The sequence below is a fragment of the Ceratotherium simum genome, chromosome 27 (assembly GCF_057802395.1).
Source record: "Ceratotherium simum simum isolate JZ-2026a chromosome 27, ASM5780239v1, whole genome shotgun sequence".
Classification (NCBI taxonomy): Eukaryota; Metazoa; Chordata; class Mammalia; order Perissodactyla; family Rhinocerotidae; genus Ceratotherium; species Ceratotherium simum.
The window spans coordinates 7,150,314-7,294,492 of record NC_141926.1 but is presented as its reverse complement, the minus strand read 5'-3'; the positions used below and the strand labels follow the sequence as shown (position 1 = coordinate 7,294,492).

At 37.5% G+C, this 144,179-nt stretch overlaps 2 protein-coding genes across 3 annotated transcripts; both read right to left on the bottom strand.

The window, feature by feature from the left end:
• Positions 1-9,409: 9,409 nt before the first annotated feature.
• On the bottom strand, positions 9,410-20,949 carry PSMG1 (proteasome assembly chaperone 1). Its single transcript, XM_004429610.3, has 7 exons — positions 20,788-20,949; positions 19,366-19,472; positions 18,241-18,392; positions 15,647-15,709; positions 12,523-12,721; positions 11,515-11,651; positions 9,410-9,625 (listed from the first exon to the last, which is right to left on the bottom strand). The coding sequence occupies exons 1-7, from the start codon at positions 20,919-20,921 to the stop codon at positions 9,551-9,553; spliced, it is 867 nt and encodes a 288-aa protein (XP_004429667.1). The 5' UTR covers positions 20,922-20,949; the 3' UTR covers positions 9,410-9,550.
• A 6,277-nt stretch (positions 20,950-27,226) lies between these two features.
• On the bottom strand, positions 27,227-143,737 carry BRWD1 (bromodomain and WD repeat domain containing 1). Of its 2 annotated transcripts, none has more exons than XM_087418073.1 (41): positions 143,578-143,737; positions 143,419-143,477; positions 143,244-143,273; positions 142,983-143,042; positions 123,684-123,834; positions 121,497-121,595; positions 120,968-121,128; positions 119,363-119,584; positions 112,818-112,918; positions 111,376-111,446; positions 109,427-109,527; positions 108,592-108,632; positions 107,666-107,764; positions 104,843-104,993; positions 104,451-104,585; positions 100,320-100,448; positions 99,921-100,146; positions 91,538-91,723; positions 87,622-87,805; positions 83,685-83,778; positions 79,141-79,272; positions 71,601-71,695; positions 69,529-69,715; positions 67,999-68,124; positions 67,788-67,895; positions 64,932-65,056; positions 63,940-64,022; positions 60,497-60,608; positions 59,799-59,860; positions 57,015-57,170; positions 56,666-56,786; positions 55,545-55,670; positions 53,979-54,051; positions 52,982-53,023; positions 51,140-51,286; positions 50,365-50,517; positions 44,780-44,946; positions 40,021-40,247; positions 38,993-39,160; positions 36,088-36,999; positions 27,227-35,045 (listed from the first exon to the last, which is right to left on the bottom strand). In XM_087418073.1, the coding sequence occupies exons 1-41, from the start codon at positions 143,624-143,626 to the stop codon at positions 33,886-33,888; spliced, it is 6,831 nt and encodes a 2,276-aa protein (XP_087274199.1). In that variant the 5' UTR covers positions 143,627-143,737; the 3' UTR covers positions 27,227-33,885. The 2 variants fall into 2 exon arrangements, with proteins under 2 accessions (XP_087274199.1, XP_087274200.1); XM_087418074.1 differs by having other exon boundaries at positions 79,141-79,245.
• Between the last annotated feature and the right edge of the window lie 442 nt (positions 143,738-144,179).

Here is a 144,179-nt window from a genome sequence, read left to right as displayed (position 1 = left end):
GTTTCCGACTACCAATGCAGTTTGGTAGTTCTGTATGGGGGTTCTCTTAGTTTTCTCTTTCTTTATTGTGTGTGATTCTGTTCTGATTATTTGGTTAGTGGTTACCATGAGGTTTGTAAAAAAAATCTCATGGATGTGATAGTCCATTTTTTGATGGCCTCTTATTCCCTTAGACTAAGTCAATTCGATCTCTCTCCTCTTCCCCTTCTATGTTATTATTGTCACATCTTATTCCTTCTTGTGTTGTGAGTTCATGTTTAACATGATGAGGTTACATTTATGCTTGGTGCTTACCTTCCCTTGATCTTTGGTTTTATATTTAAGTGTTTGCTAATCTATTTTGATAGAGGACTGCAATTTTTCTGGTTTCGTCGACCTATTTTCCTCCTTGTTCAAAACTGTGAATCCCCTTTCCCTTTTTTTCCTCAAGGATGAGGACCTTCTTGAGCACTTCTTGTAGTGGGGGTCTTGTGGCAATGAACTCCCTTAGCTTTTGTTTATCTGGGATAGTTATTATTTCCCCATCATATCTGAAGGATGTTTTTGCTGGATAGAGTATTCTTGGCTGAAAGTTTTTGTCCTTTAGAATTTTGAATATATCGTTCCACTCTCTCCTAGCCTGTAAAGTTTCTGTCGAGAAATTGGCTGAGAGCCTGATAGGAAATCCTTTGTATGTTATTTTTTTTTTGTCTAGCTGCCCTTAATATTTTTTATCATTGACTTTTGCCAGCTTTACTACTATATGCCTTGGAGAGGGTCTTTTCGTGTTGATATATTTAGGAGATCTATTAATTTCATTCACTGGTATTTCCAGCTCCTTCCCCAGGTTTGGGAAGTTCTCAGATATTATTTCTTTGAACAAGTTCTCTGCTCCTTTTTCCCTCTCTTCTCCCTCTGGAATACCTATAATCCTTATGTTGGATTTCCTAATTGAGTGGGATATTTCTCAGAGAGTTGCTTCATTTCTTTTTAGTCTTAGTTCTCTTTCCTCCTCCATCTGGAGCATTTCTGCATTGCTGTCCTCAATATTGCTAATTCTTTCCTCCATATTGTCAGCTCTGGTGCTTAAGGCTTCCAGACTTGTCTATCTCCTCTATTGTGTTTTTCATCTCTAAGATTTCTGATTGGTGTTTTTTTTATAGTTTCAATCTCTTTTGTGAAGAAACTTCTTATTTCACTGAATTGTCTGTCTGTGTTTTCTTGTATTTCATTAAGCTTTTTTATGATGGTTATTTTGAATTCTCTGTTGTTAAGGTTATACATTTCTGTGCTTTCTGGGTTGACTTCCGGGTGCTTGTCATTTTCCTTTTAGTCTGGAGATTTAATATATTTTTGCATGGTGCCTGTCAGTGTTGGCTTACCTTTCCTCATAGTGAAAATATATGGTCGCAGTTTCCTCTTGCTGCCACTGAGTGAGGGTCAAGGGCTGTGTATTCTGGCCCGCCTCAATCCACGGGCACTCTTGTCAGCCCCTGGCTGATCTGTGGTGTGGCTGAGTGGAGGCTGCTGGGGGGGAAGCGTAGAAACAGCTGGGGCTGGAGAGCAGCTAGGCCAAAGCAGCTGGCGCTGGGGTGCGGGTGGGTTGAAACAGCTGCAGCTGAAGTGCCACTGGGCCAAAGAAGCTGGAACTGGAGTGCGCTGGGCCAAAGAAGCTGGAACTCCTTCCACTGACTCTGGAGAGTCTAGCACCTCAGTCCTTGGGTCTACGGCTGCCTGGGTGCCTCAGAAGTCCCCTGTGTATTGTGAATAGCTTCTGTTGGAATATGAATGTCCTTTTTGTTGTGTCTTAGAGGGGGGGAGTTCAATGGGAGAAGCTCACTCCACCATGATGCTGACGTCACTCCTCTAAACATTTTTAAATAAAAAGGACCTCATCTCTTAAAATTCCAAATATTTCTGTGAACTTGCAGTAATAATTGCATGGTTTTCATCCTTTTCTCAGGACATCTTTAAAATTCACTGCAGTTATGAGAATTCAGATGTAAATCACTCTATTTCCTTTGAAATAAATACACTTTGAGCTATTTTGGTATCAGTCATGTTTAATATCGGTTTCACAACCTATAGACATGAATATATGAACAATCTCTCATTTAATATTAAGAGACAGAGCCAAGTTATTAATATGTGGTTTAAATTCAGTATTCCAGCCGTTTGAGAACATGCTGCGGAATTTCTGAGTAATCGCCAGCAACGTTCAGCAGTCTGGCAGCCACATGGCAACCCAGGATGCAGGCTGTTTTGTTATAAACACCAAAGGCCCACATTTGACCCGATGGAGGTACCCACTGTTCAGAGCACTCACAGAGCAAGACCACCATGTGGAACCGGATGTCCAGTGGTGAGAGGCTGTGGAGCTGTCCGGAGCCCTGCGTGGCCCGTGGTCCCCACCGCAGGCCTGCACCTCATGGACACGGTAGGCAGGGGCATCTGCTCCTTCCAGGGCCTCTACCCAGGCCCAGTATCTCTCAAAGTTGGAGGCAATCTGGAAGGAGTGAGAGAAACCCAACCTCTTCTGGGGTGAGCCCAGAATCCAGCCTGGACCGCCAGGCCTGAATGCAGGGTTTGTCTTGGCTGGGCAGGCTGGCATCAAGGGTTCGCCGCCGGTTTATGCCAGGCCTAGTGAGTGACACTGTCTGGATTCTGACTCGATGTGGTGGGTGGACATGCCCTGGGACAGCCGCCCAGGCACTTCAGCAGCTCCTGGCTGGGCCTCACCAGACCCAGGAGGAGTTGACGTTCCCAGAAGACAGGTTTCCAAATACCGTTTTGTGTCTCAAGCCCAGTTCTGCTGCCAGTTCTCTGATTTTCAGTATATCTTACTCCCAACACCTGCAGAGATCCTTAGCTGACATATTTCTGAGCCACAGCCCACACGCCCTCTAATTTACTTTCCAGCATGACTGGAGTCTAGGACCTGGACCACTGCTCTGCCCAGGCTCCTACCTACGGTTTTCAAATTGGCACAGCAGCAAACAGATTCCTGACAGAGGCTTTTGAATTCAGGCAAGGGGGATGAGTGTCAGGGGAGCCACATCCAGAGCTGAGAGCACACCATCCACAGAAGCCTGTGACGGGAACACGCCGGGCAGAGCTGGGAGGGATCCCGGCTCAACAGCCTTGCCCAATGTCAGTCTAGTCCGGCCAAAGGCTGCCGCTCTGCACCCAACTCCATCAGCCGTGACCTGAAATGCGGAGCTGCTGAGCCCGGGGAATCTGGTTCTTTTGGACCACTCCCCTCCCTGCGAGGCTGAGCCCAGTCCCTGGGGGCCACAGGGTTTCTAGTCTTCTGGGTGGTTCCAGCGTGAGGCCTCAGAACCTCACATGCCCAGCCTCGGGCAGGGCAGGTTCACAGGAAAAGCTGAGCACAGCACAGAGCTGGGTTTCAATCTACTCCTTACCAGGGTCCAACCCTGTCCTACTCGACCTCCATGAGCCGTGGTGTCCTCATTTGTACAATAGGCTCTTCGTAGGCCTGTTTCAAGAATGATATGAAAAGACAAATATAAAACTGTCTGGGCACCACCAAGTACACTGTGGAGATTTAACAAGCACAGTCGCCTTCTATCCTGGTTCATCGCAGTAGCTTCTTTTTAGGATGGAATTCAGGTGAACGCATGTAAATGCACCTACAAATGGTGACGTAGATGAAGGGGGAGGAGGTTTAGCTCATACTGCTTGTCCTTTGTCTAAATAAGCAAAACTGACATTCCTGGATTTTCAAGTTATCATTGCACACAAGTAACTACACTGACCTGGCTTCACTCTCTCTCACAGATCTGCTGTAGTGAAACCAAAAACGGCACAGATAAATTTGCAGGGAACTTGGGATCACCTTTGTGAGATGTGTTAACAATAATCAAAATGACTTGACTTTCATCCCCTCCTTCCCTTTTCTAAGGCTCTAATGAAAAGTGACATTGCCATGGGATTTCATTAAAGATAAAATAGAACTTGCAGAGAATGCTGAGACGAGGCTTCTATTTGTGGTCATAATAGTGTTTATTTAAGCAGCGTCAGATAGTTCTTAGTTAAATGGGTCACCAGATAGGGGCTGGTGATACTTTTCATACACAAAAATGCTTGTGGTGACCGTATTTAATGTGAGGGGGTGGACCACAGATTGGATAACGAGCGCCAAGACAGTCTAAAGTCGGGTTATTAAATCAAGAAGCTACCCAGAATTGGATGGCACGGCATTCCTCCTATTATTAGAGGCTCTCGACTAAGCCTAATCTGTCTGAGCTTTTCTTGAAACCTGACAGGAGAGTCCCAATTTGGAATCCCTCCCCCTTCCCTAAAAAAAAAAACAGAATTCCAGGCAGCCATCAATGCAGTAATTCTCTTTCTCTTTTCATCTTTCTTGCAAATCCTTCTCTCTGCCCCTGCCCCCAGACCAAATTAAGATTGCAAGACTTGAATACAATCCAGAAACGAGTCTCCAATGGCATTAAAAATAGAAAACTCAGAGTTATAGGTAATCATTTGTGTTCATTCTGCTGCTTACATTTCTCCAGAAACCACCACCATTCAAATTAGTGATTTATTAGCATGAATATAATACAAATTCTACACCTCTAAATTATTAATCCATTACTCTTAATTAATCTCAGTGCAAAGTAGTGAATATGTAACTCATTTAACCAACCACCACACTGCCAAATCCAACCATTAAGCATCCATCTTCATTTTCCTTGATGTGTCAGGGGCATGAAGCCCAGATAGCAATTCTTCCTGCTTCAAGCACTTTCTTCACAGGCTTCCAGGAAACCCTGGTCTCCTGGTTCCATCCTACCTTAGCAAGTGCCCTTCTCTGTCTCCTGTCATCTCCCTGACCAGTGACACTGCAGGGCCCCGAGGCTCACCCCTGGGTCCTCTCTGCACTCATAGCCTGGTGATCTCACCCAGGCCCGTGGCACTAAATAGCCACTTTGCAGACAGCTCCCATCTTTAACCTCCAGCTGGGACCTGTCTCCCGAACACCAGGCTCTACGTCCAACTGCCTACTCAACATCTCCACCTGCACGTCTAGCTGACATCTAAAACTTATATCCAAAACCACACTGGGTTTCCCTCCTTAACCTGCAGTGTCCCCCATCCTGGTTGACGCAACTCTATTCTTCTAGTTGCTCAGACCACAGACCTGGGATTCATCCTGGCTCCTCTCTTTCATACCGACTCAATCATTCATCTCTTTCAAGCTGTTAGCAAATCCTATTGGTCAGATTAATGAGTGGCCAGTAGGGTGGTGTAGCTACAAGGGGTGAATATTATTGGGAGACAATTCTTCACAGGTCTCACATTTCTGCATTTGTTGAAAGTGGAGGTGCTATCTTTTCAGGCTATAGCAAACAGTCTTGGAAGACAGAGATTGTGTCTCCCAGAGCAAAGGGCAGATTTGCTTAATGTACAGTAAAACAATGTCTCCTACAGAGAAAAGGTGGATTTGCTTGCCATCTATCATTAAAGACTCAGATTCCCTAACCTTGAGGTTCCTCGGCTGCGACGGAGACTAACTACAAGCATAGCATCCACCTGGACGGGTTCTGTATCATACCCATGGGACGTCAGGGACAAGTGGAACTGACACAAACACGAAGCACATGCTTCTTGCTATGCTGTAATCAAGTCCTTTTTCTCTAACCCAGGAGTCTCGCGTCTTATACTAGGATCCATGAAATTGTGGCAGGCTTACTTGTAAGTTTGCAAGTCAGCAAAATCCCAGGCTCTTCAGTTTTTTACAGTGCAACATTTGGAGCATAGAGTGGACTATAATTAGATACACAGAAAGCCCACAATGTTTTTAAGGGTGTTGTATTTCAAGCACTCATCTTTCTATGGATCGGAAAGCTACTGAGCTTCTAACAAACATCATTTCTTTAGGAGTAGGCAACGCATATGATGAAGAAGGACATCTTAGAGAAGGGCCAAGAAAGAGAGTGCAGAGGTCTTGCCAGGGAACAGAAACTGGGCCTCGTTAAGTAACACTTCTCACTCCCAGGGCAGGGGAGTCTGGCACTATTTGCCTAGCGGAATTTCAGAATTGGTACAGACCAATGACTAATCTGTGTGTCCTAGTGTTTGCCTTTTCAAATGGAAACATCTCTTGCAGATGGCCTGTCTCTGTCTCACCATTGTGCACTGGGTCTGTAGAGAGCAGACAATCTGTCTCTTAAGTTTGTAGGTTTCTGTGGAAGATGCATCTAGCCCTGATCTAGATTACAAGATCCTGGACTTCAGGGCTGATATTGTAACTGGATGAGACTTTGGGTGCCCTAGGACAGGGGTGCGCATATTTTGCATGTGGGAGGGACATAAGTAATAGTGGTCAGAAGGCAGATTGATTGTATTAATGGCTCCAATTTGTCATAACCCCATCCAGACCTTTTTGTAGTGCCCTCCCATCCCCCATACTGCCTGTGGATGTGACCACTGGGATTACGGCAAACTTGAAACAGAAGCTTGAAAACGCACTTGCAAGTTTCTGGTCCTTCTCTTGCTCCTCTGCAATCACTATGAGAAATGCCTGTGCAGGTCTGAGAACACACCCAGGCTTGCCTGCTGGGGTAACAAGAGTGACACAGGAAAAAAGCCAAATCATGCCAGCCAAGCCCATCCTAGACCAGCCAAGCCCCAGCCAACTCACGTCAGACACAGGACCACAGATGTAGGAGCCAAGACCAGCCATGCATGGCAGAGACTGCAGGCACCCATCCAACCTACAGACTCACGAGAAATGGGTGTGGTTGCTTTAAGGCTCCAAGTTGAAGTGTGGGTATCACACAGTACTAGCTAATGGACAAGGTGGTAATCATTTTCTCCTTATCTGCCTGGATACTTGGGCCTTAAAACTCAGTACATCTGGCTTTTCAGTTCTTTTCATTCTGACAACTGATGGGGCTCTTTTGATTTACAGACTCAAGTCTTTCTTCAGTCAGGAAGGCTCTCCATTCCTTGTCATTAGCAACTGTTTCTGATCTGGTCCCTTCTCTGATTAGGAAACCCAATGACTTACATGTTGGATGTACCTTGTCTTGTCTGTGTCACCTTGTGTTCTTTCCATCTGTCCTTCTGCCTCTAAGGACACCACCTCTTTGGCCCTCTATATAACAGCTTTGTATTATATACTATAATATACATTTGATATTATATATACTTAGATTACACACAGTATTTGTTCTGCTCTTCACTACTACACAAAGCTGAATTCTAAACTTAAATTTTGGTTTCTTTCAAAATCCTTTTATGCAGTTCTTAAAATTTCCTTTCAGCTAGTTTCTTTCATACATTCTCACTACACTTTCAGAAAAATCAAAAGTTCCTGAATTCTTTAAAATAGCTGTTTCCTCTATTTTTCAATAGAATGCTCTTCTTCTGTATTTTTAACAGTTTTCTATCCTTCATATCACCAGTTCTCTTCATATGTAGTCTCATGTACATTGTTTCAGCTACTCCCCTTGGAATGGAAAACCTTTCCAAGCCTGACGTTTGCCCATAAAAGGGTTCTCCCTCTCTCTCTTCAAAGTCCACGAGCTCTAAATCCTCCCCCCAACACACTCTCACTCCTCACACCAAGGGCTGTGGCTACGTACACCCTAAGCCTAGTTTCTGGTATTTTGGTTTTCACCATGGCTCTACTGCGCTGACGACCGCTGTCCTGGCTCCTTAAAGGGCTGCTTCTTGCAAGAGGCTTATTACTGGATAGCTAGAGCCATCTGTGATTCTTTCCTTACCAAAACTAATGAGAAATTACCATCCTGAGGTATCCATGGTTTTCCCAGGATCATTCCTGATGAAAAACTTCTCCCCCAACTATGCCACTCCTGGTCACTTTATATTGCCGAGAATTGTGGTTCTGGAATTGGTCTGAGGAGTACTCAGAAGGAATGGAGAAGCAGAGCTCCGGTTGCTGCTTCCTGGTTGCGCCACAAAGTATGTACCTTCGAGATGTGTGTACACAGGTGTGTATATGGAAATACCACTCTACTGTTCTTCAGAGGCATTTTCATATTTTTATTCTTACAATCATCCAACAAAGTAAGCAGAGAGAATATTCCTCCTCAACTAGATGAAAAACTGAAACCCAAGGAAAATACCATTTACTGCACACTTACATTAATCCATTAAATTTTCATTTCCAGTTTTTTGTGTGTGTGTGAGGAAGATCAGCCCTGAGCTAACATCCATGAGGAAGACTGGCCCTGAACTAACATCTGTGCCAATCTCCCTCCACTTTATGTGGGATGCCGCCACAGCATGGCCTGACAAGTGGTGCGTCGGTGCACGCCCAGGATCCAAACCCGGGCTGCCAGCAGCAGAGCACACGCACTTAACCGCTACACCATGGGGCTGGCCCCTCATTTCTAGTTTTATCTGCAGTTTACAGACGAGGAAACTGGGGATCTGGGAGCTTTAAGTCATCTGCCCAGTCACCCGGCCTGTAAGCGTTGACCTGAGATTTGAGTACAGCCTGTTTGTTTCCAAGATCGCTCTTCCTTCGTTCCACACTAACCCTCCAGATGGGATCAGACCCCAACCTCACCTCAGGGCTCTGCAAACACATTTCTGAATGGATGCATACATTTTTGCAACAAGGAAAATGCTTCCGCTTCCATCATCAGGGCACGTTCACAGGCGCCACGCAGAAGACTTCCAGCACTTGGTCACTCAGAGGAAACCAAGCTAACTCAAGACGGAGTTGGCAAACAGAGCGTCTCCCCACCCCACTCCTAACCACAACCAAGAATGATAAACTCAATCTAGAAGATATACATGGGTAAGTTGTCTAAATCTACACTATATAAATGACTAAATAACTAAAAAGGAAGAAAAAGAAGGAAGAGATAAGAAGCATTTCTCAACTCCACCATTTTAAAGTTTATTTTCATTAATGCAGTTTAATTTGTGGTTCTGTGAAGTCGTGTGGCTACCTGGAGTTCATGATTCAAGTCACATTCCAATGATAACATTCTTTCACAGTAGAGCTGGTGAAAGCAATACAGTTAACTTTGCAAAATAGCCCAGAAAAGTCTGAAGGAAGAGGCTGTCAGATATTACTGAACAGCAATGAAATAAAAAATTTCTTTTTCTTTCATTTTGAGCAAATATATAACTTTGTTACCTTATCAATTTTTATCCACACAACAAACTGAAAGATCATAAAGCAGAAACTTCCCACATTTTAAGAATCACCAACAGATCATCAACTTTCAGATATTATATAGAATTTTTATATCAAAATAAACATACTTTGCCATATTAATAAAACCTGTTATCTGTAGCTTTTTAAAAATTTAACTATATTACCTTAAAATATTCAAACAAAATAATACTCCCACCTAGTGGATAAAGAAAAACATCTGGCTTATTTCAGTTGTTAACAATACCACCATAAAAAAGGAACTAAAAATACAATGAATTAAAGTAAGTTTATTCTCTTTTTAACACCCAGAAAATACCCCCTGAAAAAAAAAGGAACCTACAAAACAGTGCACATTGCTCCCCCTAAAGGAATGGATGGGTAATACACTTTACAAAACAATCTCTGGAATCATGTGTAAATGTTACTCTGAATCTCATTTGTTGTCATCAATTTCTTCAGTATCTCTGTGCTCTGGGGAATATTCTGGAAGGAGAGAAAAAAGTTAACACAGTGAGAGTGAGAACTCAGTGAGAAGCAACCTCCACATCCCAGTCCCTACACTCTCAAAACATGAAGGAGAACGGCGCCACATGGAACAGGCCCTGCCACCTCTTCTTTCAGCAGGCAAAACATTTATGCACGTCACCCCCCTTGCCCAAAACGCTCTGAGGTACCTCACGGCCTCCGAAGACAGTCTGAAGCCTTTAGACGGACATAACACTCTAGTTTGGCCTCTCTCTCCCACATGAGCTCACTTCCCTCTGCACCCCAATACCACACACACCACCATTCTCCTCAAATGCACCTGAACTTGCCCACTTCTGTGCTAACGCTGCTTCTCTCTGCACATTTCTAGCCACGAGGATTCATCCATCTTTCAAACCCAGCTGAAGTGCCCCTTTCCCTGTGGAGCCTTTCCCCAGATTAACCTCGCCCCCTCGGCTGGGACACAACTGTGCTCTTCTCCGATGGCCTGGCATGACAATCACTCATACCACCTGCAGGCTGCGGCACTAACATGGCTCCAGAGGGCTCCACGCAGCAGGCACTCAACAGAATTCCGTTTCATTGACCAAATACCACTTTTACATGGACAGCAACTATAAACTAACTCAGGACGACTATAGTATACAATCACTAAAAAGACAGCACCTCTCAAACAGCCACTTCACCCTCCCACAAATCACTGTTTAAAGCAAGAAATGAAAAAGTTAAAAAAATGTATTTAAAATTGCCGCTTCAAAGAACATTCTTAAAAGCTGGAAGTTGACGAACTCAATCTGACATACGACTTACAATTCTCAGGACAAGTCCCAGTGTTCCTGGAGCGCCTGTGCACTCAACGCCATGCTACCCCTGTGAACAGAGCCCGGCCCCGTTCTCAATGAAGTGGGACGAGCCAACCAGTCAACTGCAGAAGCAAACAGAACTACCCGTATATACTTGGAAAGAGATGCTAAATATAAAATAATTCAATTTGTCAGAAAGATTATCTGTGACTCTAGCTAATCTGAAAAGACATACCTGAATTACACTAAATTAGAGTTTTACAGTTTTACTCTTATTAATTCAACAAATGGTTGAGGATCTTCTACATGCCAGGTACGTGATGAACTGGGGATACCAAAATGGAAAAACGTGGTCCGTCTCCATGGAGCTGACAATCTAGCAAGCAAACTAATTTGTGAGACTTGTGAAACGAGCTAACTCCAACAGAACTTATCGGAAAAGTCGTCTTAACACTAATGGCCATTCTACAATAAAACAGGGCTGCGGAATAATGTTGTTAGAACCTCTTCCCTTTAAGGAAGAAGTTCTCAAACCGGGAGTCCTGGACCTTCAGCAAATCTCTAAGGAAAGGAGTGGAGTTCCTAAACACCTGAAGGCAGAGGCAGGACGTTGTATGTACATGTTCCCACATGCACTTTTCTGGGGAAAGAGCCCATAGATACACAGAAAGCAGGGAACAGGTTCATCCCATCTTCACATATCCAGTTTCATGTAAAATTAAGTGAATAAATGTTATGATAATATGACCCATACTGTGCTCAAAAATGCCTTCCCAAAAATTACAACTTTCCATATTAATCAGTTACAGAAACTTCTTGAACAGGAAAGCCATCTTTCTACAGAGACATCCAGGATTTAAATGCATTACATTGATCTATCATGAATAAAACATTCCTCAAGTTACAGAAGTATATCTAGAAAGAAGGGTGACAATCAAATTCAAACTGCCAGACTAGGAGGCTTCATTTTGAGAAAAAGGATCTCTCAGTGTTGCTTGGTTTTAAATTGCTACCACACATTTACGTTTGTTATTAAGTTCATTATTATAACTCAGCTAGGAAGTCAATGAGTTAAAACCTTACCTTAACCAAACCTTTCAGGCTTCTGGAAGAAAGTAGAGGCTTAAAAGCTTCCACTGTAATTAGGTCTAATTTCATCACATCAGTATAACACAAGTACAGAACTGCAGGGATTTTCCATACTTGACAGTAACTCATAACTATGAATACACAAGAAAAAATTTAAGTTTTCTATTATATGCTTTTTAAATTAAACATGCCTAAATAATAAAGGTTGCTTTTAAAAACAGTTGCCTCTGCTGCCTCTTTTAATCAGAGCATTTACTGCCATTTTGAACCATTTATAATGCATATTTTCTTTCAAAGCGAATTTATTTTCCTAAGTAATCTCTTGTTTTTGCAAATATTATGTTTATTTTGCATTTCCTAAACCTACTGCCAAGACACATCTTAAGCAGCTACAAGATTAAAATTTTCCTGAATATAATAAATTAAATGTAAATAATAAATATATAATGCATAATGTAAAATATTTAGCCACTTATTCTAGTAAACAACATTTAAAGGAAAAAACCCTTTTATTTATTAAAAAAATAACAATTAATTATATAACATATTAACTACCACATGTAAATGACAATCTGATTTTGATACGATGCTAGAGTATAATTAGTAACGAGAATAAAAAATAAAACATTAAGGCAACTACCAAGATTCAATATCTGAAACTTCTATTCTGATTTAATAAAAACATACTTTACCAACCTTTCATACACCAACAATTTACATCTAACACTGGCTTGAACGATGAGTTCAAAGACCAAAAAACGAGCAACTCTGAAGCACAGCAGTGAAGAACCTGAGCTGCTCTCACATAACTGTTTCTGGAGAACTTTAAAACACAAACCAAATATCATGTACTAGCAACTATAGATACCGAGGATTAACAGCAGTACATTGGTATCAATCATCATTAACTAACTACCTCAAAAAGATCTCTAATAGTTGAGTAATAACTATCAATAAAGCACTAACAAGATATAATGTAAATGCTATGAATTTTAATACCACCTGCTGCGGGAAGATCATGTACGATATTCGGTTGTTCTAGCAGTGAACAGCATGGAGGCTCTTTGAAATTCTGTGTTTTTAGGGCTTTCAGGAAAGGAGAATGAAGGCTGCTAGTAGATTCTGAAGTTTTATAGTCAGTAACATGTCGACATGTGAGAATAGTTACTTGCATATTCTTCCTTGGACAAGAGCCAAAAACCTAACACAAAATTGATTTCCAATTAAAATATATATATCGTTTTGTTACGGAATAGAAACATTCCTCTAGTTTTTATCTAACACCATTCACAGTAATATTATGCCTTGCAGGGATGGAATTGTCCACAGAAAAAGAGAACATATGCTTTGCTGTCCCGTCACCTGGATCTGATCTTGGTTCTGTCCCTTTCTAGTTGGGTGACCTTCTCTAAGTCAGGAACTAAGCACAGCACTACCTACCCAAGAGAGCTGAGATCTGGAGTAAACAACATCAGGAACAAAGCTGGCCAGGGCAGCCATTATAACAGCCAGGAACGTCATCCACAGTAAATGAGTCGCTCAGCTATGATCACCTGCCAGTAGTCACGTTCACTCCCTCTCCCACCTGCCAATGATGCCTGCAAATGATTTGTTTGTTTCTAAAAGCGCTTCTCACGAGCTGTGTTCAGACCAGTGTTGTATCAGTGAATGAAAGTAATTCCTATTCTGTAATGCATGTAGTGAAGTGTTTAAGAACACCTGTTATAAAGAAGTTTCTAAGAACCACTTGCAAGCAGTACTGAGAACAGTGTTGTACTAATGAATGGAAGTGACACTCATTCTTTAGTGGATATAGTGATTAAGATCTCTTCTACTACAGATATTTCTTTTTTTTTTTTTTTTTAAAGATTTTATTTATTCAGTTTTTTCCCCCCAAAGCCCCAGTAGATAGTTGTATGTCATAGTTTCACATCCTTCTAGTTGCTGTACGTGGGACTCGGCCTCACGTTGGACGAAGAAGCGGTGCCTCGGGGCGCCCCCGGGATCCGAACCCGGGCCGCCAGCATCAGAGCGCGCGCACTTAACCGCTAAGCCACGGAGCCGGCCCTACTACAGATATTTCTAAGAACACTACTTGCAAGCTACATTCAGACTAGTGTTGTATCAGCAAATGGAAGTGATCCCCTTTCTCTAATGCGTGTACTGATGTGTTCAAGAACACTTTAACAAAGATGTTTCTTTTTTTTTTTTGTGAGGAAGATCAGCCCTGAGCTAACATCCATGCTAATCCTCCTCTTTTTGCTGAGGAAGACCGGCTCTGAGCTAACATCCACTGCCAATCCTCCTCCTTTTTTTTCCCCAAAGCCCCAGTAGATAGTTGTATGTCATAGTTGCACATCCTTCTAGTTGCTGTATGTGGGACGTGGCCTCAGCATGGCCGGAGAAGCAGTGCGTCGGTGCACGCCCGGGATCCGAACCTGGGCCGCCAGTAGCAGAGCGCGCGCACCCAACCGCCAAGCCACGGGGCCGGCCCAACAAAGATGTTTCTAAGAATGCTACTTGCAAGCTACATTCATAATAGTATCATATCAGTGCAAATGATTCTTAAATTCACTTTTAAGTTACTTTGATTGTAGGCAAGTCTCAATCACTCTAGACCTCAATGTCCTCCTAAGTTTGTATTTCATGGATTTCCAAGGACCCTTCCAGCTTTTAAAACCTATGGTGATGTAAACAAAGAAAGCAGATATTTTTTAAAGAAAAAAGAGCAGATTTTAGGTCACTGCACACTGTTTGAAAACGTTATGAAGATAATGACTACTTCAAATAATAATAGAATTGAAGATTTTATATTATGTGCCATAAATGATTTCTAAAACTAATTTCATTATATCACAGCTTTGTAAATGAACACAAAAAGGTTAACATCATATACATTTGTTAGCAGGTACATCCCACTTAAGAGATATAACATTACTCACAAGGCCTAACATCATCCTCCCTATAATACTTGTAAGTCTGAATCCACAACACTTGACAGCTCTGTTAGATTGTGTGTGATCATCAGGAGTATGCGGCTGACAGGAACCAAACAGCAGAGGGACCCAAAGACCGTTCCCAGGGAAAAAGTACTGATTAAAAATTTTGTTTTGGAAATGCATAACTATACATTTTTTCAAGTCTGGAAGAGAAAATTTGTTCCATAGTACAAAAATAATAAAATATTTTTGACATAACAGTCATCCTACATAAATTAAAAATACAAATACAAATGAGATCTGATGAAAGCTATGGACTCTCTCCCTAGAAAAATACACATAGGTATGCAACATAAAATCATGTATACAATTATCAGAAGGTTCACAGACATTCTTAAACAACTGCTCATTTAATAAAATGCATTTAATAACTTTTAATAAATGTTCCTAAGTACACCAAGCTGGTTTAAAACGGATGCACACCAAATTTATTTCTAATGAATTTAAGTCTAACAGCTATATAAAAATATACTGAGGTTTAAGCTGAAATGTTGCTAAGATGTATATAAAAGGCCTACTTCATTTAAAAATAATAACACAACTGCCAAAATCATGATTATTCTCTACAATTTCTAGTTAAGTTAAATTCTTCACTGAAAAATTTGTTTTACTCGGCACACATTATATACACAATTTTCCCACAAAATGAGGCCTTAATTGATTCATCCTAATGCTAAGAAAATGGATGTAGTATTCTGGAGTCTGGAGTGGTGGCAGCTGAGAACCCAATGCCTGACTCCAATGCACCCTTGCTCCTGCCTCCCATCCCCACGCATTTCCAGCCTGCATTGTTGGCACGGCTATTTCTCACCCTCAGCTCTGACCCTGTTCTCTTCCACGCAGTTAGCTTATTTTTCTTTCAAAAAAAAATAAGGTGAATGGGAAGAATCCAACTATGTTTCATACTTCTACGACCTACAAACTTTAGCACACTGCTGATTACATTTGCTAAATGAGTTCTGTTTTTCTTTATTCTCTATAACAAATTCCTACAATATTTTTAAGAAAAAACGAATACTTCCCCCACTTCAATATTTGACTACATAGGTTTAAGTGTAAAGATACTGACCCCTTAAAAAGTGGCAACTCGTGGTCTAACCTGTGTCTGGTCCTCATGTCTCTCTTACCTTTTCCAGCCATTGATACTGCTGATCCTCAGCAACGTAGCAACTGCACTGACAGAGGAAAACCTGAAAATCACATTCCAAGTTTGCTGTTAGGTCAAATAAATTTTATATACACCCCAAATTGTCACCATATACATTCACGTGGATCCTAATATAACACTTAGATAACACTTGAGTTCCTGAATTTGCTATTGGCTTATTTATTTTCTTTAAAATTTAAAATTTAAGGGGGCCAGCCTGGTGGCACAGCAGTTAAGTTCGCGCACTCTGCTTCAGTGGCCCAGGGTTCACAGGTTCAGATCCTGGACACAGACCGATGTACCGCTTGTCAAGCCATGCTGTGGCGGTGTCCCATATAAAGTAGAGGAAGATGGGCATGGCTGTTTTAGCCCAGGGCCAATCTTCCTCAGCAAAACGAGGAGGATTGGCATCGGATGTTAGGTCAGGGCTAATCTTCCACATAAAAAAAAAATTGTTTTAAGAATCAAGCTACTATTGGTGGTAAATATCAGAAAAAAGTGCACACTGACAGAGCAACCAGGAGAGCTGGCATGTGCAATACTGAGGTCTACTCCCAGTCAAGACTACCACGACCCCCTTTATAAAACAGGGATGACACCAGTCCTGCTGCCCTTCTGGGGGTCACACAGCGTGAAGACCAACTGAAAATACATACTCTGTAAAAGGTAAGCATTATGTAAACACCGGGTGCTATCAAGAGTAACCGACAGCAGCCTGACAGCATCTCAGCCTACTGATATCGTAAAACATGCTGATGCCTGTGAAGACGGTATCGTTTTAGAAACCAAATTCCATATGCTCAAAGTGAAATAATTTGCAATGCCACAATGCCATAGAAAGATGCGATTCCTAATTATTAATGCTTATGGAATGATATTATCCATAGAAATCAACAAGGTCTTCTATTAAAATATTGCCAGAGGGGGCCGGCCCCATGGCTGAGCGGTTAAAGTTCCGCACACTCCACTTCAGTAGCCCAGGTTCGTGGGTTTGGATCACGGGTGCAGACCTACCCCTCAGCCATGCTGTGGAGGCATTCCACATACAAAGTAGAGGAAGACTGGCACGGATGTTAGCTCAGGACGAGCCTTCCTCAAGCAAAAAAAAAAAAAGAGGAAGATTGTCAGGGGATGTTAGCTCGGGGCAAATCTTCCTCACCAAAAAAAAAAAAAAAATATTGCCAGAAATGCTAACACTTACTTACACAAAGGACGCACAGGAGGGAAAAAAGGGGCCCAAGGATAGGGGAGAAAAAGACTAGATAAATAAATAGCTACACGTGTAGGTTCTGAATAATCAAGAAATATCTAACCAATAAATAGTACAACTAGATGCAATAACAGAAACTTCTACTTGACCTTCACAATCTATTCTAAAGTGAAACCTTTCCCCTAAGGATTAGATAAAGAACATGCTTACTTTCCTTATTATTAATTTCCTATAAATACTGGATATTTATAAAAATCCTCAGGTAAACTTAAGTAACTTTGGATTACATGTTATAGAAACAAACTGTAAGTATTACAAAACCAAATTTTACAATTTTCAAGACTAACACTTGGTCCTTGCCTTTTGAAACAAGCAACACTGTAATATGGAATTACTGACTTCTTCCATCGTTTGAACCCCTCCCCCGGTCTCTGCTCAGGTGGTCAGCAGTTGTGGAATGGTCATCTCTCAGAGAGGCAGAAAGGGAGACACACATCACCTGCTTGGCCACCTCACCTGACTGACTTCTCTCCCAAATTGCTCAGTACACTGTGTTCTCTGAATGGACCCAAGATTACGATTAGGACGAACCCAATCCAATGAAATCACTCAGCATCAGCTACTGAATGTCTTTTATGACTTAAAAAATCAGGACAGGGCCGGCCTGGTGGCATAGTGTTAAGTTCTCGCGCTCCGCTTCGGCAGCCAGGAGTCATCGGTTTGGATCCTGGGTGTGGACCTTCACACCGCTTATCAGGCCATACTGTGGCAGGCGTCCCACATATACAGCAGAGGAAGATGGGCACGGATGTTAGCCCAGGGCCAATCTTCCTCAGCAAAGAGGAGGATTGGGAACAGATGTTAGCTCAGGGCTGATCTTCCTCACCAAAAAAAAAAAATCAGGACATATCAGGTTAGGACGAAAGCTCACTGTCAACAGACCTGTATTTAGAATGCATACAGCTTCCTACTTGTTCAACAAACATTGACTGAGCTTCTAGCATGTACCAGGCATCGGCTAAAGACGGGGCATACAGCAACAAAGGAGAACTCCCTCTTTCACGGAGTGAACACATTTTTGCACATTTAGAGTTGCCAGCTAAAATAATTTGTTGAATGAAGGCACGGTTTAAATATCTAATGTTTATGGTTTGTTTCTAACAAAGTTACTTCAGAATTTCCTAAGAACTTTACCAAGACACCGTATATGCCACATTAACATGTACATAAACAAAAAAGCGGTGCCTGCAAGCAGAATTCCCCAGCCCCAAAACAGATGTTAAGGAACGTGGAATTCAGATGACCACTATGTAAATCATGCCTAAATAACTACTTCTTAAACATACAAGTTAAGACCCACATACCGAGGGATTCGATTTTAGATGATAAAACACACAAAAAGCCTCTGTGGGAGACAGATGTGTAGTGTCCGTTGTTCTACACCATTCATTCCAGAGTTTAGCACAACCAACTTCTTCCCAGACTCCTGAATTCATAACAAATGATGACAAAAATGCTGTAAAAAACAATTCACATAAGTTAGTGTTTGGTTTTGCAAGTTGCAATTTCTATTCAATAAAAAATAAGTTCAAGTTACTCTAGAATTTTAGAGCTGAAAGAGCCATTCAAGACCATCGACCTTAGACCACTATGTTGCAGAAAAGGAAACTAAAGCCCTCAAGAAGTTAAAGGCCACACCCTGAGGACAGACAGTACTGGAGCCAAGAATTGAGAAGACAGGTTTACTGACAGACTTTACCATACTCTCACAGCATAACACGCTTCTGAAAAAAACTTTAGGCCAGTAGAACTTTATTATTTATTTACCAAGTAGTTATTTACCAAGTACTTTCTATGTTCTACGAGACGCAGGGGTACCTTAGAGGGCAAGGGATCTTAACTAGAATTCCCGAATGCTCTCCTCAGAGCCTGTGAACCGCCTAAAATTATATAGGTCTGGGGGTGTATTTGCACGTGTACATTGTTCTAGCTGAACTCTACACTGTTCTAACTAGAACCTATCAAATGGATTCATATACATAAAGATCTTAGAACTTAAGTGCTCAAAAATGTTAGCAATTATTATTATTTTAGAGTTCTCATTAGGTTCTCAAAAGGAGTCTGTTACCTCAAAAACATTTAAAGACCACAGCTACATGGGGGGCGTGTACACATGCCACCTCTGCCCCTCCAAGTCCGGTCAAAACAGGCCCAGGAGCCTAAGTAAATCTGGATACCCCAACACACTAGAAACAGTTCCTCGAGTTTGTAAGTTCCTTAAGCCAAGAACATGTTCTTTAAATCTTACTTTTTAAGTTTATCAAAAAGACAGTGCCACAGGGGCAAGGAGAGATTTTTACTCAAAGTTACTCTGCTATGACTTTTTCTTAAAAAGCAAGACATCTGAAATCTTGTATCACGGAAAGAAATAAGTAACTTCAGATTTTGTTCTTTCAACAAAAGGTCTAGCCATCAGCATTTCCACTTACCTACTGCATTATTTCCTATAGCAATTATAAACTTGGAGCAAGGATATTTTTCTAGCAGAGAAACTTCCAAAGATGTTTTTGTTTGTCTTCGAAGGAGCCGCACCTCCCTAACACAAGAAACAAAAGATGAAACTAAAGCAACTTAAACATAATTGGTACCATATTACAATAAAAAGGACAATATGATTCTGTAACAAGTAAAATGCAAACTATAATTTTATAAAGAACATAATGATAATGCTAAGGAAACAATAGACTCAGGCAATGATAACTAACAGATAAAACCACTGGATGCAAAGCTCACGGAGAACTCTACAGCAGAGATCAGGCTGTTAGCGTCCCTAAAGGCGGGACAATTGCGCATAGTGCGCAACAAGAAACAGCAAGCATCACCTTCAAAGCATTCTTGCCCAGCAAAATATTGAACCTGAATCTGACCAAGCCTCTAGAAGGAACTTCCATTCACAGGAACTGCGGGTGATGGACACACATCACATGACACCAGGAGGAAACAGTCAGACAAATCCAGAGTGTGGGACATCCTGCAGGACAACCGGTCTCTTCGCAGGGGTGAAAAGGAGGGGAGGCTGCTCTAAACGACAGGAAGCTCAAGAGACAAGACGTCTAAATGTAACGCGAGGGACCGTGTTAGGATTCTGATTTACACAAACCCACCGCAAAACGTCACATTTCACACAAATCTGATAAATCTGATCATGGACAAATTCAGATAAATCTGATCATGGACTGGCTATTTGACAGTATCAAAAAATTATTAATTTTGTTAGGAGTGAGAATAGCATATGTAAGAAAACGCCTATATCATCTGAGATGCATTCAGGAAAATGTAGAGGTGCGAGGCCACGGTGACTGGGACTCACTCAGGGGTGGTGGGAGATAAAACAATTGTGGCAAAATCTTCATAACTGTTGAGTTTACATGATTGGGTGGGGGTGACGCGTCAGTTTACTATTTTCTCCAATTTTTGTGTGTCTGGAAATAATACTCTTCATAAAAGACATATCCATCTGCTACTGACACATAACGCTAACTGAAGTGCGGGGCGGAGAATAAAACGTTTTAAGCGCGTTGTCTCATGTCCCTGAACCAAATACCCGACAGGTGCGGGGCACGAGGACAGCACTGCAGCCCTGGAGGCCACATGTCCGCAGAAACCACCTCGACCACCGCTGAAGGAAGCCGTGGAGGCAGTTCCTCCAAAGAATATACCTGAACCCATTTCACCGACACCGCAGCAGGCCACCGCGAGCCCCCGCCGAGGCCCGCGGCGGAGCGGGGCCGCGCACGAGGACCAGCGCCGGGGCCCCGCGCACCCGCCCCGCTCCTCCGCTCGGGGGCCCGCGGACCCCCCGCCGCCGCAGGCCCGAGCGCGCCGCCGGCTCCCCGCGCCCAGGACCTTACCTCTTCCCCGCCAGCTGCCGCCGGACCTCCCTGTCCTCCGGCGTCTCCCTCCTCTCCTCCTCTTCCTCCTCCTCGTCCTCCGTCCCGGCTCGGCACGGCGCCTTCACCACCTCCCCGAAGAAGGTGGCTGCCATGGTCTCCCCCCGCGGCCTAACTGCGGCGCCACAGGACGGCGCATGCGCCCCCGCGCAGAGCAGCGCACCGCAGCGCACCGCCACGCCCCCGCGCAGGCGCACGTGGGCACCGCCTCCGCGCCCCTGAGCATCCCTGCACACCCCTCGCCCTCACGCCCCGCCCCTGAGCACGGCCACGCTCCAGCACCGCCTCTGCGCACGCGCCCCGGGCCCCTGCGGCCGCGCGAACCCAGATCGTTTTCTTCTGTAGCCTGAGCTCCGCGGGGAGACCGAGACCAGCTGGCTGTGGGCTAGAGAGGCGAGACGCGAGCAGGAGGGCGAGGCCCGCGGGGGCAGGGCGGGGCTCCCCGTCGCGACAGGTGACGGACCCGGGGAGGAGGGGTTCGGCCGCCCCATCCCCGGTCTGGAGCGCTCCGGGAAGAGGCCGTCCCGGTGCCTTTCCTTCCTTCACTCCGTTTCCGTTTTCCTTCTCCGTTAGGGGGGACAGAGTGAGCTTTGGTTAACTGAGCACCCGGCTCCAAACCGCGACCGCCCCCAGGTAGGTGCCGGGCCGGGCCGGCGCGTCCTCGGGACAAGGACAGAGGGCTGATGGAGGGGCAGGAAGAAATACAGTGCTTCGTGGTGTTATGAAAATGAGACCTTTACTCTGGCAATAGGAATTCACATTTCAAAAGCTGATGATTGTCAAGCTGATCTAAAAGACTTTATGAGAATGCAAAAATAGTTGTTTTTTAAAACTTGGCCATTTTAATACAAAATTTGTTTTCGCTTTAAATAGCCTTTCATTAATAAGCAAAGTATATAATTGTTTTTGAATTGGTTCTCTTTAAAATGTGCTGGAAGACGAAGTTCACAGAACACTATTCCAAGCAAGAGAAAAAAGGAAAAACTATACCACAGTTTAAATGAAAATGAAAATATCCAGTATTGCAATGAAAAATAAAAATCCATTTACCTAGATGTAGTTGTGCGGAAAATAGATGGCATTGCTTATATTCTGGAACCCTTTCAATAAACAGTCACAAAGTTAAGTACTAATTTGGGGTCAGGAGGAGCCTCTTGAGATAAAAAAAAATCTCAGAAAATTGCTAGAAACATCTTGTTTTAAGATGTGGAGAAACAATGATCAACAAAAGCATTTACATAAAATCACTATTTAGCAATTTTACACATTACTGCAAAATAAAAGATTGAGTTTTGAAGCAAAATTTGAACACTTATATAAACAATAAGACCAAATTGCTATCCAGTAAGAGTTAAGGAAACTTTGGGTATGGTTAGTGAGCTAGAATATACAAGATTACCAATGGGATATTTTAAAACGGCATTAAGACTCTTGGGTTAATTGGTTTTATAGAATGACTGAATTGTAGAATAAAAAGGCTGTTTGGGTATCACTTTGTCTTAGTCCTTTTGTTGACTAAAATAATGTAATTTTTATCACATAAGATCCTCAATTTCACAATTACATTATGAGGAAATAATTTCTGGAAAGCTGATTAAAATTATAAATAGGATAATGATAATACATTTTGCTGTGATTTAAATTCTCCATACATTTCAGAGAGACAGTTTTACAAGAATGTTAAGTTTTAAACAAATGCTTATTTCATGCAGTTACAATAAATTTAGGCCAAGCACTTAAAAAAAGGCATAAATATTCAAATTAAATACCAAACCAGAAAAGGGATTCCATTATGAAAGAAGGCTGATGATACAGCCTCAAGTACTGACAGAAATTAACCCCACCACAGTAAATTATAAATTCAAAATTGAAATCCTTTCAAAATTGAAATTCTCAAATTTTGCATACAACAGTCTTAAGACTTAAATATTTTCATTTTATGGTATTTGTTGAGGCTATAACATACCCAATAAGAAATTCTATGAAATTAAGTGTAAATATGGGACTGGAAATAAGTTTAAACATTTCATTAGCGATCAAAAATCAAACCCCATTCACATAAAATACTAGCTGTTTATTAGGAATTCTTCCCTTTCTCACGTGTACTAGTAACAAGATACTGGTATCAGTATTTCAAATGGAAGTATACTATAAACAGAGCAAAGGACACAGCCTCTGTAGGTTAGAAATATTCTGGCTTATGCTAAGAAAACGAAAAAGACAACCAAAAGCCTTTTTTTAAGCAGACATGCAACCACAAATTTCTCAGGTAATCTAGACACAGTCAATCTGTATCACCAAAAAATATGCATTACATTAGTCTTTTAATGAAAAAGAATAGAAACCCTTACTTTTTAAGATTTACACATGCAAATCATATATTAATCATTCACAGATATTTTTAAATGGGAAAACAACTTGCTTCTAACAATTCATTTTGCCAATAGCATGTTACTGTGTTAAAAAGGTTTGACAGTGCGTTCATTTAATCTGGTGAGTTTAATTTCAACAAATAACTATTAATGAATTAAACCTCATTGCAAAGAAATTCTTTAATAGTATCAAGGCCAGATTTTCTAATCCTATTGAAGGCCACAATGAAATAGCCCAGACATGCTGCCATTAAAGGTTGTCGTGATGAGATTGTAGTAAATTTGCTCAAAGTGTTCATAAAGTTCTAACTCTTAAGGTACTGTAGAGAAACATGAGGATGTCACTGTATCATCTAAAAAAATGACTGTTTTGATCCTAATTTATATTTATTTTCTAACTGATTAAAACTAAGACCTGCCTCATGAGGCACATTTTGACATCTTTGTAAATGCTGCTACATGAAAGTAAAAATGAGGAAAATAAGTTGTGATAGTCACATTCATAGCTTTCATAGAAAAATATATATTCCCTGAATTAGTCATATCAAGTGGTCATCATTCAGTATGAATTCCAGTATTAGAACAAAATAAGACATTGATGGGTATTCTCTAATTGCCCATTCCCAACGCTCTACCTCAGAAATTGATTATCAACATCCCCATCATTGAATCCCTGGGTCCTTCTAGTTGTTTTTGACCTGTTATAGGGACTGGATCTTGTTCAAGATATTTGCTTCACTCAAAAGTCAAACAGGCTCAATGGCACTTAGACTTAAAATGTGCCCAATTTTTCTCTTATTTCATTAATGATACCATAGTCATGGTGGTCTAAATTTTTATACTCTAAGGCAGAACCCTTAAAATTAGCAATAGGTTGAGATTTTGAAACTTTTTCAGTCCTTTAAGTTTTTTCTATAGACCCTGTACACTTCCCATTGTTTTCTTCCTCTAAGGAATCAAGAGATTTCTTCAAGGCCCGTCCTTTCTGAAAAGAAATAATCTTATGACAGGCCATTTGTCATTTCTTTCCGCCTCTCCAGCTACAGACTCCACAATCTATTTCCTGCTCACAATTCTCTGTAGCGTGTGTCTGTACAAGGGCTGACCGTGAGCAAGCCGTCCTCCCACCTGGACCCACTGGATTATGGCTTTTAGAAAATTCCTCACAGGGTGCCCACAAGGGATTAACCTTAGAGCTAGGAGCAGAACGCAACTACCAGTTTACTTGTGGCCCCTGACTGTTTTCAACTCCACTTCTGCATTTTCAGTCACTACAGTGCCTTTTCTTTCCAGGGTCTGAACCGCCTAAAAAACAGCATTTTGCTATTAATATCTTCTAGCTCTTTTTCATTTTCAGAATTTATGGTTGTATCATCCTCTTTATAAACATTCAGTAATTTTTTCTTAGCCGCAGCAGAAGCATTTCGATGGGGCAGTTTTCTGCTACTCTTCCTAATCCAGATATTTTCTGGTCCTGAAATCGTTTCCTTTAGATTACTCATTATCTTTATTTTATTTGCAGCAACAGTAGCACATCTGCGGGGAACTTTCTCAGGTACCATGTTTGCTTTCAGAGTGTCACTAGGCATTTGCACTGCATCCTTCTGATTATGCATACATGTTCTCATTTTTGTATTGGGTTCTCTGTCTCTAGGACCAGATTCTGAAAAACGAGTGAAAGTTCATGTAAATGCAAAAATCTTGTAATACAAGATTTTACTACTAACATTCCTCAGCAATACATTCCTAAAACAATAAATTTTAAAACTACTCACATTGCTAAATAAATTAAAAAACGTTAAGTGGTCATCACCAGTGATACTACACATTTTTGACATTGGTTTATAATCTGTAAGGCTAACTGTCACTTAAACACAGCAGACTTGTAAGAATGGGGTTAAGTACCTTCAGTATCATAAAGCCACAACTCTAAAAGCACTTTTAAAAATCTGAATTTTAAAAATAGAACCATATGTTTGAAATTTATGGTATCATTTCTAATACTCTGTTGAACTACTTTAAAATATTCAATAGGAATTCTGAAATAATTTTTCTAGAACCTAAACAAGGAAATGCCATCATGACTATGAGAACACTGCATCAGCTCTGCTTCAAGATCCTTAAGATTTTATTTCTAACACCAATAATTCCTTTAGTCAAAAAAACATTAAATTGCTAACTAGTAGATAAAACAGAATTGTATATTAGCTTTATATAACTAAAATGTGGTTTTAATCCTAGATTCATTTTTTTCAAATATTTGAGCATTTTATATAACTGGAATTACTAAATCCTAGTTGCATTATTATTCAGATATTTTTTGAGCCAAATATGTGCTGGGCACACAAAGGATCAGGCCAAAGATTGTAAAACAAACTAATTCTACACGTATAAGTATAGCTGCTGTAAGGAACTAAGAAGTGCAGGTGCTATGAGCACATATTCTAGGAACCAAACCTAGTCTAAGGGGCAAGGAAGGCTTCCTTTGAGGAACTGTTACTGTAGCTGAGAGCTAGAAACTGTGAAGGGATCCACCAGACAAGAGGTAGGACAAAAAGCACCTAGAGAGGCGAGTCCTTCATGAAGACAAGACAGTTTTCCAAGGATGGCTTGCCATGGGTCATACTAGAGTTGTGCTGAGGAGCCACACAATGCTTGGCCTACTATACCCCCCGTTTACTTAAGTGGGCTCAAATCATTTTTATTTTTGCCCACATCTCAAAGCCAGATTTTCAGATTGCAAATACAAGGTTAATTAGTCTTCTAGGACATATTTCTTGATAAAAATGTATCTGAAGTTTATCACCCCCTTAGTTATGCCTGATGTGTTGGCAGTCTAGTCTTGAAGCCATTAAGAGTCAATCTAAAACTGTCTTAAAGGTACACAAGTCTTGCTGGGGGGTGAGTTTGTAGGACTCTGCCTCAAGTTCCCAGACATTCAGCAGTCATAAGGACAGGCTGTAGATTACTGAAATAACCACATTTGACATCTGGAGGACTCACTTCCACTATATCCTTTTCACTACCAAGGATTAGAAAATAAGGAGTTTTGTCAGCTATCAAGTAACATTCTTCTGGAGCAGTGAAGCCACCAACTACCAACCTTATTTCCTTTTGTGAATGGAAATGTTCATGTTGCATTGCAAAAATAGCATTTTAGCAGGCTGAGCTGATCATCACGGCATCGCCCCATGCAGCACAGCCTCCCCATTAGTTGGGCTCTGTAGAGTCACTTGCACACAAAGTTGGGGGAGTGACAAGGGGAGTGGCATAAAGTGCAGTGTTTTTACCACTTCATAGAATCTTTTCTTAGGAATTTTTAAGTTATGAACTAATGGCTCTGCAGACCAACCCTAGATCCAAAGTGAATCTTGAGCACATTAAATCAATGTTAGGCAAATGCTAGAATATAAATTAATGTGCTACAACAGATAAATGAAAAGTTTTTAAAAATATATAGCAAAATTAAGGTGAAATTTGTACTTTATTGTAGGATGAGCATATACTAGTATCACTCAACTAACTGCATCCATTTGCATGTTGAAAAAACATTAAAACAACTGGCTCATTCCCAACAACGTATCCAGTTAAACAGTATAGATAAAATCCTATTTCAACTAAAATTTTCTTTTGGACAAAATGACTTAAGTTGCAGCAATTCCTTTCTGACATAGTGATGGGAGTACCTATACTGACAATTTAGGAACCTAGTAAATACTAACTCTAAGACATTTTAATAAATGCTTATTTGTAATCCAAAATAAGGGGAAACAGTTAAGATTCTACAAAGGAAAGTATGATTAGGCTTTTAAAAATGCTTTAAGGAAATCTGAACTTCAAAGAAATAACTATGTCCAGAGGGAGAATATGGGAATAAATTATATTGTGTACAACTCCAGCTTGATAAAGCTGTATCTCTCAAGTCTTATTTCCATAAAATGGGAATTTCATAGAATAAAGATAAAAAACAGAATCAAGGAAAACAGAAGAGTGACAGTGTAGGGAATTAAAAAAAAATAATACATACATGTAAGTCAGTGTTAACTTTATTACTGAGAACTTGGTAAATTATAAAGTGCTTTATTCTCCTTGAGAAAACTACAAACAGTTTTTAGAAATATATACAGGCTAATTCAGTTAGAGAAGTCCAATTTATATGTTAGGGTACAAGCTTAAAAATTTGGGAGGATACTGCTCTAACAATACATTTGTGAATAGTGTTATGTAATACTAACAAGTCAGTACAATTCCACAAGTCCTACTGTCCCAAATGGTCTTGAGTCAGTCGTGTGTTACAGTTGTCACTGAGTGCTTGAGGCATTGTTGCTTTCCTGTAAATGATTCCCTATGTGGATATGGCAAAAACCTCATTAGTAGTGTAAAAATTTACATCTTTAGTAGTACTCCATCATAGTTTACCTAGATGACCACTTTAACTCACAAATCACTGTGTATTCTAAGGTCTGTGGTGAATAGAAACTTGGATATAGATGTTACAGTTTTGATTCAAAGCAATAATCTCTAGCTTCTGTATTTTAAGGATTATTTATATTCCAATTTGATACTTCAGGATACAAAATTGTTTTCCTAAATCCAAAGTAAACTTCACATCAATTCTGTAGAAGTCTAAAACCTTTTAATCTCATCAGCATTTTAACTGGAGTATTAAAAACAAACTTAAGAATGGAAAATGACATGCAAGAATGTCTGAATCAAAATGAAAAGAACATACTAGGTTGTTTCATATATTTTTTAAGTACTGACACTATTGGTTGCTGTAGTTGGTGGATAAATCAAATCCATAGAGAGGGGAAGCCTTCTGCAGAGCTGGTTTGAGATGTCCTTTCTTTGTTGTCTGCCCTTTACTGATGGCAATGAAAAGACCAAAACTCAGGAAGCAAACAGCATTTAGCACCGATATTCATCACTCCTAAAGCCTAAGTTTCCAAAAGGATCCCATAAACTGAAAAATCTCTTTAGGGAATGACTGTAGAATAAAGTGTTTTCTGTAACTCACTGGGTTTAACATTTTTCTTTTCTTTTCTAGAGTGAGTTAGTAACACTGAGAAGTCAACTTCTACCATATGGCATTGTCAGGTCAAGAGACTGTCAGAAATAATTCCGTAATCCAGAGTTCTTCTTTGCTAGTTTCATCACTTCTTTGGTTGAATAGATCATCTGTTAAGTCTTCAGTATACTCAGTGGTGGGCACCACAGAACCTTCCATTGTTTTGTTTTGCATCTACAGCTAATCTACTAATCACTATACAGTTTTCTCTCTTCTCTAAGAAACAGTTCATTGGTAACAGTCATTCTTATGATTCTCACAAGATTTGTGATGGCTATTGCAATTTTTTCCTAAAAATCTGATAAAAGCTCTTTGAAGTATGAATTCAGGGATCTTACACTTATCTGCTTAATGAACTTTTTTTAAGAGATATCTCAGAGCATTTCAAACTAACATAGGCAGCATAAGGTATCAGAAGTAAATACTGGGTTTTCAATCTACTTTATTACTTTACTAATGAAAAGCAGCAGGGTCACAGACAATCCAATGACACGCCCTTTTCAAGCACATCTCATGACTCCCTTCAGTTTCCCCTGGCTCATACAACATGTAGCCCTGCATTCTGCCTGCATGAGAAGACATCACAAATGGATAGAGGTTAGGGAGCAGCTTAAGACAAGAGGTCAAGATGAGTTGCAAAAGAAATTGATTGCATATTGCACACCTTACAGAATTAACCAGCTAGAAAGCTTGAAGTAGTTTAAAAAAAAAAAAAGCCTTCTGCTTGTCATTAGGATGACTAGATTAAATTTATTATATGCTACTACTTTAGTTAGTAATTGACTAAAAAACTGGCTTCTAGATGACAATGCTAAGACTCAGACGTGGTAATGAGTTAATTTAGAAAGTTAAAGTAGAGATCTTGTGTGGGAGTAGAAAATTGGCCTTTTTGACAGGCTCCAATAAAATGGTTAGAATTTTACTGGTGAACTGAATGTGTACAATCAATCCAAGGACTAAGTATAGATCAACACTTAAAAATTTAACTTCAATATATTCAAAATTAAAGATTCCTGTAACATTTAGCCACTGATCGTAAAAGGTAATAATTTCTAAATAATTTTCCTTGTGGAACCAACGGTACATACGGCTGGCTGCTGCAGTCAGTACGGTCTGTAACTGGTCATCTCATTTCAATTAGGTCAGTCAGAATGCCTCTATCTCTTTAGCAGTCCAAATTCCATTAAAGCTTTTAATAAATGATAAAACTTACCTTAAAATTAACTGAAAAACTAAATTATGACCAGAAAATATGTTGTAGCACTGCCAATTAAATTCAGTGAAACTATCAGCCTTGACAAATAATCTATAGTTACTTACATGACATGCTGCCAAAGATAGAGCCTGCAGATTTGTAGGACCCAAATGCTGTGACTGGCCCCCCCAGACCTCCCTCGATCAAATTCATAAAAGCAATCCTTGAGGAGATGCCAAGTAAGAGTCTTGATATTTTCCTACCAAAATTAACAATATATTAGGAACCAGCTTGGCAGATTATGAGTGACTGGTAAAAATCTCTTAACTTTGAGAATCCCATGTATCCTTAGGCAACATCTGTAATTTAAGAAAACAACTATAAAAACTTTTCTTAAAATGTGAGAAAAGACAACACAGCCCTCACCATTACACTCTTTACACTTCAGTCCTTTCCATTAATTCACAATTTGAACTAAAAGTAGGATTAGCACTTACAAATCTAGTTGTACTCGATTTTTCCACAATGCTCCATTTTCTTCCTAGCTTTCACAAATTTATTTAGTTTGGTTTGTATGTTCCCAACTACTAGAAAAGGAGACAGTCTTTAAACTGTTAAGTTGAAAATTCTTAGGGTTTCTGCTTTATTATTCCCTGATGTCCACAGCAGAAGTTGAGAGGTATATAACTTAAAAAATAATGAAGACAGAAAGTTCTTCTACAATGAAGGTGTTTTGTTGTACTCCATCAGACTAGGCATAACTGAATAGAATTTCCATACAATATAAGAAAACTAAAGTATTTGGTGACCACAACAAGATACCTGATGAAGTAAATATACTGACTTCATATTGATGAAAAGAATGGTGCTGGTATTTCAGCTATAAAAGGGCAAGGCAAAAAGACCTTTCCTAGCCATTTAGAAGTTACTCAAAAAATCAATACAACTGAGTAAAAAGGGAAACCAAAAATACTGTATGCACCTTTAACAATGTTCTTGCATTCTACTGATACATAAACCTCTCATTTTTTTCAGGTGGCACAATCAAATTCAATTTATACTGACAAAAGAGATTAAAATCCTTTCAATTTAGTTTTTAATACCATACAGTGAAGTTAATAAATTCTTTGTTCTGATTATTCTAAAGGAAAAAAGGATAGGAAAGGGACAGGGAATGTAGTATGGACCCAACATTATTCTAAATAAGAATTTTACTTGAGAGTAATCAACTAATGGAGTGTGAAGGATTTAGTGACATGTCTTATTCTTATTTTTGGACAGTAGTACCTTCAGACAGTATTTTTATTGGTTTGTTTTATGTCTCCTTTGTCCATGTGCACTTCTAGGTTTTGAAGTGCCTTTTCCTAAAACATAAGTTCTTTCTCCCTATTATTATAAAACTAATTTCCTTTTTAGGTACAACTCTCCACTATTTAGAAAACACTTTTGTGTTGTAACTTAGAAGCTGTAACTGCTTTATCATTCTTTCCAAGGATTACTAAATTGAGTCTTTCCAAGGATTACTAAATTGAGAAAGGATTTAATCAGAGAGTTTTCCCCTAGAGTAAAAAAGGGAGAATGACCAGCCTAAGAACTACCTGAAAATGGGATAAACTTTCTTTTATTCAGAAGTTACTACATATTATCAGTATACCCTTTTTTAAATAAGTAGGATATGAAAAAAAATGCTTTTTAAATCTCACCTACCTATTTTTTAAATGTTTGAAATCTTTTTTTCTAAGATGCTGGGTAAAATTATTCTTTCAAAGGAATCAAAAATCAAATCCAAATACCTCCAACCTTTTTTTAACCATAAATGAATAATATCATAGGACTTTGGACATACATAACCACAGTAGTCTTTTTTCATATACACCATTAAGTTACTTCAAGTGCAATGGAAAGCTATAGCACTTACTTCTGGATCAGTTCACATTCAATGTGTCACCTTTTGTCTTTTTTCACAAGAAAAATGCAAACTGATCCCAAACATACTAAAGTACATCTGTGCATTAAATCCCTGCGCATTTCACGTAAAGAGAAGTAGAAAAAAGTCAAACATGTTCTAGTGCTCAATGTAAACATTTTGAACTATTAATTATTTATTAATTTTCCTTAAAGGTACGTAGGAGTGTGTGTCACATATTCATACTTAGGAGTAGCACCATGACCAAAAAAACCCATAAAAATGATTCTCTCTCTAATTCCTTAGTTTTACTTCAGAACTTGAGAAGCTACCATTGTCAACCATGCTTTCCAAGTCACCAGGTGAATTCTTGTTTTTTCAGATGAAACCAAAATACTGCTTCTATACAAAAGGGTCTAACCATTTTGGACAAAATGAAAAAATAGTAATTGGTTGACCAGCCAATCAGTGAACAGTTAATTCAGTCCAAAAGATAAGAATAGTTCTATTGATGAAGCCTCAATGGTCAAAGTATCATTTTACCAAAAGAATTTATGTATTTATGAAAGTATCCCGTATTTATTTATATGGATTTTTTTGGTACCTTTTTGCAGATGATGGTAAACATGGAGTTATAACCCTGAGAACAGATATAAAACAGAGAAGCTTAAGAAGAGTTTAAATAAATTAATGGATATGACATCTATTACCGTTTCTTAAAATTAGGGAAGTAAAGAGCATTCCATTAACTTTTTCAGGTCAATAGTCAAGGACAATTATCCTAAATCAATCTGTCTACTATACACTTAACACCAACTTTGAGAAGAAGAGCATCATAGTTTTGAAGTGGTGATAGCTCTCTAAACAACCAAAGGAGAGGTAGGTATCCCACTTATCTCAGTTGGTAATGTCCAAAAACAACCTTCCCCTTACATTCGAGTAGAAAGAGAAAGTACCTTCTACCATGTCAAATGGAATAGATAACTAAAAAGTAACAGCCCTTAAGAACATTCTCTAACACTGATACCAGGATCTTACGCTTTTTCATATCTGCCACCTTAAGGATACACAGGAGAAAGGAGTTAATTTTGTCTGAAACCACACACAGTTAGGGCCAATAAATAACAAAGGTGGGAGTACTGTAACATACCCCTTAACTACAAAATATGTAAACCATTTGAATCAAGTCCATCTTCAGGCACAAACAAGCTAGGAACAGCCACCTACACTGTTTGGAGTAGCACAACTTATCAAGTAAAAATATTTGGCTCAAAAATAAGTGTACTATGGTATTTTATCATGTGACACAAGTTTCACTTTAAATGGATTTCAAAATTACTTTCCCACAACACATGACAGTTTCTTAGATTTAAACTAGAGGTCACTAATAAAGATACACTTAGTTGCCCCAGCAAAGAATGCTTGGGATTGCACATGGCAGCAGTAAGCTAAAACAGAGATGAAGAATGACATGGAACTATTTTCCTATATAGATGAGATTTGCAATTGCACTCTTAACAAAACTCAACTCTACAATTTCAATAGAAATGGGGGAAACTACATATTTAAATACTCTTTTAGCCCTGTACACTCTATTAAAGAACACACTTTTCCTAAATCTAAGGCACACAAACTCCTCCATTTCACAGAGTTAAGACTATGGAAGACCAAGATTTTGGTTAAATCTCTTATATGGAAACCAGGAGATCTTGGAAAGACAAATTATATAGCATTCTGTTAGTGCACAATTTAAAAAGAAAATGCTAGGACTATGGTCTGGCCTTAGCGGTTTAAAATATACAATTAAAAACATTTAAAAAAAATAATTTACCAGCACTTTATAAATTCAAGTTTATAAAATAAAAGTGATATTTTCCTTAAAAATAACAAAAAAGAGAAAGAAAGACTCAACAGCATTTGGAAAGAAAACTGGAAACTATTTCAATGAAAATTACCAAATCTGGTATAATGCATTCTACTCAAGTAGCCAGGGAAAGAAAAAAAAAAAAAAAAGTGGTAGGTACCTTGCCTACTAATAATCATGGTTACACCTCCCATGATTGTAATGTCAGTATGCACATATTTATGAAGAATCTGTAAACATAGGTCACATGAAATTGTTATACTACAATAGAACTGGGATTAGAAACCACCACCTCTTGAAGAATTCAGAAAATAACTGCATGACACTTGCTACCATGAAAGTAATGCTCATTGGTTTTGATAACCAGGATATCTAGTGTTTAACATATTTCAAACTCTTGCTATATGTAGTTAAATACTGTCAAAGTAGATCTGCCCCCAAAATGAAGCATATTTTGGCACCTGTGCTGAAAGCTGCTACAAAGGCAAGCAAGTGCAAATAAAAATAACAGTCATGATTTAGTCACATTCATAACTTTTCATAGAAAAATATAAATATATTCCCTGAATTGTAGGACAAAAAATAATTTCAACAGCCAGCTTTCACCATAAATTCCAGTCCATTTCCTCTAAATGAACTGGTTTTCCCTCAAGGTCATAAGGTGCAATCATCAAAATCTAACACATTTTCTAAGCTTCTATCATCATCCCCATCATGGTATCTCACGGTCCTTCTACCCTGATTTCTCGTTTTTATTTTTGAACGTCGAAGAACTCTCTTAGATTTTGCATAGTCCAAATCCTCCCAGTCATTATCATCCAAATTTAACCTAGGACGTTTGCTTTGTCTTTGTCGTCTCACAGTTTTAGATATGTTAGCTGTAAAAGTTTTACCTTTTCTAACTACTTTTGCTTTTCCTTTCATTTTCCTCTTTTTGGTTTTTGTATCATCAGTACAGTCAACATCTGATTCAGTTACAGATCCCAAATCTGAGTCAGATTTGGGACTAGTGTCAGGTCCACATTTTGAACTCCCTGTTGTTTCAGAAATTTTCACATTTTCTAATTCAGGATGCCGTCTTTTCCTTTTTATTTCCGTCTCGGCTGCTTCCTGAGAATCACGAATCACTTCTGTCTTACTGAAAGGAGCCTTCCCATAGGTCCTGAGTCTTCTGCCATTCCACCTGCGCAGCCCATAATTCAGTTCCTCTTCAAAGTTATTCTCTGCAGTAGCTTTTTGTACCAAAGTTGACTCAGAAGAAAATTTTCTCCCCATCTCACCCCCTAGAATATGGCTTTTTGAATCTTCCTCTGAAGACCCAATCAAAGAACTCTTCATTTTAGAAGGTGCAACATTTGTTTTGTGACTACTGGTGTGCCTGTTTTTGTGTTCTGAATTGAACATACCTTCAGAGTCTGAGTCTCTACTTAAAGACTGATTAATACTTTTTGTACTACCTTCTGAGTCAGCTTCAGGTGGCTTCCCTGCACAGGCATACCGTTCATTCGGCACTTCACAGTTTACATCTCCCTCAGAATCGCTCACTATCTTCTTAGCTGTGGTACATGCAAAGTGGAGCTTTCTCCTTCCATTTCTGCTTCTAGTACACACATTTTGTAAACTGACATCTTCCACATCACTCATGAGCTTAATCTTACTGGCAGCGGTGGTTGCACATTTTCGAGGAATCCTGTGGAGACCCATTTTGGCTTTTGGCGATTTCTTAACCACCTGTGAATTGCTGTCTGAGTCACTTGAACAGACCCTTTTCCTGGAAACTCTTCTGCTTTGTCCATGGTCTTGTGATGTAGAATCTAAAAATTAAGAGTATTCCTTTAATCTTTAATAGAAGAGTAAGTCTAAAGGAATCAAATGTACAACATTTTAAATAACTTAAGTCCAGAATTCTCATTAACCTGGTAGGAGGATGGCAGTGACTGGGCCGGGTTCTTAATACTCGAGAGCGGTGACTTTCAGCCTCAGCACCATTCACAAGTATAACATATTCCCATCAATAACATCCCATGCCTTTCTATCTACACACACAAAACACTTGACGCTAAAATATTTTATTTACATGAACACAGACTAAACTATCCCACTGCATTAAGGTATACAAACTAATCCTGACTCTCAGCCTTCCTGAAACTTTTCTTACTTTCACAAATTCCAATCATACCAACTACTTTTAAATCTTAGCTTTAGCTGCCTCCTGCTCTTTAATATATTTCATCAATCCCCATTCACCAGGAGGACAATCTTAATTCAGCAAGTTATTTCACTTCTCCATGCTCCAGAGTTATTATCAGTAAAATGGACAATAATAATAATAGCCCCTATCTCATAAAAGATAGGAAGACTAAAATGGTTAATAAATGTAAAGCACTTAGAAAAACTTGCTGATACACAGACACAGCTCGGTAACTGTTCTGTTAGCTGCTATTATTATTATTATTATTATTACTTACTGCATTCTTTTCAACCAGTCCTACCCTTTTCTTTCCTCTTCTCAAACTGTTATCGCCACAGCTTATAAACGTGCTTGTCTCTGCTTTTCTTAAACCCATAGCCAATACAATATTCCCAACACCAGTACAAGAAGTGAAATTTTTAGTAGAAATAGTCATTAAAGGCCAAGATTGCCTGTTACATGAATAAAACTGAATGTACCTGACAAACAGTTACGCATGCACATAGGAATATTAAGAGATGCACAGAAAAGACTCACGCAGGATGCACAAGGTGGAGAGAAAACAGCTGGTAAAAGAAGTTTCATCGGGGAAAAAAAGCATCGTATGCTATAAGGAAAGGACAGTGAGAATAATCAGTGAACGAGGGTTAAATGTTTCGAATTACCTTTCATAAAACTGCTTGGTTTTTCTTTTATCTTGTCATCCTCTGAATCCAAATCAGTTTCAGATACATGATCTGAGAAACACTGGGACCCAGCACTAGGTTCACACTTCAAATTCTCTGAAATCTGGTTTGTTTCCATTTTGTGACATTTACCATCTTCTCTATCTTGTTCTTCCGATTCGGAGTCCTCTGAATCACTGAAGATCTTTGCTTTTTTAAGGAAAGTAGCATTCTTGCGACTTGTGCTGTATTTCCTACCAACATATTTTCTTGGTTCAGAATCTGCTTCCTCCTCTTCCTCTGAGATGCGTTCTGCCTTAAGTTTCTGCCCAGACGTTGATGGGCCAGCAATTCTGTTATGCCTGTTATCTGAATCATGACTTTTAGAGTCTTCCTCAGAAGACTCTATTTTAAGAAATTTTGTTTTAGAAGTTGCTGGAGTATAGGACTTGAACCCATTAGCATGCCAATTTTTTCGGGCTACCCGTAAATCACTTTCTGACTCTGAATCTCTATTTTCAGATTCACTGACAGTATTCTGGGCAGCATGAGAATTGGACAATGGTGATGGTTGATTTCGATCTTTTAACTCCTCTTCTTCAATTTCTGACTTTAAGCTGTGATCATCTTCAGAATTATGTAGTAACTTTTTTCTAGCTACAGCAGAAGCATTGCGGTGAGGCAGCTTACGGCCAGAACAGACACTCTCAGAGCTAGAATTCTCCTCTACATCACTCATGAGCTTTATCTTATTGGCAGCCACAGCAGCACACTTTCGTAGCACTTTCCGGTTATTTCCAGCTCTGGCTTTTAGACTTTCACCAGTTTCTAATGAATTGTTATCAGAGTCACTTAAATAGACTCTCTTTCGAGTAGCTTTTCGGCCACATCCATTTTCTAAAGAAATTGGACCTAGAAATAAAGTAACAATAAGATCAGAAAGATCTTCCTTATTTTAACATTTTTTAATGCCTTTATTATTTTAGTACTGATGTTCCTTGTTTTTTAATGCCAAACTAGATTTTCTTTCTAAATCTAAACAGCCTAAAGGATAAAACAGAGTAGAGAGCCCAAAAATAAACTCATGTATATGGTCATTTAATTTATGACAAAGGAGGCAAGATTATACAATGGGGAAAGGACAGTCTCTTCAATAAATGGTGCTCGGAAAACTGAACAGCCACATAGAAAAGAATGAAACTAGACTCCTGTCTTACACGATACACAAAAATTAACTCAAAATGTATTAAAGACTTGAATGTAAGACCTGAAATCATAAAACTCCTAGAAGAAAACACAGGCGAGAAGCTCTTTGACATCAGTCTTGGTGATGAGTTTTTGGATCTCACTCCAAAAGCAAAGGCAACAAAAGCAAAAATAAACAAGTGGGACTACATCAAACGAAAATGCTTCTGCACAGCTAAGGAAATCATCAACAGGGGCTGGCCCGGTGGCGCAGCAGTTAAGTGCTCACGCGCCACTTTGGCAGCCCGGGGTTCATAGGTTTGGATCCCAGGCGCGCACCGACGCACCACTTGTCAAGCCATGCTGTGGCAGCGTCCCATATAAAGTAGAGAAAGATGGGGACGGATGTTAGCCCAGGGCCAATCCTCCTCAGCGTAAAGATGGAGGATTGGCATTGGATGTTAGCTCAGAGCTGATCTTCCTCACAAAAAAAAAAAGAAAGAAATCATCAACAAAATGAAAAGGCAACTTACTGAATGGGAAAAAATATTTGTAAGTCATATATCTGATTAGGGGTTAATATCCAAAATATATAAACAACTCAATATTAAAAAAAACAACAATCCAATTAAAAAAATGAGCAGAGGATCTGAATATACATTTTTCCAAAGAAGACATACAGATGGCCAACAGGCACATGAAAAGATGTTCAACATCACTAATCATCAGGGAAATGCAAACCAAAACCACAATGAGATATCACCTCAACCCTTTTAGAATGGCTATTATCAAAAAGATAAGAAATAACAAGTGTTGGTGAGGATGCAGAAAAAGGGGAACCCTTGTGCACTGTTGGTGGGAATGTAAATTGGTGCAGCCACTATGGAAAATAGTAGGGAGGTTCCTCAAGAAGTTAAAAATAGAACTACCATATGATCCAGAAATTCCACTTCTGGATATTTATCCAAAGAAATGAAAACACTAACTCAGACAGATATACACACTTCCATGTTCACTGCAGCATTTTTTACAATAGCCAAGATATGGAAACAACCTAAGTGTCCATCAATGAATGAATAGATAAAGAGGTGGTATATCTACACAATTGAATACTCTTCAACCATAAAAAAGAATGGAATCTTGCCATTTGAACAACATGGATGGACCTTGAAGGCATTATGCTAAGTGAAATAAATCAGACAGAGAAAGACAAATACTATATGATCTCATATATGGAAATCTAAAAAAAAAAAAAAAAAAAAAACCCAGCTCTTAGATACAGAGAACAGATTGGAGGGTAGGGGGTGAAATGAGTGAAGGAGGTCAAAAAGTACAAACTTCCAGTTATAAAATAAGTCATGGAGATATAATGTACAGCATGATGACTACAGTTAATAATACCATGATGCATATATGCAAGTTGCTAAGAGAATAAATCTTAAAAGTCTTCATCACAAGAAAAAATTTTTCTAACTATGTATGGTGATGAATGGTAACTAGACTTATTGAGGGGATCATTTTGCAGTGTATACAAATATCGAATGATTATGCTGTACACCTGAAACTAACAATGTTATATGTCAATTATACCTCAATTAAAATAAAAAAGCCTCAAGGACACTTAATCACATGTAGATGTATTAAATCAATAAGCCATTCCATGTTTAGCTTTTGGATTCTCTTGCTATACATTCCTACAAAGTACCACTGAGTCTCTTACCAGTTTTTCTCTGAGCAGCTCTGGTTCTGGTCACCCTGAGATTGGTGTTTCTGGCCAGCCCACTACGTAAAGAGGATTCACGAGCTCTTAAACTGTCTTTGCTGTCCTCTGAACTGTTTGAAGCTGAAGATGATGATGAGGTACCTAACGAATCTTCCATTTCGCTCTCTAAGAAAAAGCATCAAGAGTCCGTTATATATATTATCCCATCTTTACTACACACATAAACAGTTACTTCATAACAATAGACTAAAAGCAGATTCTTAAAATGCTTAGAACAGAGTATATTTTAAAAAATTGTTTCAAGGAACAGCTGATAAAATTTTGGTAAGAAAAGGTACATAAGCAGCATTCCAAATCAGGTTTGTTGTCCTATTTCTGAAAGGAACATATTAATCCTGGTTTAGATTCAGAAGAAAATACAGTTTATATATTTTATAAATAAAACAAACTTCCATTTAAAAATTTAATTAGCCCCACTATCCTCTCCCTTTCCTTCTGTTACATGAGACAGGCATTTCCTATAGAAAAGACATAGTCGGGGGTGGCCCAGTGGCACAGCAGTTAAGTTCGCATGCTCTGCTTCAGCGGCCCGGGGTTCACAGGTTTGGATCCTGGCGCGGACTGATGCACCACTTGCCAAGCCATGCTGTGGCAGCGTCCCATATAAAGCAGAGGAAGATGGGCATGGATGTTAGCCCAGGGCCAATCTTCCTCAGCAAAAAGAGGAGGATTGGCAACAGATGTTAGTTCAGGGCTAATCTTCCTCACATAAAAAATAAATAAAATAAAATTTGGAGAATTTAAATTTGCATAAAATGTGGCTGCACCATTTGCAAAGAAGAGTACTTAAAAAACATATTCTAATTGTACCAGATTTGTTACTTTTGCCTCTTCTGTTGAATTGTAAATTCTTGAATGCCAAGGCCATGTCTTATTTATTTATTCTTTCCTCTAAACCCATAGTAACTAGCAGTGTTACACACTCGAGTGCTCAACAGTTGATAACATCATGTTCCACTTCTCACCAGATAATGTGGAACCATTTGTTAGAGTGACAGGTCTGTTTCTTCTCATTCTTTCTGATGATCCTGCTGAATCTGAAGAGTTATCAGAAGTAACACCCGAAGAGACACTAGCACTCATCTTGCGGCTTGCAGAATGAGCGGCCCTACTTGAGGTAGACTGGATAGGAGAACCTACCAACTCAGGAATTACTTTTGTCTGAGATTTTAACCGCTTCTGCTTGATATTTCTGGTCAAAGATATGAACAAAAGAAACAATATTTAATAAAACAGAGAATGTCTAAATAAAAGTGTATTATTACTTAATCTGAGAATAATTTTATGATCAAGACATTCAAATATTCATTATTAACATTTTACTCTGGCATGGATTACTATTAATATTCTCTTACTCTAAATTTGACATCGTTTTATTCCAGATTGGAGTAATGAACAAAATGATCCAAGTAACAGAGTTACAGACAATCATGCTGGATACTTGAGGTTCTTTGGATTAAACGCTGGGGGAAACCAACATTTAGGTAATACAGGCATTCATTCATATTACAAATTTGAGTCTCAATATGACATGACTTGCTCTCTAGTCTCCTATATCTTCCTAAAGACAGTATAAAATTAAGAGGAGAAATCAGTAAAACCTGAACAGTGTAAAAAACAGGCAAAAAAGAGATCGGAACAAGTCAGTTTGTTTCTAAAACCAATCTGTTTACATCTAAGTACCAGTGCACCATGTTTGGCCCCTGAGCCATGGATTATGGGGAAAAAGAGCAGAAGTTAAAGACAAGACAGTCTTTGGTTTTATATTACCGATCTAGCTAACATAACAGTCAGGTTGAGATAATCCTATTTTCCTTTAAAACAAAAAGATAAAGGAGCTTTTAGAATTATCTAAGGCATTTGAGCTTAAAGATAACCACAATTCTTTAAAGCAGTAACTGTTTATCATAATCAAGAAAATTCAAGATTATGTCAAAATTTTAACTTCCATTAATATCAACTGGAGGGCAGACCAGTAAATACAAAATATAATAATTACATGCTTATACTTATCATAAACTTGATTTCTGATAAGGTAGTAATACCTCAAGAGTGAAAACTTTCCCTTTTTATCCTATATCTTTCTGAACTGTTAAGACTCTTCCTTAGTTCAAAGAAAATGTAGAGTTTTTAAAAATAATTAAACAAAAAAGTTAAAAACGTATACAATAACAGACAAACCCAAACTGAGGGTCATTTTATAAAATAAATGACCCATACTCCTCAGAAATGTCTATCAAGAAGACAAAGGTTGAAAATAAAATTCCAGATTAAAAGAGACTAAAGAGATAAAGCAACTAAATGATCTTAATTCGATCTAGATTAAGGAAAAAAAATTTGCCCTAAGGACATTATTGGGTCAACTGTAGAAATACAAATAAGGTTAGAACCTTCTTAGCAAATCCACACTAAGTATTTAGGGGTAATGAAAGGAGCGCGATGTCAGAAATATTCTTTTCAGTGATTTAAAAGAACAAGAGTATTGATAAGGCAACAATAAAGCAAATGTGATAATGTGAGCAACTGGTGAATCCAGATAAAGTCAACTTTTCTGCAATTCTGAAATTATTTCAAAAAGAAAAGTTTAAAAAAAGAGGTGGGGAAGGCCAAGGACTCCCATAGGACATTGTGATGTGCACACATCAATTACAGATTGCAAAGCAGCTGAACAGGACCAAATCATTTATCTAATGAGTCTATTTGTCTGTTTCAATGAGGCTCTGGCTATTCTAACATAGGGGGCAGGGATACCATGAGGACTTCAACAAATCCTCTCACCCAAAAAGCAAAAATAAAACTGGAAAAGAATCCAAAACAACCATTTCAGAACTCCAGAATGTAATCTAAGGCATGTAACAAATTAAAAAACGTTTATTCAAGAAAAACTTCTGAATCTAAGTAAAAACAGTCAAGCCTTTGGCATTTTCACTGGAGGCTGCTCCCAGTCACACACAAACCCCAATTCTGTGGCATGATAGCCTTGGGGACCAGGACTAGCAGGTGGAGGAAGCTGGCCTGATTTGGGAACTCCCCAGAATAGCTGCATGCCCAAGAGCACTAAAAACATTACCGGCAATCCAGAAAGGCCAAAAGCATGGCTGCCTAAGGCTGTGATACTGGTTGAAGCAAGAAACAGTTAAGCCAGAAATTCAAAGAAGAAATCTAGGGAATGAGGCAGTCATAGGAGTCTTTGAAAAGCTCCAACATCTTCCTGGGAATGTGGAAGATGCCACATAAATATTCAAGAAAGACTGGAGAGAGCCCGGTTATCTACTCATCCTTGGCTGACCTTGAGACTCTTACATGTAGTAAAATACAAGCAGAAAATGAAGTTTGCCCCACCTCACACACAGACTCCTTCAGAAAAGGGTGGAAGCCTTAAAGTGTTTAAACATAAATTCTGACCATTGAGCTAAGAGCCAAGCTCAAAATTTTTAAAAATATATATATTTTTTAAAAAAAGCAGCAGACTTCAGTGGCTGAACACTGTAGGGAAGAAAGACTCTACAGTCTTTCTATAGGCAACTCACTAAACAAACAAAACCAGCAACAACCACCAACACCAAGGGAGAAGAATCAGAATCCAGAGTTGCTACAATATGTTAACAAGAAACAGCAACAACAAAACCTAGAAGAGAAGTGATTTCCAGAGTTGCCATGTTATATTATTAAATATGTCCAGTTTTCAACAGAAATTATGAGACATAACAAGAAACGGGAAAGTTTGTCCATATACAGGAAAAAAATGCAGTCAAAGAAACTGTCTCTGAGAGGACCCAGATGCTGAACTAAAGACATTTAAATCAGCTATGATAAATATGTTTGAAAAACTAAATGAAATCATATTTATAGAATTAAAGGAAACTATGATGACAGAGAACATCAATAGAGAGACAGAAATTATAGGGCCAGCCCGGTGGTGCAGTAGTTAAGTGCGTGCGCTCCGCTTCGGTGACCCAGGGTTCACAGGTTCGGATCCCAGGCGTGCACCAACATACCACTTGTCAAGCCATGCTGTGGCAGCATCCCATATAAAGTAGAGGAAGATGGGCACAGATGTTTCAGCCCAGGGCCAATCTTCCTCAGCAAAAAGAGGAGGATTGGCAGATGTTAGCTCAGGGCTAATCTTCCTCAGCAAAAAAAAATAGGAGCGTTGGCATCGGATGTTAGCTCAGGACTGACCATCCTCACAAAAAAAAAAAAAAAAGAGAGACAGAAATTATAAAAAAGCAAACCAAAGAGAAATTCTGGAGTTGAAAAATACATAACTGAAATAAATATTCACAAGATGGGCCCAATAGCAGATATGCGCTGATACAAGAATCAGTGAACTTGAAAGTATGTCAATACAGATTATTCAGTTTGAAGAACAGAAAGAAAAATAAAGAGCCTCAGAGAGCCCCAAAAGGGGCAGAAAAAAAAACTTGAAGAAATAAAGACTGAAAACCACTCAAATTTGATGAAAAACATTACACATCCACAAAGCTGGACAAATTCCAAAGAGGAAAAACCCACAACTGCACACATCATAATCAGTTACAAGATAAAGACAAGAGGGAAACCTTGAAAGCAACAAGAGAAAAACACCTCCATATGTACAAAGGAGGGAACCTCAATAAGTATAATAGCTCACTTCTGGTCAGAAACAATGGAGTTCAGCAGGCAGTGGGATGAAATACTCACAATGCCAAAAGGAAAACACCATCAACTAAAAATTCTATATCCAGCAAAACTAGTCTTCCATAAAGAAAATGAAGTCAAGACATTCCCAGATAAACAAAGACTAACAGAATTAATCGCTAACACACCTGCCTTACAAGAAATCCTAAAAGACTTCAGGCTAAAAAGAAATGACACCAAAGAGTAATAACTCAAATCCACAAAAATAAAGACCACTGGGAAAGGTAATTATGTAGGTAAATATAAATAACAGTATAAATAATTTTTTATTCTTTTCTTAACTGATTTAAAAGACAACTGCATAAAACATAACGTATAAAGATGTAATCTGTTTGACAATAATAGCACAAATACTGGAGGAAAGGGAGCTAAACTAGAACAAAATTCTTTTAACTATGGGAACTAAACAGTATGAATCTAAAGCAGACTGTTTTGAATTGAGATGCATAATGTAATCCCCAGAACAATCATGAAGAAACCCATCAAGGGTATAGTGCACATTCAAAATGTACAGGGAAATGCCAAATAACTCAATTTTCCCATTTCAAAACTTTAAAATACCTGTAAGCCACACAAAGAAGAAAGAATATAAATATGAAATTACTGATAAAGAGAATAAACACTACATTTTATATTTCTTCTTTACAACTAATCCTCAGTAAAAACAGGGTGCATTGTATCTAAGCGACATTTTTCCTTAACGCAATCAAGTGCTCAACAGCCATACATAGTAATCACTCTACTCTCTGCATTAAAAAAAAAAGTTTCTAATGCAAAAAGTAAATGATACTTTAAATAATTCTTAATAAGATTTTAAAAGTTGATGATTTTCATTAAAAGCTTACAAATTTACACAATTACAAATCAATACAACAGCTCTATATACACAGAATGCCTTCAAGCCATAAAAAATGACTATTCTTTTCTGAATATGCTATACTCTAAAATCATTAACAATTTTTAGTATAATAAAATCAAAGAAGTATCACAACCTGAAACTTTTTTAAATTGCACACAAAGCCTACAATACAATAACCAATTCACCTGATACTTTTGTTAGCCTGATTGATGCGATTACAACTTTGCCGTCTCTTGAACCTCTGGCTTCTTCGAAGTTTTTCATTGAATTTTTGGCCAACTTTAAAATCAGAGGAGATTTTCTTCATTTTTTCTTCAAATAAGGCCGACAATCTCAAAGTCATACTGTAAATCTGCAAAGATATGAAAGGAAAACTAGAACTAGAAAGTATCTTTAAAAACAATTTTATAAAAAAAAAGATTGTAATCATTGAGGCTACTTGCAATCTATTATATCCCCATTGAAGATAATGGCTGTTACTTATTTTATCTGTTTCTCACCCCTTCCCTTCAATGACATCTGCAAGAAACAGGAAGTATCAAATATATACCTCTCAGACGAAAAGAAAGTTTTAAATCAAGCAACTCTCTAGAATCTAGGGCTTATGTCTATGTAAATGGTTCTCAACTGGCTTTTTCCATTTTCACATCTACATGTACAAACCCAAAAAATGTCCCCTTCTCCTAAAGTTAGATGCGAAGTTGGTTGGTTTTAAGATTGCTATTTAGGCAGCAAAAGAGCAGTGTCTCCTTTGGGCAAGAGAACAAAAGCACTTTTACACCAGTCTCTACTTGCAATTTGACTGCCTTTGGTGCTACTTACATTTAAATATGAATTACAGACAAAAGGATACCTTGCATGCAGTAGAAGAAAAAATATGCCCTAGAACTTTAATATATATGAAAGATTATGTTTTAACAATTTTTATAATTAAATAACATCAAATCTTTAAAAGAACAGCAATGTGATATTAGGTGCTACTATAAATAACTTTTGGTATAACTATGTATTTACAGGAAGTACTCATTACTCATCCACAATCATCCCTGAAAAGAAGTGCAAAAGTCAAATGTTCAAAAGCTAAATATCAATCACTCTAATGCATGGCAGAGGAGAGTGGAGACTCTTAACACTAGAAAACAAAAGTATGTGAGATACATGAATTTCCTATATGCTTCATATATATACATACATATATAAAATGAATCTATGTGAAACTTATGATCCCACTTCATCTTTGAAATGATCTTAGACAATTATTTCCAGTATTTTGAGTATACAGTCACACCGCATAATGACATTTTGGTCAACGACAAACTGCATATACAACTGTGGTCCCATGAGATTAGTACCATATAGTCCAGGTATGTAGCAGGCTATATTATCTAGGTTTGTAAGTACATTCTTTGATGTTCAAAGGATGCAACTGCCTAAGGACACATTTCTCACAAAGTATCCCTGTCGTTAGGTGACACGTGACTGTATACGAAATTTATTCTTTTCCTTCAAATTGAATTCTAGTGTAAGTCACTAATTTTAATGAGTGATTTTTTCTCAATCATATTAAGTTTGAAACCTCTGATTATCTGTAGTATCACATTTTCATGTTTTCTCACTAGCTTTTATGTAAAATTAATAATACAATTTAATTGAAAATAAACATTATTTAACAAAAGTGGGTGCTAAAATTATCAGCTCTTCAACATGAAAAAGAGCATGTATGAAAAACCCACAGATAACATCATACACAATGGTGAAAGACTGAAAATCTTTCCCCCTGAGATGAAGCATGAGATAAGGATGCCCACTTTCACCAGCGCTATTCAACACTGTACTTTAAATTCTAGCCAGAGCAATTAGACAAGAAATAAAAATCATTCAAAATTGGAAAGGAAGAAGTAAAACTAGTATCTCTATTCACAGATGATATGATCCTATATATAGAAACAAAGATTCCACAAGAAAGCTATTAGTGCTAATAAATGAATTCAGCAAAATTACAGGGTATAAGATCTACACACAAGAATCTTGTGTTTCTATACACCAACAATGAACAATCAGAAAAGGAGATTAAGAAAGCAACTGCATTTCAAATAGCATCTAAAACAATAAAATACCTGGGAACAAATTTAACCAAGAAAGTACAAAACTTGTCACTGAAAATTATAAAATAGTGCTGAAAGAAATTAGACCTAAATAAATGGAAAGACATCTCTTGTTAAGGGATAGGAAGACTTAATACTATCAAGATGTCAACACCACCCAAAGCAATCTACACATTCAATGCAATTCCAATCAAAAATTCAACCAACTTTTTTTTATAGAAATGGAAAAAGCCAATCTTCAAATGGATAGTAAATTGCAAGGGAGCCTGAGTAGCCAAAACAATCTTGAAAAAGATCAAAGTGAGAGGACTCACACTTACTGATTTCAAAACTGACTACAAAGCTGCAGTAAACAAAACATTGTGGGACAGAGACAGACAGACAGACACACAAATAAAGACTAAAGGAATAGAACTGAGTTCAGAAATAAACCCATATACCTATAGCCAACTGATTTTCAAAAAAGATGCCAAGTCCATTTAATGGGGAAAGAATGGGGGCAGCCCCATGGCCTAGTGGTTTAAGTTTGGCACGCTCTGCTTCAGCGGCCAGGGTTCGGTTCCCAGGCACGGACCTACACCACTCGGCGGCAGCCACGCTGTGGCAGCACAAATAGAGGAAGACTGGCAGAGGTGTTAGCTCAGGGCAAATCTTCTCAGGAAAAATAAAAAAACAAAGGGAAAAAAAGAATGGGGAAAGAATAGTCTCTTCAACAGATAGTGCTGGGATAACAGGATTTCCACAGGCAAAAGAATGAACTGGACCCCTACTTTACGGGAAAAAAAGAATGGGGAAAGAATAGTCTCTTCAACAGATAGTGCTGGGATAACAGGATTTCCACAGGCAAAAGAATGAACTGGACCCCTACTTTACACCATGTACAAATATTAACTCAAAATAGATCAACAACTTAAATATAAAAACTAAACCATAAAACTCCTAAAAACACATAGGGGACTACTTCATGACACTGGATTTGGCAATGGATTCTTGGACATGAAACCAAAAGCACAAGAAACCAAAGAAAAAATAGATTAATTGGACTTCATCAAAATTAAAAACTTTTATGTATCAAAGGACATTATCAACAAGTGAAAAGACAACCTACAGAATAAGAGAAAATATTTCGAAAAACTTTATCTGATAAGGGTTTAATATCCAGGATATACTAAAAAATCCTTACAACTCAACAACAAAAAGACAAAAACATCCAATTAAAAAATGGGCAAAGCACTTGAATAGATATTTTTCCAAAGACATACAAGCAGCCAACAAACACATGGAAAGATACTCAACATCATTAGTGTACTGACTGTATTTTCTTATTTTCTGTATTCTTGATGTTCTGGCACTTGGAGCCTTGATCCTGAACAGACAGCCCCTCCCAGCACTAGCTAATTCCTAGAGACAGCAAATGACTCTCTTGCAAGTGCACTTCTGATACACAAAACAATCAATCCAAAGCTCACACCCCTAACTATCTTCTTTATTAAACTCTCACACACCAAGCCAATATTCCCTCTACCCTAAATCATCCCAGGACCAGGAGCCAGACATCTAGGGAACATCCCTATAGGCCAAAGCTCCCAGAATTATTCAAACTAGCCAACCTTAAACTGTTTACTCTGCCCTGCCTTGTCTTCCTGCAAAAACATCACTAAAGGCTCAGCGCCATGCTCTTTCCTTTCCTCCCCTCTGCCTAATGACCAACCCGGGTCCATCCCCATGTGGCCTTGCATGGTGTGTCATGCTTCCTGTTTCTAAGGATCTGTGAATGTAAACTTCTTCCTTCATGACAACTATTTCCATATCTTGTCTTACCATACCTGATTAAAACAAAACCCACGTACGATTTTTAATAAGTCATAAGAGAAATGCAAATCAAAACCACAATGAGATAATACTTCACACTCACTAGGATAGCTACAATTAAAAAAAAAAACAAGAAATAACAAGTGTTGGGAAGGATGTGGAGAAACTGGAATCCTCGTACATTGCCAGTGGGAATGTAAAATGGAGCAGCTGTTATGGAATACAGTTTGGCGGTTCCTGAAAAAACTAAAAACAGAATTACCCTGTGAACCAGCAATTCCACTCTTAGGTATACACCCAAGGAAACTGAGGGCAAGAACTCTTACAGATACTTGTATTCCAATATTCACTGCGGCATTAATCACAATAGCCAAAAAGGAGAAATAACTCCAGTGTCAATCAACAGATTGATGGATAAACAAAATGTCATATACCCATACAAGGGAATATTATTCAGCCATAAAAAGGAATTAAGTTCTGACACATGCTACAACATGGATGAACCTTTAAGACATTATGCCAAGTGAAACAAGCTGGACACAAAAGGACAAATATTGTATGATTGAATTTATATGAAATATCTGGAACAGGCAAATTCATAGAGATAGAAAGTAAATTAGAGGTTACCAAGGGCTGAGGGAAAAGCAGAATGTAGAGTTATTGCTTAATGGTTACAAAGTTTCTGTTTGGGCTGATGAGTTTTGGAAACAGAAAGCAGTGATGGTTGAACAACTTTGTGAAAGTAATGCCACTGAATTTTACACTTTAAAAATGGTTAAAATGATAAATTTTGTTAAATTTATCTAACTACAATTTTGAAAATCTGAATAACGTAATATACCAAAAACCATTAAATTATACACTTTAAATGGGTGAGTTGTATGATGTATCCTCAAACAGGTATTTTAAACAAAAGGGGGAAAAAAAACTTGAAATTATTTTCTCTCTGGAAATAAACAGTCTCACAAAGGTGAATACTGATAATAACAGAAACTTGGAAAAATGTTAGACTTTAACCTTAAATTGATCCAGTAAGCAATATGGATATTGAGTGCAATGAAAGAGTTCTCCAATTGAGATAAGAATTAATAATGCAGAAGCAGTCTGATAATAAGAAATGAGGGGAAAGTGAAATCAAGGCAAAATGAATAATTAGCAGTGCCAGTCAGTGATGATGGAGAAAGTGCTATCTCATGCAAGTGCTTTACTTTAAAATCTTACTTCTCAAAATATTGCTGTTTTTTTTAATTACCCAGCACATTGGCTACAAGGGTTTGTGATGTTTGTGAAAATTCACTGAGAGTATACGTGCACTTTTGCATACTTATTATGCTTCAACGAGTTTTGAAAAGTTATCCAACATATAACATTTTAACAAAAATTTAGGAATGTACTACTTGTGTTCTTAATCAGATAGCTCACGCATTTCTTCTTCAGATCCAGAATATTAGCATGTCATCAGTAGTCCCACCCTCACTTCAGATTTCCCTTTTCTTCATTTTAATATTCTTCTAGACTTTATCAATAAGTTTCCCACCACTTTTCAAGATTTCCAATATATGAAAACATAGATTTTTCTCATTCTATATATCGAACTCAAATTTGTTCATTACACTGTGCCCTCACTCCCACCAATCCTCATTTGTTTATAAAACCTTAGGAAAGAAAAACATTACTTGTTGTAAGTTAACAACAACACATATTTGGGCAGTGGCAAAAGCGCTGTTCTTAATAGTAGTCTTACTCTATTCAGTTATCTTTAATGTTCTAACCTCTACCAGCAAGTAGAAATTAGCATCTACACAGATCAGGCATACTTTTTTTTTTTTTAAATAAACCACTTTAAAAATTACCTTTGATCTTTTGTTTGGTGTATATGCTTTTGCATTGCTAAATATCAACCGGATGTCTTTGCAAAATTCCAAAGGGCTGTCATAATTTCCCGCTTCTAAAGTTTCTCTTACTGTTCCAAAATCCATTGGAGTATCTATAATATCTCGGTAGTCCTAGGTTTTAAAAACAATAATTAGTTCAAAGATTTGATTCCTGCTTTTAGAAATGTAAGTGCATCAGATCTCTAAAATACTCAAAATGATAGAAGAGAAAAACGTTAGAAGGATCTTAAGAATCATTAATAATTTTTAAAAAGAGGCCCAGACATACAGACAAGAAATACACCAAAATGTTATACTTAGTAGCAAGATATAGAATGGTTTTTATTTCCTTCTTTACGCTCTTCTGTAATTTCCAAGCTTCCTACAGTAAATCTGCACTTTATAATCTGACTTTTTTTTTAAGGTGACTTTCCATTCCCCTATTGGAGGAGTGAAGACAGACACTTTTACCCAATTGATAGTTTTCCTGGCGCTGGGCCTACTTAGATAATAAATAACCACGTAGAATCTTCTCATTATTATGTAACACTGGTTAACTAAGTCTTAACCCAAGTGTCTCTATAAATTCAAGAAAACTGTGTAAACTAACTCTTCTACAGCTGACTCAGTGGTAAGAGAAGTTAACACAAAGCCTAGACATCTTATTCTTTAAAGTTTAATTTAAATAATTCTATCCTGATCTCCTCTGTACAAAACAAGAAAAGCCCCAAACATTCAAATAATGGTAACTTACTGGATAGTCAACCAAATCAACAGGTTGTCTAAATGGTTCAGAATCTTCACATTGAAAAATTAAGTTCACTAGTTCCTTACACTGTTTCTTCCAGTTGCTTTCAACATAGTTGGCTGCTCTGATGCTCCTTTTTTTCCATTCATGGACCTTAAAAATACATTCACAACATTAAAAGATTTTTCAGTCTCGGAAAAGTCACACTATGGTATTATAGTATGACAGTAAAAATGCAACTGAGCTGTTGTCTTCTGTATTATGTCATAAGAAGGTGGCTACTTTGATTTTCTTTTCACTTGGAAAAAATCCTCTGTTCTGTAAAAAATAATGTCACATCTGTTACTCAAAAAATATTTTTCATTCCACCACTTATCTCCCAAGTTTAGAAAATGTTTTCACAGAATGTGAAGTGACACATTGGATAACACGGTAGGGAGAATAATGGCCCCAAAGATGTCTACATCTTAATCCCAAGAACCTGTGACTATATCACTTTACATAGCAAAACAGACTATGTAGGTACGACTAAAGGTACGATCTTGAGATGGGGAGACTGTCCTGGATTATCAGGGTGGGCCTAATGTAATCACAGGGGTCCTTATAAGAGGGAGGCAGAAGGGTTAGTGTCAGAGACTGGAAGATGATACACTGCTGACTTGAAGATGGAAAAAGGGGGCCATGAGCTTCTAGAAGCTGGAAAATGCAAGGAAATAGATTCTACCCTGGAGTTTCCAAAAGGAACACAACCACGCTAACAATGTGATTTTAGCCCAGTGAGACCCATGTCAAACTCCTAATCTACAGAACTGTAAGATAATACTTTTATTGGTTAAGCCACTAGATTTGTAATTTGCTATAGCAGCCATAGCAAACAAATACTAAACAGATACTAAACATTTGGGAGTCTGTTTAGAAATGAAATTACATGACAATGACAATCAGATGGTAATAATTCAAATCTAACTTTTCAATGTCATTTGGGGCAAGCACGTTATGAAAATTAATGTGATAAAAAGCTTAAGTTTAAGGAGCATTTGGATAAAATTTAAAATGTTAACATTTTTAAGCATTTTCAGATAAATTACCTTTACTTTTAATTAACATATTACACTAGAACTTTAAGAGCTGCTGGTGACACCACAATTCTAACTACCCAATACGCAAAACTTATTTCCATACATCCTTCTCCTTAACCCCAATCCTCATTTTGAAAAAAGGTTCAGTTACCAAATCCTACTCAATTTTCCCTTTAAAAGGTCTCATCTTCTTCCCTTCTTCTCCGTTCCAAGCAAATACTGTCGTTGACTAGGTTCCCATCCTTTACTCCCAGATTCGTGCAGTGAACTCCTAACTCACTTCCTTTAATACCTATCCTCTTATGGCTCAAAATCTATTTATCTATTTTGGCTGTGAAACTGACTCTGTACTTTAAATTTAAATGAAATCCTTCATTTTCAATACCACCATAATCTGCTCCCAACATAACAGCCACACACAGCCACTGTGCTCACTCCAACATTCAACCTCTACATCAGTCAGGCCAGTACCCGCACCAGCCCGTTGACATGCCACACTTTCCTACATTTTTGGCTTGGATCATAAGATCCCCTACTTTTTGAATGTCCTCTTCTTACTCCATCTCATTCTGAGAACACAGTTCAAATCAAAACTCTTCCACTAAACCTTACCTAACTATCCACCTTTCAGTGATTTCTCCCCTTTCTCTTATAAAATATTCAATATCTATATCAATGTAGCTTTTCAAAGACAACACCTAAAATCTTAGGTTGATTTTAAAACAAAGAAGAAGTAAACAACAAAGGTCAATGAGGCAGATTAACTTACTCTCCTTCTTCCAGAAGATGTTTTAGGAAGATCACTATCATCCTAGGAATAAAATCAGAGCACCTTAAGTATTAATCTTCTCATTAGAAATGTAATAATCCTAATAAAAAGCATACCAAAGACATCAGGTCTTATTAGGTTACAATTTGTTAACAAAAAATCTCAAAAGACTCTATCAGATGATCTCTGTGGCACTCAGACTCCAACAAAACCAACCATTCTTAACAAACCTTTACATTCTCTAAGAACATGCACTAATTCCAAAACAAAGCTATAAAAAGTTGCTTTGTGCATGTCCTACACACTTTAAATTTCTGTTTTACCTCTATCCAGAAAATCCCAGAAACAAAATCTCCTACAGTCCTGGATTTTGTACTCTACACATTTTATCATCTCTAAATCACTTATTAGTATATCCATTTTTATTCCAATATAAATTAGCATGAAAATCAGTGCACTACAATAAGAGTTTGTATAGAAATTGACACTATACTGTTTTTAAGAATATCCTTCCTACAACTCCAAACAGCAGCCTGATTCTGTATGAAGTGAAATTACACATAACTGATATTTGCCTTTACTTACACTTCAATACCATCCAGAGTGAAAGACTTTAGGGTACTCTGAATATGGTAAAGTTCATTAATTTTTAATTACAATTAAATCCAACTCTCAGATATTGGTTTTACCAAAAATATTTCCAAAGTACCTATAACACACCTTTCTCTAGCTAAAATGTGGAAAGAGAACATATCTTGCACCTAAGTCATTCACTTATACATATTTTGTTTATTTGATATCAATTATTGGCTAAAACAAATTACTTCATTGACCATCTAGATTAAAAAAAACTATTTTTATCAAAAGCCTTATTTTCATAATTCATTGGAATATAGCAAGAACTGATAAGATAACCAACATTTTCTACATCATCCATTATTTTTAAGTTACCATTTGAAATTAAGAAAAATCATTATACAATTGACAAACTTCATACCAAATCCTCGGCATTTTGCTCATCATTTTCAGAAGTGTTAGAAAGTTCTGAGATATTTGTACAGTCTTGATTCCTAAAAAACAATTTTTCACTTTTGTAACAGTATGCAGATATAGTTACTGTTGACAAAGATTTAAACTACAGGTTAAGATATAAACAGTCCCCAACCATGCATACCTAATTTCAAGCAGAGGAATATCAGGTTTTTACTACTCTACCCTCTGTGGAAAGAACTGACCATTTTATAATATTGAAAGTTAGTTTTTTTTCAGCTTTTTTTTCAGTTAAGTAGGTACAGAAATTAAGCTAGTAATCCAGAAATAACATATGTATGGCCTCAATTGGATGAATACACAAATGAGTTTTTCTAAGTATCATCACTAGTAATATTTATGCAGTGAGTACCAGGAAAATGGCTGATTTGAGATAAAAGAGAATAGAAGGAAAAAAGGAAGTAGAATTAAAGCAAATTATATCTAACTTCACTGTACACAGAAGAAGAAAGAATGCTCAAGTATGGATATATCTAGGCATGAAGGAGATGAGAATGAGTATGTGATCTTCCTGAAGAAGAAAAGAGGAAAGTTCTGGGGAAACAGTAGTAAGTTCTCCAGACATGGGACAGATTCAACCCAGGAAAGTGAAATAGACTAGAATCAGTAATTCCCTAGTGTATAGCTAGATGTTGAAAATAACGGCACAGCTTATAAATTACTTTCTCTAATAGGATTCTTTCAAGAATTTTTATAGCTATGGGAAAAGGCATTTAAGATCATATAGCAAAATTCATTAATTTTAAAGTAAACAGGCTGAGTAATTTGTCCAAAGTCACAAAGAATGTTCACTAGAACAGACTAGGTTAGAACTTGGATCTCAATTTCCAGGTCAGTTTTCATCCTACTATTCCAAATTGATTTCCCAATGCAAGAAAGCATGTGGAATATTCATATATATGCACTCACTCACACAGGATACAACCCAAAATAGATTAAAACTCAATCTAATCATGAGAAAACATCAGACAAACCCAAATTAAGCACACTCTAGAAAATAAGTGTCTAACCCTCATTAAAAATAATGAGGTCATGAAAGAAAGACTGGGAACCAAGTTAAAAAGACCAAGAAAATAAAACAGTGAATGCAACGGGGATTCTGGATTGCATCCTGAAACAGAAAAAGGACACTAATGTAAAAACTGATGAAATGCAAATAAGTTCTACACTTTAGTCAATAGTATTGTACCAAGGATAATTTCTTAACATTTCATAAGGACACCACAGTTAGGTAAAATGTTTACCTAAGGGGAAACCAGGTGAAGGGTATATACAAGGCAACTCTCTGTAGTATAAATTATTTCAAAATTTTAAAAGTAGGAAAAATTGGATTGTTCAATTTCTCATTCGTTTACTGAAATTATAATCACAATAAGTACGTAAAGAAATGTCATTGAAAGTAACACATTAAAAGGGCGTAATCCAGACAGCAAAAATTAAGAACCGGATGGTTGCCAAGAGCATAATATGCAAAGTCACTTTCCCACAACATCTATAACATGAGATGACTTACTTGATAAATTTTAAAAGTTGGTCAGTTATCTTCTTAGCTGATCTTGCAATTACACTCTCAGGTTCATTAAACGTTCTGGCATTATGTTCTATGTATCTGACTTCCCAAACTAATGCAGATAGCCTCCTTCAAAACAAAAAGTAGGCAATTTAGGGCTTAAAAAATGAAAAGACAGAAAGGAGACCAAGTTAAAAAATCCAGCACGTTAAACCAGCATGACATACTAATTAAACCATAAGTGGAAAGTTACAATGAATAACCTTCTACTGCTGTCAACTTGATCATAGTCATAAGCAATTATACTGGATGCTGAACTGCAGAGAACATGCTTAAGGACCAAAAATCTTAACAGATCACGTAATCACATCCAGAAAACCAACAGAGCAACCTTCCCTTTTCACGCTGCCTACAGAAATGTTCAAAGCTGTTGAGACTCAACGAAGAAAATGTGTTAAATACCATCAATCCTAAGAGAGTCAATGTCACTGTAAACTGGCAAAGTGGTTTCTGATCAAACGCACAATCCCATGTTTGACTACAGAGATAAATTACACCAACAAGGTGGACTCAAGAAGTCAGTTTTTTGTAATGGTAATTTCTCGTAGTTGTTAAAGCACAGAAAATAAAATATTATCAATTGCAAAAAAAAAATCATTTGGAATAGGAAATTTTATAGTTATCCGTGTTCTAGAAGCCAGAGATAAAAAGTTGATAACCCTAGGGAATTAATCTTTCAAAGGCCATAATCCAATTATTATCTAAATTTTATTTCTAAATGGAGCAGCTAAATAGGAATGTTTACATTAAAAAACAAATATAATTTCTAACTACTTATCAAAATTTGTAAGACAAGCAGTCTCCTAAAGATTGAGGAATGAAACATGACACATGATATTTTTTATTATCCAGGTTCTTTCCCTACCTACCTACAGACATCTAACACAATGTCTTACACACAGGACCAAGAAATTACTATTATGAAAGAAGAGAATGAAATAGAAAATAATGTTAATCAGCCCCCACTCCACCAACGTCACCATCAACCAACACTACCTCTATTCACTCTAGCTGGTATGGCCAAATATCTTTTCAAACTATTTTTGAAGTAGGTTTCTACCAACCTGTAAAATCGATTAACAAGTCTCATTCGAATTGTGTAAAGGTCAGTTGGATAAGCTACCACAGTACAGTACTTCGGATACGTACATAGGTCAACTGGACCTGCAAAAGCTGCTGCTATATCTGTGAGGGCAGACAGAAGAATTTTTATCAATAAATTCATTACCTCTAAGTGATAGTTCTCTACAAATCATTCATAAAATAGAGCTACATTGAATACTGCAGGCTTAACCAAAAGGTAACAAATAGAAATTGTAGTAAAGAACACAACCACAATTATGCTACTATTTTAAAATACTTTTGTGGAAAAGAAAAGTTGAGCATGAAACTTTTCACCCTAAAAAAACTTACCAAGATTCAAAAGTTGATCTATACCACTAATAATTCGTTCACATTCCTCATCTCTCGATTTCTGACCCCATTCACCATCTTCTGGTTTGTAGAGCAATTTCTCTAGCTCATCTGAAGTGACAGAAATACTAGCTCCTAATTCTTCAGGTGGATCAACTATGAATTCCATCAAAAAAAAGAAAAAAAAAAAATCAAACCAAAAAACAAATGTACACTATATTTAAAGTCAATTGTCAAAGCTCATAAATAAGACACTAATTACAAAGGAAAAAGTAATTACTTTTCGCAGAGAAACCTGGCAGACACTACCTAAGTCAAATAATTCAAGTTAACACCCCCAGTAACACGACAAATTGTTATCACATGCCTCCCGATATGATGCACTGAGAAGCACACATCACCACCTCTCTGACACTCTTGCCAGAAATGCAAACCCTGGATTTAATCATGAGGAAACAGCAGACAAACTCGAACTGAGGGAAATTCTACAAAATGACTGGTCAGTACTCTTTAAATGTGTCATGGTCATGAAAGATAATGGAAAGACTCAGGGATCCCAGATTAAAGGAGACTGAGAAGACATGGTAATGAAAGGCAATGTGTGAAGGACATTTGTACAATAGTCAAAATTTGAGTAACGTCTATAGATTAGAATTGTATCAATGATAATTTCCTGATTTTGATAACTGTAGTTATGTAAGATGTTAACATTTGAGAAAACTCAGTATTCAGAAATTCTTTGCACTATTTTTGTTAACACTCTAAGTCTGAAATTATCTCAAAATGAAATATTAAAAAAGTAAGACAGGGGCCAGCCCGGTGGCATGGTGGCTAAGTTTGCATGCTCCACTTCAGTGGCCCGGGGTCACGGATTCAGATCCTGGGCGTGGACCTACCCACTGCTTATCAAGCCATGCTGTGGCAGGCGTCCCACATATAAAGTAGAGGAAGATGGGGAGAGATGTTAGCCCAGGGCCTATCTGCCTCAGCAAAAAAGAGGAGGACTGGCAACAGATGTTAGCTCAGGGCTAATCTTCCTCACCAAAAAAAAAAAAAGTATGATAAAAATTGATAATGAAAGAGAGTGCACATTTTAGACGAGATCAGGTACATTCAGAATGCTATGGCCACAGACGAGTGCACATTTTAAAAAAGAACAAAAGGCAATGTAAATATGCAGAGAACATTTTCTTGAAAATTATAAGTAAAAGGAGAAAATTTCAACAGAACTAAAAGATAAACAACGATCTAACAATCTAATAGATAAAACGATATTTTACTGTTACTTTAACATACATTTCTGAGACTGTTAATGCAACTGAGCCTCTCTTCACATGCCTCCAAATTTATTTTTCTGCCTGCTCATGTCTTTTGACAATTCTTCTAGAGGCTTCGTGGCCTTGTTAACATGTAAAATCTCTTTATCTAAGTGCTTTCACTGATTTGTAATATCCTTTATGAAAAAGCAGCTGTAAACGGCCGTTAAAATTAACTGCTGGTTGGAGCCAGATGGCTTGGGTTAGAATCCAAACTCCTATCCTTTCTAGATGTGTGACTTTAGACAAGTTACTGAAAACCCTCTGAGTCTTAGTTCCTTCATCTATAAAATTAATCATAGAGCATCAACCTGAGAGTAGGATTAAATGAATTGATACATATGAAGTTCTTACAGAGTAAGATCTCAAAAAATGTTGGTTTTTACTTATCTATTATATGCTTTATACAGTGCAAAATATCATTTCATATTGGTAAATATTATTTGTAAGATACTAAGCTCAAAAGAAAATCTAACAAAGGGAGTCACTGATGACTTTCAAGAGTACAGTTAATAGAAAAAAATTTTTTGAAAAAAAATCTTTACTTCCATAAAAATTCTTATTTCCAAAGTAAAGCAAGACAATGGTTGATGGAGACATGTCAGAGGGTAAAACACAAGAGCAAAGGACTTGACCCCTAAGGCACACACAGGGAAACCTCATGCAGCAAAGATTTCATGTGCCAAAAAATGGTGAGGGTGGAAGGACAAAAGTTTTTGCATGTCTTTATGCTGAATAAACACTAATATGGAAGACAGCTTGATAGCAAAGAAATGGAGGCAAGAGATACAGAGCTCTCCTTCAAAAAGTGTAGCAAGAGGGAAATAAGTCAACAGCTAAAATGTTCAATAAAGTCAAATGAAAGATGTTTTAAGGTAGGAGAGACAAATTCAAACTTGAATAGAGAAAGAAAGGAGAAAACTAAAATTGTTAGAGAGAATGAACTAGGTCTAAGTACCAGGGCCAACAGAAGTTAAAAGCAGTGGGATGGCAAACACTGGAGGAAAAGGCTGACTCTGGAACAGAGACATATCTCTCTCTCATAGGAAAGAAACAGACAATCCAGAGTAAGAGAGACCAGTTGAGCTAAAGCAGAAGAGAAATGGAAGTCAAGTTAGAATTTTTCTTTAAAGGAAGAACAAGGATAATAGAGTACGGATGAGGAGAAGGAAATGGTGGCCATGTGAAGGAAGTCAGGAAGAGTTTAAAGCAGGGCTACATGAGAAATGTTAGGGTTACATGAGAAATGACAGACAGAAGATACAGCCAGCATCAAGCTGGAAACTTAGGATAAGAATTAATGACCCAGATACACATAATTCTATTGAGTTCTTTTAGTAAAGCTCACTGTTACCATAATAATTTGAAAACATTTCTCAAAGAACACTAATGGGCTCTATGTGCATTAGTAAGAGAAAAAATTGAAAACATAAAAGTAAAATATTTTCATTACTTAACAATTACATACCATTATCAGGAATTGGTTCCATGTCCCATGGGCTAAGTTTTTCAATTTCAGTATTGTCCCACCTGTTAAAACCAAAAAAAAGTCTGGCTAGCCTTTCATAAAGACAAGTTGTGGCTAATAACTAGGCATTCACTATAAGAGTAAACAGAGAGAAAATGTGAAAATTAACCTCACTGTAGCAATGAAGTTTAAATATTAACAGTAAAATATTTTTAGAAGGATACACTATAAGAAAGAAGTGTAAAAAATGTATGGCGGGTTCAAGGTCGAAACCAGAAATCCTGTGTGGCCTATAACCAGGGTAAGTGAAGAAAAACTCCAAGACAGTGTGAAGGCATGAATGCCATGCTTCAGAACCTGGACTTCTTTCCACAGCCAATGGAAAGGCAGCAAAGATATTTTTGAACAAGGAAAATTATGTACTATGTGCTCCTGAACAATAATTTGCAATATTAGGTTGAGGAAACATTAGGAGGCTACAGAGATGGTCCCAGGCAAGCGAGCAGAACTGCATCAAGGGGGGCACCAGTGAACGAGAAACGACAGGGGCATGCTAGAGAGACACTGCAGAGGTGAGACTCACATGACTAATGACAGATTAAATTGTGGGTTTTTAATCTGAAACATATTAGTTATTCATTCAACATGTCACGATGAACAAAGATTTGTAGATGATTCATTTTCATCTGCATACAGACCTAACAATGTAACACTGGAAATGACTATCAGGGTACTGTCGCTGATACGGCTCTTGACTTAACACTGTTCCAAACCACCAAGCGTCGTCAATGATAGAACGGAACCTGTCACCTGTAATAGAGATGACCAAGTCTGAGACACCAATTTGCTAACATTAACATTTTTAATGTTATATTTTTATAAAATATAACTTACAAAATACCATATGATAGATAAAAACAGAAATCAAAGTATATATTTATCTCAAAAGTAGCCATCATTCCCCACTTCCCAACAATCTTCAGTGATAAAATACATGTAAAAAAGATGTTATACTCAGCAACTTCCTGAAGGTATATAGCCATATCACATAACAGACTAAAATGGTTTATGACTAGGTTCAGTTGCTTAGTGAATCCAAACACCCACTACAAAATAAGTTCTACTACATTTTACAACATGAAATAAGAACAAAGTTTAACAAAACACAAAAATCTCTTACAATAATATATACTACCAATAAACACTTGTTTAATAATTAAATGCATACTTATGAAATATAACATTTCCTGAAGAATAAATTATAAAAGTAATTATGATCAGAATTTAATCCATGATTATTCTAGAGTTGTTCCTATATAAATATCTCCACATAAAATAGTGTTCTAATTCTTAAGATCTCATAACAAAAATCAGGTCTAAATGTACCCTCGAAAATGCTTACATATTTATTATTTAAAAGAATTAAACATCTACATATTCTATTATCTCAGCATAATATAAAAGCAAGCAATCAGATCTTAGGAGGGCCCCTATACAAACCAAAATAACTGTGGAATAAATATTTCAACTGACTTCAGTGATTTTAGATTATACACATTTCTATGTATTCTATAACAGTAACACTTCTAGAGAAATAAACTGCATTTGATCTTTGTTTTACATATATTACAAAAGAAACATAGAGTGCTGTAAGAACCCTATCTCTTCCTTCCCATCCAGCCCACTGTTTTCAAAACAAAATCAATAAGGAAAAAAAAAAAAAAAGTCACTTATCCAGCCTTAATAATTCTTTGGTAGATTACAATTCTTTCTTCAAGGAAAGTTGTACAGAAAGAACATCAATCAAAATTACAGCTACATTTCACCCCCAAGAAAGAGAACATTTATATAATAAAATACTCACAAAAATAGTCTTGACTAAAAAAAGTATGCTTACAGTGAATTTTGTAATACTGAAAAAAATAGCAACACCACAACTATTGGAGCTCCATGTTTTAAGGTTCTTATTATATTTTCAAACTCATGTAAACATGACTCTTGTGTCTATTTTAATTCAAAATCACTACAAACCCCTAAGCCCCTCATCCCTCTACCCACCTCTCTATCATTAATAAAATTCTACTTTTGATAGTATTTCATTAATATAGATATTCCAAAGCAAAACTTCAACTTTAGAAATCTTAATAAATTTTTTCTAATTTTTTTAATGAAAGGCATATACTAAAAATTTTATATAATACCATGGTTTTAGTCCAATTCTATAATGTAAATAACCTAATTTACCATAAATATCAATTACAAGACTTATTACAATTAATATTATTCTAACAGTAACAAATCCAGTAGCTTCATTTTCAGAAGCCTAATATAAAAACATACGGTTATAAGAGAGTCAGTCTTTGATACCAAAAATTAACTTTATAATTTTTTCTTCCCTATTTATCTAATACGAGAAGAGACTTTCAGGTTTAGATAAAAATATTTCTTCAGTGTAAAGCTAACACTTTAAATTAAAAGGAGCCCTAAAAAATTAGTTTTCTCATGGTACAAACTGGCTTTTCTATTCCATTAAGAATTTTCATATAAACCTGTTTTGGTTATTCACGAGTGGGATAAACAGCTGCTGAGGTTAAGTTCTCGACACAGTAAAAAGAGAAACAAGCAACTTCCTCTAATAGCACTGCTCAAACTTCAGGAAAATAGGTGAGATTTTATGGAGGAGCAAAAATGAATTAATTACTATAGAAGATCTGGTAAAATAATTTCTCAACCACAAAAATAACAAAAACCACTAAATTACAAGAGGCAATTGGGAATCATCTTTAGAATTTAGCTGTACCGATTTAAGTTTAAAAATAATTCTGAACGAACGTGTTGGCAGAACAAAATGAGAGCTTCTAACTTACACGTCACGAGGGTTGAAAAAATGTAATAGATGGGAAACTTTAAAGTTCTTTGGGACTTGGCTGTATGAGCTGTTAACTCCCACATATTCCAGTTGTCTCATTTTTATTTTTTTGTGGCTACATGTTTTTCTTCAAGAAACCTTTCCTTTAGCTCTAGTCCCAAAATAACCTTGATTACTTGTGAGGACATTAACGTTAAAAATAGTCTACCAAGAGTGGCCTCACTTTCTGACAATCTTTCGTTTCAAATAAAGATGGCTCAGGGAATTTATCTAAAATTTACCTATTTGTAGTACCTGTAGAAAAAGGCAGCAGAAACTAAGAAAATTAATGAAGTCTTAACACCATTTATGAATGTGTACACCAGATGGCACAGCCTGGGTAAAACAATATTTGTTTAAAAGACCAAAACTGACAAAAACAGAATAAGCTATCCTAAGTGACTAAAGTCAAACAACACATGAGCTCCCCAGACAGCATTCCATACTGAAAAGTAACATGACACTTTTCATATATATTATACATGAGTAATACATGAAACAGGTGCTACAGCTGCTAATTGATACTACCTGGCCTAATTACAGTCATCAATTATGTCCTGAGGAGGTTAATGACCTACACAAGTCTAAGCCAGTGAACCCAGAAGCCCACCTTACATGGTCACCATGACAACCACATTCAAGTAAGTTAGTGCCTACACTGAGGTAAGTTTATTTTTTCTGTCCACTCACACTTCACGGTTATAAAGCATAAGTGTTATAAAAATTGTTTATTTTTTAAAAGAATGGTTTCCTCAAGTCAACCTATTTAAGTCTGGGTTGACATGACAGCAAAGGTAAAATATCCTGGTATGCCAGAACATTACCAGTGTGAAATCTGCATTATTTTTCAACTTTCTCATTGTTTTTACATCGTAGAATAATTTTGTGAGTTATATCAGTGTCATATTAACAATAATGAGAGATAATGCAGTGTGGGGAAGTCTGAAGGAAATAAAAGGTCTACTCTAGCCTATATTCAATGTGTAAGAAATAATCCCTTCTAAATGTCACATACCATAAGAACAGAAGAAATGTTGCATGGCTAAAAAGTCTACTAAGGAGCAGTAGGAGGTACCAAGCCCTAGGCAAAGCTTACTTATCATTCACTTCTATTTTCTTTCCAGAATTTACACTCCACCAAAATAAGCACTACAACCAAAAAATTAGACCCATGAAATGAGAGATTAATCTCTAAGGGTATATAAAACAATAAAAACAGACTTGGGGACTTACAGGACTGCCAATTCCTCTGTCTTGCTTCATCGTAAAATTGACGTAAGACAAGAAAGTCAATAACATCTGGCATATCGTGATACCTGAACGACAATAAAAGATCATGGGATTCCCTGCACAACAGATTACAGTCGAGCAACACTGTCCAAAAGAAATACAACAGGAACCACATATGCTCATTTATAATTTTCAACAAGCCTTATTAAAAAAAAGTAAAAATAGGACTAAGCCCAGTGGCATAGTGGTTAAGTTCGCACACTCCACTTCGGTGGCCCAGGGTTCACAGGTTCGGATCCCGGGCACAGACCTACACACCACTCATCAAGCCATGCTGTGGCGGTGTCCATATACAAAATAGAGGAAGATTAGCACAGATGTTAGCTCAGGGACAAGCTTCCTCAACCAAAAAGAGGAAGATTGGCAACAGATGTTAGCTCAGGGCCAATCTTCCTAATCAAAACATAAAAGTAAAAAGAAACCACTGAAATTTATTTTAAGTGTATTTTATTTAACCCAATATATCCTTCATATTGTTGCACCATGTAATCACACAAAGTAATGAGATACTGTACATTCTTTTTCTTCATACCAAGTCTTCAAAATCTAGTGTGTATACTTACGTCACACTCAATTCAAATCAGCCACATTTCAAGTGCTCAATAGCCACTTGTGGCTAATGGCTACCATATTGGACAGCACAGGTTTAGCAAATTATTCTAAATTTTCTCAAAAACAAAGGTGGAAGCAATTTCCCCTACAAACCAGAATTCTCCACACATTTAATTGGCATGGAAAAGTTGATAAAACATGTCAATGCCTAATTGTTACTGTAGCACCCCTATTTTTACTTCTAATGGGCTCCCATCTATCAGAACTTCAACCCACATCTTCGGATGTCCACTATTTACCCTGCAGCTAAATGGAAAGGGCATGCTAATCAGCAAGAGGGAAAATCTAAATTTAAATAATTTCATAAAAAAAATAACACATACCTAATAGAGAAAGATCTGTCCGTAAGTTTTCCAGTTGCAGGATCTATAAATGCTAGTTTGAGGCAACAGAGTGTAGGGGGCCCAACTTCATATCGTATTCCAACTATTTTGACCAATTCTTGATCCTTTAACAGACATTTTTAAAAGAATGTTTAAAATAGTTAAAATAAAGCAATTCCTTAAGACTATAATTCTTCACATATTGCCAAGTTAAGTCATCATACCAAACCAGCAGACAAGTTTAATTTACCATTAATTACAATCGTTTTTGCTACAGTTAATCTTCACATCTTTTTGAAGATAGACGTTTAATACTGTTTCTAATGTAAGGAATATATACTCACATTAGAAAATACACCACAAAAGTATAAGAAGGAACACACAAATCACCAATCAGCTCAGTATCTAAAGACAACCACTGTGAATAGTGTGAATTTCCTTGTGGTTTTCTTCTCTTCCTAGAGACACATTTTCATTTATGTAATTTTATATCATGCAAATCAAAGTGTGTAAGCATTTAACTTATTAAATATTCTTCAAAACCTTGAATATTAAATTTCTATCTAATATATTTCAGTAAATATTTGTTGAGCATCTACTCTGGGCCGTGACCTATGCCAGGCAGTAGGGACAGAACATGAACAGGAGCAAGTCCCTACCATGATGGAGTACCCATCAATGGATGTGCCATAATTAGCCTTCCCCCTAAAATCTGTTTCCCTAATACCAAGAATACAAGAGATCATTCACCCTTTATTCATCGCACAAATATGTGACTGTTACAATGTACCAAAGTGCTAAGTACAGTTGATTGTCATTATTCACAGCAGTCATGTTCTACAGAGCCACCCAGAACACTGAATTAGTGAATACTTAACCATTGGTCCTAGAGGAGATAGAGTTAGGTTCCTACAGGCCTCTGGTCACAACAATGCGGTCACTCCATCAATATATAATCTTGTGTTTATATAATCTCATGTGTTTCTATTTAAAGACACTTCATTTAATACGTTATTAACATGGAACTCACACCCAACAGCACTACAACTCGTGCCCAAACAAAACTTATCTAAACACACATATTTCCTCCAAAGGTACATCACCGCTTTCTTGTGTTTAGGAACGTAAGACAGCAGTTTAGCACTACACTTGGGAGCCATTTTAAATAGTAAGTCACCAAGAAAAATCACAAAAATGTGAAAAATTTTTAATGTGGCATTAAACAGACCATGAAAGGAACACTTATTTACAATATGGGAGCTCAAAATGAAAGCATCAACCTTGCTCAACCTCAGCTAAGAACATGCTAGTCAAAGTCAATCAAATTTTTTCCAACTTTGTGCATGTCTGCAAACAACCAGAAAAGCCCCCTGAGTATTGATTTGGGGGTTACGAATAACATACAGGGAGTAGGTAAATTCACAAATATGGAATCGGTGAATAATGAGGATCAACTGTACTTAGGTACACAGCAATAAGTGAAAGAGACTTAAATAAATCTGAACATATCTAAAACCAAATTCATAGAAGTAGAGCCATTAAACTGAATGAGTGTTAAGAACAATATCAGGGCCAGCCCGGCGGCGCAGTGGTTAAGTGCGCGCACTTCACTTTGGATCCAGGTTTGGATCCCGGGCATACATCACCGCACTGCTTGTCAAGCCATGCCGCGGCAGCATCCCATATAAAGCAGAGGAAAATGGGCACAGATGTTAACCCAGTGCCAATTTTCCTCAGCAAAAAGAGGAGGATTGGCAACGGATGTTCACTCAGGGCTAATCTTCCTCACCAAAAAAAAAAAAAAAAAAACAGAACAACTATCTTTGTTAAAATAGTTTTTTCCATCTTCTAACAGTTATTGAAAGTATCAAAAACATTTATAAGTATAAAGAATAAAACAATCACTTTTAATGCTATTACACACATAATCACATTGACATTTTGAGGTATTTATTTTGGTTAACTACATATATCTTTAAATTTTGATTATCATAAGCACAAAGAGCCTCTCACATCCCACTTTCCTCTTAGTAATACACTGTGAAAATTTAACCATCATTCATTCAACAAATATTTCAAAAGCCTCAATTATGTAGTGAGCTCTATGTAGTAATCAACTGTGTGAATGTACCACGATTTGATTTATTCAGTATTGTGGGATATTTTGGATTTTTTCCAATTTTTTTGCTTTTATAAACAGTGACATAGCACTGCCTCGCTCACAGATTTGCATGTATTTCTTGTTGTTTCCTAAATTACCAGAAGACAGACCACTGAATTAAAAGGTCTAAATATTTTCAGTTTCAATTCCAATTGCCAAGATACCCTCTAGAAAGCATTGACTGTTTCATGTACCCTATCACCAATCTGAATAACTGTTAACAAACCAAAACTTTTGCTACTTGCTAAATGTAAAAAAATATACCGTAAAAAAAAAAATTGACCAACTTGGTTAAATACAGGAGAGCTTAGGTGTTTTCTATATTTTATTATGCATGAGAGGCTGAACTTTTCTTCCAATTTGTATTTCTTCTTTTGAAAACTTGCACTTTTGAACATTTGTCCTGGGTATACACATTTTAAGATTAATGATATACATTGCAAAGCTGAGAGACTCTAATGCACTTAAATTTGCACACCCTAATCAGCAATACACGAAGACTTCCTATTGACAAACAGAAGTCTTCGTACTGGATCTTAAGGCTTAGCAGTTAATAGCAGAAATGTTTTTAAGTAGGAAGTTCATGGAAAGATAGTAATGAAATATGCCTCCAGTAGGTTTTTTTAATGGATTTATAAATAATTTAACAACATATGTGCTAAATGTTTAATGATTTAATAATACCATCATCTTACCCTAAGATCCATTTTTCTCCATGGTTCCTTGTTAGGGTTCAGTTCATAAATGTTATTTCTTCTGACAGCCTCAATATAAGCTTCATGACCCTGTCGAAAATATATTACCTACAGAAGGGAAGTATACATTTAAAAATAAATAAAAATATAACAGTAATATTAATTTTGTTTTATGTTCCATATTCATGCTTTTAAATTTTATTACTCTCACCTCATCACCCATTTGAGGAACAAACGGAGACCTTCGAAGTGTGGTATCAGTTATCCAAACTGGAGGATGAAATTCATATAAATGTTCCATATTTGCAAGTTCCACTGGAGTCACCCTCCTCAAATTCTGCCAAGAGGAAGAGAAAAAGGTTTAGTAGAATAGAAAGAGGTAGCATGTACTATTTGACTGAAAAACAAAAGAAACCTCACCATTCACAATGACTATTTAGTGGCATATCACCTAAGGATTAGTTTTTAAACAGCATACATATTTGGTTCCTTAACGTACACAGGAACATATCACTTGTTTGCACTGTAGATCTACCTAGCACTCTCCTAGCATCTCCCGAATTTCTAACAGATTCTTCATAACACTGTACATCCTATGGAAGAGGGCTAACTTCCAACCTAAATGCTCTTCAACACACAGCCTGCCTGGCTGAGACTCCACTCTGAATTTCACCAGAGAAAACGATCACAGGGAGTCTCCTCTTCATTTGAGGTTTTAAGACCGGTGATTTTAAAATATGACCATAAGTTCTTTGATACTCTTCCTCTCGTTTTAAAAAGGGAGAGCCCAAGACTCCTCCACTTGAGTGCAGGCTCGACTTGCTTCCGACAAATAGAATAAAGCAGGTGTGACAAAGTGTGACTTCTAAGCCTGGGTTACAAAAGGCACCAGGGCTTAGCCCTTGCTTACACTTTTGGATCACTTGCTCTGGGGAAAGTCAGCTACCACGTCATGAAGACACTCAAGCAGCCCTATGGAGAGGCCCATGTGATGAGGAACTGAGGCCACCAGCCAACTGTCACATGAACAAGCTTCAAAGAAGATCATCCAGCCCCACTCAAGCCTTCAGATAACTTCAACCCCCACCAACATGATGACTACAACCTTTTGAGCCAAAAATCACCTAGCTAATCAGCTCCCAAATCCCCAGTCCATCAAAACATGAAATAATACTGTTTTGGTTTTAAGCAACTAAGTTTAGGGTGATCTGTTACACCCCAATAGATAACTAATACGACGACGGAGCATCTTTAAATAACGACAGTTACCTGCACAACATAAGCACACCCAGTATACATGTAATAAGGAACAGGGATATTACGATCAGAGGAAAAGTATGAAGACAGAACAAGTCAAACAAAAATGAGAAACATGGCAATAACCGACAAAACGAGAAGAAAAGTGCCTTAAATTGCCTTGAAGCATATTTTTGGTGCTGAAATTGACAGAAAACAAAGATTTATGGTAGGATTCTGAACAAAATAAAGTTTTCTCTTTAAGTTTCAGATTCAGAAACATGTAAGTGCCAAGTCCAACTGAGAGCAGATTAGAGAAGTTTTCATCATAAAGTAGCTTTTCCAAAACTAAGTTTGCATTTTACATTTGATTCCTGATGACGTAACATTGTCAATTGAAAAAAAAGGCTCCAATTTCCCAAAGATTTCTGATTTCTAAATATGGAAAGAAACACCTCTATAAAAGTGTAGGTAGATGTTATTTTTAAAGATATACTTTTCTTACCTCTTTTTTAGGCTTTTCTTTTTTTCTCTTTCGTCTCCTTTTTGGAGGAGATAAATTCTCAGTAGACATTTCATCCTCTGAACTACTGCAAAATCGAGTAATCCGTCGACGAGACGATGTTCGTAAAGGAGGCTGCAAATTGATGCCTGCATCAGCTGTCCAATCAGAATACCTAGATGAAGAGTCACTAGAAAAGGAAAACATTTTAAGTTGTATGGAACCAGAATCTAAGCCCTAATAGCAAATTAATCATATAACCTTAGGAGAGGAGGAGAGACAAGGAAGAGGAAAGGGAAGATCACAGGAAGATTCAACTTGAACATTCTGCCCTCACTATCAATGAATACTGAAATGACTAAAGATCACGAGAGAGAGAGAGAGAAACCTCCAGTGACACTGGAAATTAGGAAAGGATGTAAGCCTGAGGAACTGTTTTTAAAGTATAATACAGATGAGACCTCATGGAAGACAACATCTAGAGGCAACTAATAATTCCTCTTTCAAAAAATGAACTGTAGTTATGAAAACATCAGAGATCACGCAGAACTATAAGAGTAGGACCACCACCTCTAAGCTGCAGGAGGCTCAGGAATAGACTAGAAATTTTAAGTGGAATGACAAACCATCAGTGAACACACTGAGAAGCCCAAGAAGAGCATAGCCACACCAAACAGAAAGCTATAACTGGTCAGAGCTTCTTGCCAAGACGGGGACTCTCCCTGATATGACAGAAGATCCAAGAGAGGGACTAGTCCTAGCCCACTCTGGAGCAAAAGCAGAGTCAAACAGAAAACCAGATATAGAAAACCAGCCCCTGGCCCACTACTAGCTTCAGCAAGTAGCTGGCCATTGATGGCCAACCACATACCTCTCAGGCTCGATAAAACACACACAACACACACAAACACACACATTTCCAAAAGCTGTTTATTATAAAAAAAGATGTTCAAAAAAATTTAAGAGCATCTGCTTTGTATAATAAAATTCAAGAAAAGTTGAATTAAAAGACAATGAATATAGACATAGAAAGGAGAATGGTGGTTGCCAGGGGTGGGAGGGCTGAAGTGGAGAACTGCTGTTTAACGGGTATACAGTTTCACTTTTGCAAGATGAAAAGAGTTCTGGAGACTGGTTACACAACACTCTGAATGTACTTAACACTACTGAAGTGTACAGTTAAAAATGGTTAAAATGGTAAATTTCATGAAATGTATATTTTATCACAATTAAAACTAAATTAAAAAATAACAAGAGTAGGCGTGCATTCTAAAACTCACTCCAGCTCCTAATCATATTGGAATAAAAGAAGACAGAAAAGGAAGCAGGGAGTATAATACCATGGTCTGCAGGGAGTATAATACCATGGTCTGGACCAACATAGCATCAACAGAAACAAAGAGAAAGGAGAATTTTCTGGATCTGGTGATGGATACACTATGAAGAGAGAATGACATCCAGGTTTCTGGCTTGAGCATCTGGCAAGACAAGCTGACGTTTACCAAGATGAGAAATAGATGTTAACACCTTGGTCCCATAAAATCTGGATACCAAAACTAAACAAAACATTAACACATGCAATAACTAATAATATAACAATGGTCTTACCATACATACTTTGGATACTACTCTTTATAAATGCAGCCCAAGACTAAATAGATATTTTGAGTACACACATTTTACACTGCTGGTTGAAACGTTTATAGTCAAATAAAAATATCCAAAGTATTCCTATAGAAACAGCTGCTGGGGCCGGCCCTGTGGCATAGCGGTTAAGAGCGCAAGCTCCGCGACTGGAGGCCCAGGTTCAGATCCCGGGCTCGCACCAACACACTGCTTGTCCGGCCATGCTGAGGCTGCATCCCACATACAGCAACTAGAAGAATGTGCAACTATGACGTACAACTATCTACTGGAGCTTTGGGGAGAAAAAGGGAAAAAAAAAAAAAAAAAAGCTGCTAATTCAGTTTTCTTCTCCTTTTAAATGTATTGCATCTTGAATGCCATTCAAGTATGGTTCCATTCAAGGATATAACTAAAATGCTTAAAAGATCAAAGAAATTAAAAACAGATACCTTGAACTTTCACTGTCACTTTCACTTCTTCTATCACTTTTCCATTCTTCTTCTTCAGAAGAACAAGAACCTTCACTCTGATCACAAGAAGTCTCCTAATTTGTGAGAAGGAAAAAAATAAAATAAAAATCTTGATCTCTGAGGTTAAACAACACAAGAAAAACCACAGTCATCCTAATCATCTCAGAAGTGTGATAATTGGGTAATAAAATACAGATAAATTTAAAAATTAGATAAATTTAAAAAGCAAATGTCTTTACTACATCCTTTTTCTTATCAAGGCATAAGGCAATAGAGAATGTTTGTGAGACTTAACGCTACTATTTTTGTGTGTGTGTGAGGAAGATCAGCCCTGAGCTAACAGCTGCCAATCCTCCTCTTTTCGCTGAGGAAGACTGGCCCTGGGCTAATATCCATGCCCTTCCTCCTCCACTTTACATGGGACACCGCCACAGCATGGCTTGACAAGTGGTGCATCGGTGCACGGCCGGTATCGGAACAGGTGAACCCCAGGCCACCACAGCGGAGCCCACGCACTTAACCACTTGCGCCACTGGGCCAGCCCCAACACTACTACTATTAATAAAGGAAATTGATACAACAGGCCAGTCTCTAAGTTAATAAAAATTCCATGTAAATGTTCTCAGTGTTTTGGACTTAAGCCATTGTAACAGGTGTGTAGCGGTATCTTGTTTTACTTTCAATTCTCTAATGTCGTGATGTTGAGCATCTTTTCACATGCTTCTTAGGCATCTTATATCTTCTTTGATGAGGTGTCTATTAGATCTTTTGCTGATTTTTAAATTGGGTTGTATGTTTTCTTATTAAGTTTTAAAAATTTGTGGCATATTTTGAATACAAGTCCATCATCAGATATGAGCTTTACAAATATTTTCTCCCAGTCTGTGACTTGCCTTTCCATTCTCTTAACAATATCTTTCCAAGTGCAGTAGATTTTAATTTCAATGAAGTCCAACTTGTTGAGCTTTTCTTTTCTGGATCATGCTTTTGATATTGTATCTAAAAAGTCATCGCAACACCCAAGGTCACCTAATTTTATTATATGCTATCTTTTAGAAATTTTATAGTTTTGTGTTTTACATTTACATTAAGTTTACGATCTGAGTTAATTTTTGTCTGTTTAGATTTATATTTTTATTTTTATTTTTTGGTGAGGAAGATTGGCTCTGAGCTAACATCTGCCAATCCTCCTCTGTTTGCTGAGGAAGACTGGCCCTGGGCTAACATCCATGCCCATCTTCCTCCACTTTATGTGGGATGCTGCCACAGCACGGCTCGACAAGCGGTGCGTCGGTGCGCGCCCAGGATCCAAACCGGCGAACCCCAGGCCCCCGCAGTGGAGCACGCGCACCCAACCACTTGCGCCACCAGGCCGGCCCCTGGATTTATTTTTTTTGCATGTGGATGTCTAGTTGTTTCAATGTCATTTGTTGTAAAGACTATGCTTTGTCCATTGAGTTGTCTTTGTTCCTTTGTCAAAGACTAGTAGGCTATATTTGTGTTGGTCTATTTCTGGGTTACTATTCCATTCCATTGATCTATTCATCTATTCTTTCACCAATATCACACCGCCTTGAAAAGTGTAGATTTATACTAAGTCTTAATGTCAAGTAGTGTCAGTCTTCCAACTGTATTGCTCTTCAGTAGTCGATTAACTATTCTGAGTTTTTTTCCTCTCCATATAAACTCTAGAATCACTTTGTCAATATCCACAAAATTTACTTGCTGGGATTTTGATTGGGATTGCGCTGAATCTATAGAGGAAGTCAGGAAGAACTGACATCTTTTTCTTTTTGAATTGAGGTGTAACCGACAAACAACATATTAGTTTCAGAGGTACAACATAATGATTTGATATTTGTATACACTGCAAAACGATCACCACAATAAGTCTAGTTAACATCCCTCACCATACACAGTTACAGAAGTTTTTTCTTGTGATGCAAACTTTTAAGGTTTACTCTCTTAGCAACTTTCAAATATGAAATAGAATATAATTATCTATAGTCACCATGCTGTGCATTACATCTCCATGACTTATTTATAACTGACAGTCTGTACCTTTTGACTCCCTTCACCCATTTCGCCCACCTCCCTAGAACTGACATCTTAAAGATATGGAGCAACAGAAACTCTCATCCACTGCTAACAAGAATGTGGTTTTTTACAAAGCTAAACATAGACTTACAATCACGCTCTTCGGTATTTACCCAAACGCAGTGAAAAATCATGTCCACACAAATACCTGCACGTGGATGTTTATCACAGTTTTATTTATAATTGCCAAAACTTGGAAGCAACTAACATGTCCTTAGTAGGTGAACAAGAGATAAATTAACTGTGGTAAATCTCAACAATGGAATATTATTCAGTGCCAAAAAGAAATGAGCTATCGAGCCATGAAAAAATACAGAAGAAACTTAAACTCATATTACTAGAAAGTAACCAATCTGAAAAGGCCAAATACTATATGACCCAACTATATGACATGCTGGAAACATCAAAACTATGAGAACAGTAGTAAGATTAGTGGTTGCCACTGGCAACCACTAGTAAGAGGGAGGGAGGGAGGGATGATTAAGTATAGCACAGGGGGTCTTCAGGAGCATGAAACTATTCTGTATGATACTGTTACGGCAGATACATAACATTACACATTTGTCAAAACCCATACAGCTGTACAACACAGAATGATCCCTAATAAACTACAGAATTTAGCTAATGGTAATATAAAAATTGGTTCATCAGCTGTAGCACATGTACCACACTAAATCAAGATGTTACTAATAGGAGAGACTGTGTGTAGGGGTAGAGGGAGTATACGGGAACTTGCTGTACTTACTGTGCAATTTTTCTGTAAACCTAAATCCGCTCTAAGACAAAGTCTTTTTTGTTTTAAGTAAGGGGAACATACAACTATCTGATTGCCACAACCCTAATATTTACAGTCTACTTTACGTTCTGGTCATGGATACTAGGCAGGTACTTTTAAATTGAGACACGACCTTTTCCTCCTGACGCATAGATAATGAAAATGCCACTGAGAACCAAAACTCGACCAAACCTCAAGTAAATACCTACCTCTGTTCACTTCATTTGAATAGGAAAAATGCAAAGTCAACATATTCTAAAAAAATGTTTCTCAAAATGTAAGCCCAATGCTGTTTCAGGAGTACAGATTCCTAGGCCTACCACACTAGACCTACTGAACAGGAATCTACTTTTTCTGCTCATATGAACTTAAAAAGAAAAAAAAAAAATCACAGTAATACAAGAAACTCTTAAAAGCTACTATCTGGAAACCAGGCACTCTGTGAAATGTTTAAATGTATTATCTCAATTAACTCTCAAGACACCTTTGTAAACAGAGGCAGGGTTAACATAAAGCTAATGAAACAAGTTTCAGAGGCTTTCAATTTAAACTGCCTACCAAGGCCCTATGCCTAAAGAGTTTTGAGTTCTTTTTCTTAAGGAAGGCCCCTAAAATTATACAAGCTTTGAACCCCACAAAACTTGGACATACCCTGCCCATGAGTCTTGTTATCACATCTTAAGTCCCTACCTGCCCACTACTACCGCTTTATATATAGGGAAACCCAAGGCTAAGAAATGTAAAGTAATATGTCTGGGGTCACAGGATACTAAGTACAAGCATTGGAATTAGAAATCAGGCTAACTCTAAAGTCTGTACTTTTTCTACTATCAGTGCTTCCCAAACCAAAACAGAATGGAACCAACACACACACACACACACACACACACCCGGATCTCCACCCCTCTGCAAACAACATAGGAGAATGAATTCACACCACTGCAGGAGGTAAAATAAGCTACCATGATACAAATTATTATTTATTTTAAAAGATCAAGTAGATTTAACATTCTACATTGTCTACATATGTTATTTCAAAGTTCCCTATTAACTGAAAATACACCAAATTAATAGATATAAAGAGAAAAATAATAAGATTAATACCACTGATTTAAAATGAAAAAAACCATCTATAATCATTCCTGATTTTTCAAAAAGAACACTTAAGAAAATAAGCATTAGTTATTACCCTAGCATAATAAAATGTATATGGATACTCTAGGGACCTAAAATAAAGCATCTTACTTCATGTGGAAATGGTAGACACATTTCCACCAACAATAGCAATATGGTCCATTTTCTCCACTACTATTCAATATTGTACTGGAAATATTAAACAATGCAATTAGACAAGAGAAATCAACTAGAGGTCTAAAAATTAGAAGAAAAGTAGTAAAAGTATATGCATATGTATATAGATATAAATAAGCATACACCTGGAAAACCTCAGAGAATTCAATGATGAAATTAATTCAAAAATTCAGTAACAGCAAGATATGTAAAAAATTAAACCTACTGAAATCAACAGTCTTCATATACACAAACAATAATTACTTAGAGGACAATGGCAGAGAAAATCCCACTAACTTAGAAGCTGGGAGAAAATATTTTCTATATACATCAAAGATAAAGAACTAATATATAAAGAACTTTTAAAAACTGAGGGAGGAAAAAAGACTAAGAACACAACAAAAACAATCAAAAGACATAGACAATGCTCAAAAATGAAAAAAAGAGACTCAATATATGAAAAGATGTTCAACTTCACAAACAAGAGAAATTCAAAATAAAACCACACTGTGAAATTAACCAAAGACAAAAGGACAAATACTGTATGCTTTCCCTTACATGAGGTACCTAGAATAGGTAAATTCATAGAGAGAAAGTAGAAAAGAAGTTACCAGGGGCTGAGGAGAGAGAAAAATAGGGAGTTATTGTTTAATGAGTACCGTCATGCACCGCATGACGACGTTTCAGTCAACGACAGACCACAAATACGACAGTGGTCCCATAAGATTAATAACACACAGCCTAGGTATGTAGTAGGCTATATGCCATCTAGGTTTGCCTAAGTACACTCTATGATGTTCACACAACGACAACATCGCCTAATGATGCATTTCTTAGAATGTATCTCCGTCATTAAGCTACATGATTGTATAGTTGCTGTTTGGGAAGATGAAAAAGAGCGAGAAATGTATAGTGGTGGATGGTTACACACACTGTACATGCAGTTCATGCCACTGAACTGTACGCTTCAAAATAGTTAAAATGATAAATTTTATGTTACATATATTTTATCACATTAAAAAAATAGCCAAAACATAAAAAATAAAATTACACTAAGATATACCTCTCACCAATTAAACTGGCAAAAATTAGAAAGTATATCAAACTCTGTTGGCTAAAGGGTAGAGAAACAGGCACTCTCATACACCACAAGCAGAAATACAAGTTGGAATTCTCCTTTAGGAGTAATTTTTATCAATATCTCATAAAACTCTTACACATTTATCTTTTGACCCAAAAATCTCACTTTAAGAAATGTACCCCAAAATTCCATCGCCAACTGTACAAAAATACATACATACACAAAAGATTATTCACTGTAGCATTATTTATAACAAAAATATTGGAAACATCTAAATGGCCACAATCAGGAGAGTCGTTAAATAAACTGTTACAATCACACAATTAAATATGATGCAACTCTTAAAAAAAAACATGAAGAAGATATTTATGAACTGATATGGAGTGATTTCAAAAGTATTTTAAGTGAAAAGAGCCAAGTGCAAAAGAGCATCTGTAATATGCTATATTTTGTGTACAAAAGAAGAAATAACAAAACAAATACAAAGCTGATTGAATGTATGGGGAAAAACATAGGAAGGATAAGCTAGTGAAATGGGTTATCTAGAGAGGATGAGTGGGAACATTTCTCATAATTACCCAAAATTATTAAGAAAAGGTTAAAACATTCTCAATACACTATAAATAAGAAGAAAATAATGTACAAAATAGTCCCATTACATAAAACAAAATCATTTAAATGAACAGTTTTGATAACAGGAGCTAACATTATTGGATATCAGGCACTGTTTTAAACACTTTACATGATCAGTTAATTCTCACAACACCTCTGAGGGACATACTGTTATTAATTACTTTTATAGATATAAGCAGAGGCACAGAGAGGTTAAGCAACTTGTCAAAGTGGAAGAATCTGGATTTAAACTCAAACTCTATGCCTGATGACTATCCTATTGTTTTATAAAGCAATTAAATGAATTGTTTGTCCACATGGAACATTTCAATGCCCAAAACACTACTGAATTAGAAAAGATTAACATTCTAATATTAAATTTTAAACTGTTTACCAAAAATATTGGTTTCCTCCTCACCAAAAAATCAAAATTAAGACCAGTAACTTAGATATGGTTACTGAAAGTCAAGCAAAAGGGTTAGACAAGGACTTCTTAGATATGACAGCAAAAGCACAAGCAACTAAGGGGAAGAAAAATAAACTGGGCTTCATCAAAACATGAAACTTTTTTGCTTCAAAGGAAACCACCAAAGAAGTGAAAAAGACCCACTTATTGGGAGAAAATATTTGCAAGTTATATATCTGATAAAGGGCTTGAATTCAGAATGTATAAAGAACTCTTACAGCAATAAAAAAGACAACCAAATTGAAAGGTGGGCAACAGATCCGTGTAGATTTCTCCAAAGAGATACAAATGGAAAATAAGCAAATGAAAACATGTCCAACACCATTAGTCATTAGGGAAATGCAATACCACTTTACACCCACTAGGTTAGCTAAAATCAAAAGGACAGACAATAACAAGTGTTGACAAAGATGTGGGGAAACTGGAACCCTCATACATTACAGACGGGAATATAAAATAGTACAGCTGCTTTGCAAAACAGTATGGGAATTCCCCAAAATGTTAAACATAGAGTTACCATATGACCCAACGACTGACTCCTAGATACACACAAATGAACTGAAAACTCATGTCCACGCAAAAGCCCATACATCAATGTTGATAAGCAGCATTATTCATAACAGCCAAAAGTGGAAATAATGCAAATGTCTGTCAGCTGATGTGTGAATAAACAAAATGTGCTATATTCATATAATGGAATATTGGGCAATGAAAAAGAATGAAGTATTGATACATGCTACACATGGGTCAGCCTTGAAGACATTACGCTAAGTGAAAAAAACTAGTCATAAAATCATATTGTATGATTCCATTGATATGCAAATGTCTGGAATAGGCAAATCCATAAAGATAGAAAGTAAATTAGTGGTTACCAGGGGCTGGGTGAGGTAGGAATGTGGAGTAACTGCAAATGAGTACTGTGTAGGGTTTCTTTTTAGGGGTGATGAAAATATTTTGAAATTAAATAGTGGTGATGATGGCACAATTCTATTAATATACTAAAACCACTGGATTGTACATTTGTATGGTGAGTGAGTAGTATCTCAAGAAAGCTGTTCAAAATTTTTGTTAAAAAATTCAAAATGTAAAATTTCACCTTAATCTCTACAGAATACTATATTTTCCCATAATTTCAAGGTAGATTCAAATTAAAGAATTAAGAAATTATTTAAGATTATTTTAAAGTTACACAACTCACATGTCTTATAGAGCTTGAAGATTCATTTCCAGAAGATAACTCAAGCCGTCCAAGATTTCTTCTACCATAATTTGGATATCTACGTCTACATGTCCTCTGCCTAGACTGGGACATCAAAATCACCGAATCAGACTGAAACATAAAGAAACACGCAGATGAAAATCAACACCTAAATAAGTACAATCTTCAACAAAATGGGCATTCTATCAAATTTCCAAAAAGATTTAAGGCAAAAAATAATAACAGTAATAGTTCAAAAAATGAAGAAAATATTCTCCAATGGATGATATTTTTGCCATATACTATTAAAACAACATTGGTATTTTTACTTTTAAGATACTTACAAGACATGGCTAACTTAGGCACATCAGATCAGCATTTTCAAAACTAAACTGTAAGTTAATTGGTATACCATGAATAAGACAGTGGTAACAATAGTAACAATAACCTAAAAAGGATATCACTTTAAAAATATATATCTCAGAAGTGAAAATATCTATTCATAAATTATGATGCAGTAACCAACCTTAAGGAATATATCACTGTGTGTACACACAGGTATAAAAAATATCTGAAATAATCCTCAAATATTAACCCTAGTTATTTCCAGGTTTTCAATTTTTAGATCATTTTTTTCTTGTCAGTACTTTTTAGCTCTGTTTGATTTTTTAAAATATCATATTTTTACCGAAACAAATAATCTGACACATTCAATTTGAAGAATTTCCTCCAGTGATGACCGAAGTATTGCTGTAAAGAAGGGGAGCCTCTCTCTCAGGAGGAAATGGAATAAACACTGTCCTACTGCAACTGATTCAGAATCAAATTCAATTTATTACAAGGACTACATAACAATGATAGTGATTAATGAAAATTAAACACTCTAAAGACTTAATTTCTAATTGAAAGGATAATTTGAAAAATTTGCTTCTCATTATTAACTTCACATTTTATCTTATAATTCCTACATATGATAATTAATGCCTTGTGACAACTATTTCAAGAATTTTGTTTTTTAAAAGATGATCATAATTTACAACATAACTTTATTTAGTGTATCTAGCTTCGTGTATCTAGCTTCGTGGAATGATAAATTGCTAATTATTTTAAAAATACTCTTAAAACATTTTAACATAAAAAAGAAAGAAAAAATTAATCTTTAAAAATCAGCCAAATAAAGTAGGTAGACTGAAATTTTTTGAAAGGGGAGGGTGGCATGCTATTCCTCAGTCACCAAAGTCATACGTGAAATCACTCAATAAAAGCACATATTCTTTGAACTGATACACAAATCAATTTTTACATTAGTGCCATCTGTTTAATAATAATTGATGTATATTATCATTTCAACATACCACTGGCTGATTTTAAAATGAACTGTGCTTTCCTTAATCTGTCAGTACTGACTTATGTTAAAGCAAAAACTCATATTAATGAGTTTCACGTCTGATAATATATGTAAACATAAGTGGACCAAAACACCCACTAAGAGGAACAAGAAAATCTCTCAAAATATATTTTTTTAAAAAATCATTTTGAGGGCATTACATAACTAAAAAGGCTATGAAGAATTACAGGACCAAGACAGAAAAAGAAGATAAACAACAAAAAAGAACCCTAGAATTTCACTCTGGAAGAAGCAGCTGAAAGGTTTAGCAGGGAAGCAAAAAAGTGACAGACATTTTAAACTCATGAGTTAGGCTAACAAAATCCGCAGTTCAGAGCCTCCTATGTGTAGGAGAACACCCCAGGCTTTGGCTGTTAGCCCAAGGGGCAAACTACAGGTGAACAGTAATCCCAAGGAACAAAAGCCCATCCTTATTTGGATTAAGGCAATATAGCCTTGACAGTGGTCCTAGAAGCTTACCAGAAGCAAATTTAAATCTTCTCTGGGGAAGAAATACCATCCTAGGCTTCGAATCTCTAACATTTAATATTCAATGAAAAACACAGGCAACAAAAAAAATCTGACTGTAAAAAATGAGAAAAAAATCAACAGGGAATGGAAACCGATCCCCCCTGTTGAAGGGAGCAAGATGTTGAAATAATGAAATTACCAGACATGGATTTTTTAAATAACTGTGACTAATTTTCAAGAAATTAAAATAATGAGAACTTCAGCAGAAATCTGAAAAAGAAACCAAACAAAAACTCTGAACTGGAAAATAACTAAAACTAAGAACACAATAGGTTTAGCAACAGATTACACACAGCTAAAGAGAACTAATAAACTGGAATGAATATAGGTCAGAAAAAAATTCAGAACAGCAGAAAACAGCCTAAGAAACAAAAGGGAATCAACAGTAAATGTCTAATATACACAGAACTGGAGTCTCAGAAGGAGGAGAGAGAAAGTAAAGGATGGAAACATCTACTAATGCAAACACTAGCCAAAAAAGAGCCAGCACAGCTATATTAATATAAAACAATTTGAAGAATAAAACATTAAGGGGTGAAAATTCATAATGTTAAAAGGTTCGATTCAGTAGGAAAAGGGGAAATTCTAAATCTGTACCCACCAACAACAGAGCTTCAAACCACATAAAGCAAAACAAGTAGAAACAGAGAAATCTACAAACATAGTGCAATGTTAACACATATCTCACTAAAGGTTAAGAGTGCAATCATTTTGAAACCACATGTGGCATTAACTACAAAAGTTGAATATACACATACACTATGATCCAACAATTTCACTCCAAGGCATATTTCTTAAAAGAAATACATACATGGATACCAAGATATATGTACAAAAGGTTGAAAGCAGTCTAATTCCTAATAGTAAAAATATGAAAATGACCCAAATGTCCTTCAATAGGCTGATTAAATAGCAGTATGTTCATCAAGGGAATACTATAAAACAATGAAAACGAATGAACTTCAACTACTCACAACAACATAGATAAACCTCACAAGGTCAAATAATCAAAGCCAGATACAAAAGATTACATACCGTACGATCCCATTTAGCTCAGTCTTTCTCAACCTTTTTACACTACTGCTACCCTACAGGAAAACTTGAGAATTTTTCCTAATTTGTTCCCCCATGAAATTTTAATACCACAGATACAGTATATAACTGTTTACGCACTATATGTATATCTGTGCTTTGTACATAAAAAGATTAAGAATAAAGCTTAGTCTTTTTATTCAATACAGGGTTAAGAGTAACTAAAATTTTTGAGATAAAAGTTAAATTGAAAATGCTAAAGCTCTTCACATTTAACTTTATTTCTTGAATAATTTTAATGTGATTTAACTATATGGATTGTAATATATCAAATTACATATCCCAATTAGAAATTTATGAATACATAACAGCAATATAATTTTTTTAAATCTTTCAAAATTTATTTTTCCAGCATAAGTAAAGCAATTGAAAACATTAATTTCTTTAAAAATTTAGTAAACTTAACTTTTAAAATTTTTTATATGAGAAAATATCCTAACTCTACCAAAGACATTCATTCAGATGGTCAACATTTTTTTATTTTCAGTACTTCACAACTCAGTTGAATCATTTTTTAATTAAGTATTAGGATATAAACTATTTTTAATTCTCAAAGCCCAAGTCATATACAAAAGCACTGAGCATCAAGCTTAAACAACGAGGCAGTTGATGGCAACCAGGCATGCACAGGCCATCTCTTATAATATGACTTCAAGACTGAATGATCAATTGACAGAAAATCTTGCAAACACAACCATTTATCACCCTAGTTTTGTAGCATTAATCCTGCATACATTGCGTATCTTTCATGAACTCAGTGCTAATGCTGCTCATGTGATGTTCAAAAAAATCCAAATAGAGAAATTAAATACTAAAGAATAAGCTTTTCCTTGGGTAGGGCTGAGTTAGTTTCACAAACCATTGTAACATCTTAAGATTTTTTATAAATGCATAATTTGGATAAACTTTGGAGACAGACAAAGCCAAGCAGCGTTTCAAAAGTAAGACAGTTGGTTACCCATGGGAGAAAGGAGAGAGAAGTGATCGGTAATAAACAGAAAATACTTTTGATAGGCTAGTGATGTTCCAGTTCTTGACCTGAGTGGTCATTAAACGATAATTTTCTAGAATCCTTTAGCACTGTTAGGCATTAGGCTATTACCCTCAAGTTTTCAAACTACTCTTTCCTAACAGCTGTACAACCTTATGTCTACTATTTTAAATCCCAAACAGTAAGGCTTTAAGCAAGATATAATTATTCTACTTTGGGCAAAAGTTACTAACATTCTCACTGATCAAAAAGAAAACTGTAGGAGCCGGTCCAGTGGCGCAGCAGTTAAGTTCTCGTGCTCCACTGCGGTGGCCCGGGGTTCACAGGTTCGGATCCCGGGCACACACCGATGCACTGCTTGACAAGCCACGCTGGGACGGCGTCCCATATAAAGTAGAGGAAGACAGGCACGGATGTTAGCCCAGGGCCAATCTTCCTCAGCAAAAAAGAGGAGGATTGGCAACGGACGTTAGCTCAGGACTAATCTTCCTCACACACACACAAAAAAACCCTATATCACTAAAAAAACAGAATTTAGGTTACCTTTTGTGAGAGCTGGAGAGTCTTCCTTTTTCTTCCAATTATATAAAGATTTCTTTCCTCTTCACCTTTCTCTATTCTGAAGTCTTCCAACTTCCTACAAATTTAAGTATCCAGTTATATTAGTTACTGAACTGATGGATAAATAAAGGATATAAAGAGGAAAAACTAATCATTATGATTCTAGGAATCATAAGCTTATATACTTCTTAAACTAGTACAGAAAATTCCTAAAGTTATAACAAAACTTAAGGCAAGCTGTACTTCATGTTAGAAATTTAATACAAATAAAATCTCAGAGGCAACTAGGAGGCCCTGTTTTTCGTATTTAATACAGAAATATTCGTTCATTTGTATTGGCCCTACTAGGACCAACTCAAACAAGCTCTCTCATATTAGCTACTCAAAACGTCCCTATGATTTTCCAAAACTGTAATTCCTTTCTCTAAAGGAAAATATAAGAGCAGAATCCTCCTCCAAAAGTATTCAAACTGCATGTTTTATAATTTGTAGAAAACCACAACAGTAATGTCACTAGTTCTTCTACCTATATTTCACTTACATGATACAAAAGAAAGACTGTAATGTTACTGTGACCATTCAAGGCAAGGGACCTTCCACTACGAGAAAGGTACTGAATGAAGATCATTTTCCTTCTCCGCAGTTAGAGAATTCAAGTGACTAGGTGTCCTTTTTCTCCAATTTGAACACTGCTGAACATGGCATTATGTTTTGTGTTCAATTTAAAATCTCACTGGAAAAATTTCAAAACTGACATCTTGGCCATGCTCTAAGTTATAACTGGACAATCAAATAAGTATAAGCACAAATGCTCTACGGAGAGAAACTGATTTCTAAGGAAATCACTTTTTTCTCAAGGTTCATCTGCAGCCCACACTCAGATTACAGTGGAACATTTTTCTATGCACAGGGAGTTCTAAATCAAACTCAACCCTTCACAAGTTGTCAATTTCACCACTTTTACGTGTATTTAAGGAACTTACGAGGTTTTTCACTTGCAGCCAAATGAAATTCCTACCCCATATCTGTACACTTCTCTTTTGTTTTGACAATCAAACACTACATACAATTCATTCGCAATCAATAATAAAGCAAAGGCACACTCTAGGCCTTCATTAGTATCATCTTCAACTGTGTGCGATTCTACACCTAATGAGACGGTCAGCTAAGACAAGTGATATTATAAAAGATCAGAGTGTATATGCAATTCATTTATTCTTTTAGAATGAACAGGATTCCTGTTATTATTAGATTAAGACAAACTACATGCCTAAACTCAAGCCCCAAAAAGAATTACCTCTGCTGGGAAACAACATTATGTGCTCACCTTTCTGCACAGTAGGGTCATTTATCTTCTCACACTTTGACCTATTACCTAAATGTTTCACAACAGATACTACTTTTATAGTCAGAAAACAAATTTTTACTTTCTCTCAGTCGCTATCAACGACACCCTAATAAACAGCTGTGTAAAATTCGCCATTCCTCCCACTACAAAGATTGTTGTCAAGGGCGCTGACCACTACCACATCACTCAGCATCTCCTTCATAAAATCTCATGTATATTTTACAATACTGGACTAGAAAGAGCTATGCTCTTCTTTGGGAAAATTATATTGCAGCAGACAGCTAGGAGACTCATAAAATCCACTCTCCTTTTCTTCCTTAGGAACAGAATCTCAATTTTTATGTAAGCTCTTTGCTGCCCTAAATAAACCATATTACCTAGCCTCTTCTGTAGCTAAGTATGGCCATAGGATGACACTGTGGTCAATGAGTTAAGAACAGAAATGTCGTATGGGAGCATTAAGGCTGCTTAAGTTCTCTCAACTAGAAATGTCCTTTTAGCCTTCTGCCTCTCTTCCTTCTTCAAGTCTAAACCTCAACCTCCATTACAGATGCAGAGATGTGATGGCTAAAATATAAAGTCCAGCTACACTGAGTTAGGATTGGAAGCCACGTTCTAAGTTGGCAATGAGAAACAGAGCCTGAGTCCCTGATTAACTGAGGAAATTACTTCCAGTCTTCCTTTATGTTAAGAGAATAAAGGATTGTTTAAGAAACTGCTCTTCAAGTCTTTCACTCCTGATACCTGTTTGTTTCCCTTGGTTTTGACAGGAAAAAGTATCCCAAAATGACACTTTTCAGTTCTGAGGACCATGCAACTCAGACACAATGTTAAGGCTTCATTATAGCACGCTACGTACATGATGGTGATTTTCTGTATTTCTCAACCCAATTCCAGATTTTGCTTTTCACTATTTTATTGTGTACTTACAAACATTCTCAAATCCACTGTAAAATATAAGTATTATCCAATATTACTCCACCAATCACTGAAACGCTTCTGGCTAAACACATGAAGGAAAGACTTCTACACAACTATCTTCAAGGTATTAGTTATTACGAGACACCCATATGACAGAATACTGAAACACAGTTCAGATATCAGTGAAAAACAGTATTCACTGCCTCCATCTCAGTAACTCGAAAGTCACTATATTACAACTCAGTAGTAAGTAAGCCCCTACTGCCTAGACTATAATTATGAAATATCATTTCCACCAAAAGAAAATAGGGCTGCTTAAGAGAAAAGACCGATGCCAGGTCTCGGTCTAGAAATTTACAAGCTGAAACTGTTAACGCTTTACCATGCCCGAGAGCAAGGATGCTATGGAAGGCTACCATAGTCACTTAAAAAGGACTTAGAAGCCAACTTGAAGAGGCTCCTCCTGGCCAGAGATGGAACAATTTAAATATCAATAAGGAATATTAGAAATAAGCTAAATGACAGCAGTGTAATTTATACAGTGAAAAAACACAAACACATCAATTGGTCATTGCTGAAGGATGAAAGGGAATAAATCTTTATTTTGAAGCTAAATAAAGCAAAATAATTAAGCATCTACCCTGTCTTTTAAATATAAACTTTACTACTGGATAATCAAATGCTACATTTGGCTAAATATCTTTTTCACAAGTATCTAAGATAATAAACGAAGACTTCATAGAGTTGAAATATCACTATTTCACACCCTCTAACAAATTAATGAATCTAGGCAATGAGCATCAATGCCTGCTAGCATCACAAAAAGAGAACGGATACTACGTGCCTTATGACAGAATTATACCACTTACAAAATAAGTCCTGCAAAAAAACTAAAAACATTTATGCCAGTTGAGACAACTGGAAATTTAAACACTGACTGGATATTTGGTTCTATTGAGGAGTTGTTTTCCTAAGGTATGATAATGGCACTGTGGTTATATTTTAAGACAATTCCTTATCTTTTAGAAATGCATACTGACATACTTTTGGACAAAAGGATATTAGATCTGGGATTTCTTTCAAAATAGTACTGAAGGGAGAAAAATGGGTGTTTGTACAGATGAAACAAGATTCGTTCTGAAAAAATTTACCACAGTAAAAAATGTTAGAACAATTTTGACATTTTCCTACCATAATTAAAACAGATGCCAATCCATTACTAAAATATATTTACATGATTATTTATACCACTAATGGATTAGAAGATGAGTAAATAACCATATAGATATATTTTCATAGATAGAAACAATACTGGGCCGGCACCATGGTTTAGCAGTTAAGTGAGCGCGCTCCGCTACTGGCGGCCTGGGTTCGGACCCCGGGCGCGCACCAACACATCGCTTCTCTGGTCATGCTGAGGCCGCGTCCCACATACAGCAACTAGAAGGATGCGCAACTATGACATACAACTATCTACTGGGGCTTCGGGGAAAAAAAAGGAGGAGGACTGGCAATAGACGTTAGCTCAGAGCCGGTCTTCCTCAGCAAAAAGAGGAAGATTAGCATGGATGTTAGCTCAGGGCTGATCTTCCTAAAAAAAAAAAAAAAAAAAAAAAAAGAAACAATATTAATAGATAGCCTAAAACAAACCTAAATATGCCTAGTGGTACCTCTGGTACAACCACTCTTCGTTTCCAAGCCTGCAGGTCACGTTCTGTAGCAATCTGACTACGTGGAGCATTCTGATGCATCTGACGAACACCTTCAACTTGTCCACTACGACGCAGACCAATATTTGGAGGGGACTGGATGTCTAAGCTTAATCTTCTAAAACCTAGGGGAAAATAGTCAAGAAATGATTCCAAAACAAATTTCAATATAATATGCATTTAACAGGTAATAAACATATACAGTCCTCCTAATAAGATACAAACCAAAACTAAAGACCTACTGAAAACATTTCCGAAAAAAGAGTCTTAATGTGACTGAGATCAAAATGTAGAATACAGGGCCGGCGCCATGGCTTAGTGGTTAAGTGTGCGTGCTCCGCTGCTGGCAGCCCGGGTTCGGATCTCGGGCACGCACCGACACACCACTTCTCCGGCCGTGCTGAGGCCGCGTCCCACATACAGCAACTAGAAGGATGTGCAGCTATGACATACAACTATCTACTGGGGCTTTGGGGGGAAAATAAATAAATAAATAAAATCTTTAAAAAAAAAAAAAGTAGAACACAGAACAAACTAACAGAACTATTAACCTCAATTTCCATTTTTACTAGACTTTCTGAAATTTTTTAACGTACAGGTATTTTCTATTATAATGTTATATTTGCAGTCCTAAAAACCTTCCTTGCTTTCTTCAAAACTGCATATTAAAAACACATCGTTTTGGAAAAATTAGCATTGAAGATACACTCCTCAACCTGCAGTGGGGTTTTGTTTTTATTTTTGGTGAGGAAGATTGGCCCTAAGCTAACATCTGTTGCCAATCTTCCTCTTTTTGCTTGAGGAAGATTGTCCCTAAGCTAACACCTGTGCCAATCCTCCTCTATTTTGTATGTGGGACACTGCCACAGCATGGCTTGATGAGTGGTGTCCACTCATCCACGCCTGGGATCCGAACCCGCGAATGCTGGGCCGCTGAAGCAGAGCATGCAAACTTAACCACTATGCCACCAGGCCAGCCCCGTCCGATGGCTTTATAACAAGAGCTCTAACCAAAACATCAACTGTGACCTCAAGAGATAATATGAGCCACTCAGGCAGGCAGCTGCCAGGGTGGGTATTAAAAATTCACAAAAATGCACAGTGGAGAAATGCTGGCAGCACTTATTGTAGCTGAGCGAGTGGGTGACAGGGCAATGCAGGCAACAGTGAACCCTGAGCCTGTGCAGAGCTGATCACATGGGCACAGGAGACAAAGCAACCTCCCACGAGCCAGAAGTCAAAGATGATGGAGACCAGCCTTGGGAGGAGGGAGAGGAGCCCCTGGCAAAATGCTTGTTTTCTTAAAACACAGGGTAAAGGGGCCCCTGCTACTAACGCAACAGAGCAACTGGGGGCTATACCCTTTCCTACGGGAGGCTATAAAATTCCACTCCAGCTATGCCAGCTCTCCTTGCCTAGGGTAAAATCTACATGAGTAGATACAATTTCTGCATTCTTCGACATAGAACAACACTCTGTTTACCATTCAAATGTGAACCAATCTGCACTGTACAACACATTATATTTCATCTACTAAAAACAGCATTAAATTTCCCTGCTATTAATCTAAACATTTATATTAAAATACATCAACATATATATAAAAGATTTTCATTTTGTCTTTGATTTGCAGTAGTTTTACTATGATATATTGTAGTCATTATCTATCGCTGCATAACAAATTACCCTAAAAGATTGTATTATTATATAAAAGAATGTGCCTGTTCTTGGAAGATTAGGATGAAGCATTAAGGGATAAAGTGTCAGAATGTCTCCAACTTACTCGAAAAAGGTTTAGAAAAAACATACCAGAAAGAGAGAGACTGTGTATGTACACAAAAAGAGATGGAAAAAATGTAGCAAAACAATGAATCTAGGTGAAGGGTATATGGGTGTTCCTTGTGTTATTCCTGCAACTTTGCTACAGGATTAATTTTTTTCAAAATAAAACACTGGAAGAAGTAAAGTCTTACGCTATGAATTTAAGGGAAAAAAACCCCAATTCCTCATATTAGTTTTTTTTTTTTTTTTAATAGTCCTAATCCATAGGCAGCATGACTTCACCAAAAATTTTTTAAATTCGTCTGTACTTAGGCTTTAAAGGTCCTTAAACTTAGCCAGTCCAAGGGAAAGGAACCAAGCAAAATAAAAGAAACTTGATTCCAGGGGCCGGACCCATGGGCTGATGATTACGTTTGGTGCGCTCCACTTTGGCGGCCCGGGTTTAGCTTCTGGGTGCAGACCTACACCACTCAACGGTGGCCATGCTGTGGCAGCAACACACATACAAAATAGAGGAAGAGTGGCAGAGATGTTAGCTCAGGGAGAATCTTCGTTGGCCAAAAAAAAAAAAAAAGGAAGAAACTATTCTACACGTGAGACAAGGTTTTGTTAGTTTGTTTTTGCTGAGGAAGATTAGCCCTGAGCTAACATCTATGCCAATCTTCCTCTACTTTATATGTGGGTCGCCACCACAGCCATGAGTGACATGTGGTGTAGGTCCACACCTGGGATCCAAACCCACGAACCCAGTCCACCAAAGTGGAATGTGCCAAACTTAACGACTACACCACGGGGCCGGCCCCGAGACAAGATTTTTATAGCCATTTAACAAGAAAGATTTCTAACATTCCATATAGTTCAGATAAGGTGTCATTAAAAACATGAAAATTATTTTCTTTGTGTTCTAGTAATGTAACTTGAAAACTTCCTCCACGGCTACCTAGATATGCCTTGTAAAATATAACAAATAAATGAATCATGGAACTGGAAAATCACCTTGGGAAACAAACAGGAAGCTAAATGAGAAATCATGAGCTGCAACTAAGCCTCACAAAGGTGTCCAAATCAGTAATGTAAGAGCTTGAGTTTTAATGCCCACATGGAAAAGATAAGGCCTTGGGCCTATGTAAGGCACACAGCTGTAAATGAGAAACAGCCCTCCTGCCCCACAACCCCACCCCCACTCCCCCCAAAAAACCCCAAATCCTTGCAGTGCTATACCCTAAACAAAATTCTAATTCACCTACAGGCATAAGGAAATAATTAGAAAACTTCTCTATCTCGGCCTGAATCCAGATTAGAAGAGGGGTGGCAGGTGAGGGGAGGAATCTCCCCTGGGAATTCATAAACATGTCCTGTACTTCACTTGAGTTAGGGGTTCAAGTTTATATTACTCATGTGGTCCAAAAACTACAAAAATGGTAAGTTAAAGTAAGAATTTGTCCTAGCAGGACCCGCATATCCCAATGCCTTCTTCCACCAAGCTTACCGTGTGCAGTGACTACCTGTCTTTGGGCTAGCCTGCCTTTTATACCATTTAGTTCTTTTCAGTAAAGGCAATTTGTCAGATATTTAATTCACTGTTTTATAAAACTTCTTAAATTGATAAGATCATAGATTAAACAAAATATGTTACTTATAAAAGGCCCTAGGCTGGTGATAACTTTGGGTATGTTACAGAACCATTTGTAAAACCATTCTGGAAAAATAGGCCCATCTACTCAATTCAGTTTTTTAAAAGGTAAAATGTTTAAAGCAAGGGAAACCTAGAACTATAGTTTTCCTGTAAGGAACACTTTGTTCTTTACTCTTGTTTATTTAATACGATTTTGTAAATATTCTTATTTTAGAGCAAAAAAGGTTTCAATAGACTTTCATAGTACTTGAAAATCAAATGTCTATTTGTTAATACATCAACTTTACATCTAATAAAGCTACCTCCAGACTACTCCTTAAGTTGTAAAAAATACATTGTTTCAAGTTATTGACATTGCATATACCTGACAATGACTTCATTTACTCATCAATTTCAATCCAGCCATATTAAAGCAAAATATTTCTCATATATTTTTTACCTCTTCGAGGTGTTTCTTCCCCATTTGGAAGTCCACTTGGAACAATATCCTGACCTGCTCCCATTCTCTGATCTTGCTGCTGCTGCAATTGTCTTATCATTCCATCAAGAACACTGGACTCTGGGCTTCGTTCACCATTATCATTGGTTTGTAAGCTTATAATTTGTTCAATTACCTCTCCATCACCTGCAAATCAATGAATGAATATAAAATCATAACATATATAAAACCGAAAAAAACACTGTCAGAAGACTACAATTAAATCACATTAGAAAGTGTCAGAATTCCTGCTTTTACAAAAATAATCAATTAAAGATATCCTTTTTATTTATAACTAATTAAGTCAGAGAAAAGATTCAAAACAAAATCCTTCCTCTGGAGTACTAAGCACCACAAAAACCTCCTCAACAGGGGCCATATATAATGATAAAAGGGACACTCCACCAAGAACACATATCACTTTTAAATATATATGCACCTAATACAGGAGCACCAAGGTACACAGAGCAACTATTAACAAACCTAAAAGAAGATATTAACAACAACACAATAATAGTAGGGCATCTTAACACTCCACTCTCATCAATGGACAGATCATCCAGACAGAAAATCAACAAGGAAATAATGGACAAATGAAAACTTGATGAGATGGACTTAATAGATATATACAGAGCACTCCATCCAAACACAGCAGATTACACATTCTTCTCAAGCACAAATGGAACATTCTCAAGAACAGACCATATGTTGGGAAACAAGGCAGGCTTATATAAATTTAAGAAGATTGAAATCATAACAAGCATCATTTCTGACCATAATGCCATGAAGTTAGAAATCAACTACAAGGAAAAAACCGGGAAAGAGACAAAGCTGTGGAGACTCAACAACATGGTACTAAACAACCAATGGATCACTGATGAAATTAAAGGAGAAATCAAATCATATCTGGAGACAAATGAAAATGAAAATACACCATACTAACTCATATGGGATACAGCAAAAGCAGTCCTGAGAGAGAAACTCAGAGCAATACAGGCCCACCTTAACAAACAAGAAAAAGCCCAAATAAGCAACCTCCAACTACGCCTAATAGAATCAGAAAAAGAAGAACAAAGAACAAAGAGGGAAATAATAAAAATCAGAGCAGAAATAAATGAAAGTGAAATCAAAAAAAGAGTAGAAAGGATCAATGAAACAAAGAGCTGGTTCTTTGAGAAGATAACCAAACTGACAAACCCCCTTAGCCAGACTCACCAAGAAAAAAAGAGAGAAGGCTCAAATAAAATTAGAAATGAAAAAGGAGAAATTATAACAGATACCCCAGAAATATAAAACACTATAAGAGAATGAAAAACTGTATGCCAACAAATTGGACAATCTAGAAAAAACGGATAAATTCTTAGACTCATACAACCTCCCAAAACTGAATCAAGAAGTAATACAGAACCTGAATAGACCAATCACAAGCAAAGAGATTAAAACAGTAATCAAAAACCTCCCCAAAAATAAAAGTCTGGGACCAGATGGCTTCTCTGGAGAATCTTACCAAACATTCAAAGAAGACTTAATACCTATCCTTCTCAAACTATTCCAAAAAACAGAGGAAGATGGAACACTTCCCAACACATTCTACAAGGCCAACATCATCCTGATACCAAAGCCAGGCGAAGACAATACTAAGAGGAAAAACGACAGACCGATATCCCTGATGAACATAGATGCAAAAATCCTCAACAAAATATTGGCAAACCGAATACAGCAATACATTCAAAAGATCATACACCATGATCAAGTGGGATTTATACCAGGGACACAGGGATGGTGCAACATCCGCAAATCAATCAATGTGATACACCACATTAACAAAACGAGGAATAAAAACCAAATGATCATCTCAAATGTCTCAATGCAGACAAGGCTTTTGACAAGATCCAACATCCATTTATGATAAAAACTCGCAACAAAATGGGTATAGAAGGAAAGTACCTTAACATAATAAAGGCCGTATATGACAAACCCACAGCCAACATCATAATCAGTGGGGAAGAACTGAAAGCCATCCCTCTCAAAACAGGGACAAGACAAGGGTGCCCACTCTCGCAACTCTTATTCAACACAGTACTGGAGGTTCTGGCCAGAGCAATTAGGCAAGAAAAAGGAATAAAAGGAATCCAAATAGGCAACGAAGAAGTGAAACTCGCATTGTTTGCAGATGACATGGTCTTATATATAGAAAACCCTAAAGAATCCATTGGAAAACTATTAGAAATAATCAATAACTACAGTCAAGTTGCAGGGTACAAAATCAACTTACAGAAATCAGTTGCATTTCTATATACCAACAATAAACTAACAGAAAGGGAACTCAAGAAGACAATCCCATTTACAATTGCAACAAAAAGAATAAAATATCTAGGAATAAATTTAACCAAGGAAGTGAAAGACCTATACAATGAAAACTATAAGACATTATTGAGTGAAATACATGATGACATAAAGAAATGGAAAAATATTCCATGCACATGGATTGGAAGAATAAACATAGTTAAAATGGGGGCCGCCCCCGTGGCTTAGCGGTTAAGTGCACACACTCCACTACTGGCATCCCGGGTTCGGATCCCGGGCGGACACCAACACACCACTTCTCCGGCCATGCTGAGGCGGTGTCCCACATACAACAACTAGAAGGATGTGCAACTATGACATATGACTATCTACTGGGGTTTTGGGGGTAAAAAAAAAAAAAAAAAAAGGAGGAGGATTGGCAATAGATGTTAGCTCAGAGCCGGTCTTCCTCAGCAAAAAGAAGAGGATTAGCATGGATGTTAGCTCAGGGCTGAATTTCATCACACACACACAAAAAAAGTTAAAATGTCCATACTACCTAAAGCAATCTATAGATTCAATGCAATCCCAATCAGAATCCCAAGGACATTCTTCACAGAAACAGAACAAAGAATACTAACATTCATGTGGGGCAACAAAAGACCCCCAATAGCTAAAGCAATCCTGAGAATAAAGAACAAAGCTGGAGGCATCATAATCCCTGAGTTCAAAACATACTACGAAGCGATAGTAATTAAAACAGCGTGGTACTGGTACAAAAACAGACACGCAGATCAATGGAACAGAATTGAAAGTCCAGAAATAAAACTTCACATCTACAGGCAGCTAATCTTTAGCAAAGGAGCTAAGGACATACAGTGGAGAAAGGAAAGTCTCTTGAATAAATTGTGCTGGGAAAACTGGACAGCCACTTGCAAAGAATCAAAGTAGACCATCTTCTTTCGCCATACACAAAATTTAACTCAAAATGGATCAAAGACCTGAAGATGAGACATGAAACTATAAAACTCCTGGAGGAAAACACAGCTAGCACACCACTCGTCATCACCCATAAAGGGATCTTTTCAATTCCACATCTACTCAGACAAGGGAAACAAAAGAAAAAATAAACAAGTGGGACTTCATCAGATTAAAGAGTTTCTACAAGGCAAATGAAACCAGGATCAAAATGAATAGGGAACCCACGAGCTGGGAAAAAGTATTTGCAAACCATATATCCGACAAGGGCTTAATCTCCATAATATATAAAGAACTCACACAACTGAACAACAAAAAAACAAACAACCCAATCAAAAAATGGACAGAGGAAATGAACAGACGCTTCTCCAAAGAAGATATACAGATGGCCAATAGGCACATGAAAAGATGCTCAACATCACTAGTCATCAGGGAAATGCAAATCAAAACCACACTACGATATCATCTTACACCCGTTAGAATGGCTATAATCACCAAGACAAAAAACAACAAATGCTGGAGAGGCTGTGGAGAAATGGGAACCCTAATCTACTGCTGGTGGGAATGCAAACTGGTGCAGCCTCTGTGGAAAACAGTATGGAGATTCCTCAAGAAATTAAAAATAGAAATACCTTATGATCCAGCTATCCCACTACTGGGTATCTACCCAACGAACCTGAAACCAACAATCCAAAGAGGCTTATGCACCCCTATGTTCATCGCAGCATCACTCCCTATAGCCAAGACATGGAAGCAAGCCAAGTGTCCCTCAACTGATGACTGGATAAAGAAGACGTGGTATATATATGCTATGGAATACTACTAAGCCATAAAAAAAACAAAATAGTCCCATTTGCAACAACATGGATGGACCTGGAAGGTACCATGTTAAGCAAAATAAGGCAGAAAGAGAAAGACAAACAGGGCATGATTTCACTCATATGTGGAAGATAAACGAACACACGGACAGCTAGAACTGTTTGGTGGTTACCAGGGGCTAGGGGGGTGGGGGGCGGGGACAGGGGATGGAGGGATGCACTTAGGTGATGACTGACAAACAATAATGTACAACAAGAATTTCACAATAAAAAAAAAAGAAAAAACAAAAACCAAAAAAACAAACAAACAAAAAACCTCCTCAACAGAGCCTCTGAAATCCCTAGAAGTGAGTACATGGAAACACATTTCAGTGAAAGCTTATTTTGCTGTCTCACACTAACACCCCTCATTTACACAAGATATACTTCATTAAAATTTTCCAAGGTTATTTCCCAAGGTCTCTGACGAGAACAAAGAAACAGTGTGTGACTTCCGATGTAGAGAAAAGCAGTGCTATTTCTTCTCTCCTGTCTTGAGAAATAATAAAGAGAGAGTAACACCTTTTAGCCATTCAACAAACTACAACTCTCCTCCTGCTCCAAGCATGCTGAGAGCACATGTGCAGTTGAGGGAGGGAGCTACACACGCCTCTCGCACTAAGCTTAAGTTACTCTATCTCTTAGATATGCTTTTAGCATAGCCAGTACCCATAAGTCTTACCTCAAGTACAAAACCAGATTTGTTTAAAACTATCTTTGCTTTATTTTTCAAATAATACATTTTCAGAGATATTTAATAGGTTTAGAGCTAGTGTTAATGGAAAAAAAGCATTAGATGGTTGTGGAGTCTGGAAATTAATCTAACATTAACATTTTCATGCAAACTATTCCTTACGTATCCTCCCACCATAAGACATCTTCTTTGAACATTATATATGACACAGATCAACCCATCAACTTATAAGCATAACTCTAACAAATTGAAATTAATAAGGTATTAAGCAAAAAGAATGCCAAGATACAACTTGCCTCCACAGTAACAGATCCAGAAACTGAAAAATGCCATGTACTGTTTCAGGGGGAAAAAATACTTCCATCCTACTCCCTGAGTTAGATTCTTTTACACCTCACTGATAACATCTCCATTTTACTATGGAAATCAATGGAGAATTTATAAGAACTAAATGTCGTAACTTAGATTAACTGTCTTAAAATCACTAAAAACTTTGGATCGCTCGCGAAAAATGAGCTAAGAAAGCAAGAAGTGGAGCCCTAACCTAAAAAGATAAAAAGATTTTAATTAGAACTGGGTATAACATAAAATTCTTATGGTCACAACATGGAACCAAACGGAAAACAGTAGAAAAGGAAACTTCTAATCATCTTCCCCTCCCTCCAAAAAACCTAGGTCTATATCTTTTCCTTCACGGCACAGAACACTTAAATGTAACTTGGCAAATATCATCAGAATGATAATTGCTTCTCTTTGGCATAATGCAGTCACTATTCAAACACTAAAAGAGGGTCCCACTCATGAAGGCTTAAATGCTACAGGAACTGCCCTCCTACCATGAACTACTACAACACTGGAAAAAATACATATACGCAACAAGGACTTTCAGACACTGGACAGCAGACAGCCCAGGACTGTGATCCCTGAGAGAAGACAAACAATGGAGTCCAGTCTTTTGATTGCTCCAGGTAACAGCCTAGAGACAATTTCCAGGCTGCAGAACAAGAAGAGGGGAACCCAAACAGCATCCTGGGGTCTCACTGAGTTGAGAAGACAGTGGTCAGAGTCTGGCAGCAGGGAAGAAGACTAAAATATGCATGGCTGAATATCAGAGGGGAGTGAATTGCAAAGAAAGTTCAAAAATATCTAGTGAGGTCCAATCAATTCTTTGACTAAAATAATACGTGCACACACTGGGTAAAACTCCACCATGCTGGGGAAAAAACATGAGAAAGCAGTATGCCAAAAATCTCCTAGTGCTCTCACAGGGCTGGAAATCATTCATGTTCCCACCAGGCAGAACAGAGAGACTTAATACACAGCAGAAATGCTTTATTTATGCATACTTCCAATTTTAACACTCAGAATATTTAAAACCCGGGCCGCCAGTAGCGGAGCACGCGCACTTAACCGCTAAGCCACGGGGCCGGCCCAGTAACAGTCTTCAAAACAATAAACACTACCAAGGATAAAGAGGAACATTTTATAATGATTAAAGAATTAATTTACAAAGAAGACAATGTGAAATGTGTATGCACCTAATAACAGAACTTTAAAATACATAAAGCAAAAATTGATAAAACCAATGGGAGAAATAAGACAAACCCACACAATAGTTGAATATTTCAGCACTCCCTATAATAGCCCACAAATGGGAAAAAGCCAAATGTCCTTCAACTTTTAGTGAATATGGATAAATGATGATATATCCATACAATGGAGCATTATCAACATACAGGAACGAACGACTGATACACGCAACAATAGGAATGAATCTCAAAAGCACCATGCTAAGTTACAGAAGCCAAACACAAAAGACTACATATTGTACAATTCCATTTATACAAAATTCCTTAAAAAGGTAAAATTAAGTGACAAAATAGAACAGTCCTTACAAAGGGCAAGGAGAAGGGAAAGAATCAACTCCAAACACAATAGGCCCAAGAAAATTTTGGGGGGCACTGGAAACATTCTATATCTTGACTGTTTAACATTCGTCAAAACTCATCTGAACTGTACACTTAAAACTGGTGAATTTTGTTCCATGTAAAGTATACCTCAATCCAATTATTAAACGTTGGAGGGGCCAGCCCAGTGGCGCAAGCAGTTAAGTGCATGCGCTCCGCTGCAGCAGCCTGGGGTTTGCAAGTTCAGATCCCGGGCGTGCGCCAACACACCGCTTGTCAAGCCATGCCGTGGCAGCATCCCATATAAAGTAGAGGAAGATGGGCAGGATGTTAGCTCAGGGCCAATCTTCCTCAGTAAAAAAACAAAAGAGGAGAATTGGCATCCGATGTTAGCTCAGGGCTGATCTTCCTCACAAGAAAAATAAATAAATAAACATTGGAAACAGTAAACACACAGTAATTTACATTAAGCTTTAACCTTAAATATAACTGATGATTTAGTGTTTCAGTAAATCAATCCTCATCCAAACAAATAGAAACATTGTTTTTTCTTTACCTAATATCTGTAGGGAGTTACACCGCACTGCTATGAACAAACACAAAAAAACAATACAAAAACTCTGTACTTGGCTAGGATAGGCAAAGTACAAGATGGGACTGGAACATCCTGTGCCAGCAAGAAAGTGTTCAAGGAATGATAGGGACTTGGGGAAGGACACAAAACACAGCTTGAAGAGGCTCTCCTAGTCAAATCTAAGGATATTATCACAACAAAATAGTGACAGTAATGGGTTATAACCCACTGTATAGCAACCCAAAAGTCCATACTAAAACTTAAAGAACTACATAAATAAAGGAAGAGCAGTAGATGCCAACTAATAAAATGCAGATTCAATGATGACAGTTAGAAAACAACCATTTTGCAACCTTCATAGTAACAACTGATTCAGACAAAAATGCTCAATGGATCCTAAAACTTGTGGTAAAGTTTGGTAAGGAACAGGTTATTTACATCATATCTCCCCACAAATTACTTACTAACTACAAAGAGAAAAATAGTGGAGCAACTTGGCAGGTACCACCTTAACCAAGTGTTCAAAGACGACATTACCAATAATTGGACAAAACACAGTCATAAGCATCCTGATATGAAGGAAGGCTACAACATCATTTATGTTGTATTTTGTCAAAAATGCATAACCAGAACTTAATGACAACAAAATTTAACGTGCAGTCTGAAACTGAAATCTACATCAGGGGAGAACAAAAAAAGCTATAAAAGTTATTATGGAGCAACAGACAAAATCTGATTATAGAGTATAGATCTGATAATAGTATTATATGAGCATTAAATGTCCTAACTTCAATAACTGTTTACCATTATGTAAGAAAATATCTTTGTTCCTGGAAAATACGTATGGAAGTATTTAGGGGTAAATGGACATAAGGTCCAGAACTTAAGTTTCAAATGGTTCAAAACAATAATATGTCTCCAGTGACAGAACTATGAAACAAATATTGCAAAATATTAACACTGGTGAATCTGAAAGCACAGGACTTCTCTGTAATATTCTTTACATTTTTCAAATAACAAGTTTAAAATAAAAAGACTTTGCACTTACTTGTTGCCACATAGCCTAGCTGTGGAACCAAATGTTCATCTGCAGAATTTTCTCGGCCTGGCACTAATCTCTGATACTTAGTTGGATGAGGATTTCCATCTACATCTACCAAGAATGGTGGAGGCATAAGGTGAGGAGCCTGCTGAGTTTGCTCGTCTAAGACATAATTATTAGAATCTCTAATCAGTGGTCGATAGTCAGTATGGAAGAACATCTGATCAGGAATCTAGAAAAGGGAAGTTTACAGATTGATATTTTGAGGTTTATATAAAGAAAACAAAGATTAAACAGCAATTTTATAATTAGAAAAACTAAGGATATCAAATTAATACATCTAACCTATTTTCAAAACACCCTTCATAACTACTTTAGAGGCCATAAAAAAGTATGAAAAATGACCTTTTCATATGGCTTGCTGCATCCAAAACCAAATATCAGAAGGTGCCCATGAGAATCTGTACAGGCAAAATGCTGTCCATCTTGTGAAAACTTACAGTCAAATACAGCTCCATGTCCTTGGCCTTCAATCTAGGAAACACAGAGGGAAAAAGTTACGACCAATTCTAGACAAGTGCTTTTGCTGTATCAACTGTTTTCATGTTGATAGCTTCCTATAATATATCACTTCTGAAAACAATATTTAAAAACAAATTTTGCACTAAGTATATGTCAATTAATATTTTCAGAAAATAAAATTCATTTTAGATACCACTAGCCTAGAAAAAATCTTGAAAGATCTTCTAAGAATTAGTTCTCAAAATGATCAAATGAAGGATCATAAACCATCCAAAGTGAAGGCTTTCTTTACTTCTGAATGACAAGCACTTTCATAAACTTTTGTTTCAATATATAACAAAAGGCTATTGACTAATAACCTACAAGGCAAATGATTAAAGATTAACAAAGTTTGGTATTCATGAACTAAAACCAATACTTTTCTGGAGTTTAAATTTTCTAAGATGACTGACCATCACGCAAAATTTGGAATGCTGCAAAGTCTCAAGGGGGCATGTGTAAATGCCTGTACCAGCAACTACCTTATTTCAAACTGCCACAAATTTCAGGAAGGATGCCCTAAGTGCATCATGAACATGTCTTAGATTACTTTTAAACTCTTTTATTCTTGCTTTTCAACTCTAAATTATATTAGTTTAGTAGCAATTTATAGTTAAAGGAGTTGTTTCATTAACTCAACAGTGTTGAGCTAAGCATATTTGCTGTCTGAGCCTCTAACTTTCCAATAACTAAACTTTAGGGCAAGTTTGATCAGTGCTGGAAAAACGAATCATCCACCCGCTAATTGCCAAAACAAACTCACACACATGCCCAAATAACCTGCATGAAAAGCGACTTCACTACTGCTATACCACACGTGAATGGGTGCCAATTAACAAACTTGAAAAAAAATTAAGTTACTGGGATATTTAGGGCACTGCTGAATAAGATAATATGTATACAAATATGTATTCTCTCATAACATTAAAAAAATGTATAAATATATTTCCTCCGATTCTTTGTTAAAACATAGGAACACATAAAACATGGTCCTTGGAGAAGCCACCTCCACCACAGCCCGACCTACAACTTGGCATTTCACATCCCTGCCCTGGGACCTCCAGTCCAAGTAAAGAAGAGGGCAGTGAGGAGGCAGGAGCAAGAGCCCTCAGCAGGCAAGGCGAAGATGGTGGCAGCAACTGTCCTGTCATACACATGGACCTAACTACATCAAAAGCTTAGCTAAGGGTACTTGCTGAGAAGGAAGTTTTCCCAAGAGGTCAAACCTATCTAAGCAGAGCAAGCCAGACTTGGGTTTTTACCTGCAGTTTGAAGAGTCCTACACAATGATTCCTGACAAAATGCAACCTGCAACTATGCCTGGAGAACAATTCAACGTCACATTAAAGTTTATTATGTATTTAATGAAATATTGTTCTGTTAGTAATTTACAACCCTATGTAATTTGTCTAGCATTAGAGAATTAGGAGCCTCTCAGCTGAGCAGTAAAGAACTCAGTATACAAGGCCATTTTTGGTGTCTGACTGAAAATACGATCATCGTTGCCCACTTGAGACATTTTCAGATTATTCTCAGGGCCGGCCTGGTGGCATAGCAGTTAAGTTCGCGTACTCCGCTTCGGCGGCCCGGAGTTCGCAGGTTCGTATCCCAGGTGTAGACCTATGTACCATTCATCAAGCCATGCTGTGGTGGCATCCCACAAACAAACAGAGGAAGATTAGCACAAATGTTAGCTCAGGAACTATCTTCCTCACCAAAAAAAAAAGAAAAGATTATTCTTTGGCTTACAGGTTGTTTAGCTTATATTCTGCTTGAAGCCTGAATTAATGTTGATTTCTGTTTTGATAAGTTAAGTTCAGGATTTAACGTTCTTATTGAGCTTTAAAGGATAATTAAGAAGACGGATAAACCTATGAATTTTAAGACCGTAGAAAAACTGCTGACGAAGGCTTGGTTCTTTCTCCAATAATTCGAACACACAGATATGCAACTTTCAGAGATGGCTAATTATGTATCTGCAATTCAGTCATGCTATTTGAGCTGCTTTAGCACACTTAATGTTAAAAAATAAAATACTGCATTTTAAACTGTTTGTTAAGAAACTATCCAGGATATGCACACTGAAATAATTTTAAGTAAAAACAAGACAAAACAAAACATGGAACACATGCACTACTTAGGCCTTCAATCAAAGGTCCAAGAACCACTCATCTACAGGTTGCTACTACACTGCCTCCAAAATTAATTACACTCTAAACTGGAACTCAATATAAGCTAGAGAGTAATTTTACAAAACGTACCACATATATCAATCAAAAGCCTTAACAACATTGAAACCCTTTTACACAATAATTCCCTCAGAATTTATTCTAAGGAAATAATCAGGGATCTATATCAATAGCCATGTATGAGGATATTCAAAGTGTTATTGCTGTGCATATTTTAGAAACCACTTAAATAATAATAGTAAATTAACTATATAAGTAACATTCTTCTGAGAAAGGCTGAATTTATAGTCAAATATATATTTGCAAATTCTTAAAAAAAATATTTAAGGCTTTGAAAAACACCCTTTACATAAAATGAAAAAAGACTACAAAACTATACGCAAGAATGCCAATTAATAAATATGGAAAGAATGATACTATTAGAAAATCTTCGGGCCGGCCCTGTGGCTTAGCGGTTAAGTGCGCGCGCTCCGCTACTGGCGGCCCAGGTTCGGATCCCGGGTGTGCACCGACGCACCGCTTCTCCAGCCATGCTGAGGCCGCGTCCCACATACAGCAACTAGAAGGATGTGCAACGATGACATACAACTATCTACTGGGGCTTTGGGAAGAAAAAAAAGGAGGATTGGCAGTAGATGTTAGCTCAGAGCCGGTCTTCTTCAGCAAAAAGAGGAGGATTAGCATGGATGTTAGCTCAGGACTGATCTTCCTCACAAAAAAAAAAAGAAAGAAAGAAAATCTTCAATGGATGCTAATATTTGTAAGTGAATGTTAAATGAGGAACAGGATATTCACAGTCTCAAAACAGCTCCTGAAAAAATTAGTTTAATAATTACAAAGAGGAAAAACAACTATTTTATAGTGAGGAAACCTGGCAGATGCTACCTTAACCAAATACTTAAAATTATCATAGCAGTAGTAGGACAAATAAACATCATGTATTTCCTAATATAATGCATGGAGGACACATTATCATTTATGTCTTATTCTATCAAAAAAAATGTGTAACAGAATCGAATCATGAAGAAACATCAGACAAAACAGGGATCTTCTGTACCATTACTGCCTATACTCATCAAAAAAGTTAAAGAGCAAGAAATAGGAAAAAAGATAGAAAGATTGTTGAAAATTAAAGAAAAGTAGAGATATACAACCACTTAATACACTGCAGGATCCTGAATTAGATCCTGAATTAGGTGCAAGGGGCAAAAATATAACTATAAAGACATTGGGACAATTGACAAAATTTGAATATAAACCCAGATTAGATAATGCTACTTTATCAATGTTAAATCTGCTGATTTTTGCAACTATATTGTGATTACATACGATAATTTTTAAAATATGCAATGGGATCCTAATTTGATTTTAGAATATACACGTGCAAAAAGAAAAAAGGCTAGAAAAGCCCAATGATGTCTGATTCGCTAGATGACTTTCCTGAATATTACTTATATTTTCTATTATCAAATATTTTAATAAATTTAAATAGTGAAAAAGTTGTATATAATTATCATAATTTTGCCAATTTAAACACAGACAGGAACACACTCACACATATATACAAAGCTAAGTAGACAACTTGCAAATCGTTCCCTCACGTGAATCAGTTATACACAGAATTTCATGTATGCATGTCTGTCAGATATTTATTAGGCTTTAAGTTCCCTAATTTCTAGAAATATGAACTGCCAATATATACAGATCAGTTTCTGGCTAAACTTCATAATCCAAATACCTGAAAAAAAATGCAAGCATGCAAGAAGATACATCTCACTTCACTTACCATATTAAAATAATGTTTCATCTTGGTGCCTTTTGTAATATCCCATATAAATATGCTGCCATCATGTCCTGCAGATAACATAATTCTGGAATCAAAGGGATGTGTCTCCAAAACAAATACTTCATCAGCATGTCCCTTTATCCAACAAAGTCATATAGTTAAGGAAGGTTTGCAAGTTATAAGTTTAAAACGAAAAACCCATATTGTCATAATATATAAGGGCTTTTAAAAATGTATTAATGACAGTAATTTATACATTAGTACATATACAAATTTCTATTCAGTTAATAATATAAATGAAAGAAACATTTAATATATTAATTTTATAGCTTCAAAAATAAAATTATAGTTCAAAAAATCTTGACTTGTTATACTGTATAAATACTACCTACCAATAAGTTATGAAGCAGTTGTCCAGTATAAGAATTCCACACTTTGAGGACATGATCATTCACAGCTGTGACAACAATACTATCATTCTGATTCCAAGCTATCATTGTTACTTTGGGTTTCATAAATCTTTCCTCTTCGGAAGATAAGTCCCTAAGTAAAAATACTCGATATGTAAATTCATTTAGATGGTAGGCTATACATTGTATACAATCCCTCATCAATAAAAAAACAACTAAAGTAAGCCACTTCATATGCATATGTTCTCATCTCTATGGAGGGATCATCACATCTGACCCTTAACAGATTATCTATAAACAGACAGGGGCAAAACCCAGAGGAGTTGGGGACAATTTAGAAGCAGTTCAGAGACTGAATAAAGGCAGATTTGAGGACACCTCTGCTGCTCATGAAAGCAAAGCTTTTTCTCTCTCTTTCCTATCACTTCTTTCTCTCCTCTTCTTCTCCAGCAGATGACAAAAAATTTTAGGAAGACAGAAAGAAGCTAATTCATCTTCATATCCCCAATGTCTAGAAAAGTGCCTGACACACACTCAATTTGTTGAACTGTAAATGAGACTGTCTTCATCCCTTTATAATTCCCTACAGACTGTTCCTATGGGTGCCTTGGCAAAAATGGTCTTGGATACACATGTCTGCAATGGTCTGCAGCCTTTACAAGCAAAGTTTCTCTGTAAAATATAGCAGTCGTAGTAAACAGTGGGAGAGTGAAGAAAAGCCCAGCTGCTTCTGAAATCACACAACACATTCTAAGAAATTATAAACATATAATAAACTAAACATATTTTAATTAAAGAAAACAGCTATAAGAATATGGAATAAGCATAACAGCTATCTATGTAAGCATAAGGGAACACCGACGAGAAAATAATTCTAACTAGACTGGTCAGGGGAAAGTGTAACATTAAGAGGTGAAATGGAATAAAGGCTAAGACTCCACACTTTAAACTAAAAGGCATTCCCTGTTAAAAACCTTGAATTTACTAACAGACATGTTGCATTCCATCAAGTTGTTCAGCCAAGATTAGAACACTAAAACAAACATACCCACCAATTTTACATACAGAAAATTCTGCTTTTTAAGATTTGAAAGAGATAAAACTTTAAATGAGCAAAGAACATTTCCACCATGAAGGGACTTACAGGAAAAGTTCTCTCCATGAAGAGAGTATGGCAGCAAGAAAACTAGGCAATTTTCAGGCTCATTAAAAAAATTTTTATTCAAGTTCTTACACTGATGCTCCTATTTTGCCTAATAAAATAACTTATCATAGGTGAATACGATTTCAAATTATCTTCATTCCCATTCCCCTTCATTATTTCAGTTAATCAATGACTGACAGCATTCACTTTCACACTAAGATGGTTTTCAATGTCAGATGTAACATTTTTAAATAATGGTAAAGATTTAATTTGTGAACAAGGACTACCAGATTTCCCTTTCCATTCTCTACCACAAATCATTCCCTAAAAATATTAAGATCAAATTTATTTTGAAACTCAATACAACTGTCTGTGCCAGAGCAGAGAATATGAATTAATTTCTCCTACAATTATTGAAAATAAAGCAGACATGAGGATTTCCAAAAGACAATATGTATAACATTTCTCAGAAAAACTGATATGAAAAAGTCTAAACTTTAGAAATAAATTCTAAACTAAAATTTATCATGTTAGATTTCTATTACAGTGTAACTAAAATAATAATGATATTTGCAATGGACAAAAGAACACTGCTATGCCTACTCTAGACCAAGCAGTATGCTAGAAACTTTTGTTATATCATTTAAAATTCCCAGTAATACTTAAAGGGCAAGTAGTCTTATTTTCCAGATGATGAAACAGATTAATATTAAATGATGTTCTCAAAATTATACAGCTATAAACAGTACAGTAGTCCCCCCCTTATCCACGGTTCTGCTTTCTGCAGTTTCAGTTACCTGCAGTCCAAAAACACAGTACAATAAGACATTTTGAGAGAGAGAGCACATTCATGTAACTTTTATTACAGTATATTGTTATAACTGTTTTATTTTATTATTATTGTTGTTAATCTCTTATTGTGCCTAATATATAAATTAAACTTGATCATAGGTATGTATATACAGGAAAAAACATAGTATATATAGGGTTCAGTACCACCTGTGGTTTCAGGCATCCACTGGGCGTCCAGGAACATATCCCTCACAGATAAGGGAGTTTTGTACAAATGGTACTTGAGCAAAGGTCTGATTCCAAAACATGTATTCCTCCCACCACCCGTATAGCCTCCCAATATACACTAAACTAAAAAGAGCAGTGTATTTCAAATTTGTAATATTTACCTTGGGAAGTACTAAATTTATCTCAAAGATGCCCCCAAAAAAGTCAGAAAGTGGAGTGTTGATGGAGGGGGACAGTTGGACAACCTTGCCTTCAAAGCTGTTTTACAAGCCAAAATTTTAGCATGCAAAAAAAGTCACTACAGAAAAGTAAAATTTCCACACTTGACATACCTGTATTATTTTTATAATTTTTTTTTTAATTATAGGTGGTTTTAAATGCAACACCTAAGAGAAAGTCAATGCTATGCACAACAGTAAAATAAATATGTTGTTCTTTCCTACATAAATGTAAGGATAAATTCTTCGGGATATAGACTTGTTCTGATTTATCAGATACGTAGGAAGTAGCCATTCATTCAGATCGTAGCTCTTTATAATAGAAGGTAGCTCCAATCCCCTGAACAAAGCAATCAACCAACCAGGGAGAGAGAGATTCAGTACTTATGATGTACCCACTTACAACAGACCATCTCAACTTACCCTGAGATTCTGGTAGCCATATCCAACAAAATGCTTCTCCATTCTAACTGCTCAAATCTCCAGACACGTGCTGTTCCATCTCTGCTACCACTTAAGAACCTTAAAATATTCAGAAAAAGATCTTACACTCACACACGTGCCACCAAAGGCTACAGTTAAAATCACAAGCCCAAAAACTTTTAATGTACCTATCCTCACTGCAGGTAAAGCTATAGGTATGAATTCAAAAGATAAGGATTTAGGGCATATCTAAACGGAAAAAAATCTGGTTTACTATGATTTGCCTGGCCCTATGAAGTAAAGCACATTTCAAACTCAATCAACTGCTTGTCAAATGGATTGAGTTTTGAGAAGACAATGTACAAGAAGTACCTGGAGGGGGGAAAAAACAGTAAGAATTAAAGACATATGGGAAAACTAGTAAGAGGTAAAGCTCTATTATAAGCATCTTAACTCTAAACTCAAATTAATTCATGCTGGCCATTGTGCAAAAACCAATCAATCTCTTAACAAAGCAAAGGGTTAAAAACTGGAGTTTAGGAAAGGCATCTGAAAGACACTGGGGACCACAAAGAAGGATATAATTTAAGTGATAATTTCGTTGGAGGATACATCACAGTGGCTGATTAAAAAAGATTTTTAACTACTCAAACATGAGGAAATTCATTATCCTCATACCTAATCTTTCCATAAATCAAACATTTAGCCAATGGTGAGATAAAGGAGAACTAATTTTGGTCATAGGCGCCAACAGAAACTATGATCCTAAAAACTTAAATTTCATGTGTTTCCCCCTGCCCCAGAACTTTTCATTCAATTAATATATTTACTAATAAGTACCTGCAATACATGAAGTGATATATTAGCCACACTAATATGAAGCATAGTATATTTGCCTAGAAACACACACACAAACATACACTTACCGATCACCATTGTTACAAAATTGAATACTATCAACTTTATCCTAAACAGGGAGGAAAAAAACAAACACAAAAGTGATCATCTACACAGTCTGTAACCAAACAAAAGAAAACCAGTTTTAGAGCTAGAAGCACATCTAGTTTAAAGCACGAGATCTGTACTTGTGCTGCTTAGCTCTGTCATTCGAACATGTAGCACAAAGGACCTATGAATCTAACAAGATATAGCCCTTGTCTCAGAGACAGACATATGCAGTAAAAAAGAAGCCTTGCTTCTAAAATTAAAGCTAAATTTACAATTAATTATATCTGTATAAAAATGGATACACATGGAAAGTGATCAAAATATAAAGATTTAAGCAGCTAAAAAGAAGAGATATTCACTTTGATGATTATTTATGTGCAAATTTTTTTCTTTTAAAGTGATTTGAACTATGTTAATCAAATAACCTCAGAGAACTTCCTATAGAAAAAAATATGACCTGACCACTGACCAGTATTCCAGAATATTGCGAGTTATCTATCTTATTACACATTAATAAAACAGCATTCTGACGTCATGAGCTTGGTTAAGACGAATAGGCCCACTTGAACTTAACCCACGAAGATCAGCTGTCATAATCCAAATTTTAGATTTAAAACTGAAATAACCACTGCAAAATATTAGCACTGTCAACACACTAAGTTATCAATGATATCCTTCACCTTTAAGTGCAACTCCTCCTATTTTAAGTAAAAATCAGAATCAATAACAACTGCCTTTAGCAACACTTGACAATGTACCAACACGAATATTATGAATAATTAATCTACAGAATTTTAAAACATGAATACTTACAGTGTGGCTCTCAAGTTCAGCTATTTTTTCAGGTGCTTCAAAACCCAAAAAATACATTCTGATTACATGATCAGTACTACCTGTGGCTAAAAACATACCACCTGAAACAAAAATGTTAAGGCTTAAAAATCCAGTTTATAACAAATACTTGAACAAACCAAATTTCTATATTAAGCAAGATCTCCTATTCCAAAACTAAGTCTATCTCAATCCATGTTCTAACTCACTATATAAAAACTCTTTTAAAATTAATATAACACAGTATGATGCTGTGATTTATAATAAGAATAATAATATTTGGTCTTCATCCTCGTTTCTAGCACAGAGCTCCTAAAAACCTTTGGAATTTCCTAAGTGATAAGAGTGATAAAGGGGTCTTGATATTCTTAACAAACCCATTTCAACCACACCAGAGTTTATGCTAATGAAGTGCCTTTTGGAAAGCACCTAAATATACGGGTGCTGATTGCCAGGGGAACCAATCACGTGATTAGAGGCTTGGAACTTGCAGTCCAACATGGGGGCAGAGGGGTGCGGGTAGCAGCAACATGATTTACTCAATCGTGCCTATGCAACAAAGCCTTCATAAAAACACAAAAGGATGGGATCTGGAGAGCTCCCAGGTCAGTGAACACGTAGAGATTAGGTGAGAGTGGCATGCCCAGAGAGTGCCCCTTCCCACATACTTTATCCTATGCATCTCTTTCATTCGGCTGTTCCTGAATTACATCCTTTTAAAATTAACTGGAAATCTAGTAAGTAAAATGTCTGAGTTCTGTGAGCTGCTCTAGCAAATTAACTGAACCCAAGGAGGGGGTTGTGGTAATCTACGATCTATATAGCTGGTTGGTCAAAAGCACAGGTGACAACCTGGTCTGAAGTTTGCCAGGGGGAAGGGAGTCTTGTAGGACTGAGCCAACTGAGCCCTTAACCTATGACATCTCACACTACTCTCTAGGTAGACAGTGTCAGAATTGAGTTGAACTGTAGGACACCCAGCTGGTGTCAGAGAATTGTTTGATAGTGTTGAAAAAAACAACACACATCAGACAAGACTTCAACAAAACAAAAAGTTAGGGGTTGGCCTGATGGCACAGTGATTAAGTCTGGCACATTCCACTTCGGCAGCCTGGGACTCATGGGTTCAGATCCTGGGCGTGGACCTACACCACTCATCAAGCCATGCTGTGGTGGCGACCCACATACAAAATAGGGAAAGACTGGCACAGATGTTAACTCAGGGCTACTCTTCTTCAAGCAAAAAGAGGAGGATTGGCAACAGATGTTAGCTCAGGGCCACCCCTCCTCACCAGAAAAAAAAAAAAAAAAAAGTTAATTCAATCTGGAAATGTTCACTCTCTCCCTCTGCTTTATTAGTTATGGCAATGACCCTAAGGGCTGCTGCTCTAAAAATGCTTGACCAAAGGGGCTCTGCTTTCTAAACAGAGCTATGGAATATAAAGTTCACTTGTTGAAGTTTTTAGACTTTTATGGGGGTAAAATCTTTGACCTCTCCTAAAAAGAAAGGTTACCACATAAGTTCACTGAATAAGAAAAGAAAATGGGAAATAATTTCACAAAGATGTGTGGAAAACAAATTTAAACTACCAAAAATATACAGTTTGGCCTGTTAACAGAAAATCACAATTTTGATATATCACACACCCAGTGCACACGGCACAGGAATCACTCATGTGGACACCTTAAGCCTGCTTTTTGCCAGCTATCTCTTATATCACTGACTCTAATTACTATTGGAAAGCAGAGAAAGGCAGAATGGGGGAGTGAAAGACAAGAAAAAGGCTAATTAAATGAACATCACAGATTAAACCTAATGAAATGAACATAAGTCATTTACCATGTATCAGGTAAAGATTCTTAGCAATAATGTGGTCATTCAATATATGCTAAAATAAAACTAAGGAAAAAAATTACTAAAGTTATCTTACCAACACTAAAAGAAGAACAAAGCATTTGAACGCCTGGTCTAGGCTTTTCAGTGAACTTCAGGGGACGTGGACTTTAAAAGAAGAAAACATTTTAAAATACATTGACACTAACATGATGTAAATATTGGTTTTAACCTAGTATTTTCAAATATTACCTACTCTTATTTCTATAGTACTTCATAGTATACCAAATATTTCCACATATGCTATTACAGCTGGATGGATTTTAGAAGACTGTCCACACCCCACCTTCATACTGATCCTACTACACAGAAGATGCAGGCCTACCAACCCCCATATTTTTAATTGAGGTGACTAAAGCTCAGAGAGCATAAGTGAACCATCATCAAGGCTGCAGAGCAGAGTATAAAACCACCAGGGTATAGCACTTTCCCACAGAAATGGAATGCAAGCCACACATATAACTTTTAACTTTTTAGTAGCCACATTAAAAATAAAAAGAAATAGGGCCGGCCCCGTGGCTTAGCAGTTAAGTGAGCGCGCTCCGCTGCTGGCAGCCCGGGTTCGGATCCTGGGCGCGCACCAACGCACCGCTTCTCCGGCCATGCTGAGGCCGCATCCCACATACAGCAACTAGAAGGATGTGCAGCTATGACATACAACTATCTACTGGGGCTTTGGGGGGGGAAATAAATAAATAAAATCTTTAAAAAGAAAAATAAATTAATTAATTAATTAATTAAAAGAAATAAAATTAGTTTTATTTCATTTAACCCAATATATCCAAAATGTCACATCAATATTAATAAAATTTTAAGGAGAACTTTAGATCCTTTCTTTCATATTAAATCTTTGAAATCTTCCAGAATGTACTGGATACTTATAAAACATCTCAATTTGAACAAAGTTTCCACCAAAACTATTTGACCTGTATTCAGATTTCATAAAACTTACAGTTGAAAAACTAAATTCACATAAGTTGTTTGAAACATGCTGAAAAGTTTCGTAATAACTGACTCAAGAATCAGTTTTGAAATTTAAATTCACAATTCAGTTCATCAACTGCACTAGCCACCTCTAACGTGCTTGACAGGCACATGTGGCTAGTGAATAGCACAGGTCTATAATCCAGGTCTTCTGATTCTTAATGATCCTGCCTAAATTTCTGACTATGTATCTAATTACACATTTCTAACATTTTTCAAAATGTTTCACATACATATTATCTCACTTTTTCTTCACAAAAAAGTGTCGACTAAGATAGAATAGCTATGCTTCTTTTACATATCCAACTAAATTGTTGAATTGTAAACAGTCAATAGTCAATTTGGCACATATGCTATATATAATAAAAATTAAGTTCAAAAGCAAAAAGGCAACCACAATATATAATTTCTCTTTACAATCAGACTTCATTTCATTAGATTAAATCGTTAACAATATTAAAAAAGAAAACTTACTACACAATTAAAGTCACTTACCTAAATTTCAGGGATTCTAAATCCCACTGCCAAAAACAAACTGTCCCATCAGCACCAGTAGAGACCATGTATCTTTGAGAGCCTTTGGCCATCGGGCTAAACTAAGAAGCAGTAACACATACAACAATTCAGTTTCCTGAGCTTCTACTAAAGTTATAGTTTAACAGTTTTTCAACGTTAACTTCAATTGACACTTCAAGTAAAACACAACAAATTCAAAATATAGGTGACACTATTGTAGTGAAAAATCATAACCTATAAAAAAAGGAAAGTCTATCACTAAGTTAATTTATAAGTGTAATGTGATCTCAACAAAAGATTTTTTTCAAAACAAGCAAAAATAACCAGAAAAACTTTTATGAAGAAAAAAAATGAAGATTTAGTCCTATCAATATAAAAGCATATCACAAAACCTCAATAATTATATAGAATACTACTCAGCCATAAAAAAAGACAAAATCATCCCATTCGCAACAACATGGATGGAACTTGAGGGTATTATGTTAAGTGAGATAAGCCAGTCAGAGAAAGACAAACACTGTATGATTTCACTCACATGTGGATAATAAACAAATACATGGACAAAGAGAACAGATTAGTGGTTACCAGAGAGGAAGGGGGTTGGGGGCTGGGCATAAGGGATAAAAGGGCACATATGTATGGTGACTGACAAATAATAGTGTACAACTGAAATTTCACATTTCACCATGTTATAAACTATTATGACACCAATAAAAAATAAATAAATAATAAAATAACGTGAACAAGAAGACGATTTATTTCCAAGGATGAGAGGGAAGGATAAACAACTTTGTACACTGCTTCCCAGCTTTGAGTGGAAAACTATTAATCTGCTGTTGATATGTTTCCACCAAGTCAAAAATCGGTACAATATGTGCTACAAAGCCCATCCCCATTTGTTTCCTAACAAAGATTTTGTGGTGTATTTGAAATCTTCTAATGTTGTTAACAAACAAACTTTCTTATTTTAACAACTAAAAAAGAACTATGGAGTCCAGTACATACATTGACAGAATGACCAATGGAAAAAATATAAAGTCCAAAAGGGATCCTAATACAAGATTTAAGTAAGATAGAGGGGCCATCTCAAATCAGCTGGGGAAACAATGATCACTGCATAAACGGCAAAGGGAACAACTGTGCAGCAATCTGGGGGAAAAAAGCTGGATCTATTCTTCAGGGTACACCAGGATAAATTCCAAGTGGATCAACAATTTAAATATTTAAAAAACAAAACCATAAAAGTATTATAAGAAAACACAAGAATTACATTGTAACTTCAGAATAGGGCTAACACTTGTATTTAATTAAGTACCAATTGTGCTACCATCCACTGAATTCTAAATTGTTTCAATTTTAGAATTTCCTTTTTACTAACTTCCAGTTCTCTGCTGAAATTTTTTCTATTTCTTTTAATTAGTTGAACTTATTATGCATAGATAATTCCAAGATATATTCTCCCTAATCCTACAAGTCTCAAAAATTCTGCTAAGCTTCTCAGCTACCTCCTGTGGAATTGACAAATACCTTCAAACTCTAGACTCCTATCCTTACCTACTGTATCTTGGCTCCATAATTCCTCATTATATTAGTACCTTGGGTATTTTTCACCTTTGTCCAGCTTTTACAGTTGTTTTTATTTCTTTTTTTTTGCTGAGTAAGATTCGCCCTGAGCTAACATCTGTTGCCAATCTTGCTCTTTTTTGCTGAGGAAGATTAACCCTGAGCTAACATTTTGTTGCGAATCTTCTTCTGTTTTGTATGTGGGTCACTGCCACAGCATGGCCACTGACAAGTGTTGTAGGTCCACACCCAGGAACTGAACCCGGGCCACCGAAGCAGAGCATGCCAAACTTAACCACTAGGCCACCAGGGCTGGCCCTATAGTTGTTTTTAAAAAGGAAGGCTAGTCCAAGCCAGCTACTCATTATGTCTTTCATTCCTGAGGAATGTTCATTTGCCACTCTTTTATTTAGACAAGAAGATCTACTTCTGGTTGTAACCTGGCTATGTCTAACACGAACACCCTTAAGAAAGTAACTATTAAGTGACACTGTATAATGCTACCCTAGAGAAAGCTATATACTAAAATATTGACAGTCATTATTTCTAGATGCTAACATTTTTTCTTATTTGCTATTAACTATTGTATAATTTTTCTGCAAAAAGTATTACCTGTACATCTGTTTTTTATAAATTGAAAAAAAAAACCTTTACTAAAATTAAAAATGGCTTCTACATGCCAGTAACAACAGGGCAAACGACAGAAAAAATATTAATAACTAAAATCATGTATTTTGTTTGACTTTGAAATTCAAAGTAACCACTAGCAAGCACAGATGAACCTACTACCATCCAAGTAGATTTTTCAGATATATTCAGTAAGTGATAAACACATGTGGGCCCCCATTAACAAAAGAATGGGTTTCAGGGAAGACCAGTGCTCCACTTTCATGCAGAAGAATTCCATAATGGTTTTAAGACAGACACCCTCACAAAGTATTCTAAGTTTTCTTATTTGCTGCTATATTGCCTGTAAGTCCATATCAAATAACAAAATGTCAACTGTGAAACACAGCTAGGATTTGAATTAATTTCAAACTATGAAACCTTCCAGAGAACAATATAATCCCTGCCTAAAAATAAACAGGCAAACCAAAAATCTTGCTTAAATTTTCAAAATAAAACACTATCCCAGTTATAGTTGTCTTCATTCAAAAATAAGTCTGCAGTCTCTATTCTTCAAGAATATTAACCAGAAGAGTTGAAAAAAGCCACTTTTATCACAGAACTTCACACCAAATCTACTTAGAGACCTTTTAACATATAGCCTAGGTGAATTCACTCATGAAAATGGAACCATTTGCACAGTTTTAACCAAACTCAAATCAGAGGCACCAACGTGCCTTAAAAGGCCTTATCAATCATTATCTCCTAACAAAACGTGATTTTCAAAAAAATGACTGATTAGCACCATTTTGAGTCCTTAATGAACTAATGGATCTAAGGCAGTGCTCATCAACAGCTACTACAGAGAAACCACCAGACATTTCACGCCTGGAAGAGCGTACACCTCAAGGTACTCAAGCTCCAGATCAGTGAACCTAAAATTGTGGTCCCTGGGGAGCAACAGCAACACCTGGGAAACTTGTTATAAATGCAAATTCTCAGGACCCACCTCCGACATTTTGAATCACAATCTATGACGAAGGGCCTAGCAATCTGTGCTTTAAACAAGGCCTCCAAGTGATTCTCATGCATAACAACCAACTCACAGGAAAACAGGTGAATCTACTCTACAAGGATGGAAATGGTAACATCCAGGAACTCTGAAGATAAACAATCCAATACCTCCCACAAACTGCAAGGTGATTTTTTTTAATTGGGGAAGGGGGTGCAATTTGTTTCAAGCTTCTTTTCATCTATAGCAACCAATTGTAAGGTATAGCTTTTATCTGTTTCCTAATTCAAACAAACTAAACAAACTAATGCTATTTATGAGACAACTGGAAATTTGAAGATCAACAAGTGTAATAATAACATTTTGGCTTTTTTTGTATGTGTGAGGAAGACTGGCGCTGAGCTAACTTCCAACGCCAATCCTCCTCTTTTTTTGCTGAGGAAGACTGGCCCTGGGCTAACATCTGTGCCCACCTTCCTCTACTTTATATGGGACACAGCCACAGCATGGCTTGACAAGCGGTGCATCGGTGTGCACCTGGGATCCAAACCTGCAAACCCTGGACCGCCGAAACGGAGCGCGCACACTTGACCACTACGTCACCAGATCAGCCCCTTTTTGGCATGTTTTTAAAAAAAGAATCCTCCTCTCAAAAAAATGGGTATAGAAGGAAAGTACCCCAACACAATAAAGGCTATTTATGACAGACACACAGCCAACATCGTACTCAAAGGGAAAAGACTGAAAGCCATTCCTCTGAGAACAGGAATGAGGCAGGGCTGCCCACTCTCACCACTCCTATTCGACATAGTACTGGAGGTTTTGGCCAGAGCACTTAGGCAAGAAAAAGGAATAAAAGGAATCCAAACAGGCAACGAAGAAGTGAAACTCGCACTATTTGCAGATGACATGATTTTATACATAGAAAACCCTAAAGAATCCATTGGAAACTATTAGAAATAATCAACAACTACAGCAAAGTTGCAGGGTACAAAATCAATCTACAAAAATCAGTTGCATTTCTGTATGCTAATAATGAACTAACAGAAAGAGAGCTCAAAAAGATAATACCATGTACAATTACATCAAAAAAGAATAAAATATCTAGGAATAAATCTTACCAAGGAGGTGAAAGACCTATACAACGAAAACTACAAGACATTACTGAAAGAAATCGATGATGACATAAAGAAATGGAAAGACATCCCATGCACATGGATTGGAAGAATAAACATAGTTAAAATGTCTATATTACCTAAAACAATCTACAGATTCAATGCAATCCCAATCAGAATCCCAATGACATTCTTCACGGAAATAGAAAAAAGAATACTAAAATTCATATGGGGCAATAAAAGACCGTGAATAGCCAAAGCAATCCTAAGAAAAAGGAACAAAGCTGGAGGCATCACAATCTCTGACTTCAAAACATACTACAAAGCAATAGTAATCAAAACAGCATGGTACGGGTACAAAAACAGACACACAGATCAATGGAACAGAATTGAAAGCCCAGAAATAAAAACACACATATATGGACGGCTAATTTTCGACAAAGGAGCTAAGAACATACAATGGAGAAAGGGAAGTCTCTTCAATAAATGGTGCTGGGAAAACTGGACAGCCACTTGCAAAAGAATGAAAGTGGACCAGGTGCTATCGCCATTCACAAAAATTAACTCAAAATGGATCAAAGACCTGAAGGTGAGACCTGAAGCTATAAAACTCATAGACGAAAACATAGGCAACACACTATTTGACACTGGTCATAAAGGAATCTTTTCGGATGACATGCCTACCCAGACTAGGGAAACTAAAGAAAAAATAAACAAGTGGGACTTTATCAGATTAAAGAGCTTCTACAAGACAGACAAAACCAGAATCAAGATGAACAGACAACCCACCAGCTGGGAGAAAATATGTGCAAAACATATATCTGACAAGGGCTTAATCTCCATAATATATAAAGAACTCACACAACTAAACAACAAAAAAACAAACAACCTGATCAAAAAATGGGCAGAGGAAATGAACAGACGCTTCTCCAAAGAAGATATACAGATGGCCAACAGGCACATGAAAAGATGTTCAACATCACTAATCATCAGGGAAACGCAAATCAAAACAACACTAAGATATCACCTCATGCCCATTAGAATGGCTATAATCACCAAGACAAAAAACAACAAATGTTGGAGAGGATGTGCAGAAAACAGGAACCCTCATATACAGCTGGTGGGAATGCAAACTGGTGCGGCCTCTATGGAAAACAGTATGGAGATTCCTCAAAGAATTAAAAACAAGAGATCCCCTATGATCCAGCTATCCCACTACCGGGAATCTATCCAACGAACCTGAAATCAACAATCCAAAGAGGCTTATGCACCCCTATGTTCACTGCAGCATTATTCACTATAGCCAAGAAGTGGAAGCAACCTAAGTGTCCCTCGACTGACGACTGGATCAAGAAGATGTGGTGTATATATATGCAATGGAATACTACTCAGCCATAAAAAAAGACAAAATCATCCCATTTGCAACAACATGGATGGGCCTGGAGGGTATTATGTTAAGTGAAGTAAGCCAGAAAGAGAAAGACAAACACTGTATGATCTCACTCATATGTGGAATATAAACCAACACATGGACAGAGAAAACTGTATTGTGGTTACCAGGGGCAATGGGGGTGGGGGGTGGGCGGTGGGCACAACGGGTGAAGGGAGACATATACATGGTGATAGACAAACAAAAATGTACAACCCAAAATTTCACAATGTTATAAACTATTAAAACATCAATAAAACAAAAAAAGAATCCTCATCTTTTAGAAAGACATACTACATGAAATCTAGGATTTGTTTTAGGTACAAGGTGAAGTAGTTGAGGAAGAACTGGCCATGGGTTGATCGTCACAAAGGGTTTATTATACTATTCTGTCTACTTTATATATGTTCAAAGTTATCCTCCACAATAAAGTGAAAAAAATTTTTAAATATATTTCAGCAAATTCAATCAACTTACCAAAATCCACAAGTTTTAAAGCAGAAAAATCATTAGCCTATCACCAGTTTGTAACTGACACTCCTTCAGTTCAACCATAAACTTAAAGGAAGTAATAAGACATCCATCAAGCCTTCATATACAGCTCTAACTGCATTAGATATTTCGTACATCACCCTTCCAAGATTCATGGAAGTATGATTAATTATATTTTCCCTTGATTATTAAATTTAAAATACATCATATAGTTACTAAGCATCTTACTATTTCTCATCTCCAAAGAGAAGAGAGTTTTAAAGGAAAAGGAGATAATACACAAATATGCACACTAAAGCCAGTTTACCTGTAAAGATGTAATTGATCCCGTGTGTCCTTGGAGCACAGCAACTGGGGCACAAGTTCTCAAGCACCACACTCTAATTATTTTATCACAGCTCCCTGCAGCAATCAATGTATTTTCATAGTTTACTGCCATATCTGAAATTTCTGCAGAATGACCTCTTAATGTGGATAACAGACGACCGTTGTGTGTTGACCAAATCTTCACCAAACAATCATCTGAACCCTAAAAAAAAATACACCCAAAAATAAATGTTAATCCAGCAAGTCTTTTACACCATTTAAAAGAATACTATTTACATGTCACTCAGATTAAGTATCTACAACTCCTCCTCTCTTTCCAACTTAGAATACTCCATGAATTATGAATCTTATGGTCAGAACACTTATGGAATAATAGTTTTTTCTTCAAATAAAATAATGTCTACATAAAGATACTGTGAAATTTTCATTTCTATGCATCAGACCACATTATAAATACTATTTTCCCAAAATTCTCTGCCAAGTCGTCCAACTAAAAGTTTGTGGCTCACCTATTTCAATGAGCAATAGTTAAATGTCAGGTTAGCTCATGTCAAGCTAAATAATTTGATGAGTGTTAGGAAAGATATATGTCTCACAGGCTAAGAAACAAGAGAAAGTGGCAATCCCAAAAACAACTACAAAATAACAGGACTAACATCCTCATTGTAAAAAACCAAACGACAGAGTCTCAAATTTATAGTACCAGCAAGCATCCATCCATTCATTCCAGCAAATATTGAGTATCCACTCTGAATCTCACAACTGAAAAGTTAAAACTTCTTACCCACCCTAATTTTCCCTTAAAACATTAAAATGGTAAATTAAATTCCAAATATTTACATATAGTTTTATAATAATTAAAAATATTTCATTCTTCGGGGCTGGCCCCATGGCGCAAGTGGTTAAGCGCGCGCGCTCTGCTGCAGCGGCCCGGGGTCCGCCAGTTCAAATCCTGGGCGTGCACCGACGCACCACTTGTCAAGCCATGCTGTGGCGGGGTCCCATATAAAGTAGAGGAAGATGGGCATGGATGTTAGCCCAGCACAGTCTTCCTCAGCAAAAAAAAGAGGAGGATTAGCAGATGTTAGCTCAGGGCCGATCTTCCTCACAAAAAAATATATATATATATTTCATTGTTCAAGTACTCCATCAATTTCTCTGGATCTGTGAGTAATCAATGTCAGTATGAATCACCCGTAGAGATTTGGATTTTTGTGGGCTTTTTAAATTTATTTTGGGTTAATACACATACGAGAAATTAAACTAATTCAATAGGTCTAGAATGGACTGGAGAGGAAGTACGAGACATGTATATTTTTAAGCATCCTTGATGATCATGCCCAAGAATCACTCCTCTAAATCAGTGTCTCGCAAACACCACACAAGGCCTGACAATCCGCATCTGAATCACTTGGGATACTTAATAAACACGCAAATTGATGGGCCCCACACCCGGCCTACTGAGTCAAAAATCCTGAGAATGGGAAACATAGAATCTACATGTTTTATAAGATTTCCTAGATGACTCTGATGCACATTAAAGCGCTCCAGATGATACCAAATTGAGTTTAAAACGTTAACTCACTGTAAAGATTCTATGTCCTGTCCTATCAAATGCTACACAGTAAACAGCAGATAGATGTCCGAGAATCCTTCTGTGCATTTTTATATGCTGATACATAGTTCCTGGAAATGCTGTGCTAAAAGTGGAACACCCTGTGAGTTGTTTTCCTCGATGTATCTCCACTAGGAAATAAAAACAACGAAAATGGTTAAGGGAGAGTCAACATGTAAAAAACTAAGAGAAACTCCAAAACAATTTCTAGAGGGTCACAAAATCCATATTTGAGAAATCCTAAAGACACAAGCTTTTTCCCAATTCTATTCTACTATAATCACTAATACAGAATTCTTAACAATAAGACTGCTGTTCATTAATTTTTATTACATTTAGTAATTATTTTAGGAAAACAATAATCTGAAAATTGATACTTGTTACTACTGAAACAACAAACACTACCAGCATTTCCTTTTAAATTTTAATATAGCAGTTACAAAGTTGGTCAAGAAATTAAAAGAATGGTTTTGGGCATCTTCCGGCCAACCTCACTTACCAAGATTTGGTGGGGAACCATAATTCACCGGCATTTCAGGAGGTCTTCCTCTATGAAGAGCAGCAAAGGCAGAGCCCTTCCAAACTGTGTGCCTGCAGTCTTTAAAATGAATTTTAGATACACATAAAATCTTGAAAGTTAACCCCAAGAAAGATTTTATAGAATACTTACGTATATTGTAATAAACTGTTTATTCAAAGTTTTACCAACTAATATACTTTAACAGAAAAGCCCTAGAGGTTTATTAGACTATTTTCTGAAGGAAAAAAAAAAATTTAAGACATCTCAGATACAACAACAACTAACATTTGAGTAGCACTTTACAATTTACAAAGTGCTTTCAACATACATTATCTCATTGAATCCTCACAACAACCCTGTGAGGTAGGTATTATCGCCAATTTACAAGTGAGGTAACTGAGGCTCAAAGGTTCCAGGACCTTTAAAGAGATCCACTGCTAACGATTAGTCAAGATGGACCATAAAACCAGATCTTTTAACTCCAAGTCTCATTCAATGTCAAATAAGTTTTTATTTTTCAATGCAGAATTATACCATATAATACCAGCGATAAAAGATCTTAATCAGAACTGATCCAACTTTCCAAAATTGGAAATTTTTGTAAGGACAATTTTAATTTCTTTGATTTACATGAAAATCCTTGACTTAATTAACTACTTAAATAATTATTTAGTTTTAAAATTAATTTCTGCCAATATTACCATGACTTCAATCTCCTTTGGAAGTACTGACAAAATTAAATGGTTTTCCTCTTGTTTTAGGATCATAAATAATCCTTTACACAAGAGCACATATGTAGGATCTGTTGCGTCTGAACACTAATTCTTTCGTTGACCTACCAGCAAATATACTAAGAAAAAACGTCTGGCCCCTCTATAGGAGATAGCAACAGAACACAGATTACGCTGTGCTAGAACTTAGTTTCTGCGTAACTGAAAGAGGAAGGGTGAAGGAAGGCATCGTACAAAACCTCACTGAGCCTCGGGTGCCCCAAACTAACAGGCATATTACATTTTACATGAATGGATTCATCACCACTATCATGATCAAAGAGCAGTTACAAGGCATCCTCTCGTGGCACTAGTACAAAACAAACAGAGAAATATGGTCCCTACCCTAGGGCAGCTTGCTGAGGTCTTCTAAGGTCTGCCAGTTCTAAAGCAGTGCTCATCACAAAACGACATTGAACTTGACACAAGTAAAGAAAACAGAGGAAAACAGGCTACCCAGGCAACTACTATATAACAACCTAAAATAGAATAATTACAAGGTGAATAGGGACACAGAAGAAGGAAGAATATGAACAGTTTCCTGATACAAGCCACAGTGCGGCATGGCCATAGAGCACTAAGAAACAACTAAAGCTGACAAACCAGTCTGGCATGGAACCAAGAGGGAGGTTGTTCTTTCTCAGTCAAGCTTTATACTGGTGGTACATCTAAGAGGCAGTATCACATCAGCAACAAATCATTATATAAATAATCACGAGGGATGAACTTGACATATGCTCAGGATCAGAAGAGCCAACATTCTTGCCCGTTAGCAGTTAAGCCACGTTGTATACATAGATCAGTCACATACATATACTTAGCCTAAGTGAATTATATATACCAAGCTAACAGAAAAAGAACAGCAATTCCAAACATTTTGCTACCACATAACTTCGCAAAAAAATTAAATTGGTGAAAAAAGAACCATGCAATTTTACATTTTTGGTGCTTGTTTTCAAACTGCTACCAAATTTAGAAAATCACTTCCCCTTATAACAAAGGGCTTTCAGAATCTAAATATCAAATGAAATACTTCTAGCATTTAAAGAGTTTATTAGACACATACAATTACATTCAATGAAGTTATAAGTGAGCTACAAAAAGGAAAATTAAGAACTCACATTGATAAAACCTCAAACACATCTCAGAATAAATTCAAGCTTTTTAGCTTAACATCTATACCTTTATCATTTTTTTAAATGCAGAAGGACCCATTAAACACTTAACTAATAAAATTCAATGTCTATGCTAAATGCAGAGAATTTCATAGTCCACAGCATGGTTTATAGGTTTATGTTACATATCACCTTTCTTCCACAATGCTTACATTACTTCACAATTATAGTAATTACTAAGCTAGTAATACAAAGCAGAACACTTCTTCAAATTAAGGTACCTTTTGCTGTACGTAGCAAAGACTGCCTTCCTGCACCAAGTAAAGAAGTGACTCTTGAAATACTGGGTGGGATTTCTTTATCCAACATGGGACCGATGCGCTGGCAGATTTGCAACAGATGATCAGGAGCCACATGCTTATTGGACAAGACCTGATTGGAGAGCAAGTTTCAAAAACAACATTGTTTAACATAGTATCAACAAGATTAAATACTAAGGGATAAGTCTGACAAAACATGTGAAAAACATGTACAATGAAAACCACAAAACATTGCTGAGAGAAATTAAAGATGACCTAAATAAATGGTAAATTGATATATTTATTCAAAGCCATCCCAATCAAAATCCCAGGTGTTTTTTGTAGAAATTGACGATTTTATTCTAAAATTCATCAGCAAATGCAAATGGCCTAGAAAAGCCAAAGTAGCTTTGAAAAAGAACAAAGTTCAGGGCTAACAATACCTGATTTCAAGACTTGTTATTATAGAAGGACAACTGATTTTTGAAAAAGGTGCAAAGGAGAAAAGATCATCTTTTCAACAAACGGTGCTGAGACAATTGGACATCCATTTGCCCAAAAAAGAAAAATTTAAGTTTGATCCATACATCACACCATAAACAAAAATTATCTCAAGACAGATCACAGATCTAAATGTATAACCTAAAACCGTAAAACTTATCATTGGAGAAAATCTTTATGACCTGGAGTCAGGCAAAGATTTCTATCATGACACCAAAAGCACAATCTACAAAAGAACAAAACAATAAACTGGACTACATCAAAACTAACAACTTCTGTTTTTCCAAAAAGCACCGTTACAAGAATGAAAAGACAACCAGCAAACTGAAACAAAATATTTGCAAAGCATATCCGACACAGGACTTACAGCCAGAATATATAACAAACTCAAAACCTAATAAAAAAACAATCTAATTTTTAAAAATGGGCAAAAGATTTGAACAGACACTTCACCAAAGAAGACATACAGATGGCAAACAAATACATGAAAAGATGAGCAACATCAATGGTAACTGATGAAATACAAATTAAAACCATGAGATATTATTAGAGAACTATTAGAACATGAGAACTATTAGAATGGCTAAAATTAAATAGACTGACCAGACCAAGATTGGCTAGAATGTGGAGAAAGCACTAATAGGAACATAACACAGTACAACCACTTTGGAAAACAGTTGGGCGGTTTCTTTAATAGTAATACCTACCATATTATCCATCTATTCTACTCCTAAGTATTTACCCAAGAAGAATGAAAGCATATGTCCATGAAAAGGCTTGTTCATGAATTTTCTTTTTTTTTTTTGTGAGGAAGATCAGCCCTGAGCTAACATCCATGCTAATCCTCCTCTTTTTGCTGAGGAAGACTGGCTCTGAGCTAACATCTATTGCCAATCCTCCTCCTTTTTTTTTTCCCCAAAGCCCTAGTAGATAGTTGTATGTCATAGTTGCACATCATTCTAGTTGCTGTGTGTGGGACGCGGCCTGAGCATGGCCGGAGAAGCGGTGTGTCAGTGCGTGCCCAGGATCCGAACCTGGGCCGCCAGTAGCGGAGCGCGCACACTTAACCGCTAAACCACGGGGCCGGCCCCATGTATTTTCTTAAACAGCTTCCTTTTTAAAAGCTCAAAAGTGGACACACCCCAAATGTCCGCTAACAGGTGAATGAATACACACATTATTGTATATCTGCACAATGGAATACTATTCAGCAATGAAAAGAAATTAACTATTAATAACACAATGACACAAATGAAGCTCAAAATAAATAATGCTGAAAGACCCCAAAAAGAGAGTACACACTGTATGACTTCCATTTACATGAAACTCTAGAAAATGCAACCTAATATATATTTACAGAGAGCAGATGACAAGTTGCTGGGGGCAGGGGGAGAAGCAAGAGGAATTACAAAGAGGAAGAGGAAACATTTGGATGTAATAGATATGTTCACTATCTCCACTGTGGTGATGGGTTCACGGGTGTAACACACATCCAAATTTATCAACTGGAACACTATAAATATGTGCAGTTTATTGTATGTCAATTATAGCTCAAAAAAATAAAAACAAAAAGGGTAATGTGTAAGTTTCACTCAGGAATATGCCTAATACATTATATGAATCTATTTGGCATAAACTTTGATGCTGCATCCCTAGGGTTTCTCAACTGTGATGTTACCAGCATTTGAGGAAGGTCAAAACATCATGGTACGAGACTGTCTCCACATTCAGAACATATGGTATCCCTGGTTCCCTTCCATTAATGCCAAAGTACGCCCTTTGCCACTATGATACCAACAATGCCCCAAACATTTTCAAACTCCCTGAGAAACACTGCTCCAAGGAAAATTTAAAACATACAGTTCTAAATCTCACTTTTGGTTCTTAATCATGAATTCAAACATAACATAAGCCCGGATTCAACATAAGGTTTTTGTTCACAAGCCCTGGTAATACAAAAGGATAAAGAGAATATCTTCAACTTTTCAACCTGACTTATGTTTCCCACCATGACAGACATTCTAACGCAAAGCTCAAAAGATATATCAAAGCTCCGGCAGACCTCAAAAAGGTGTTTCTTAATACTAATTAGCATTCTGTGCTTCACAGCGTCAGTATGTAAAAGTCCAAAAACTGTTGTAGATAATTAGCTCAGAGAGGGAGATAAAAGGAACTAGAAGGTAATTCCAACAGGACCATGAAAATCAAAGATCTAAGAACTTGTCAGTAATGCAAATCTGAAAAACAAAACCCCCACTAAATTAACTGCACTGATCAACCTAAACAATACATATAAAAAGTTTAAGTATTTACGATAAAATGATGTTGGGCAATGGCAACACAGCTTCTGGAAGGGGGAAAAATCACTCTTCTCTAATCTAATCATTTTGAGAATTCCACTATTCAGGGGGATAGAGAACTTATATTGCCTTTAAGTTTTGAGGTTACACAACCAAGCCTACCTGGAAATGGAGACTTGTTTTTGAAGATCAGATATAAAAGGTATGGAGAAAAAGAACTTCTCTAGATAGAAAAGGTACAGATGGAAAATTTTAAACAGAATGCTTCCCACTGCTACACATATTTTATCTCTTAAATGATCTAGAAGCAGAACTTTACACACATGCAGGTTATACTCACTCCCTGGATTGAAGAAGCAATAAAAAAAATTCATGGATTCCATGAATTTTCTCATAAAGAAAATTACAGATTCACTGCATTTCTAAGGATTCTAACATAACCATCAAAGATGGGGGGAGGGGGTAATACTATTTTTGTACAAAACTAGGTGCATCTGGAAAATAACGTGGTTCTAAGTCCCAATACAGGCAACAAAAATAATCAACAGAAAATGGTTCTGGATTATTGAAAATTAACAGCATAGTGACCAAATCACTATAATAATGTTCCTTCAATATTTTCAAGTCTTAGACATGAATGTTAGTAACAGTCTCCATCAGTAACGTCAACCAGTAAGCCAGTTATCCAAGGTCCTCAGGAATCAGGCCAGAACTAAGTCCCTCCAAAGGTCAAATAGCCAGGGGGCCGGCCCAGTGACGCAAGCAGTTAAATGCACGCGCTCCTCTGCAGTGGCCCGGGGTTCGTTGGTTCGGGTCCCAGGCGCACACCGAGGCACCGCTTGTCAGGCCTTGCTGTGGCGGCGTCCCATATAAAGTAGGGGAAGACGGGCATGGATGTTAGCCCAGGGCCAGTCTTCCTCAGCAAAAAAAAGAGGAGGATTGGCAGATGTTAGCTCAGGGCCGATCTTCCTCACACACACAAAAAAAGGTCAAATAGCCAATCTCTCTACCATCTTGTTTTTTGTAGCCAATTAAGTCAGAAAGTTTATCAGCTACAACCCTGGGTTCACTGTATTACTATTGCCAAATACTGTTGTGAGTATGAGCCTCTTTGAGCCCAGGGTAGCAGTTACAGAAAGTGGCAGTAGCATCTGGATAACCTAACTGGAAAGTTATGGGAGAAAGTAGCCTTTTCTGTAAGTTTGGGGTGCTGTAATCTAATCAGGATCTAGAATGAACACAATCTCTTTAATATGTACCTATCTGACCTTTAGCTTTCTCTCATAAATTGTATCTAGAAACCTGGCAATGGGAAAACGTATAAGTAAACTACCATATCATATCACAATTCCCATACATCAAGAAGTACACTGTGACAGAGAGCCCTGTCTTTAATACAAAATAAGAAATTTGGTGTCTTCCTTGCTTAAGTAATTCCCCTCAGCTTCTGATGAGATGGATGCTCTTGGTCTCTTTTCTAAGCTTTATAAAGAAGTGAAAGTTTAGTAGTCAATGGCAGGATAAATGTTTCTATAGCAGTAAGAGGGAAAAAGAGCTTAACACTCAGTTTATACAAAAGGACCTAGGCAGAGAAATGTTCTAGTGTTGGCGTGCAGATCCTTCATTTAAAAGCGTTTAAATTTATGGGGCACAACAGCTAAGCACGCACACTCCACTTCAGCAGGCCGGGGTTCGCAGGTTCGGATCCCAGGCACACAAAAACACACCGCTTGTCAAGCTATGCTGGGGCGGCACCCCATATAAAGTAGAGGAAGATGGGCACAGATGTTAGCCCAGGACCAATCTTCCTTAGCAAAAAAGAGGAGGATTGGCATCGGATGTTAGCTCAGGGCTGATCTTCCTCACCAAAAGAAAAAAAGCATTTAAATTTATTTTAATTCAGAAACATTAGTTTAAGCTTCCTGGAGCAGACAGTGATCACTTACCCAACAGCCATTACCTCCCCACGTTGGCAGAACCGCACTTTTCCAGACTCTTTGAAAACCAGATCATGTTATCTAGTTCTGGCCAATGAAACTGAGAAGAAATCTGCTGGGGCAGAGGAACATTCCCAGAAAAACTCTCCTCCCTAATAAAGAGTCACAAGAAGAAAGAACCCTTCCCTCCTATCATTTCTAGGATATGATGACAAGAGCTGCAAAAGCCATCTATCAACCACAGAACTCTAAGTTTGAGGGGAAAAAAGCCAAAATGTCAAGGCTGCCCAAGCAGAAAGACAAAGGCTGAATCTTTAATGACACCATTAAATCACTGCATCAATTCCATCTACACACCTGTAAAACATCATTATATATCTTTATTATTTAAGCCATCGCTTCTAAGCAAATGAAGTATTCCATAAGCATATTTTTATGTGCTACACAATCACACAAATCGTAACAGGATGTCCACCAATCCGAATATCTGTAGGAAAATCACCCACCAACAACCCTGGTAAAATGAGGCTTGCCTGGAAAATGCTATTAATGCTGACTTCAATACTAAATAGGGACTTAGTATTTATATGCAATCTATTAATATCATTTTCTTCCTCTGTTAGCAAAACGATAAGCCTACTTCTAGACTACAAAAGTTTTTCCAAATTACAAATTATTCAGAAGAAAAAAATCTAAGATTTCTGATATTCTTGATAGGGTGGGTCTCCTGCTATTGCTCTTCTTATCATCAGATCATCTGAAAGGAATAAAATACACAATGCAAAATTCTCAGCAGCTTTATACATAAATCAGCTGACATGTGAAAACACTGAACTTGAGTTTTGTTGTACACCAAATCAAAATAACTGAATTTTCTAAGCAGAATATGATCAAAATAAAACCTGTGCAAAGACAAATTAAAGTCTAGATCCTATATGGAACTTAATGAAGAGTCAAATACTCCCCAAAAAAGTCAAACTCTATTTTTCAAAAATACTGTTTCACAAGATGTATTAAAACAAAAGAGACAGGCACACTTCAAAAATGCATGGATTTTAAACATGCTACAGCCTACTGAAGATACAAAAGAGTAAAATACTTGGTTAAACAACAATTTCAGCAACATGAACATAGTACAGACCATAGATTTCAACATCAATGCAAAACATCTCCTAGTCAGACTTAGTTCATTATTTCATCAAGAGGTTTGTCACATTTCAAATAACCAAAGGAAATAAAACTTATTGTAGTTATATCTTTAAAACAAATTCATAAAACTCAATACAAACATAAAACAAGAGTTTACAAAAATGTTCTACAAGAACTGTTAGGATCTTAAGATTACAAGAGTCAGATTAAAAAGAAGATGCAGATTCCAGGTTCAGTCACTGAGTGCTGCAATGACTGAAATAATAAGGAAATACAATTTGAATCATTCAGAACAGAAATAATATTTCCCAAATGAACAGGGAATTAAAAGCCAGAAAACATTCACAGGTACACAGCTATCAGTTCAAGGTACAGTTCACAACGAATTCCTTCCTAATTCCTTAACAGCTTAAAGCATAAGATTGCGGGCCCGCCCGTGGTGTAGCAGTTAAGCGCTCGCGCTCCACTGGTGGCGGCCCAGGTTTGGATCCGGGCGCGCACTGATGCACTGTTTGTCAGGCCATGCTGTGGCAGCATCCCATATAAAGTATAGGAAGATGGGCACGGATGTTAGGCCAGGGCCCGTCTTCCTCAGCAAAAAAGAGGAGGATTGGCAGGGATGTTAGCTCAGGGCTGATCTTCCTCACAAAAAAAAAAGGCATAAGATTGTGTATTTAATGACCACCTTCTTTTTGAGCTAAAATGCTAAGCAAAGGGAATTTGACAAAACATTTTTAATATGTAATAAAATATATAATAAAAGTTCAATCCTTAAAATAGTACAGCATGTCACAGGAACAGAAAAGAAAGTCCACAGATGAAAGTTAGCAAGAATTTAGTAAATGATAATGATTGCATTCTCTGTGGATAAAGGGGAAATGACTCAAATGGTATTTGCAAATTGACTGACAATTTGGAAGAAGCTAGATCCATACCTCATACCAACAAAACGCTAAAATAAACTCCACATAAAGAAATTATAAATGGACTATAAAAAAATATACATACCTCACCAACAAAACGCTAAAATAAACTCCACATAAAGAAATTATAAATGGACTATAAAAAAAATACATGAATAGATACATAAGATTTGCCTTTTATAATCTTCAATTACAGAAGGGTTTTAAGGATAACCCTAAAGGCAAAATAAAGATTAACAGATATAACCAAATTAAAAATCTTAAACTTTTGTAAAAACAAAACCTCCAAACAGAACTAAAAAGCAACCTGCAAACTAGGAAAAAGAATTTAGAACATGTGATAGACGAAAGAATAACCTAGATATACGGAGAATTCTTACAAAACAGTAAGACAGCAGTAGAAAAGGAAAAGATATAAAAAGGCAATTCAGAAAAGATGGATTATCAACAGCCAATAAACAAACTTAGTTCCTAAAAAAAAGTTCTAGGCATTTAACTGCTGGGTCAGAGGTTACAAAGGTTTTTAAGACTGATAGCAACGCCTCTTTCCTCTGATCTTCACATGGCTGGCTCCTTTTCATCCTTCAGGTCAAATGTTTTCCTTCACCACCCACCTAAAACACCCTGTACCTCCTCACCCTCTCTTCCCAATCCCATCTGAATTTGTATTCCAGTAACCTGTCTGCTGCTCCTGGTCAGTTTTACCCCTAGGGTGTAAACTCCATGAATGCAGGAGCCTTGTCCATCTCATCCACACCAGTATCCCTGTAACTTTAAACATGGTAGGCATTCATTTACTGAATAAATGCATCATGCATTAGTTAATGAATAAACAACACACAAAGTGGGGCTTGCAGCCTGGATCTGCCCCTTATGAATATAACCTCATCCAAGTTACTTGTCTCCTCCAGTTTCATTTCAAAAGGAAAATCATGATACATACAAGGTAACGGGGTTGCTGAGAAAAGTAAATGAGATTATACAGGTTAAAGCTCTTAACTTTTGCGCAGTACTAGGCAAAAAACGACTCAAACATTATCTACAGGTACTATTTTATCCATTAGATTGGCAAAGATTAAAAAGGTTATCTGGGGGGCCAGCCCCGTGGCTTAGCGGTTAAGTGCGTGCGCTCTGATGCTGGTGGCCCGGGATTCGGATCCCGGGCGTGCACCGACGCACCACTTCTCTGGCCACGCTGAGGCCGAGTCCCACGTACAGCAACTAGAAGGATGTGCGGCTATGACATACAACTATCTACTGGGGCTTTGGGGGGGAAAAAAATAAATAAATAAAATAAAATAAAAAAGGTTATCTGGGTAAGAAATCAGTATCTCTAATTTTTGGTAGTCAAGAGTTTTAAACTGGTGGAGCCTTAAGGAGAACAAATTTATAATAAACATTAAAAACATGTAAACCATTTTATTCAATGATTAAGATTTAGATAAATAAATGCATAGATTTGTTGTTGTTAGTGCCATGAAGTTGATTCCGACTCCTAGTGACCCTGTGTCCAGCAGAGCGGTACCTGCCTGGTCTTTTTGCCACATCCTTTCACCTTCCAGCGCTGTATCAGACAATGCTTCGCTGCTATTCACAGGGTTTTCATGGCCAATTTTTTCAGCTGTGGGTGGCCAGGTCCTTCTTCCTAGTCTGTCTTAAGTCTGGAAGCTTTGCTGAAACCTGTCCTCCATGAATGACCCTGCTGGTATTTGAAATACTGGTGGCAGAGCTTTCGGCATCACAGCAACAGGCAGCCACCACAGAATGACAACTGACAGAGGAGTGGTGTGATTCCCCCACTGGGAAATGAACCCAGATTGTGTCAGTGACAGCGGGAATCTTAACACTGGACCACCAGGGCAGACTAAATGCACAGATACATAGATCTTATTTTGATATTCATAGAATCAGTAATAGAAAAAACTGGAAACCAACCCAATGTCCAACAAGCAAGTGGTTAGATAAAATTTTCCAGAGAAATAGAAAGGAATTCACAACATAATTTTTTTAAAGATACTATTTTTGTTAGAGTATATGCATAAAAAATAAACACTTCTCGGACCGGCCCGGTGGCGCAAGCAGTTAAGTGCGTGCACTCCGCTGCGGCGGCCCGGGGCTCGCAGGTTCGGATCCCGGATGCGCACCAACGCACCGCTTGTTAAGCCATGCTGTGGCGGCGTCCCATATGAAGTAGAGGAAGATGGCCATGGATGTTAGCTCAGGACCAATCTTCCACAAGAAAAAAGAGGAGGACTGGCATCAGATGTTAGCTCACGGTTAGTCCTCCTCACAAAAAAATAAAAAAATAAATACTTCTCATTTTAGTTATTTTTCTATCTTCTCTTTGCTTTTGCATTTTCTAAATATTCTACACTGAACATAGGCAATTTTTATTTAACATTAGGACAAGTTTTAGTCACAGTACAGAGAAAAGACCAATGAATTAATTACATATTTTTCAGTACACCCCTACAGAAAGGCCACTATCAACATCTTCAAACACTTACTATTTATTTAGAGGCAAATTTTAAGACTTTAAATTGAGCCTGTCCCAACAAGGTCTTTCTCAAGCAAAAAGTTTCTCAATTTGGAATCCAGCCTCAAATATACCAATGATAATTCAACCAACAGATACCAGAACAAAGCAGGTAGGGGACTCTCCTGGCCCACAGGAAATGTGGTTAACAGTCCTAGCCCTACATCTAACTAGTTATGAGACCTTGGACAAGATACTTTCTAAGACTTGAGACTCCACATTTGCAAAAATAACAATAATAGATAATACTGTGCACTTACAATGTACACTTCTAAGTATTTTAAGGTTTTGACTAATTTAATTCCTCACTACGTTAATGAAAACAGGTAACATTTATATAGTGATTATCTGACAGACACTGTTCTAAGAACTTTATTTATACTAACTTACTATACCTCCCAACTATTCATGTTCATTTTACAGATGAGAAAACACAGGCACAGGCATCAAATAACCTGCCCAGAATCAAAGAGCTAATAAATGGCAGAGCTAAAAATATAAACCCAGGCTGTCTAGTTCTGCAACTCTCCATCATCACCGAATAATTGTAATCAGCTATACGGCATCTTAATAAAAATGGCAAGTAATGAGATAACGAACGAGTATCATAAGAATTTTAGAGCCTAAGTGGCCTCTATGAGTTTTTAAAGCCAAATATCTGCAAACTGATTAAAATCAACATAGCGAATTTTTTCTAAGCAGTTGGATTCTCACATCCAAATCTCATTCACCCATCCCATTACAAATACTTAAATGAAAGTCTCAGGCAAATTCTGAAGCAATACTGCAAACTGTAATTCATCATGCGCTGCTACAGTCATTACATAATTTTAACACAAAAGTTTAGTGTTCAAAATGCCACTTCCCCATTTCTACATAAAAATGGAAAGATAGTAAAGAATGACTGAAAGATTCTACTTTGTATGTTCCTAATGAAATGAATTAAGGAGCTTTAAAAAAAGGGATGTGGGCCGGCCCAGTGGCACAAGCGGTTAACTGCGCGCTCCGCTGCGGCGGCCCGGGGTTCGCCAGTTCGCATCCCGGGCGCACACCGACGCACTGCTTGGCAAGCCATGCTGTGGCGGCATCCCATATGAGGTGGAGGAAGACGTGCACAGATTTTAGCCCAGGGCCAGTCTTCCTCAGCAAAAAAAAAGAAGGATTGGCAGATGTTAGCACAGGGCTGATCTCCTCACAAAAACAAAAAAAGGGGGGATGTATATCTAGGAATAAATCTTCACCAAGGAGGTGAAAGACCCATACAATGAAAACATAAGACATTATTATAATTAAAATGTCTGTATTACCTAAAGCAATCTACAGATTCAACGCAATCCCAATCAGAATTCCAATGACATTCTTCATGGAAACAGAATAAACAATACTAAAATTCATATCAGGCAACAAAAGACCCCGAATAGCTAAAGCAATCCTGAGAAAAAAGAACAAAGCTGGAGGCATCACAATCCCTGACTTCAAAACATACTACAAAGCAATAGTAACCAAAACAGCATGGTACTGGTACAAAAACAGACACACAGATCAATGGAACACAACTGAAAGCCCAGAAATAAAAACACACATATACGGACAGCTAATCTTCAACAAAGGAGCTAAGAACACACAAAGGAGAAAGGAAAGTCTCTTCAATAAATGGTGCTGGGAAAACTGGACAGCCACATACAAAAAAGAATGAAAGTAGACCATCTGCTATCACCATTCACAAAAATTAACTCAAAATGGATCAAAGACCTGAAGGTGAGACCTGAAACTATAAAACTCCTAGAAGAAAATATAGGCAATACACTATTTGACATTGGTCATAAAGGAATCTTTTCGGATGCCATGTCTACTTGGAGTAAGGAAACTAAAGAAAAAATAAGCAAGTGGGACTTCATCAGATTAAAGAGCTTCTACAAGACCAGGATCAAAATGAATAGAAAACTTTCCAGCTAGGAGAAAATATTTGCAAAACATATATCCGACAAGGGTTTAATCTCCATAATATATAAAGAACTCACACAACTGAACAACAAAAAAACACCAACCCGATCAAAAAATGGGCAAAGGAAATGAACAGACACTTCTCCAAAGCAGATATACAGATGGCCGAGAGGCACATGAAAAGATATTCAACATCACTAATCATCAGGGAAATGCAAATCAAAACCACACTAAGATATCATCTCACACCCGTTAGAACGGCTATAATCACCAAGACAAAAAACAAATGTTGGAGAGGATGTGGAGAAACAGGAACCCTCATACACTACTGGTGGGAATGCAAACTGGTGCAGCCACTATGGAAAACAGTATGGAGATTCCTCAAAAAATTAAAAATAGAAATACCTATGATCCAGCTATCCCACTACTGGGAATCTATCCAATGAACCTGAAATCAACAATCCAAAGAGGCTTATGCACCCCTATGTTCACTGCAGCATTATTCACCATAGCGAAGAAGTGGAAGCAACCCAAATGTCCCTCGACTGAGGAATGGATGAAGATGTGGTATATATATACAATGGAATACTACTCAGCCATAAAAAAAGACAAAACCATCCCATTTGCAACAACATGGATGGATCTGGAGGATGTTACGTTACGTGAAATAAGCCAGAAAGAGAAAGACAAACACCGCATGATCTCACTCATGTGTAGAATATAAACCAACACATGGACAGAGAAAACTGTATTGTGGTTACCAGGGGCAAGGGGGTGGGGGGTGGGCACAAGAGGTGAAGGGAGACATGTATATGGTGACTGACAAACAATAATGTACAACCAAAATTTCACAATGTTATAAACTATTAAGACATCAATAAAAAAAAAAAGGATGTATAACTTGCAGGTATCTCATGGCCCTTTACCGCTAAACATTGTTCTAACTGACCTAAAATGAAGCACACATCTAAGAAGAGATTTTAAGAAATCAAAGATCATACATCATTTAATAACCAAACTATTGATGACTGGTTCTCAACAAAAAACTATCCTAAGCATTAAACAACATTAATTCTTTCAATAAATATCGAGAGCCTACTATGTGTCAGGAAGTATAATTTGGTGTACCTACAGATAACTACAGATGGTTATATGTCCTACATAATTTTTAAAAGGTAAAAATAATTATTTATCCCAACTATTAAAAGGAGATAATGTGAGAAACTATTGCTTTCACTTTAACAATGAGAACAAGCTGGATCAGCTGAGAAGTAATTTGTAAACCCATCACAGAGCTGAGGAAACAAATCCAAATGAACGACACCTCAGAAACTGATGAGCCCTTCTGTAAACAGAAAAAAGAGTCACAGCTGCTTTCATCCCTAGCAGGGAGGCAGAACTGACCACAGATAAGAACAAAAAAAACCTGCCAAACTTTTAAACAGCCAGCTGTGGGCTGGCATGATTGATCAGAATGCTGAGGAGCCTCAGTCCGAGTCTGCACCCACCTCAATTCTTGCCCACACGCCTTCACCAGCAGCACAGGGCCAAACACTGGATGCAGAGCAGCTGGGGGAGAACCCCTCCACCACAAGTGCACTGCAGAGGCCCTCCTCAGGCCAGAAACAGACAACAGGGCAGAAAGCCAAGCGCAGGACTGGCGAGCAACGACACCTCTTCAGCAACCCAAAAAGTTGGCTGCTGGGCTACAAAGAAGAGCAAGATCTTACAAGGTCTGGAAAGAGGGCAATTCGGCTATTAAGTATAGACATCTCAAGAATCTCACCAGTGCCCAAATCCCAAACTCTGCTGGAAGGGAAAAGTCTTGATCCCACCTTCAAACCATGTGAAGCCAGTGATGAAGTGAATGTAACTAAGGCTGCAACAAAGCCCAGAGAAGATCTCATACAAATTAGATGGACCCAGCACCACACACTAACAGCTTGAGAGAAAAAGAGCACATCCTTTACTGGGGCTAATTACATTACTTCAGTCCCTACTCTTTTAACACAAAAAGGCCCCACACACTTCAAAAGATGAGATACAAAGCAAACTATGTGACCCATGGTCAAGAGAGGAAGTGATCAATCGAAGCAGACCCAGAGATGGGCCAGATGTTGGAAAATGCTCAGCCATTATCTCTTCAAAATATTTCTTCTATCCCATTCTTCTATCCTTCCCATTTGGGACTTTAATTACACATTAGACTATTCAATATCCTACAGATTCAACAAGCTCAGAGAACCCCAAGCAAAGTAAATACAAAGAAATGTACCTAGGCATATGCGGTAAGTAGCTTCTGACATCCCCGCAATGATTCCCATCTCCTGGTATTCACAGCCTTGTGAAAACTCCTCCCTTTGAGTATGTTACTTCTAACCAACAGAATATAGTAACACCGAGGGAATCCCACTTCCATTACTAGATTACAAAAGACTGTGACTTCTCTCTTGCTAGCAGACTATTGCCTTGTCAGCTTTCGTCTTTTGATGATGCAAGCTGCCATGCTGAAGAGACCAATGTGGCAAGGAACTGAGGGCAGCCAACAGTCAGCTAGGAATTGAGGCTCTCAGCCCAACAATCCCCTCCAGGAACTGAATCCAGCTAAAAACTACATGAGCTTGGAAGAAGTCAAGCCTTCAGCTGAAACCCCAGCTCTGGCCAACACTTTTATTGGAGCCTTGAGAGAGACTGAGACAGAGGACTCAGCTCAGCTATGCCTGGACTCCTGACTTACAGAAACTGGGAGAAAATAATAAATCTGTGTTGTTTTAAGCCCCTAAATTTTGGGGTGATTTGTTTGCAGCTATAGTACATCATAGTAAAACTGCTGAAAATCTTAAAAAGCGGCCAGAGAGAAAAACAGTATCTTGAAAGGTGCAATAGTAAGACTGTTGACTTTTCAATATTAACGTGCTGAAAGAAAAAAACACCTACCAACCACTCAGAATTTCACAGCTAACAAAAACAACCTTTAAAAATAAAGACAGGGGCCGGCCCCATGGCGTAGCGGTTAAGTGCTCGCGCTCCACTGCTGGTGGCCCGGGTTCGGATCCCGGGCACACACCCACACCGCTTGTCAGGCCATGCTGTGGCGGTGTCCCATATAAAGAGGAGGAAGAGGGGCACGGATGTTAGCCCAGGGCCAGTCTTCCTCAGCAAAAAAAAAAAAAAAAAAAAGAGGAGGATTGGCAGATGTTGGCACAAGGCTGATCTCCTCACAAAAAAAAAAAAAAACCTAAAACTATATGCTGTTTACAGGAGACAAACTTCAAAAATGAGAACACAGGAAGACTAAAAGTGAAAGGATAGAAAAAGATATACTATGCCATCACTAACCAAAAGTAAGCTGGAGTGGCTACAGTAATGTGAGGCAAAGTCAGAGTTTATAGGCAAGAAGTATTAGGAGAGAAAGAGCATTTCCCAATTTAAAAAAAAAAAAGTCAAATTCTGCAAAGGGCCAAACTATGGAGACAGTAAAAACATCAGTGGTTAGGAGGGAAGGAGGAATAATTAGGTGGAGCACAGAAGATTTTTAGGGCAGTAAAATTACTCTGTATGATACTATATTGCTGGAAAGATGTCATTATATATTTGTCCAAACCCACAGAATGTACAACACGAGTACCTAATGTAAAAGAACCCTAACGTAAACTATGGACTTGGGGTGATTATGATGTGTCAACATAGGTTTAACAATTCTAACAAATGTATCACTCTGGTGAAGGATGTTGATAATGAGGGAGGCTATGCATTTACGGCAGTAGGGGTATATAGAAAATCTGTTATCTTCCGTTCAATTTTGCTGCAAAACCTAAAACTGCTCTAAAAAATTTAAGTCTATTGTAAAAAAAAAAAAAAAAAAGGGGGGGGGCTGGCCCCGTGGCTTAGTGGTTAAGTGCTTGCACTCTGCTACTGGCGGCCCGGGTTCGGATCCCGGGTGTGCACCGACACACCGCTTGTCCGGCCACGCTGAGGCGGCGTCCCACGTACAGCAACTAGAAGGATGTGCAACTATGACATACAACTATCTACTGGGGCTTTGGGGAGAAAAAGGGAAGAAAAGGAGGAGGACTGGCAATAGATGTTAGCTCAGGGCCGGTCTTCCTCAGGAAAAAGAGGAGGATTGGCATGGCTGTTAGCTCAGGGCTGAGCTTCCTCAAAAAATTAATTAATTAATTAATTAATTAAAGGGGGAGGTGGTCAATTCAATAGGAAGATAATTCTGAATTTGTATGTATTTACCTATCATATATAACTAATAACATAGCTCCAAAATAACTGAAAAGAAAAAAAAAAAAGACAGACAACTCCACAATCATAGTTGGAGATTTTAACAATCTTTCTCAGAATCCAATAGAATAAGATCGCAAAAATCTGTAAGAATTTAGACGATTCAAAAGAAAAGTCCCATGATTTTGTCCCTTAGATGCAAATAATTGTTTTGATTAGGTGAGCCTAAGAAAACAAAGTAATAACTATTCTCTTTCAAACTAGCACAGTCAAGGCTAATTGATTCATAGATGGAACACCACTACCATTATTCCGCACTGAGCTATAGAGACTGTCATTAGTTCCACATCTCACACTGTGGTCATCCATTAATGAATGGGTAAATACCAGGTATCATTCACTCAGGCATTAAAGCTCATAGAGACTGTATTTTGCTATCTCATAAGCCCCTACAAATATAAATTTAGTGAACGGGAAGTCTACATAATTATGACATCGTTCTACCAGCACTGTTATTAATAAATACTACTGATTATTACTGTGTACCAGGCACTGCAAAGCCCTATTTCTCCATATAATGTTTACAACAACCCTTTGATATAATTATTATTATCCTTGTTATACAGATCAAGAAACTGAGGCAGAGACTAAATAATTGGCCTAAGATTAGAACACCTAGTAAGCAGCACAAGCAAGTCAGGATTACAGCCCAGCCACCTGGCACCAAAACCCAAGCTTCTAATTTCTATACTGCTACATTGCTAGACTGTAACTTGTCATCACATGGCCATGATCATTAAGTGTTCCCAAATTTATCAATGAAACACCTACAGAATGACAGATCTCTATAGTCAACTACAAAGAAAATGCAGAATCCACACCAACAAAAGATTAGCTGCACCCATGATGAAGGGTCTTTAGAATCCCACAATGAAAATGAAACAGTAATGGGATTAGCTGCAATACAGGTGGAGAATACAAAGTTGTTTTTGTTTTAAATGGGCAAATAAGTAGCCTTGCTATAAAAAAGGCTCAATCTGAGACTCAAGTAGAGTCTATCTGGCAGTGCACCCAAGTTCCAAGTCTTGGCTTATAATCTTCTATCATAATCTGATAGCTTAATCCAGTAGAATCCAACTACATGTTGGAGTAACAGCATGGTCACAAGTCTAAGATAAACTGTAGCTTCGTAAACAGCAATACTGGAATCACCTGAAAGGTTTTAAAAAAATAGTGATGTCCAGTCCCACCACAAAAATTCTGATTTAACTGGTCTGGGCCATGGCCTGGGCACCCATATTTTATAAAGCTCCCCAGATGGTTCTGATCCAAGAATGAGAACTATCGAGAAAAAGAAGTTAAACAACATATGAAAACAAACAACATCATAACGAAACAGACAAAACCAGAATGTGAAACATTCTACAGGATAACTGACTCAGTCTCTTCAACAAATCAATAGCACAGGGGAAAAACAAGTACACAAAATAAAGAGATTTAAGATAATTTTAGTGTAATGCATGGACCTTGTCTGAGGCCCAATTCAAACTAAATATAAAAAAACATCCAAGGAACAAGGAAAAAATCTAAATATGGACCAGATATATATATCTATACATAGTATCAAGAAATTATGAGTTATTTTATGAACATGATACTGGCACTATGGTAGTATAAGAAATGGTCCTTAAATTTTTTAGAGATGCACTCTGCAGAATTTAGGGATGAAATGCAATGTCTGGGATTTATTTTTAAATACTTCAGTATATAAACCAACGGAATGAAGGAATGTTTGGAATGTTTAAAAACAATACAGCCTGGGGGAGGGAGGTAACAGACGCAACATTCTTTGATAATCACTGAGGCTGATAAAGGGTACCTGGTGGATGGTTCATTTCTATTTTTCTATGTTTGAAGATTTCCATTGATAGTTTATAAAATATATCTCAAATAGAAACCAAAGTAAACATAGCGAATGGGTAACAAATTTGTTTATGGTATATGGGGGTTCATTACATTATTCTCACTTGTGTATATTTGAAATACTTCTTAATAAAATATTTAAAAAAGAAAAAGAGACTTCCTCTGTTTGGAGAACCAGAAGCTACTCCTATACCCTTGACAAAAGAATAATCCTTCTCTACACAGGAAGCTCATCCTCTACCACTTAGTGCTGGGAGGGGGAGTAGAGGGGACGGTAAAGATGAACAGGATACCCACCAGACAGACCACATCAGCCAGGCAATGAGAGATGACATGTCATAGCCACATCACAGGGACATAGCATAGAGATTTTGAATAATTTTAAGTAGAGTTTTAAGCTATTCTAACAGCAAAAGCCAAAAACTATATAAATCTATTTAAAAGGTAACTTTCCCAGTAATTATAGCATTACACTTGTTTCAAACTCTAAGCAATTTTCTCTTCAGTAGCATGACTGCACTGTCATGTCAATAATGCTTTTCTGCTTCACTGAAAACACTACTTTCTCTTATCGAAAGAAGTAAAACAATAAAACACAGCAGTTCTTTAAACACAAGGTTCCTTGACTTAAATCTCAAAATATCAAACTCAAGAAAACGGAAAAACTCTGCCATAATGCAAAATTTTTAGAACTCACTTTCTTGAAAATATTCACTTTTGTTTGCTTCAAAAAACTCTAAGGCAAATATTACAACTGACAATTGCAATAGAACCCTTTGTTACTTTCAAGTGACTTTTAGTATTAACACTTAACTGTTCATATACAGATGACAAATTCCCTTGTTTCCTTTTTGTTCTTTTGCTTAACTAAAGAGCAGTGACCACATCCTACCAACTTCTGCTTACAGGTATTACAACTGTCGTAAAAGATGATTCAGGAGCTTTTTTTTTTTTCTTTCTTTCAGTTGTTTTGCTCATACAACATGCTGAATACAGCCTGGCAACTAAAAAAAATCCTTTGTCCGAATACACAAACTGGCAAAAAAATATTTCCCTGAAAAATGTTCTATTCCACGAAGAACAAACGAGTGGATAAAACCGAATTACACACTGTGAGAACAACTAAAAAAGGTAACAAAGCACAATGAAAAGAGAACTGTCATCTACGTTAACGGTGCTCCAAAAAGAGAAACTGCATCGTTAGAGCCTATGCTCTGTACAGCAAGATCAATACAAAAATTCATCAAAACGTGACAGTTTTCATATCAACAGCTGTTGTACAGTTCAGAGCGGCAAAATGACTGGAGGAGTGGCATATTATTACAGCAGCAAGATTTTTATTGCGCCGCCGAGGGAAGACATAAAAAATGCTCACGATAGGAACACTTCTCCAGCTTTCAGACACCGATGATTCTATTCCCAGGGAACAAGTGGTTGTGAGGCCTGGGCGGGGCAAAGGCAGGCTGGCCAATCAGAGGCCGCGTTGCAAGTCGGGTGCGGGAGGACGGATGAGAGCAGCGTGCTGAGTGGCTGGCGCGCCCCCGCCCACGGGCACGCGCCCCCGGCTCCCCCCGCCGCAGCCGTACCGGGGGACCCACCCCGCCGCAGACCGCGGGGCAGGGTCGCCCCCACGTCCGCCCGCCGCCCCCGCGGCCCTTTCCTACCAAAACAAACCCAGCCGCCCCCAAATCAAACAAAACCTCCGGGGGAGGCCCGCGGCCCCGGCGACGCCCCCGAGAGCGGCGAGGTCCCTCCGCCCCGCGAGAGGGAGCCCCGAAAAGGGGGCGGGGGGCGGGAGCTCGGAAACCCCGGGAGCGACATGTCAAAAGTCTCACCAATTCCTCGTAGCTCCTGTTGTGCTCGTTGCCCTCCCAGTCCAACCTCTTGGGCAGCAGCTGCAAAGACACGGGGCGCACACGAGTGACCACCGCGCGGGGCCGGGGCCAGGTGGGGGCGTTGGGGCGGGGATGGGGATAGGGATGGGAATGGGGATGGGGGGCCCGCCGGGCGGCCGCGGGCAGGCTCGGGAGGGGGCCGGGGGACGCGGAGGGGACGCGGAGGGGACGCGGCGGGCGGGCGGACACCGCGGCACAGACCTGGTACTGCTCCAGCTCCTGCACCAGCACCTGCACCGAGAAGACGCGCAGTCAGGGGGGCGGCGGCTGCACCCGGCCCCCCGCGCCTGGCCCCGCGACCCCAGGCGGCGGCGGGGCTGGGTCCCGGGCCCCGCACCTCGGCCGCCGCCGCCGCCGGGCCCGCGCGCGCACTCACCTGGGCGGCTCTCCGACACGGGCCGGCCGAGAGGTACCGGGCGATGAGGAAGTACAGCTCTGCGGGGAGACAGGGAGACGGGGCCGCGGGTCAGGGGGCGCCGCGGCGCCGGGGAGGGGGCCGGGGGCGCCGCGGGGACGGCGCGGCGGCGCGTCTTACCCGACTCGATGAGAGGCACCGGGCGTCGGGCGGGCGAGGGCTCCGCCATGGCCGGGCGCGGGACGCGGGGCGCGGGGCTGCAGCGGGCGAGCGAAGCGTGTAGGCCGCGCCGAGGCCTGAGCGGGCCGGCGTCCCTCTACCTCAGGCGCGCCGCCGCCGCCGCCGCCGCCATGCCGTGCGCGCCGCCAGCACGACGCCTCCGCGCAAGTAGTCCCTCCGCGGGGGGAAAAGTAGTCCCTCCGCGGGGGCTGCCCGGCGCCGCCCGACGACCAGCGGTCGGGCACGGCCCGGAAAAGCAGGCCTCGCCGCCCGCTCTTCTGTCTCAGGGGGCGCAGGGAGGAGAATCTGGAGAGTGGGCCGAGGCCCTGGCCCGGGGGAGGCGGCGAGTGGGGGAGGGGCGCGCGCGTGTCCGGGATCCCTGCGCGCGGTGAGGCGGTCGCCGGCCATTGTGAGGCGGCCGCCGGCGCGGGGGCGGAGGTCGTGCGGCGCGCCGGGCGGGGGCGGGCCGGGGGCCGCAGGGGGAGGGAGGGGTCCCCGCCCCCGGACGGAACTGAGCCCCTCGACCTGGGACTGCAGGGCCCCGGGACGCACAGCGGGTCCGG

Bases quoted from the DNA above. Each gene is read 5' to 3' on its own strand.
- BRWD1 (XM_087418073.1), bottom strand. From the start codon at position 143,626: ATGGCGGAGCCCTCGCCCGCCCGACGCCCGGTGCCTCTCATCGAGTCG. The intron at 91,724-99,920 runs GTAAGTGCAAAG...ATTGATTTGCAG, and splicing joins GCTAGGCTATGTGGCAACAA to GTGATGGAGAGGTAATTGAA. The intron at 83,779-87,621 runs GTTTGTTTTAGG...TTAAATTTGTAG, and splicing joins GTACCACTAGGCATATTTAG to GAAGTTGGAAGACTTCAGAA.
- PSMG1 (XM_004429610.3), bottom strand. From the start codon at position 20,921: ATGGCAGCCACCTTCTTCGGGGAGGTGGTGAAGGCGCCGTGCCGAGCC. The intron at 15,710-18,240 runs GTATGTGGGTCT...TGTGATTTTCAG, and splicing joins ATCTAAAATCGAATCCCTCG to GTTTTCCTCTGTCAGTGCAG. The intron at 12,722-15,646 runs GTAAGAGAGACA...ATTTTGTGTTAG, and splicing joins AGTATCAATGGCTGGAAAAG to GTTTTTGGCTCTTGTCCAAG.